The sequence below is a fragment of the Lampetra planeri genome, chromosome 15 (assembly GCF_965212315.1).
Source record: "Lampetra planeri chromosome 15, kcLamPlan1.2.h2, whole genome shotgun sequence".
Taxonomy (NCBI): domain Eukaryota; kingdom Metazoa; phylum Chordata; class Hyperoartia; order Petromyzontiformes; family Petromyzontidae; genus Lampetra; species Lampetra planeri.
The window spans coordinates 4,976,973-5,099,969 of record NC_136121.1 but is presented as its reverse complement, the minus strand read 5'-3'; the positions used below and the strand labels follow the sequence as shown (position 1 = coordinate 5,099,969).

At 45.0% G+C, this 122,997-nt stretch overlaps 2 protein-coding genes across 6 annotated transcripts; one reads left to right on the top strand and one right to left on the bottom strand.

Annotated features, from left to right (window-relative positions):
- Positions 1 to 21,418: 21,418 nt before the first annotated feature.
- DCUN1D4 (defective in cullin neddylation 1 domain containing 4) lies at positions 21,419 to 44,907 on the bottom strand. 5 transcript variants are annotated; one of them, XM_078600851.1, is made up of 12 exons: positions 44,650 to 44,861; positions 42,101 to 42,171; positions 40,973 to 41,015; positions 39,737 to 39,851; positions 38,799 to 38,916; positions 34,652 to 34,740; positions 33,506 to 33,576; positions 29,224 to 29,315; positions 25,966 to 26,074; positions 24,985 to 25,089; positions 23,929 to 24,031; positions 21,419 to 22,976 (listed from the first exon to the last, which is right to left on the bottom strand). In XM_078600851.1, exons 5-12 carry the CDS (start codon positions 38,867 to 38,869, stop codon positions 22,921 to 22,923), a joined length of 696 nt encoding a protein of 231 aa, XP_078456977.1. In that variant the 5' UTR covers positions 38,870 to 38,916; positions 39,737 to 39,851; positions 40,973 to 41,015; positions 42,101 to 42,171; positions 44,650 to 44,861; the 3' UTR covers positions 21,419 to 22,920. The 5 variants fall into 5 exon arrangements, with proteins under 5 accessions (XP_078456977.1, XP_078456979.1, XP_078456978.1 ...); XM_078600853.1 differs by lacking the exon at positions 39,737 to 39,851 and adding an exon at positions 42,879 to 42,938 and having other exon boundaries at positions 38,799 to 38,919; positions 44,650 to 44,855; XM_078600852.1 differs by lacking the exon at positions 39,737 to 39,851 and adding an exon at positions 42,879 to 42,938 and having other exon boundaries at positions 44,650 to 44,764.
- Positions 44,908 to 50,875: 5,968 nt separating this feature from the next.
- On the top strand, positions 50,876 to 111,919 carry B3GLCT (beta 3-glucosyltransferase). Its single transcript, XM_078600847.1, has 15 exons — positions 50,876 to 51,201; positions 55,830 to 55,858; positions 57,374 to 57,416; positions 60,843 to 60,952; positions 61,875 to 61,951; positions 65,214 to 65,325; positions 67,674 to 67,810; positions 68,570 to 68,633; positions 69,693 to 69,824; positions 73,283 to 73,352; positions 85,447 to 85,560; positions 88,662 to 88,764; positions 97,098 to 97,220; positions 107,861 to 108,005; positions 109,283 to 111,919. The coding sequence occupies exons 1-15, from the start codon at positions 51,147 to 51,149 to the stop codon at positions 109,442 to 109,444; spliced, it is 1,476 nt and encodes a 491-aa protein (XP_078456973.1). The 5' UTR covers positions 50,876 to 51,146; the 3' UTR covers positions 109,445 to 111,919.
- Positions 111,920 to 122,997: the final 11,078 nt, after the last annotated feature.

The following is a 122,997-nucleotide window of genomic DNA, read 5'->3' as shown; positions in this document are numbered from 1 at the left end:
TTTCTCTCTGTGTGTGTGTCTCTCTCTCTGTGTCTCTCTCTGTGTGTCTCTCTCTCTGTGTCTCTCTCTCTGTCTCTGTCTGCGAAGAGGAATTCTCCGTCCGATGCTGCGTGAGTTCCGTTTGGCTTTGGCCGACAACACGGGAAGAAGACGTTTAACATTCTATCGTTAAAGGAAACAGTAAGTAGATATCCTTTCGGAATAATTTTAGCCTTTAATATAAAATACGGTGGGGTTTTTTGTTGCTGTTGTTGTTCAAGGCTAGTTCACTCAAAAGTAAACATTGTCAGTCCAGCAAAACCAACACTCCGTGTCTGTTAGTCAAGCTAGAGACAGAAAGCCCTTTATGCGAGGCAATGTTAGGTCAGCTGCTCTGTCTATTATCAATGCCCAGAACCTCGCGGTGTTGTATAGCGAGCGCTGTGGTCGTCTGCCATTGTGTTGTGTTTGAGACCACGTTGATTGCCATCTCAAACATGAAGGCTGTCAGAATGGGGCGGCTCGCCTGCTTAATAGTCAAACCCTCACGCGACCAATCTGATCGTGTTGCCACTCGTCAAATGCACCTCTGGTGTGGGAAATGAATCAAATGAGCGCACAAAGCCGCTGCATTAACATTCGCTCGTGCGTTCTCTGCTCGTGGGATGGTTCTTGGATCAGAGTTTTCTCTTCATCGAACAAAGGCGGCGGTCGCCGCATCTCGCGGCGCTTTCAGACGCGCTCTTGTGGCCGTCTGGAACGCTCTTCTTTCCGATACCAGGAAGCCACCGGAGCGGTCCAAATCTCAACTGAAAACTCATCTCTCTATAACTTATTTTTGTGTTTAGTTTGCTGGCCTTTTCCCCGCACCACTTTTCTCCCTCTTTTGTCTTTTCCCCGACATTCTACGAGAACTACTTCCTTCAGCTCTCCTCTTCCCCTCTGACAATTACTCTCGCTCCAGATATTTCCCACCCCCCCCCCTCTCTGAATTGTTCCGATTAGACTCCTTTCCCTTAAGGATGTCAATTACTCTGTGATGTTGTGCACCGGGGGAAAGAAGGACATTGAATGCCAGTGACTCGGCCAAACGTGCCTGGAATTGTGCCTGCAGTCGTTCAATTTGTCCGGTAAATAACTTGACCTCTACGCAAGCGTGCTGTGTGATGCCGAACACGTGTGTCCTCGTGGAAGAGATGAAAGTTTTCAGCAAGTCAAACTTTTACATTTCGATTTCAAGCTTTCGTGACTGCATGGATTCATATTCTGGGTTCTTTCGGTAAAGTCACGTAGAAGGGAAATAATAAAATAATAAAAATAAAACATAGAATAAAATTCTCACGACGTTTCGGCCACAACGCAAGCAGCCGTCCTCAGGTGAAGAACAGGGCTGTCGGAAAGACAGCGTTCGAATGAACACTGCTAAGCTGGGTCGGAGGAGCTTAAAATACGATGTCAAGCTTGGTGGTGTTCATTAGGACGCTGTCTCTCCGACAGCCCTGTTCTTCACCTGAGGACGGCTGCTTGCGTTGTGGCCGAAACGTCGTGAGAATTTTATTGTATGTTTTATTTTTATTATTTTATTATTTCCCTTCTACGTGACTTTACCTAAAAAACAAGAATAAGTCAAACTTTATCATATTGCATTCATGTTTGATTGTGACCCATTGACTTTGCGGGGAAATACTGTTGTCCACGAAATCTAATAACGGTGGTGTGTAGCTTTTATCTTTTAGAATTCTCCGAGATTTTTTTGTTTAATAAAAACTTTGCTTTCGGCATCGCACGAGTGAAGCAACGACTTCAGGCCAAGAAAAAAACTCCGTCTGACAGCCACGTGTGCGGCTGTAGAATAATTCACGAGTGACTCCGCATGCCTTCATCTGTTATTCCTCAATGGCCTATCTTGCATTATCACTCGGCTACGCTCTCTTGAGCAGTACACAAGTAAAGTGATTTATCTGTGTCCAAAAAGCCCTGACATATGAATTGACCAAACTGGCTATGAAATTAAATTGTATTCAACAAGATTATGTTTTGGAGTGACTCATGAATGAATTCATGAGCTGGGTGATGCCGTGGTGCATTGCTTGAAGCACAAACCTCGTTGTGAATAAACTCGGCTGATCGTTGTTAAGCTCAATAAAAAAGACAAGGCCCACTTTGTTGCTAATCACCTGCAGTTGCAGAATTCAAAGACAAGGCCCTGTCATTGAAACGTGGATTTTGTTTTTGTTTTCACCATCTGCTCACGGCCACCCACAGAGATGGGCACTGCACCACTTCTCGTCTGAGCAAGGAAACGCTCAAGCTTGATATGATTGTGACGCACGGGATCGTGATGGAATCAAGCTCTCGGCGATGCTGCCTCAGTGTTTCAAAACTGGCAACGTTAAGTCCCTGAGCCACCCGGCAAACCCCTCCGTGAGGGCAACGATTTCAAGGGCCAATATTTGGTTTCCCTCCGGTGACCTCTGACCTGGCAAGGTGTGCGCGGGATACATCCTGGCGGAGTCCTTCCGCCGAGATGAATATGGGCCACTGTTGTTGGCGACGTCACACCTCCTCGAGCCAAAACCACCGGCATCCACCGAGGCGTGTTTGCTCTGGCTCCACTGGGAGCCTCCCTTTCATTTTTGGGGCACAACCGCGGGTCAGAGGGCATGTGCCACAATGCACCTCTGTGGCCCCCACCTGCTGTGAGCTGGGCAGGCGACTTCAAAAGAAAACGCGAGTTGCTCGATGGACTGCCCGCTGATAGCGATCGCCCCCTGTTCAAGCGGAGCAAACGTGGCTGACTCTACCGGTGTGGTGGATGGTTGGGTGGAGAATAACTATAAACTAAACTATCAAACTATTTTTTATTTTTTACAGGTAAGGTATGTATGTTGAATTTCTTTCCCACCGTACGTAGCCAACCGTGCTACGTAATTGGAGGTGCGGGGGAAGGACAACAAACTAAACACAAAAAGCAGTTCTAAAGAAATGAGTTTCAATCTAGAATTAAAAATGCATAGCCTCAGTGGCTTCCCAATATCGGAAGGAAGATCGTTCCAGACGGCCGCAGAAGCGCATCAGCAAGCACGTGATGCGGTGACCGTCTTTGTCGGTTGGTTAGCCAAGGCCGCTGCTGCGAGGATGACTGGAGTTCACTTGACGAGATCGGCAAGGTATTGTGGTTCATTTGTGGTAAATAATTTGTGTGTGTGTATACAGCTCTTTTCAGAAACGACCTGGCCACAAATGCTAGCGAAACGAAGTGGCTTATCACGTGAAAATTTATATCAACCAAATTCTCTAAACACATGTTTCTCAATGTGGAGAGAAAAACCAGAGGAGACGGAGAAAAATCCACGCGACCACAGAGAGAGAAAACACGCAAACTCCAAATATACAGCAGCAGGCGTCAGGGTCTGGATCGAACCCACGACCTACTGTATACCAGGTGAGGTAGTTAGTATCTCATAGTCACCGTGGTGATGATGGTGAGAGAGAGACGCAAACTCCAAATATACAGCAGGCATCAGAGTCAGGATCAAACCCACGAATTCCTGTATACCAGGTGAGGTAGTTAACATCTCCTAGCCACCGTAGTGATGATGAGAGAGAGACGCAAAGTCCAAATATACATTCTAGATTTGAAGCTTTCGTGACTGCAAGGAATCATATTCTTAGGTTTTTTCGGTAAAGTCACGTAGGTAAAACATCAAAATTAATGAAAATAAAATAAAACAAAAATCACGACGTTTCGGAGGCAACACAAGTCTCCGTCATCAGGTGGGACCGTACTCAACTCAACCCAATTAGTCTCTATGGTTAAGGACATGGTACTATCTCCTGATGACATCCTCGTCAGCTTTGATGTAGTATCTTTGTTTACCAAAGTCCCAGTACCGGACACCCTAACAATAATTGAGGACTTAGTCCAACATGGATTGAATTCTGATGCACCTGCGCTGGTTAGGCATTGCCTCACCAACACATATTTTACCTGGAATGGCACCTTCTACAAACAGAATGAGGGTACCCCTATGGGCTCCCCATTGTCACCAGTTATAGCCAACATGTTCATGGAAAAGTTTGAATCAGACGCCATCCAGACATCTACCCTGCGTCCTTCCCTGTGGAAGAGGTATGTGGATGACACTTTCGTCATCTGGCCACATGGCCTCCCAGCATTGAACCACTTCTTGGACCACATCAATTCTAGACACCCATCCATCAGATTCACCATGGAAGTGGAGAAAGACGGTAAACTACCATTCTTGGATATTCTGTTTGAGAGGAGGCCTGACGGATTCTTGGGACATTCTGTCTACAGGAAAGCCACCCACACAGATTCCTACTTGAAACCGGATTCCCACCACCACCCATCTCAAAAGAATTATCTCATCAAAACGCTATACCACAGAGCCCATGGCATTTCTGACAAACACCACCTGACCGGTGAATTAAGACATGTACATCGGGCCCTCAGGATGAACGGATACTCTGACCGTACTATCCGCCAAGCTGTCTCTCCCACCACACAGAAACAGCCACTTGAAACTCCGACCAAAACCATCACGTTACCATACATAGCAGGCGTGACCAAAAAGATCTCCAAAATTCTAAACAAACATAAGATCCAAGTCCGATTCAGTACAGTACATAAAATCCGTGATCTGATTCCATCTGTGAAGGATGTCGTTCCTGACTTACAGTATCCTGGAGTCTACAAATTGAGTTGCATTTGTGGTGATTGCTACATTGGAGAAACGAAACGTCATGTTTCTGATCGTGTCCGCGAGCACAAGTCAGATCTGAAACACGGCAGAACTGATTCTTCTGCCGTTGCCGATCATTGCTACAACTCGGTGGGCTCTCATGAAATTGTCTTTTCCGAGACCAAGGTTCTCTGCAAACCTCCCGGCTACCATCAAAGGTTTGTACACGAAGCCATACAAATATACAAACACAGACATAATTTCAACCGTGATGATGGGTACAAACTTAGTAATCATTGGAAAGATGTTATCAACCACGCAAAAAAGACTTAATTACACTTTTTTGGACCATCTTATCTGACAGGCACTATTTTACTTTACTTTACCGAGTGTTAACATCCCCAGTTATTTTTTGGCAGTGCTCTCTTCATTGTTCAGCCAGCATTGGTATGAACATGGGCATTTTCGTTCTTTTGTCTATCATGTGTATCAGACCTCCCCTCCCCCCTCTCTGTCCATTGTGTTGGCGTGTACAGCAGCAACCTCGTCCAAGCCGTAGTCCATTGTTTTTTCATTGGCTACCACATTCTGATGAGCTCCCCCCCCCTCTCCTCCCCCCTTCAACTTGCTTATAAGGGATTACTTCTTAAATCATTGCCTCACTTGATGCAGCTAATTCGGCTGTGACGGTCCCACCTGATGACGGAGACTTGTGTTGCCTCCGAAACGTCGTGATTTTTGTTTTATTTTATTTTCATTAATTTTGATGTTTTACCTACGTGACTTTACCGAAAAAACCTAAGAATATGATTCCAAATATACAGCAGGCGTCAGGGTCGGGATTGAACCCACAGCCTCCTGTGTACCAGGCGAGGTAGTTAACATCTCGACACCGAAATGAGGAAGTGCCCCCGCAAGTTTTATCTCTATTCAGTTTCGCGACACTCAATATAAGCTGAACCTAACGAATGCTTCTCCGTCTGGATGGCAACTGTGGTTAGAGCATTCGGCTCTCATCCGGGAGGTCTGGGAGTTCTTCATATTCCAGTCGGGGGTCAAATCAGCCCAACGTCTCAAAGCTGAGTGCCACTTTGTGGGAAGTTACCAGTGGCCACCCGATGCCGAGACTGGCTCCTGCCACTGGAGTGTGGACTTTGAATTTCGTGGCCAAAATGATTTTAATTTCGATCCAATGGTGAGAGAATGTCCACCGTGGATATTCAGCCACACGTTTCAGCTCGTGTGCGAGTGCTTTTGGGTGAATGCTTTGCATCACAGAACTGTGATGAATGGTGGCGGCGGCTTAGGGAAGCCTTCATCCAGCAGTGGATTGATCCTGGCTGATGATGATGGCTCAGTACAGCAAACAGATGCGAATGCCATTGGATGCTTGCTTGGGCAGGGAGATGCTTTGATTTTGGAACGCGACGGCGCAGAGTGCTGACATTAAAATAAAGCAAAGCTATACTCTTTGGTTCTTTCGGTAAAGTTATGTAGGTAGAAAATTAATAGATCACGACGTTTCGATCGCAACACAAGCAACCGTCATCAGGTGGGACAACCACAGCAAGAAGCAACTGCTGAAGTAGGCGGTTTTCTTGCTGTGGTTGTCCCACCTGATGACGGTTGCTTGTATTGCGATCGAAACGTCGTGATCTATTAATTTTCTACTCTACGTGACTTTACCGAAACAACCAAAAAGTATGGATTCCTGCAGTTACGAAAGCTTCAAATCAAGATTAAAGCCAATATATTCGTACAAAGGCGTACTTCCGATGAGATCCAATTTCGTGACCCATACAATGAGACATTCTCACACCCAAGAGATGGCACACACACAAGGCAATTTGAGCACAGCGCTTCCATGAGTGACCAGCCAGCCCACCGCACGCGCTGTGCAGCGTGGACATCACCTCCATGCGGTCAACCACTTCTCGACAAACCTCACCAATTGCGCTCCAAAAACAGTGCACCGTCAAAAAATGATCGCTCCAAGTGTCTCTCCGTCTCTCTGCCCCACCGAGACTCGCTCTGGCTAATGCTTTCCACATGCCGCATTCGGCACAATACTGTGGATTCAGCTCTCACTTGCACTGCTCGGCAATGTTTTCCCGGGGGGGGGCACGACTGAAATTTGAACTGTGACCCCCCCCCCCTTCTTAATGCATAAAAGTGTCACGTGTTCTTCGCACACGCAGCTCTCCTTTTCTCGCACTGAGAATCCCTCCCCAGCTCCCCCCGCCAGCCTTCATTCTGTCGACACCGCCAGTCAACTTCCCAACAGGAGGTTGCTCCTTCTCTTCTGCTGACCTCCACGGTCTGGAACTTCCTTCCCCTGGACGTCAACGCCGCTGACTCCATCCCCCCCTGTTCGGAACGGGCACGAACTCCCAACAAACACCTGATCAGCAAACCCACCACCACCACCACACTGCTCAGCTTCCGCAACACGCAGCTCATCAGCGAACCCACCATCACCACACTGCCCGGATTCCACAACACACAGCTAATCAGCAAACTCACCACCACCACACTGCCCGGATTCCACTACACACAGCCCATCAGCAAACCCACCACCACCACCACGCTGCTCAGCTTCCACACCACGTTGCTCATCAGCAAACCCACCACCACCACCACACTGCCCAGCTTCCACAACACACAGCTCATCAGCAAACCCACCACCACCACACTGCCCGGATTCCACAACACACAGCCCATCAGCGAACCCATTCACCACAACCACACTTATCAGCAGCCAAAGTAAAGTAAAGTGCACTGCGTGCTGTGTAAAGTAAAGTGCACTGCGTACTTCCCCCAATTAGAAATGTGAATGCCGGTTCGGTGTACCTGTAAATCGCCGATCTCAAATCAAGCGACTGAATGGGTGAATCACTTAGAATCACTGAGAGTTGAATATCGAAGCGTTGCTCTTCATTGGCCATGCGGAATCATCATTATCGTCACTCCATCTCCCCTGTTCAAGATCCGTGGATGGTCCCGTAAAATACGTCCCTTCGTCATTACAGACAAAATCTATTAAAGACAATAGCCATTGAATACAATTGACAATAGTTATTAAATCAAGGCCGTAGCCACGGAGTCAACATTGGGGGGGACCAAATCTTCCAGGGGGTCTGGGGGTCCCCCCCCAGAAAAATAAAATCGAAATTTGAAAACGAATTTCCTGCCATTTCCTGCCTAAAACATAAAAAAATTCACTAACACATAGTATGGACTTTTTATTTATTGTTTAACAATAATGTCTAATAGTGTATTGTATTACACTGCTCTGTTTTTGTCTTTTTTACCTTTTCTTGTTTCATTGTATGTAATGGCAGAGATTAGGGATTAATAAAGTACAACCATAGCCACAGTCATATAAACAGAAATATATTTTATAGCAATATATTGGGGGGGACATTTTGAGCATATTTGAATATCACGGCCTTGCATTAAAAATAATAGTCATTAAAGACAATAGACATAACGAAGAAAAGTTCACCCAACTTCTTAAATGATCTTTCGTCTCTCACACCGCTGACTTCCCTTCTTGTTAGAATCTCATTTCCTGGCGAACTTCGTTGTGGTGTTGTTTGAACCACCAAACGATGGGCAAATTCTCAGAAACTCACGAGTCAACCGACCTACGAAGGCTGGCAATGCTGCCCTTGTTTCTCCACCGCACCAGGTACTCATTTGCGGCTGAGCCGACCTAGAGGAGACCCAGGACCAGTTCAGATCATCGTCACCGGCGCTGGCCGTGAGCGCGAATCGAACTCGGCTCCCTAAGTGCCACTGCCGCTCGGCACAGTCTTTGATGCTAATAAGTAAAATTTAAAAATACTTTTTTTTAAAACACGCTTTAATGAAATGTACCGTACGAGTAATGGCAGAACTCCACGACTCCAGGAAGTGGCCCCGAGGCTTGCCATAACGTAAAGGGGCCTTGGTCATTTACAGCCAACGTCAGTTGAGCGTGGACATTTAGACCCAAGCCGAAACATAACAGAAAAAAAGAATGTTTGAAAAGATATATTTTATTATTTATGATAGAATATAGTATTGTCATCAGTATGACGTAAGTATATCAAGTTTGCAGTCGATACCACATTGGGAAGTGGGTAAAAATTGAGTTACAAGATTTGAGGATACGACAACAGACAGAGTGAGTTATCAAAAGCGTGTAAAAGAATGTTTTAAAATCTATGTTTGTGATTTTTTATGATAGAATATATTATTGTCATCAGTATGACATAAGTATACCAAGTTTGCAGTTGATAGCACATTGGGAAGTGGCTTAAAATTGAGTTGCAAGATTTGAAGACACTATAACAGAGTTGAGGACACGACAACAGACAGAGTGAGTTAAATCAAAGCGTGTAAATAGTAAAAATAAAATTAAATGGGAGATCTTTGCCACTCGCAGACTGTCGCCTCAACAGACTGCTGGGGAAAGTTGCTGGCCACTAACCCGCTTCGTGTGCCGTGCACGACTTCATGGGTGCTACTCGCCAACAAACATCATTCACACTCACAGACAAAGATCCCCCATGTAGCCTCAACAGACTGTTGAGGCAAGTTGCTCTTAGCGAGCATCAATGAAGGCCGGAGAGGTACACGAGGGGGTGGGTGGCCAACACCACGCCCGGCCGCCTTTGTATCCCCAGTGGCGATGTTTACACATCGCACCAGGTACTCATTTGTTAGGCTGAGTCGATCTAGGGGAGACCCAGGACCGGTTCAAATAATCGTCACCAGTGTTGGCCGTGAGCGGGAATCGAACCCCGGGTCGCCGGGTTCGTAGCGCAGCGTGGCGCTAACCACTGCACCACCGCTCCTCGCGTACACGCGCACTCACACACAAAGATAAAGATCCCCCGTATAGCCTTAACAGACTGTAGGGGCAAGTGCTGTTAGCGAGCACCTATGACCCGGTCCTTGGCCCTCGCCTAGGTCGGCTCAGCCTCAATTGAGTACCTGGTGCGGTGTCTAAAAACATCGCCACTCGGGACTCAAAGGCGGCCGGGCGTGGTGCTGACCCACCCACCCACCCACCCCCTCGTGCGCCGTGCCGCCTTCACAGCTGCTACTCGCTAGCAGCACTTGCCCCCTAAGTCTGTTAGGTCTATGCGGGGGATCTTTGCCTTTGGTGCTGTACACGCGGCAATCGCCAGTGGCTGCTTCCTCTGAGCAAAGGAGAATTCTCTCGGCAGTATTCACAGCACACGGAGAGCGGTAAGATGCTGACACATGCATATTTTTTTCTTGGACTCACAAGCAATGTTTGGGCGAGGTGTGTGTGTGAATTCACGTGCCTTCACTTCCTTAAAGTGCATTCATGCAGCATCGAACATGCTTGTCACACGTGTCAATTCTTATCGGATTATGCGCGATGAAATCAGCTCGTCTGCCGCAGCGAGATGGATTGTTGCATTGCGAGGCTGTGAGAGATGGTGACCTCTTTGAGTTCACTTCATCCAGCTGTGGCTTTCAGATGCACTTCTGCAGCCGTCTGGAACGCTCTTCCTTCCGATATGAGGAAAGCCACAGGAGCTATGATGCACTTTTAAATCGAGATTGAAAACACATTTACTAAGAACTGCGTTTCGTTTCTTGTCCTTCCACCCCACGCCCGCACCTCCGATTAGCAGGGTTGACTACGTACAACATCCATACATCACGGCTGATGACAATCGAGGTGATTAGTGGACAAGTGGCTAGAGAGCTTTGCCCGCTCAACATGCACGACGCCGACGGGGTCTGCAGAGCCAACGATTATAACGCCAAGTAGCGTCTGCCGGGAATGACCTCAGCTCTGCCGTGAGTTCACCACCGTGGGAAATCGTCGTCAGTGCAACGTCCAATTCGGGAATGAAATCGAAAACTTAACTCTAGAAAAAAAACACATTCCTGCGGAGGGAGCTGGTAGGAACGTTGGGTTGCTCGGTCAATGGCCAGGGTCAACGGCGGCGTGGTGTATTTCGCAAATATGACCGACTGTGAGGGCGGGCACAAGCCGGCGTGAGTAGGTTAAACGTTGAGTTTTATAAGGGCACCACGGGGTGACCAGCCCCTCCCCACCCTCCCCACCCAGCGCCTCCCCACCCTCCCCTCTCCACCCAGCCCCACCCCTCCCATTTTTGGATGCACGACGGACGGGCACAATAATCCCCTGTGGGCTGGTGGATCCAGGTGGTTCCTACCAGTAATAAAATGTTTTACGTTATGAAAGTCCGGCATGGTCATGAACGGTGACGGAGCGTGGTTGGTGTGGGCCCTCGTAAGCTGAATTAAATTAAATGCCCCCCACCACCCACCACCCATCCTCAGTGTCTCCCCTCTTTGTGTTGCCCAGTGAGAGGACCCCTCCAGTTGGGGAGATGTTAACTACCTCGCCTGATATACAGGAGGTCGTACGTTCGATCCCAACCCTGACGCCTGCTGTATATTTGTAGTTTTTCGTGTCTCTCTCTCCATGACCGCGTGGATTTTTTTTCTCCGGGCCCTCCGGTTTTTTTTCCTCCACATTTAGAAACGCGCGTTTAGAGTATTTGGCCGCTGAACATTTTCACACGATGAGCTGTTTCGTTGAGCCATTATTTGTGATGGGCAGGGCGCTTCTGAAAAAATAGCTATAGAGCTCAGTGGGCCTTACATGGTGGAATAATAAAAAAAAATGTTTAAATCGTTCATAGACCCTTGGGGCCCAGTGTAGTTACACTGCCTGCACACCGGATAGCCACACCACTGGTCGTTCAGGAAAGAGATCATTGATCCTCAGCGACGGGCAACATCCTGATGAAATTTCGTCGAAATGTGTCAGAGATTACACCGCACAATTTGTGTTTAATGAGCCCCAAAACGAGGAGCGAACCTCGCATGCGGTCGGCCAGCAGCGATGACTTATTTGGCCCGCGTGTGGGAGCAGTGAATTGTATCGCTTCCCAGACAAAAGACAAAGATCCCCCGTATAGCCTGTAAAAAACTGTTGGGGAAAGTTATCAGCGAGCACCTATGAATGCCGACACGGCACACGAGGAGATGGGTGGCCAGCACCACGCCCGGCCGCCTTTTTCTCCTGAGTGGCGATGTTTACACATCGCACCAAATACTCATTTGAGGCTGAGTCGGCCTAGGGGAGGCCCTAAACCGATTCCGCGCGCTAACCACTATACAACCGCTCCCCACTTCGCTTCCCAGACTCACAACTAACAAGACAAAGGTCCCCCGTGTAGCCTTAGCAGCCTGTGGTGGGCAAGTGCTGTTAGCGAGCACGTACACACACCACACCTCGTTGAACCTCATCTTCAACCAACACACAGATGCCGACCCTAACACTCCTAAGCCCTTTTTTAATATCCCCAAGCCCACATCTCAGCTTTCCAAAGAAAACCTAATTGTACTCCACCAAGTCCCCAGTTGATCGTATCTGCAAAAATTCTGCTGAGGTTTGTGGGGTGGTGGTGGTGGTGGTGGGGGCGGTGGTGCCGTACGTGCAATCTGGACACACGGGGCTGCACATGAACATTCCCAGCCCAAGGTTTATTTAAGCGGCTGGAGGAAATCGCTGATAAATACAGAAAATCCTCGCGAGCCGCCGCTGACCTGCGCCGAACGGCAATAAAACTCGCTCGTCATGTTGCGGAGACAAAGGCTCGACATAGCACCACCAGTGCATGGGTTAACACAGAATAACACGATCAGTCCATGGGTTAACACAGAAATAACACCACCAGTCCACGAATTAACACAAAAATAACACCACCAGTCCACGAATTAACACAGAAATAGCACCACCAGTGCATGGGTTAACACAGAATAACACGATCAGTCCACGAGTTAACACAGAAATAACACCACCAGTCTATGAGTTAACACAGTACAACACCACCAGTCCATTAGTTAACACAGAATAACACCACCAGTCCATTAGTTAACACATAAATAACACCACCAGTCTATGAGTTAACACAGAAATAACACAGAAATAACACCACCAGTCTATGAGTTAACACAGAAATAACACCACCAGCCCATTAGTTAACACAGTATAACACCACCAGTCCATTAGTTAACACAGAATAACACCACCAGTCCATTAGTTAACACATAAATAAGACCACCAGTCTATGAGTTAACACAGAAATAACACCACCAGTCTATGAGTTAACACAGAAATAACACTACCAGTCAATGAGTTAACACAGAATAACACCACCAGTCTATGAGTTAACACAGAAATAACACAGAAATAACACCACCAGTCTATGAGTTAACACAGAAATAACACCACCAGTCCATGAGTTAACACAGAATAACACCACCAGTCTATGAGTTAACACAGAATAACACCACCAGCCCATGAGTTAACACAGAAATAACACAGAAATAACACCACCAGTCTATGAGTTAACACAGAAATAACACCACCAGTCCATGAGTTAACACAGAATAACACCACCAGTCCATGAGTTAACACAGAAATAACACCACCAGTCCATGAGTTAACACAGAATAACACCACCAGTCCACGAGTTAACACATAAATAACACCACCAGTCTATGAGTTAACACAGAATAACACCACTAGTCTGTGAGTTAACACAGAAATAACACCACGAGTCTATGAGTTAACACAGAAATAACACCACCAGTCCACGAGTTAACACAGGAATAACACCACCAGTCCACGAGTTAACACATAAATAACAGCACCAGTCCATGAGTTAACACAGAAATAACACCACCAGTCTATGAGTTAACACAGAAATAACACGACCGGTCCATGAGTTAACACAGAAATAACACCACCAGTCTATGAGTTAACACAGAAATAACACGACCAGTCTACGAGTTAACACAGGAATAACACCACCAGTCCATGAGTTACATAGTAATGCCTCAACGAGTATCAAGGCTCATTTGCAGAATGTTTTTGTTCTGGGAAAGTACGAACCGATTTAGAGGTTTTTTTTGGTGAATGAAAACAGCGCTGCGATTTTACCCAGTTATCGGCAGCACGGTATAACGCTGGTTCACGATCATCTATGCGGTGGCTGTTGTGAAAGTGTTCCGCTTGTGATGACATGGGTGGTATCGACGCCTTCCCACACGAGCGTGCGCGGGCTGAGGATTTGGCCAAACGGAAAGCACAGGACCCTCCTGGAAGGGGGTCTTGAGTCTCGGTGAGGCTTTTTTTTGGGTGGGGGATAATACTTATTTGGGTACGTCAGTCAACAAAATAGTGTCTATTTTTGAGTTTTCCCAATTTACATTGGGCTGTTACTTCACACGCACCGCACAAGGCTTGAGAATTGCACATTCTAACAACCTATAAATATAGTACTGCATAATTGGCATGCTGCACCCATTTGTCCCCTCAAGGTCCCTAAGATCTGGGGATGCAGATCTTCTCTGCATTCCCAGGTCGATGTTTCGGTCTATGGGTGACCGAGATTTTTCCCGTGTAGCCCCCGGGCTATGGAACGCTCTTCCACGATATATAAATGATCTAATTTAAAAATGCGCCTTAAAACTTATTTATACTTTATCCGTTTACTAAACTTTTAGTTAATTTTGTAAATAATTCTTAAAATGTATTTATAATTGTATTTTTATGCTGAGTGTCTGCTGCAGCTGTGTCCTGTACAGCGCTTTGAGATCCTTGACGAAAAGCGATATCAATCTTGATTTCAGGAATCCATTCTCTTTGGTTCTTTCGGTGAAAGTCACATAGGTAGAAAAAATAATAGATCACGACGTTTCGATCGCCACACAAGCAATCGTCTCCCACCTGAAGACGATTGCGACTTTACCGAAAGAACCAAAGAGTATGTAGAAGTAAAATTGTCATGTGGAAATTAGCAATAAAGCAGTGCTCATCTCTATAGGGAAGTGCAATTCCGATAGGGAATTACACTTCTGTATTGGATGGGAGTGGAGCGGTGGCGCTGTGGACAGCGAATCGCGTGATCAACCGGACAATGAAATACGTTCAACTCTCGACCAGGGCGAGCTAAGGTCAGTGGCGAGCGACACCTGAACCGGTCCTGGGCACCGGCTTCACCAACCCATGCTGACCAGTGTGGTGAAGTATGGTGAAGCAACTCACGTGATCAACACGGCGTGGGGAGGCCCTCATGCAGCAGTGGATTGGCAAAAGACTCTTAAGTAAAAAGATCGTTCCCTGAAGGGTAATCTCAAATCATCAACTTGCCTTCATACACAAATGATAGGGCTTACACGCGCTTTGGGTGCCATCAGCTTCACACAATAAAACAAAAACCAAGATCTGCTCAAAGGTAAGAACGGGACGACGCTGCCATCACGTGGAGGAGTTGGTGAATGTCATGCGACCGCGCACAAATGTTGCAGCAAACGCAATGGAATGCACTGAGTTGACCCGTGGCCATCACCTTACACCAACAGGGGAGTTCAAGGCTCCCCAGCCCTTCCTTTTTAGGCTCCGACTCCGTTATGCCCCACCCCATGACTTAGCCCCCAGCCCTTCCGGTTTAGGCCCCACCCTTTCCGGTTTACGGCCATTATTTTCTTTTTCATGCCACGCCTCTTCGTCTTTAGGCCCCGCCCGTTTCTGTTTAGGCCCCGCCCCTCCCGATCACAGAACTGCTGGTAGGGGTGGCCAGGGAATGTAATGGTGGGACACATTCACAACCACCATAGTCGCTGTTTGAGCCATAGCATGAGAGGTATAACCCACACATTCACCGCATTGTAGATGTGTCTCAGACGCACAGCGTTCAGCCACCGGTTCCCAATTCGTGAAGTACTGCATTGAACGCCTAAATAATGGCGCTATGATTGGGAAAGTTGCAACATATGCTTTTGAGACCAGCTCCGGAACATTGTCTCAGCACGTGTTCCTTGACCTGGGTCCCGTGTAGCTCCGGTCCGGGGACTTTTAAGGATTTGGCTCGTATTCGAAATTTGGTCAAGTATAATTTCTCGTGATAATAATTTTCATAAAATGTGTAGATATTGACCGATTGCTAAGGTGAATGTTAAACGTATTTATTTTCAAGATGGTGAGGTTAATTAGAGCTCACTTCATAGTTTTGTTTAATTTTGTTTGGCAGTTTCCGTTCTGCAACGTGAACTCTGCTCGCTCGCGCTAGTCGCAGTGGTTCTTCACCTGTGTCCGGACTACTGGTGGTGCGCAAGGCTGCGGGGCGTTGTAGTACGATACAAGCGGACACTGGTGGTATGGCGCCACACGTGGTGAGATGTTAACTACCTCGTCTGGTACACAGGAGGTCGTGGGTTCGATCCCGACTCTCAACGCCTGCTGCTGTATATTTGGAGTTTGTGTGTCTCTCGCCCCGTGGTCGCGTGGATTTTTCTCCAGGTCCTCCTCTGGGTTTTCCCTCCACATTTAGAAACGTGCGTTTAAAGCATTTGGCAACTGTCAATTTCCACGTGAAAAGCCACTTTGTTCAACTATCATTTGTGGCCAGGCTGCTTCTGAAAAAATAGCTATATAGCTCAGCAGGCCTGATGTGGTAAAATAAAACATAGTTTATAGAAGTGGTCTGCAGAACTCTTGCGGGGACAACAATTTAGAATCATTTAAATTTTGAAACATATTAGTAGTGCATAGTGGTGGTGCGTGATCAATGTTGGGAAGGTTGAGTGTCACCTGGGTCCAGAAATATCGGGAACCCTTGGCCTAGAGGCCTTGCCTTGTGGCTCTGGCATCAACCTTACTCTTAGCCTTGTGGGTCCCAGCCTTGAACCCAAGAATGGAGAGTTCAGAGCTCACTTGCTTCATAAACGCACCTGGCCTTTGGACATCCGCCAGTAAAACGCTACAAAGGCGACAATGACACAACCCAAGGTTATGTCAAACATACGAATTATTCAGCTTACGATTTTCTTTGCGTGCAATTTTGTTTTGATTTCTATGCACCCTGTTGTCTCTATGGGCCCATTCCGAGTTGGACAAGTTCCAACTGAGGTCCTTCTGTCGATGCATTCATCCCCACACCGCCTTGGCAAAGCCACACGTGCACAAGCCCTGACTAAATCCCCAGCCACCTGGTATAATAACTGCACCGTGGGAACTGCTGATGGCCACAAAAACGTTTATTTTTATTTTTGCACACACGGTCTTGCCAAGCAAGGGATTCCAAGACATTATTATAACTGCACACTTTGCCAGCTGCATGGAGGTAACATTGTAAGCGACTGGAACGTCATGTATTGGTGTACAGCATTGGTAACGTCTCCCAAGCAGGACTTCAGAAAATGATGTTCGAGACCCCGTTGAGAATACTTTCTTGGGTTCTATCGGAAGTCAGAGACGTGAACCAGACTCCCCACGTCGACGAATATTCCTCATCTTTTTTTGTTAGGGCTTTAAAAATTGCCTCCTCCGTTACCAAGAATGGATCAACGTTACTGAAATTGGGGCGTCTCGGCCTTCCCATCGTGGTCTCCTCCGTGCGTCACGCCTGCGGTGTGGAATGTTTGCAACTGTTGGCAGGGGGGGGGGCAGGCTCTGAGCCGGTGGTGGCAATTCCATCGCAGAGTACTCACTCACTTCGTTAACCCTGAAGGGATGACGAGCTGAGCAAGTTTGAGCCAAGACAGGGTTTGGAAGGGTTGACCCCCCCCATACACAGGCTTGTCATAAGGCTGCGGGGTCATACCATTGGCAGCCGAGGGCAGTGCGGGCATTAGCCGTTGTTGTATTGCACTTATATGCTCTCCGCGACCAACTCGCACTGACCAGCCGGCGTGTGTTCAACTAACACCTATGGGACTCGTCATCAGTAGGTTGACCCAAGGCCGGAGCCATGGAGTCAACATTGGGGGGGGGGACCACATCTTCCAGGGTGTCTGGGGGTCCCAACCCAGAAACATATTTAAATTTAAAAACTAATTTCCTGCCTAAGATATAAAAAAAAAATCACCAACACATTGGATGGACTTTTTATTTATTTTTTACAATAATGTCTTATAGTGTATTGTATTAGATTGCTCTTTTTTTACTTTTTTACCATTTCTTGTTTCATTGTATGTAATGGCAGAGATTAGGGATTAATAAAGTACAACCATAACCACAATCATATAAACAGAAATATATGCATTGATGTATATGAAGACAAGTCCAGTACTTTGTGGCAAAGGTTTAGCAAATTGTTTTTTTTTATTTACATAGCATAGAATTTGTTTTAATATCAATATATTGGGGGGGTCATTTTGAGCATATTTGAATATTGGGGCGGGGGGATGTGTGTCCCCCCCAATATATATTATGATTACGGACTTGGGTTGACCGAAGGGCGGAACATGTACACAAGAGACGATGGGCTGAGCTGAATCACCACCGTGATTAGGACATCTTCTCGAGTCAAGGTCTGCAACCACAGCGCCACCTAGCCAGACCTGAGTTAACAAAGCACTATTATTGCTTACATTGACGCTGTAAATCTAAAACGCTTCAATATCAACTTCCCTTTCAAAAAAGGATGTAAACACATTTTATTAGCTGTGCAAAAGTACAGTGAACACAGAATGTGACAGGCTCAAGTATTTGTTGTGTATAAATCAGAGGTGTGGACTCGAGTCATGTGACTTGGACTCGAGTCAGACTCGAGTCATGAATTTGATGACTTGCGACTCGACTTGGACTTGCATAACAATGACTTTGTCCCACCTCTGGTATAAATACATCGCACACATACATCGTATTGTGTACCTAATGTGGAATATGGTGGACTATTGTGTTAAGGGGAATGCGTAATCATCAGGCACATAACTGGCTGGAAGGGTCAAGGGATTACTGAAATTGCACAGCTATCAGCAATGTACAAAACTGGACATGTGAAAATAAGCTTCATAGCTCATCGGATTCCTTAAGTCTAAATATTCTGATTCTGACAAAACCTTCAAGTACCACATATAAAGATTTGCAACAATTTAGTAGCTTACAGTAACACACTGCACTTCTTAACCCTGTCCAATTCTGACCAGACTTTGGTTAATTCGGCAATGGAGTGAGCCCTTGCTTTGTGCAAGTGTGCAGGGGAAGCTGCTCTTTGTTGCACGGCCAATTTGGCAAGCACCATCCATATGCTAACAAGTGCATACTAACGATGTCGAGACCCGTTTGGATGTTAAGTGGAGGTCTAATTTAGGAAGAATAATTTTATATCTTAAGCAATGCCGGCTTGCGCGCAGATTTCCCAAAAAATGTGTTGACATTTTAATGCTAAACAAAATGTGGAGCAGAACTGTATTCACACACACACCAGTAATTTAACATTTTACAGATCATTTGCACAAAACGTTGAATGAAAAAGAGAAAAGAAAAAAAACATGCAAACGTACAAATCACGCCCGGGCAAACGTTCGCTGAATGTTGTCCGTTTTTATTGTTAAAAAAAAAACAAAGAAAATTTTTAACAAAAATAGTAACTTTCCACAGATAAATGACAAGTGCTAAGCTTCCGAAAAACCACAACCGTCAGCATTGTATGGATGTCGACGCGAATTTTGTGTTTGTACGACCTTCATTCATAACTTCTTTCAGCTGCCATCGTTCGCTCGCGTTCGAATTGTCTCGGCGACGCCAGGCGCCTTGAACCCTTCAGCCGTTCGCCTACAAGGTCACGGCCAAACGGTGGGGGGGCCCACACACTGGGGTCGATAAAATGCATACCACTTTGTGGAAAATTAAGTGGTTGCCCGATGGAGATAGCTGCCCCCCGAACCCACCATGGGAATATGGAGTTTACACAACTGGCTCAGGGCAGCAAGCGGTAGATGCACACTGTCCCTTATTCATTTGAGCAAAGAGCCACTCGTCACAACAAGTTGGGCGAGTCAATGGGTAAATGCTGCCACTGGTGGTGCGTCGCACCAACTATAAAACCAATGCAGTAATATGGGGAAATATCGCAGCGGACAAGGGTACGGATGAAAGAAGCAATAGCTGGGAAAGCCTTCATGAATTCATGAATTGAGTCAATAAACTGAGTCAATTAATTTACTTTTTTTTTGTACATCAGAGCAGAAAATTGGATGCGATTTGACGAATCGTCACAATTCAGGATCAGATTCAGAATGTTTTTCCTTTCGGGTGCAAAGTAGCATCTGGATTGATATAGCGATCGATAAACTATGAACATACCGCATGAATAAAACTATTATTTTTACACACAATACCAGATTTGAGTACGACGTTAAATCTAGTTTTCAAAAGTGGTCACCGACACGGTCCGAACGTAGACATTAGAACACCATTCCAGTTGCCAAGGAACTCGGCTAATGCATGTTTTATGTACCTGTATTTGCATTAATTTAGAATACACATCGATGCCCCACTCGCTCTGGCAAGAGTCCACTGGACTGGGTGGTTCAGAATCAAAATCTTTAATCCTGGAGGAATCTGATGAGCTATGAAAACTTTTTTTTGCATTTACGGAGGGTTTCGAGCTCGTGTCTCTGCATGCGAGGGCTGCCCTTCTGGTCCTCCTGACCAGTCTGTCCACTGCAGACATCTCTCACCCCTCATGGGTTGTTGCCCCCCCTCCCCCCCCAGTGTGTGGGGTGTTTATCACGTGGGCACATCTCACCAGTCTCACTTGACGGCTCTGGTCCGTCTTTATCTCTCCCATGATTCAGCAGTTCAGCGTCTCGTCACCACCAGGGCCAACTGGGTCAACCCCAGGGTTTTTTGTGTAATTTACCTTTCCTATAACTTTGCACTCCTATCGTGTTTTTTGTATTTTGCTGTAACTTACTGACCCGCCCCTACTGGACATGTGAAAAAGAGCTTCATAGCTCATCGGATTCCTCCAGTCTAGATACAAGATTTAGATTTTCACCCGGAATGCAGTGCGCCGCTCGCACCGGGGTGTCCATCCAAGTACAAGGGCCAAGAGCTCATCCCGGGGACCTCCATTGGAGAGCCCCCTTTTTAGACTCGGGGGGGACTACTTGAAGTGCCATGGATCTCTTCGGAACTGTACGTCGAGCCCCCAACTGACCATCACATCCTGCAGCCTCTTTCAACCGCCATACGTCCACTCTGTGTGCTCTCTCTTCTCGGTCATCAGTGACCAAGGCGCTGCGGCTACCACACTCCCCTCCACCCTATGATAGTGGCCTAAGCAGTGGAAGCCAAAACGCCTTAAGACCACAATATGCAGCTTGCGATTCACACTTTGCGCACCTCCGCGCACTCGCCGCCATTACACCCACGTCACTGTTAGTGAAATCTTTTTCATGCCCCTCCAACTTTTACGAACAAAATGCATCCGCTGAGCACAAAAACGACATAGCTAACCTTCCCAACGTACTTTCACACCACCCGCTCGATTTGAATGTATGAACTTCTTTCGCACCGTACGTAGCCAACCGTGCTAATCGGAGGTGCAGGGGAAGGACAACAAACGAAAACACAAGCAGCCAAGAGCTGGATCGCGAAAAACTCGCGGGCTATAGCCACCAACTTCGCTGACTCGACTCAAAAAAAATTGTCACATCGAGCAGGGAACTTGAAAACACTTTGGAAATCGGCCACGTGGAGGCCATGTGGGTTGGGGGTGGAAGGGAGCCCCCCTACGCCTAAATGTACATTTTGTATTAATGCATATGCAACACAAATCATGAGCAGAGTTCCGAGTGCCGGGCACTGGAGTGGTGTTCTAACGTCCACGTTCTGAGGGTGTCGGTGACCACTGCATGAAAAATCAGTGCGTGTATTGTAAGTGTAAGAATCAAATTTTAATCAATGATTTGTTACATCCTTGGTATATACTCTGTTACACGTTGGCAATTTTTTTTAGAAAGCAGAATATGTAACGTGGAAAAAGCAACACATCGAGTCCTTGCAGGTAAAAGGGGGCTTAGAGAGAGTTAACATGCAAACACATCCTTTACAAAAACTTTCCATCAGTGTTTTCACGAAAGATTATGGTGGGGTTTTTATTTACACCACTCTTTAATAGTATTTTAAAAAAAAGTATTAACACTGTTGTTAATTTTTTGTTGCTCATGAACAAATATACAACACGACTTTAGAGAATGGCTCATATCTAGAGTTCAGTACCGGTGAACATAAACACATCCAATAACAGAGCACATTTTATACAATTTATTTATTTCTTGATGTTAGATTGCCAACATTGTGGTTTACAAAGCCTTGGCAACTTTGCCATCGAGACTATGAACACGAAACTGTCTAAAGTATTGAAGAAAAGTGTCACATTCTCCCACATTTGCACTTTTAAACATTTTTTTGGCTAAACATATATAAACAAGAGGAACACTGCAGACTTGAGGAACTTGTCAAAGAATAAAAATGTTATTTTGCGCGGCCTGTCAACAGTCGACAAACGGCCACAAGTAAATCCGTGGACATATCTGTACAAGACGTTTTAAGCATGGCTCCAAACACCAACGTAACCCACCCCCCTCCCAAAATTACTAACAAACACGAATTTCAAAAAAATGTGATGAAAAATGAAATTTTCTTGCCATGCCATTTTCTTTAATAAAAAAAAGAGGCATTTATTTTTTCTCTTCTTCAAGTTCTGATGAAGTATTTAACACGTAGCTTTAATAATAATCCACAAACCTAAAATCCTCAAGTTTTGTGTGCTCCTCTCAACAATTAGTCATTGCATTAATTCATAATTGTCCATACAGCACTAAAGTGTGTTCAATGTCAATACTGTACTGCTAAATAATGGTTCAGGATGAATGAAAAACAAATACGCTGCAAAAAGCATGTTGCCAGTCATTTAATTACTACTGTTTTATTATCATTTCAAAAATGTTTTCTTTTGTCACAGGTATACAGCCGTTTTGTGAGTTGCTTGCAAATGATAAAACATTTGCCAGACTCCAGTACAAAACAAACCGGTCATATATACAAGCAATGCTCAGGGTCTGTTGAAATGCATACAATGCTGAAATACAATACAATGTGTACTGCACAAGGCGATCACAACAGTGTGTGCGTACGCGAGTGGGCGGGTCAGCAGGAGGCGGATGTACGGACTAAATAGCGATCACTCACGTTGAATTTTCAAGTCTCTGAGCTCTGTATAACTTGTGTGTGTGCTCCGCATGCGTTAAACAAACTGCTGAGGTGTATGGCTGAAGTATTTCCATTTAAGTGACGCGTTTGGCTCCTGGAGGTGGGGGACGCAGATGTTGGGAGAAGGAGCTGGGGACGAGGCTGCGATTGGCTTCACGCTGCCTACGAAGGCTGCTTTCGCTTCTGCCAATCTACAAACTCGTCCAGGAGAACTGGCCCTGATCATCACAGCAGAGAGGCAGCGTCGTAAACGCGGTCAGGTCACAGTCCACGCGTCGCTCTCGCCGGTTCAAGCAAAGCAGAACTCATTTGAATTGGCCGTGCAGCTGAACCCTGACCCCCTAGATTTAGGTCTGCAACCTTCTGATATTTGAGACAGATGCTCTCACCTCAGTGTCAATCAATTTAAAAATAAAACAGTCAAATTCCCAATTTGATACTAGTACAAAAGTACACAGCACCATGTCTGGATGCCTTTGTATCCCTGTAGCTAATATTGACCACATCAAACAAGGTATTAATCTAGGCCGAGTGAACCTGGGGGAGACCCAGGCCAGGTCTGGGTCAGGTGAATCCTGACTAGGTATTAAGTATGAGTGGCTAGGATCAGTAATGACACACACACACATATACATTGTATCGTACTACTTATGTTGATCACAATACACAAGGCACTTTTACAATATATCTGCTAGGATCAGTGATTACATAGACATATAGTACTTAAACTGCATACATTCAATGCAATCTTTTGACACTCCCGGCTCTGAATGAGTCTGTGGCTTCAGCTCATCTCCTGTGTGGCCATCCAAATCCAAATGATGAAAATCCCATCATTCTATACTGGGGGGGGGGGGGCGCGGTTTCTACATCGTGATCAATGTTGAGTTAGAACAAAGGTGTACTAATTTAATTGTGCCCAGAGGGTTGACGGGCTGAGCCGACTACTAATAATTCTCAATTGGGCTTCACCAGTTAAATTAGAGGCCAAGTTCGTAAACTACTACCATGCATAGGAGAAAACATGGTTTAGTTCCTTTAACTCCCAATTCTTTTGACATAATCCCAAGGTAAAATAATGTCGTCTGGTTATATGCTGAATAGAACAAGACTGTGTTGGCTTTAATTTCTCTCTTGTAAGGTTTGTGTATGAATGGCAGGAACACTCACATGCGCCGTCTTCATCATAGTTTCCGAGGTCTGCATTAATAGTCCGGCTGAACTCCAGGACATTGCACCATTGATCCTTGTTGATCACTTTGTATTTGGATTGCTGGAAACAAAAACAAATTGAAACTTCATGCAACGAGGCCATGTACTGTGTAAAGAAAAAAAACGTGATTCCTTGTTTAAACGATTGTGTGGTACTGCTTGTGTGTTTACTGTTCTAACAAAGTGGTGGACATTTCCTAGGATAGAGGGCTAGTCTTTGCCCATGACGATCAAAGGATACATCCCACGGTGATACTAATTTTATTGACTCCAGAGAGATGAGGGGCAGAATCAACCTCTGACCAGGACTTAAATGACAACATTCTCTTTCGTATGTTCTAACCAGAGTTTCATTGCTAGCGATTAGCACGGCTGGCTCTGTACAGTGCGAAAGAACATGTCACGCAACATGCCATGTGTATATACCATAGGGTTGTGATGTTTAATCTGCATCGCCTGTCCCCAGTTCTCTCATTTCTGTTGTTTATCACACTTTAATCTTGCTAATCTGTATCGATGTCACAAAGAGCCCTCTCTTGGTGGGCCAAAGCTCGGCAGGCCACTCCAATACTCTTGGTAGGTCAGATGTGGCTCATGGGGCTGAAAGTTGAACAAACCTGGTAGCATATATCAAACTTCAAGTGTGCCCATGCTTCCCCAAGCTAGAGGTGAGAATTCCACATTTACATGCAAGATCCCCATTTGTCCATAACACAATTTCTGTTGCCTTCTTACCAAGTATAGCAGCCTCTCCACTTGATGGTCACGTACGGTGCGAAAGAAGTTCAACACGCATACATTTGACCAACCCCAGAGGAATTATGGCAATGGGCCGAGTTATCCCTAGCCAGAATTCAAATTACGATAGACCTTCTGCTTTACCAACCGAACTACAAATTGCAATGCCTGGTAACCAACACTTGAAGAAAAACATTCATGATGAAGCCACCAATCGTCCTTCAATCGAAGAGGACCAACTTCCCCCATGGGGTGTGCCACCAGGGAGATGATCACCTCCAGGAACTGATGGAAAGAGGAGAAGAGAGGCCAAATTCTGCCCAGCAGCAGGGCCAACATGGACTTGGCTGTGTCAATGTCCAAACTTCGCTGATCTTTGTCCTGTAGGAAACATCACAATAAATGACTTCAAGTATTATACAATCATAAGACTAATTATTTGCAAAGTTGTTGTGGGAGAAGAGGCAGAATGTACTGATGTTATATCCTTCTGGAAATCCCTACAGAAGTTATAACCTCATGTAATGTTGGGGAAAGCCCCCGGATGAGCCATCAAACTAATTCCAGTGTCAAAGACCTTCTTTCAAGCTAAGGATGGTGGCACTTTACCATGTCAGAGTGGTTTGCCACGTGCCTCGTCTTTTGATACATTTAATAAATGTATCCCTCAAAGAATGGCTGGGCCAAATCATGAAAGGACATTATTACATATTTAAAATAACTAAATATATATTGATTGGACCATAATCATCATCTCACTATTCTGGAGGATTTATTTTTATTTTGTCCAGTTCAATGGAATTTGAAACCAAGGTCTTATAAACATTAGCTCAATACTCTAACAGGAGCATAACCCAAATCAAATCCCTTGGGACGACGCAGCCAAATTTACCACTGGGAGGTACCTTCGTATGTGCCTCAGTGTAAAACCACAGGAACCTTAATTCAATATTTAATTTCCAATTGCCCTTATTTTCATAGGTCATGACTACCTTGCTCATTGATACAAGTGATAATCAACTCTCTAAATCACATAATCTCTCCTTAATATTGGTCATGCTTTCGGAAATAAAATACAGGCAACACGGAAACTTCGAAAGACTAATTATCGTTTTTCGCATGCGAAAGATTCCAATGGCTGAAATAATTCAACAACAGGGTCGTCTCCCTTTTGACAATATTCCTTTCAAAGGGGCTGCCATCATCAGTGCCTCCGCTGCACTATCACGACGAGGGAGCGTATGGGACAAGACAAACCCTAGCGAAGTCGAAGGCATATCTGTAGATCTGCTTGAAGGACACGGGATCATTGAGAAGCGAGCGCAGGTACTCAAACTTTCCCTGCAGCTTTTCCGAGCTGTCACACCTAAGGGAAGGCAAAGGCACATTGCAGCAACAACCAATGACCACCAATAACGTGAACAAACAAGTGAGTTTCACAACCAAATAATTAACTGAAATTATACGTTTTCCACAAGCGTGTGTTTCATCAGGCAAACCCAAAGCCAGTTTTTATTTTTTAGTCTCATTAGCAGGGTGTACAAAGACCAGAGATGTAATTATATATATATATTTTAACCTCGGTACCATTGTGGAATTACAATATTTGTAAATGCATGGAGTTAACCAACTTTCAGGAATATAAACAAGGCCTTTCCACCTCCGTGTCTAATTTCAGGTACAATCATCGTAACATTATACAATAAGTGTATAACGACACATAACTGGGCTCTCACTCAACACCTACTTGCCATTATCACCACGTTTTTCTCCATCAAGACTGTGTATAGTTACCAGTATATCAAGGGGTAGAGTACAAGACTTGTCAAAGTATTTTTGTTGTTCAAAACAATGAATGAATGGTCTTTCTACAATGCCGCTGTACCCAGAAGGAAACTCTTGTGTTGCCCCTACACACTGGAGCACTCAATGTCCTTCGATTTGGACACACACACGAGCCAACGCAAATGCATTAAAAGCCTCTGATAACAGAGAACAAAGCGCGATAGACCTAACGCCACACAATGAGTCTAGCGTACTGTCACTATTGAGCACAAGTCACATCTTCTCATGCATCACATGTCAACAGGGTTTCTAGCCACGATAGATTTTTTTCCTTCCCATTTGCCATCGGAACGTAAACAACTGTACGAGTTGGATGACAACAAGCAAAACACAAACCAACTGGTTGTTCTTGGAAAGCGATCGGCTTTGTCTGACTTATGACCTGCACCAAACGGAAACTAAATCCCTGCACATTTATCTACAGCAGACAGAAAGAGGGCTTTGCAGCATCAGTTTGCATTGTATCTTCCTATTATGGCTGTGGAAATGTTCTTAAGCTGGTATTGCTTATACAAAAATGGCAGCATGTGCTCCACTTAGAGCTGTGATCTTCAAATTTTCATAATTTGAATATTCTAGATGTACTTAGAAATGACTCAAACCCAATTCATGACCGTGATGTACAACACCCAACATTATTTGCACCTGACCTGGTTTCTTCGAGGTTGTCCCAAGCTCGTGATGTCACCAACATCAATGGGGATACAAAATGTGCCCAGATGTAGCAGTCCTAGCCCTACAACTTCTCTTCATTTACCATGCTGGCCCTAATAGCTGTTTGCTAAGAGCACTTGCCCGCTAGTCCATGTGTAAATGTGGGGTCGAGCGGAAGACGTGTATTGCCAGCGGTGGCCAACTGGCGTCTCCCCGAGCCGCATGCTGTTCTTTAATCCACCACATGCGGCTCTAAAGCGGCATAATGTAGAACACGCCATCACAGGAGCAAAGAAAAATGAATGTGTCCCGTGCTGCGCAGAAAACTATAAAAAAATATAAACACTTATATATACCCTTGGCTCTTTGCAAAACTCACGGGAACGTTTTGGCTGTTAGTTACACAGGTTGGCCATCCCTGATGTATGCACTCACGCGTAAATGTTCGTCTACAATTTGAACACCCTTAAAAGTGCCTCCACAGCAGTTAACTTATTTCGGTAGATGAACATAGTAGTTGGATGTGACGTAGCCAACGTGACTGTGCATCGCGACGGTGCTCATGCCACAAAAGCAGGCAGAGTTCCCGACGTGCGTGTAATACAATCCACTCACGCTGTAACATTTGTGTTCCCAGCCATGAGTAGATACCATTTATCATGTCTTGACCACTTAACATTACTCCCTTACCCACCAGGTTCAACCTCGCACTGTTGGCCATTATTACTATTAAGGAATCTTAAGCAATGCCTTATTCAGACGTATTGGTAAGAGGACTTCCATTACAAAACATCCAAGCATTTACAAAGAGGCCAAATTGTTGCAATTACTATCATTATAATATTGTCTTACAAAGATAGCTTGTTCCAGATGTTAGGCACCTACATTCAATTGTGTGTCATGTCTATACTCTACTCTTGGTAACTGTAGCCATAAAGGGGAGCCGAATACATTTTTTTCTAGTTTGGTTATGGTTAAGTTTCAAAGTCACAATTTATGCATAACTCAAAGACAACTGCCTACACTTGCACGTTTTGACACGTGGTCATTAAGGTCAACTTACAAAACGACCTTACTGGCTCACTGGTGAAACACCTTAACAGACTGTAGGGGCAAGTGCTGTTAGCGAGCCCCTATGAAGGCTGGCACGGCACACGAGGGGATGGGTGGCGAGCACCACGCCCGACCGCCTTTATCTCCTCAGTTGTGATGTTTACACGCCACACCAGGTATTCATTTGAGGCGGAGTCGACCTAGGGGAGGCCCATCACTGCTTCAGATAATCGTCACTGGTATTGGCCGTGAGCGGGATTCGAACCAGGGTCGCCAGGTTGGTAGCGCAGCGTAGCGCAGCGTAGCGCTAACCCGCTACACTACCGGGTCACCAGGTTCGTAGCGCAGTGCGCGGACCACTACACTACCGCTCCTCACACAACAGAGGTGGCCAGGCCACCTGGGCTGTATGCTACAGTGTTGGGAGAGGTATTGCTGGGGTTATTGTATTATATTACAATTTGAGCAACGTGGATTTGATTATTGCCCGTGTACACAATTGTCCGTTAGTATCTGAAGCACTAAGAATGGTGTATCAATATCAAAGTTGCAAAGGCATATGTGACAAGGTTAAACATGACGATGTCCACACAACCTCAACATCCGCCCACTAAAACCACTCATGTATGCCACCACATAGTGGGATGTTAACATTAGCGCCATTTAAGAGATTTCCCCCTGCCATGTGAATGTGGAATTTCCACCACCCGGGCTGAGTGCCGCCAAATGAGATGAGCACCACCCCAATGCTCGCTTGAGCAGGAGAGACACTCTCCCTTTTCCTAAACGGCAATTGCTCTAAAAGTTAATGAAGGATCTCTGTATGTGCGTTGAATTTCATTCGCGCCGTACGTAGCTAACCGTGCTAATCGGAGGTGCGGGGGGGGGGAAGGACAACAAATTAAACACAAAAAGCAGCTCTAAAGAAATGTGTGCGATTAGTCCATTGTGCATATAACTCACTGCAGGGCGGTCATGCCTTTCAGCCACTCCTGCCGGGTGAAGAAACCCATGTTCTGAGCCTCCAGCTTCCATGCCAACACAAGCATGATTATCTGCACGAACGGAAGTAGGAATTAGTACAGCGAAACCTTAATATTCGCGCGGGGGGTGGGGAATAGGGTCCTGGAGAGCTGCGCGAATATTAAATCCGCGAGTACTTATACTTAAATCTCATTAGGAAAATCAGGTTAGGGGGCATAACCGTATATTAAGTTTAAACATATCCTCTGCATGTACATAGTACCTTATACATATATAGTACAGTATTGTGAAATTAAACGTACCTTTAATAATGACCATAATCATATTTAGATGTGCAAATGTCAACGGATAAATAGGTGGACGTTGCATGGGGTGTAATTCCAAAAAAAAAAACAGTAAAACCTTGGATTGCGAGCATAATTCGTTTCTGAAACGTGTTTGGAATCCAAAGCACTCATAGTTGTGATCATGTGACGCTCGGCAGACAAAGCGTATACATGTACTACTCGTATTGCAAGACCTCGTTCGTTTATCAAATTAATATCTACTTAAAAATTTTGCTCGTCTTGCTAAACACTCGCAGACCAAGTTACTCGCAATCCAAGGTTTTACTGTAGTACAAGGAAAGCTCCTCGTGTATAAATGGCGTGGCGGACAGATGCGGATTGAGAGGGGGAGCGGCGTCGCGTGGGGGGCAACTCTCTCGAACCACAACGCCCCCCCCCCGGCCTCACCACCTCTTGTCGCGTAGGCAGTAGCGTGGTACGGCCACAAGTGTTTAAAATACAACCCAGCAAATTTCAAATGGGCGCGACAATAAATTCGATGTGAATACGCACAAGCGCGATGAAAAAACCCACAGATATTAAGGGTTGACTGTATATGCAATGCAAACATTGTGTATCCATCTGTGCATGAATGTATAGGTATACAGATGGCTATGAAGTATCCTCTGTAATAGAGATGTAATCTCAATTAGCTGAAAATTGTTTAATTAAGTTACAAAGCATGCATTTGAAAGCAATGGTAGAAAGCGCATAGTATTGCCCAAGGGTTACAAATGTTAGAGAGAGTTTTTGATGTCATGAACTAAGGGCTGAAGGCAATGCTGCACCACTGAATTAATATTTTCGTGTCTTAAAGTATGTGGAACGTGTACGTAGCCAACCGTGATAATCGGAGGCATATGAAGGCTACATAGTCAAGACAGTGATGAACAACATACAATCTCACGTTTTGTTATGGAAAGAGACATTTGGTCAAGTCAGCTGTCATATTGCAAAAGTATAAAACCAAGGCCCAGTATTTACAAGTTTGATATTTTGTCAATTTACTCGTGTGGTGTAGTTTAAGACAACGAGCAAATCGCACGTAATTTGGAAGTGACCGTCCATCCCAGCCAGCCAGCAAACTCTTGTCCTGTTTCTCTCCACCTTTATGTTGCCTTCTGTGTTGTATATCCATTTTTGTCGATTTCCCACTGTCTGCTTCTGTCTGTTTCTCTATTTCTCTGTCCACCCTCCTCCACCTCTCCCTCACTCTACATTACTCTTCTCCAACAGTCGCCATTTACCACTAAGTGGCAGTGACATCACGAGTGCTTGTGCCAGGCTACGTGCACTTCGAGGCCAAGTTAAATGTCAAAGGCTCGCTGACTGGAGGTCAGTTCACGGGACACACCGACAGGTCAGATGACTGACAGATGCACCACCTGTGCTCCCTACTGTGCCAACTTGCTGGATTTTATCCACCCGGTGCTCCTTTCATTGTTGTGAGCATCGCTCCTCTGCTCTTCATTGTGTGTTGTTGGAGGATGACTTCCTCCAACTTCCCAGCAGTGTCCTTCACGAGTCTCCTCCACAGAGGCCGATCTTGACACCACTGGTATCAGTCATCGCCAAGTCCACTCAGCTCCACATCCTCCTGTACCACAGCAGCCTATCTCTTCTCTATCCTGGGCTATGCCTGTTTAGTCCTCTCTATCCACTCAAACAGAGATTGCTTGGGCATGCAGGATACATAAAACAACCAACGTAGCCTCGCCTGCCAGGGACGCTCACCGATGGGACAGTGTCCAGATCTTTCAAGGATCTGCGAGTTCCTCATACAATCGAAACTGATTAAACCCAGGATCGATCGTAGGCAGGGCAGGCCGAATGTTTAAAACTAGCGCAGATGTTGACTGGCAAAACCCTCACCTCCTCGGTGGTTGCCAGTTGTTTACACTGTGTGCTGTGAGCAATGCCATTGGGGGAGAGGCTGATAGCAATCAGCTGTGCCCCTCATGCCCTGCTAGCAGCTGCCACAATGGCCAACGGGGGCTCTGGATGGGTGTAATGGGCTGATAACCCCTCCAACTTCAATAAAAAATATAAAAAGCTCTCCCTCCCTTCACTGTATCTTACCCAAACTAGATTCAAAGCTTTTGTGACTGCAGGAATTACTCTTTGGTTCTTTCGGTCAAGTCACGTAGAATAAAATAAAATAATAATAGAATACGACGTTTCGATTGCAACACAAGCAACCATCATCAGGTACAAATGAATGAGAAAACAAACATAGTAAACTTGGAAATACATTGCAATACAACACAGAGAGTCGGCCAACACAACAGTCAACACCCCCCACCTGGTTGATTACGTTCTTCCAAAGATTGCTAAATTTGAGAGACAAAACATAGACACGGAGACAGACACACAAGCAGAGACTCACACAGAGACAAACAGAGAGACACACATAGGCACACAGAAATACAACGTCTGTGTCGAGGCCTTTGTCTATCTGTGAGTCTCTCTGCTTGTGTGTCTGTCTGTGTGTCTCCGTATATACGTTTTGTCTCTCTAAAATTTAGCAATCTTTGGAAGAACGTAATCAACGAGGTGGGGTGTTGACTGTTGTGTTGGCAGACTCTGTTGTATTGCATTATATTTCCAAATTTACTGTTTGTTTTCTCATTCATTTGTACCCGATGATGGTTGCTTGTGTTGCAATCTAAACGTCGTATTCCATTATTATGTATCTTACCCACTTGTTTTTCTCACCTCTCATCCTCACTCTGCTTATTCCCACGTCTCCCTTTCCTCATCTCAATCTCTCTTGCCTCTCCCTGATCCTCCCTCTCGCTGCTCGTCACTTTCCCTTGCGCTCCCCTTTTCCATTTTGCTCTCTTCGTTTCACGCCCTTTCACTCTCTCCCCGCCCCTCCTCTTCATCTCTTCCTGCCTCTCATCCCTCCTATTGATCACATCTGGTTTCAAATTAATGACGTCCATTTCACCGATACGACCATATTAGCTGTGTTTAAGATAACACGAAAATAGCTAACAGATGGGCAGCGAGCAGGCAACGGTAAAAGATAGTGGAACAACGCGGACGTGCAGAACAAACATATCCTTTGAGACCCAAACATCGCACCTCCTTACTTTGCCATTCCTCCTTGAACGCACTGCTCATCAGTGTCAGAACATCAACAGGCCGCTGCTCACATCTACTTCATAAATGAAAAATGTAAGACGAGCCAGTGCTACTGTGGCCAAAAACCACTGTAGTCTGTGCTTGTTCAACGGTAAATGGCTAAATTTATACATACTCTCTTCTGAAGCCCTCTCGTGTTAAGCATGCCTCGACATTGGCCTTTAGCTCCTGAACATATTGCCATTGTATGCAAAAATAGAATAGAACCTCCCGCCTCTATCTCCTCTATAGTAGTTGCACGGGATACATGGCTGGGGTGGAGGGTGGGTGAAAGGGGCGGGCGTGCCATTAGTGCCGCACACGAACCCACAAACTCGGCTCAAAGCTGTGGGATGCGGGTGACGTCACCACATCGCACTTGGACATACGCCAGGCAGGCAGACATAAGTCCAATTAAGATTCCAGCCAGTAAACTTTTTTCTAAAAGTAGTACAAATGAATAGTAATAAATGTATATGTGCTGCCTACAGCAGAGTATATACATAAAGACAAACCTAAAACATTCGTGAAAATCTCATTATAAATCATTGACAGGCAGAACTGCTTATGAAATGTACTGGTCAAATTATAAACAGATTATATGTCCAAATGATGTTGGTTAAGTGCCAACCATTGAAAGACAAAATTATATGTTTTGGAAATATAGCAACGTGCCCTGAAATCGGTAGAATTATTACCAAATGTGCACTAAATCCTTCAATGAATGTGCACAGCTACGTGTAAATAAACATTCATAATGATTTATAATATATTTTGATAAATAATGAAAATTTATATGACTGGCATACATTTTCAGGTTCCACGCCAATGTCTTCACAGAACTTCTCCATTCCTTCTGGACCAATAACATCATCATTTCCTGAAAAACAGAAATCACAGCCCATCCCTTACCTCCATTCATATTCACACCCGTACAAAATGTAACACATATGGCTCTCAAAAAATATTAAACCAAAACCTACCCCCCCCCCAAAAAAAAAAAAACCTCAAGCTAGATAATCCACAGCACATGCCAATACAAAGTAAAATAAATGAAAACGTAACAATATTACGTTGACAAGAATATGGCGATGATGTCAACTATGTCATGAAGTTCTGCAGACATTTTACAGTGGGGGAAGCCAAAAGACAGCAGGGCTCATGCCTAATGAATGCCATTCACAGCCAATAGTACATTATGGATGATTGATGGTTTAAAACTAGATGAAACGCCAAAAAGTAAATGCATCATATCTTGGAGACAGATCTGGGCTGTCTACCATGTGTGTGAAAATGTACTCATGAGAAATAAAACTAAAATCATGGTCAGGGTGCATCTTTGTGGCACTATAGTAATGTTAGGATGCAGTCACTCCAGTATGTTACATGTCATTGCAGTAACGTCATTAGAGCACACTAACGCAACATGCATGACCATAATTTAAAAGTCGGTTCTCAGAAATGAGGTTTCAACCTTGTGTTGGGACCACCATAGCTAAATACCCCTGGGTACTTTATTACAAGAGTTATTTATATTTTAGAGCTCCCCTTCTTTTAAAAGACAGTGTTCGTTCTAGTGAGGCATGGCTGTCGCTGCTTGCTACAATCACTGTACACGCTCAAACCATTGATCCTAGTGATACATGGTAGGAAATTCCATCTAAGGTGCACACCATTTTATCCACAAGATGGCCACTACTGACTGTCCACAAAGCATTATTCATCGAATTGTCTTGAGAGGCAACTTGCAACTTTTCAAATCTAAGATGGGTACTGTAACCACCGCACACAACCTGGCCCTGGGTGTTAAGATAAAATTTTTTTTAAAAATAATAAATCATATCAAACCTAACACCGTTAACAATATCTGAAGGAAGTTTCCAGTGACCAGTGTTGTATATTTTCACACATTTTCCCACCATCAGTTGCTAAAATGTATTCCCATGAGCACTCACCTGTGTATTCACTAAACCAGGTTAAACACCTTTTGTTGGTGAAGGAGTCTTCGTTTTTCATAGTACTGCAAGGCTGTACCCTCACGGAGCTGGAGTGCAAACACACACAGGCACAATCGATGCTAAATGGCATGCAAATGTCACTTTTTCACAACATGGCTTGTTATCCCAACGCATGCTAGCTTTAGCCGATGATGTGCGCAATAGCTGATGTAACGAGAGACCACTGAACACCGAGCCAAAGGAACCAGCTAGCATACACTTGGATTGCCTATTCATGGGAGTACGCGAGTATATATAGCGCAGGAGAGAGAGTACTATGCTTGAACCATGTCCCTTGGATTGCACCTGGCTCCCATCCATCAGGCCATAATTTGGAACAGGCACTTGAAATTCCTGCTTCTGTGTTCTTGTCTTCATTCCTAAAAGCAAGCAGTGAGCGTCCTCTCTGTTTATAGGCCTCAAAGAAAGCACGATTGGTAACTCCATGTGCAATTCGTGTGGCGTAATAAAAATTATGTTGACAGTTGTCAAGGGTTAAATTCTTCAGTCTGAGGAATACTAAGTAAGGCTGGTGCTGTTAATATGATTGCTTTCAATAGGCAGCTTCTTATCTCATTTGGTTAAGTGCCAGGCCAAAGGACCAGAATACTTTAAAGATTGTTTTAGGCTTGGATTAAGCGCCAGATACTGTTACATTAGAGATAAATCCTTTAAGGTTTAGCATACGACTTATGACGAGGTCTCGGTTTCATTCAGGTTAAGGAAAATGTGCCAGCTATAATAATGTTAACTTCATAGTCGAGGCATTGAGGGAACACATTTGGATCATGTTTAACTTTAATGAAGGTTTACAGTTAATTTAAATTTAGTTCACAATGTTAACAGACTAATAATACACAGTATTTATGCTAAGGATAGGTTAGAGTCAATTTTACACTTCACAGTTTCAGCCTAGATGGATTGAATGATTCAGACCAGACCAAGATTTCTGACTCAATTCATGTAGTAATTTTGGATCTCATTCATCCACTTTAAGGCAGAACAATGTCTGTTTTTTTAAATGTTTCGTGCAAAACTAGGGAAAGTTGTTCAAACTTAGAACATTTTTGCAATTCAAGTGCAGCTGATTCCACGTGACGAAAAATACACCCAAACCTGTGGAATGGCCAAAAGTGGGCGCAGCCCAATGACAGCAGAAAGTTTCCACAACGATGCAAAATGAAATCGCGTTAAACACCATTTGGAGGCGTGGATTGTGTGGGAAAGTGAAGGTATGGCGCCATTCCTCAAAAATGTACGTGCCTGTTTGGTGCCTCAAGTCTACAAATCATTTGTATAGTTGTACATTTTTCCGATCGTGCGGTAAAGATAAATCTGACAGGCACGTGAAGATTAGCCGAGATAAAAATATGATTGACGATAATTAAGTCAATGACGAAAATCAATACTGACAATTTAAACTATAAAAACATATTTCTTATTTTACCAAGTAAGGCCCAATGAGCTATATAGTTATATTTCAGAAACAACCTAGTCACAAATGATAGTTAAAAAAAGTGGCTTATCACGTGGAAGTTTATCGCAGCCAAATACTCTGAACACATGATGTGGATTCCAAATCTGGAGGGTAAAACCAGAGGACCCGGACAAAAATCCACACGATCATGGGGAGATCATGCGAACTTCAAACATATGTTGAAAATTAAGGCAATGATGTTGCTTTCACCATTACAGTACTGCTGATTTTGCTTCTGCTGCCGATAACGACTATGCCCAATATGAAGAGGATGCAAAGGCAGTGTTCACGGCAAGTGACAATAACTGTGAAGACTCACTGTCAACAATAATTGTCATGTGGGAGAAAACTGGAGTGATCATCATCAAGATCCATGGGCAGAAAGCCCGTAGGTATCCACTGGATATTTCATAATTTGTTTCCGCTTTTATGTTTTGTCCCAATATGCTCAATTATTGCACGTCTTTCTGGCACCAATCACATATGTCGTCAACCCATTCTCTGTTAGGTCTTCCTTTTTTTCCAATTCTTTCCATTTTTCTGAACAACACACTTTTAATTTTCCTGTTATCCATCCCACATGTGTCCAAATAATGCCAGTTTCCTTCTCATCACTGCCTGTATCAGGTCTTATTGTGTGCAACCGTTTTCATGCTTCTACATTGGTCACTCTTTGAGTCCAGCTAAGATGCAGTATCCTTTTGTAGCAATACATTTCTAGTGCCAATGTCTTATCTCTGTCAGTCTTTTTCAATGTCCAAATCGAGAAGGCACACTGAACACGCATGTTTGGTCTTGTAGCCGATTTGCCTGCTTCTCCAGATGTAATCGAATCCTACCATTACTCACTTTGCTTTTTCGACCCTCGCTACTTATGTCTTTCGTGTAGTCGTTGTCCCATGTCAGTAGACTTCCCAAGTATACAAATTCCTTTACATTCACAATGTTGCTGCTTTCTATTATTACTTCTCTCTAAATGTCATCCCTTTCGAACACCGCCTTTGTCTTGTCCACATTCATCCTCAGTCCTGCATCCATTCCTGACTTATTCAGCGTATGAACACTTCCCTGCAGCACTACGAAACTTGCTTCCATCAGAAGCAAGTTGCGTAGTGAATCTCAGGTTGTTTATTCTTTCTCCTTGCACAGATATTCCTGTGCCGTTGTCCTGAATGGCATCCATCACTCTTTCCAAATATGTGACAAAGTTGCTTGTGATAGTGAATCTCTGGTCTCATACCGATATGTTAAAGGGAACCACTCCTCTTTCCTGTCAAAACTTTACTGCTGACTTTGACCTTTCACCTATATCCTGCAGAGTCTGTGTCAGTCTTTTCCCTACTCCATATGATCTTAAAATTGGCCACTTTATATCTTGCTTAGTCGAATCAAATGCTTTCTGGAAATCTATTAAACAATTGTAAACCAGCCAATGATTTCGCTTTGCTTTCTCTGCTATAAACCTTAAAATCAAGACATGCTGTTCTGTGTTCCTATCTTTCCTAAAGCCTACCTGTTCATGTGGCAAATACTCCTCAGTCTGTGCTTTTCATAGATTTAATAGTATTAGCATTAGTATCTTCCCCATGTGCCTCATGAGTGCGATGGTTCTGTAATGTTTACTATTGGTCAGATCTCTGCAAACTGGAGCACCCAGATTAAACAGATATTACAATGGGATACCACCCAAATGACTAAACAGGTTGATTTAAGAATCCATTTCTGTACTACATTTTCCTAGAAATAGTCAGGTTTGGTAACTTAATGAATCTCAACATAATCCACCAACCCATGCCTCCAGCGTGAAATATTGCAGGTGTCATGCGAAACTCCCATTAAGCCTAGGAGACACTCAAAACAGGTTCCAAAGCCGATCGCCACTGATGTTACGTCATGGTTGGTAATCAAACTTAAGTTTCTGGGTGGTTCGGAGCGCAGCGCATAAATGACTGTGCTCCTCTATTATCACATCAACATCGCTATCGCCTTCCACGTCATCATCATTGCTCCTTTGTAGCGATACGCTATGCCTTAAAGCTACATTCAGAGCGTTTGCGTGTATTCATGCTTGTGATAGACGGTTCCTGATTGGTCATCTTGGTCCATCAGTGGGCTAAGTGTGCTGATGTCAGCATGAAACAGAGCTGCTTCCCATTGGCACTCCCCTGGCTACTTGATCGCTATGGATTTTTTGTGGAATGGGGTTTGTATGTTAAACATCTAAACACGAAAAGCAGTTATAATGAAATTAGTTTTCAATCTAGATTTAAAAGTGCATAGCTCCAGTGGCTTCCTAATATTGGAAGGAAGAGCGTTCCAGACGGCCACAGAAGCGCATCTGAAAGCGCGCGATGCAGTGACCGTCTTTGTTCGATGGCAAGCCAAAAGCCGCTGCGAAGATGACCGGAGTTCGCATGATGGCTTATGCTCCTTGGAAAATCTAATAAAAAAACTGCATGATGAAAGAGGGAGAAATCCCTTTACTGGAACTTTCAGCTCACGGCAGAATTTTTGAAAAATGTGAAAACTCTACATGAATTGGGCTCATTAAGATATAATTGCCGGTATGCTTACGGCTAGAGTTAATAACTTCGAGGCAAGTTACATTGCTAGAAACTTTGCACGCACCCGTCTCTCTTAGAGCGCTTGATTGTGACCTCCTCAGAGCAAGGGGACCTCCTCTTCTTCTTGACGGGCATGTTGTGAGTACAGTGGAAGGACGCACAGCCGCAGGACACCTCCGCAACTGCTTTCCACACGGGTGCAAACAGAACTTCACAGGGAATTCAGACAAACCTGGAGGCATAACCCTATCATTGTTAACTAGACAGAACGTCACGGGGAATGCAGATGAAAGGGTAAAAACCGATTACTATATTTTGCTACTGGTAAAGGTCTCAGTGTAAATGTTTACCCCGAGCTCTCAATACTCTGATAGCGCGCTGTTTTTGAGTTGTACGCCTTTTGGCGTCATCTGGTCCAACACCAATGGAGACTAGGCTCTAAGAAATGCTGTCTCGGGTGTGGACCAATCAACTTCAAGGACAGTGCATATCATTATCATTATCAGAGTTGTTTCTTTTTGTTTGCATTTTGACTGCTTGTGTTGTGGTTATTGAAAACATGACCCCTTGTATAAAGGTGTCAGTTTATGTACCAGATGAAAGGGTAAAAACCTATTACTACAGAGGCCATTCTATTAACTTGCGAACCAAAATTTTATCTTGCCAAGTCAAATGCCTCCCGACTAAAATCAGAGCAATGCTCAAATCAAAGGGGTAATGTTCCTTTGATGGTTCTAAATCTGTGGTGGAGATTCCACATTCCCCATGCCAGGTGAGTTTGCATGGCTTAAGGAATGAGCTGTTGACTTCCCAAAAAGTTTATCGATAGTTATTAACCGCAGAGAGATTATGGGCTAAGTTAACCATTGCTGGGGATTTAAACTCATAACTTTACAATTGTGTTTTAAGTGCCCTAACCAGTGTCACCTTGCTAGATAGATTTTTTTAAAATACGTAATACACTTATGAAAGTACGCAGTCGTTTTAACACGAGACGCTTACCTATATTGTATTTTTTTCTCTCCAGATTTTGATAGATGAATTGTGTAAACCAAGATGGTGGTGCCCTTATACAACTGCAGATTAGAACAGCAGCATGCTGTCATTTGTATATGACCTGAAAGAATAAGCGAAATGTAGCAAAAAATAATGGCACCATTTACATATGGGTTGCGAGTGTGACTGTAGGGTGGCAGCAATGTTAAAATCATACCCATACCTGTCAACCCCTTATCAGTGCCTACCTTATTACAGACCCATTCAGACCTTATTGGTCACCTCGTGCCCTTATATATCTCAACGTTTATCCTACAAAGTCCCATCACAAGGGCGTAACACAAAACATGTTTTATCCCGTATTGAATGGCTGTATGCCGTATAGACCTGAAAACTCAATTTCCCTGTACAAAAACACGGGTAAACCGTATGGGTTGACAGGTATGCATACCATGAAATAAAGGATTCACATTTGTTGTGCTTCATTGGCCATTTTTCTAATGTAAGGCCAAACATGTCTCAATGTGCAGCCATAACACCATTTGCAAACGATGCCACGATTCGTGCAGCCGTCGCCATGTTGCAGCTTCATTCTTCAATACATTTTAAACGTCTTTACACCCTCAACAGACAAAAAAAAAAGGAAAAAAAAGATTGTCTTTCCAATGTGCAGTCGCGCAAGGGCACCGCTAGCTATCTGCCATCTAGTGGCAAAAAAACGGAGAGAAAAAAAAAGCTCTTGCATGTGATTACCATCGTCATTCTCCACTTAGTGTAATTTTTTAAAGTTATAAATGAATGTTACAGAATGCCTCGTTTTTGTCCTGTTTTTAACACTCGTAAAAAAAAAACCACATGGCTAGCAACGCAAGGCAGAAACAAGTGGCTTACAATAGGGTGTAGAGATCAAATCCTGGTCAAGGGTCAACTCAGCCCCCAATCTCTCTGGGATGGACAAAACGAGTAATACGTTGTGGGAAGTCAGTAATGGAGAGGACTTTATAGACTGCTCCCTGTCACTGTGACACTTGATTTCCACCAATGGCTGAGGAATGCCAACAGGGTCAGTGAGTAAATAACTTTTCAATTCTACAGTATTACCGAAGGATCCACGACTTTATAATTGCTTTTATAGCCGTGAAATGTTTAAGTGTGCGGACCTAATAAAGGCACGGTTTTGAAATCCCATTAATACAAATATTCATAACTATGTATTCATGATAAGAATATGGAAAAACTTACTTATGGAACTATCGCTTTGCCCATCAAGGTCTTCACGTAAATTCTGTTAAGGAATCCAAAAGGTTAATTCGTTACAAACATCCTGCAGACACATGTCATTGACATTATTCAATGTTCCTACTCATGGTTAAGGTCTGTGACACAAAACTTACTTTATTATTTGCAATGAAATACCTACTAACTCGTGCACCTGTCATTGACAACACACCAAAAGTTCAATGTTTAACATGGAAACATCGTAAACGGTGCATTTTAGATTACAGTGTTAGTTTTATTTACCCTTTGGTAAGATGCTTAAATAATGATGGTAATTCCTCTCAAGGTTCAACTGGTAAAGGTACAAATGCAACATTTTCTGTTCTAATACACTGCATCCTTCATTATTTACACATACATACATTATTGGTTAAATTATGCTATGTTGTTTGTCTTAAACATTTTAGATTTGCCTGTTTCGTGTTCCCACTGTGTGTACACCGGTTTCAGTGTCATTTATGGGGACATTTACATTCGTACAAGTTTTATGCCCTTTACTTCACCATTTCCATTTTCCAAGTTATGTTTCTTTTCCTTGCAAAAAACAATGGCTATATGATTCACATCGTGGTCAGTTAGGTTTTATGCACGACGATGTGAAATGTGCAATTTGTGCAATTATAAATGAATGTCAAAGTTTGTAATGTCCAGTTTATAGCAGACTCTTGGCTCTGTACAAGCTGACAAAGATGAACATACTGACCCGCTCTGGTATTCAAACGAACAAATACATTTATATTGTTGTGTGTTATAGTAAGAAATATACCCAGTAAACTCAAAAGCACTTTTTCTATTAGTAAAATGTGGGAGAAATAGTATCATTGCTATTATAAGAGGTCAATGATTTATCTTAATATTGATGTTTATTTTCGGGTACTGACAGCAGCTGCAGTATGCATTTTCAGTGACCTGATACACTTGTATGTTGAACTTCTGTCGCACCGCACGTAGCCAACCATGCTAATCGAATTCAAGAAACTGCTTGGTTTCGTTAAATGCTTATGGGTATAACAATGACACTGAACATGAACTGCAGTGCCAAGTTCTTCACACAACACTAAGTGAATGTGTGTGCGCGCACGGAATGGTCACCAGTCGATTGAAGGTCCTGTATATTCTATGAATATTCTCCAGAATGACCAAGGCAAGGACCCACCAGTGGCCTAGAAAAAAAAGACACACGGCATCCAAGAGATTAACCAACGGCACATTATTGTAAAAGACAGTCACGTGTATGCATTATGATTAAAGAGAAGACAAGCAAGGCTTGTGAACAATATTTACAGTGTGTTTAGGCACATTCATTCCTCACTGCTTTTAATAGCAACACAAAATGATGCAAAGGCTTTATATCAACCCAGGGCCACATTACATAATGCATAACCTCATTACAAACCGTAAAGCTCACATTTTGACTGCAATTAAATGACCACTCAAACAAACACGCGGACATTTGCACCTCAACAGAGCGTCCGTCAATAACATGCAATTGCCACACCATTAACAACCTCCATCACGATCACCACCACAATACAAAGGGTCAACAACGCTTCATGTGACGCAGGTAGATCATCTCCATCGGCAGCTGCATAACACGTCAAGTGGCACGGCTGAAAAAGTAGCCACACGTCACCCCGACCTCTTTGGCTCTTGCTCGGTCCTTTTTGGACGCTTGCCCCTTTGTTTGAGAAAACCGTGAAAAACCAAACGTCAGCACCAGTATCACCACAGATCTTATAATGCCACCCCCAACCCCTTATGTGGCAAAGTAAGAGTGACAGTGGTCGTGTTTAACTGATACGGTCTTGGGCATAGCCGTAGCATGGCAAGTACTGTGAATAAGTTAAGTGGCGCTGTGGTTAGAACTCACAATTCGGAAGGTTGTCAAGTTCAAATCCCCATCTGGGGATTGACCGAGCCCATCATCCCCCTGGTTAAAAACAAAACATGCGTAACCGCGTTGTCAGAGGGATCAATAGTGGCCTTCCAAATGACCCGCTGGCTCCCGCCATGGGAACGTGGAGCTTCCACCGATAGACGGTGGAAACGATGGACCATGGAGAAAAGCACCGTCCCAAGCTCATTTTAGCAGGAAGGCGTTTTAGCTTCCATACACACAGTACTGTAAGCATGTGCAGCAATGCTGCGTGATAAACATTCTTTTAAATGCCCTCCCCCCCTCCAGCGTCTTGTATGCCTCCAATTTTAAAACATTACCAAAATATACTATTGTTCAGTCACCTTACGTTAGGTTGGGTACTTGGCAGTACACACACACACATTTACAAACGTCAACGCAGAGGCTGTGTGCCAGGCAAGGTGCACTCTGGCGCCGCCACGCAGAGGGCCGAAGGCTCGGAGGCAAATCACAGGACAGGCCATCGGGGCTGACAGATACAGCACAAAGATCTCCCGTGTAGCCTTAACATACTGTAGGAGCAAGTGTTTGCGAATAGCACCTATGAAGGCCAGCAGGGCACACAAGGTGGGTGGGGTGGCCACGCCCGACCGCCTTTGTCTCTCCCAGTGACGATGTTTTACACACCGCACTCATTGAAGGCTAAGTCGACCTAGGGGAGGGCCCAGGACCGGTGCAGATAATCGTCACTGGGTGATGGTGGCCGTGAGCGTGAATCGAACTCGGGCCGCCGGGTTCGTAGTGCACTGACCGCTGCACCACCGCTCCTTGGCAGTATAAAGACAAAGATCCCTCGTACAGCCTAACATACTGTAGGGGCAAGTGCTGTTAGCGAGCACCTATGAAGGCCGGCACGGTACACGAGGGGGTGGGTGGCCAACACCACGCCCGACCTCCTTTGTCTCCCTAGTGGCGATGTTAACATACCTCACCAGGTACTCATCTGAGGCTGAGTCGACCTAGGGGAGGAGGCCCATAATCGTCACTGGATGTTGACCGTGAACGGGAATCGAACCAGGGTCGCTAGGTTCGTAGCGCTGACCACTACACTACCGCTGCTTGGCAGTACACACACGTGTACACAGGTGGCGGTGATGTCAACGTGGAGACTGTACCAGGCTAGGTGCACTCCGGCGCCGTCTGTAAGCCATCGGGGCTTACAGACACACGCAAGATACCAGCATACAGCAACATGCGTACAGTATAAACACATACACACCAACATACGCACGCATACCTACCTACACCCAAGCTGTAAATACGACAAAAACCACACTGTACACACGTTAAAATACACTGTTAAGAGATCTTTGTTAATTATATTGAAAGGAAGGGGGGGGGGGGTCGTTTGACCATACTTCACCACGCCGTGTCGCTCATGACGGGACACATTTCACTCGCGCGTCAACCCACATAAATCCCTACAACACACATCATTATACAACAGCTATGACACACAATGAACACATACGGTACACTGTACAAAGACACACACGTACACACGAGCGCCCTGCGAAGCTCACGCCGATTTCTAACACCACACGGGAGGGCGCGTGTTGGCAGCTCGGCTGTGGTTCTGCCTTTGCTAGTTCCGCGGGCCCTGCTCTGCTCGCGGTGGCGCCTGGGGCCTCGGGGGGGCTGCACTGCGTCACCATTTCAAAGCGGCGTTCAGTTCGGCCTCTCGAATCTCAACAGCGGCCCCGTTTTCCTCGGCGATACTCACTCAAAAAACCCCTCACTACTCGGGGAGGACGCGGGCCCTTTGCGATATAACGACGGCGACAATCGTCTCTGTTGTTGTTGCTGCTGCTGCTGCCGCGATGTTTCACAACGAAGGTGCTGGTGGTGGTGGGGGGGGAGGGAGGCCTTTTTTTCCTCTTCGGCGACGGCGGCCGCGGCTTCTTCCCCTCTCCTCCTCCTCCTGCGCCTCCTCTCACTGCTGCGACTCCCCCCAGCGACACACGAAGCCTCGTCCACCCCCTACGCCACCACCCCCCACACCGCACATTTCCCAGCTCGGATACGCAATTCCAGCCATGCGATTGGACGGTCGCGCCGCGTGCTCGGGGGGACTGGTGGGGGGGGGGCAGCGGCGGTTGCGAGGCTGTTCGCGATTGGATGGCTGAAGGGGGGGGCGGGGCTAGTCGCGATGGGCACCAATGAGCAGCGTTAGAAGCGCTGACACCACGCTCCCTCGATTGCGGCTTATCCGGTGTGGGAAATGTAAACGCCTACAAACCCCGCCCCCTAGCACGCCTATGACCCCGCCCCTCGGATAGCGGCTTATCCCATGTAGAAAATACAATCGCTTTCAAAGCCCCGCCTTCTCCGTCGCGGCTTATCCGATGTGGGAAATTCAAACGCGTATAAACCCCGTCCTCCCCCCCGCCGCCACCGTTGCGAGCTCTGCCGGCGGTGTCAGGCAGCGAGTCAGGCGCGCTCTGATTGGCTGTTTGCGACGGGACGACGGTTCCAATCGGCGCTGCGATTGTTGCCGCGCGCGCAATCGTCGCGCGCCTGGCGTGAGGTGGGACGACGGCATCACCGCGCGCCGTGGGGGGAAGCGCGCGGGGTTTAAACTCAGACCGCGGGGTCCGGACCCCCCCCTCACCGCGGGGTCAGGGCCCCCCCCCCCCTCACCGCACGTACAGGCCCCCCCCCCTCACCGCGCGGCCAGGGCCCCCCCCCCTCACCGCGTGGCCAGGCCCCCCCCCCCCTCACCGCACGTACAGGCCCCCCCCTCACCGCACGGCCAGGGCCCTCCCCCCTCACCGCGTGGCCAGGGCCCCCCCCCTCACCGCACGGCCAGGGCCCCCCCCCCTCACCGCGTGGCCAGGGCCCCCCACCTCACCGCGTGGCCAGGGCCCCCCCCCTCACCGCACGGCCAGGGCCCCCCCCCTCACCGCGTGGCCAGGGCCCCCCACCTCACCGCGTGGCCAGGGCCCCCCCCCTCACCGCACGGCCAGGGCCCCCCCCCCTCACCGCGTGGCCAGGGCCCCCCCCCCCTCACCGCACGGACAGGGCCCCCCCCCCCTCACCGCGTGATCGCCCCCCCCCCCGCACCACAATGCCAGGCTCCCCCCCGCCCCTCACCACACGGCCAGGCCCCCCCCCCTCACCGCGCGGTCGGGCCCCCCCCCCCCGCACCACACTGCCAATACACGATGGGCTCCCTCACGGTTTCGTATGGGATTCGAAACGAATGGGAATGTTTTATGACTGAAAATGTTAAATAATTGCCCCAAATCTACCTTATTGGACTAATGTTCCACAGAGACACAGGATAGATTTATTTTAAAAGGCAATTGAGATTAATAAAAATATGAATCTTGGTACATGAGCCGCATGAGCCTTCTGAATCTATGTTTTTCACGTACAATACATTGTGAGAAAAAGCAGACGGGTCCAATTGGTGATCTAAAATGGTCATTTGAGGCCCCTGAGCCAAAGTCTTCCACGTGCAATGCTAATTAAGACGCATACTTCTTGACGTAAAATAAAATATTGGTCCATCAGTCGAAAGCCATCATCTGGACCAACATTCCCAGTAGAATCCAGAAACATGCGTTTAGAGTATTTGGCTGATGTAAATATCCACACGATGAGGCTCTTCTTTGAGCTTTCATTTGTGGCCAATTCGCTTCTGAAAAAGAGCTATAAGCTCAGCGGGCTTTTACCTGGGGGCCGTCCATAAATGACGTCATGCACCTGGGGGGGTCAGACATTTGTGACGATGTGTGACGAGGGGGGGGGGGGGGTGAAAAATGTGACGTCACATCAAAATGCGCAACTTTAAATAAATATAGACACCACGTTCTACTTAATTAAATATACTTTTTAATAAATGTTTTCTCCGACAACATCAGAGTGCAGCGCCACATTAAATACGCACAACAATGACAATAGTTTAAAGCGATTTGAAGCATGTTTTATTTGGGGATGGGGGCAGAGCTTTGTGACGTCATATTTGAGGGGGGGTCTGACTTTTTGTGACGCCGTGTGACGAGGGGGGGGGGGTAAAAAATCGCGTGACGTCATTTATGGACGGCCCCCTGGTTTAAACAGTTACATTCGGGACCAGTTTCAGGTTTATGAGCCTCGTCAAGCAGGGATTGGCCTGGGCGGCAGGCCTAAGTGTAATTCCCTTTCTCTGTGTAGTTTCTTATGCATGGGTTTCCCATTAAAAAAACCCGTACAATTTAACCAATATTGGCCAAATATTCCAATGCAAATAAACCCCTGCAAATTACTCAATTGTGTTTTCACATAGCATCATCGCCTCCTACTGCATACACCTGAAAATAGTCGAGCCTCAGTGAGGGACTAGTAAAAACATCACAATGTAGAACTCTCCTGAAAAAAGAGAGTTGTGTCGTATGAAGACACTCCTGGATAAACTAAATTATTTCACTATTAAACCAGAGCTTACGAGTTGGCAGATGCCCTTCATGAGACTGGCCGGCAGGGGGCGTGAGGTTGGCCATTCTTTTCAAGAGGGATTATAATTTATTAAACGCATTCCTGCGGAGGGAGTTGATAGGAACGTTGGGTTGCTCGGTCAATGGCCAGGGTCAACGGCGGCGTGGTGTATTCCGCAAATATTCCCGACTGTGAGGGCGGGCACAAGCCGGCGTGAGTAGGTTAAACGTTGAGTTTTATAAGGGCACCACGGGGTGACCAGCCCCTCCCCACCCAGCCCCTCCCTCCCCACCCAGCCCCTCCCTGCACGATGGACGGACGGACACAATAATCCCCTGTGGGCTGGTGTAACCAGGAGGTTCCTACCAGTAACAGAAGCCAGCTGGAATGGGCCAGTGCTCCATCATTTGAGCAAACGTCAGCCAGTGTCGACTGGTGTCATCACTGAAGTTCAAAAATGCTCAAATATATGCAGTTTTATTGAATGGGTTTAATTACATATTATGTAATTTATCAGGACAAATGAAATGAAAGGTTCCTATATAGTTCTAAGCAAATACAACATTCATAAAATGAGACATTAAATTGTGTGCTCTGGTAGCCAGCAATATATGTAAGATTGGCTGGAAGGAAGTCATGTTTTATATGAGGTGGATGGGTGGTTCATATGGTTCATAATACCGCACACATTGATTTGAAGCTTTCATTACTACAGGAATCCATACTCTTTGGTTCTTTCGGTAAAGTCACGGAGGTAGAAATAAAATAAAACAAATCACGACGTTTCGAACGCAACACAAGCGTCCGTCTTCAGGTGAATATCGCGACAGCTGCGATGTCAGCAGCAGACATCAGCGATTTTCTCCTGAATTCTGGCGCTTGTGTTGCGTTCGAAACGTCGTGATTTATTTTATTTTATTTCTACCTACGTGACTTTACCGAAAGAACCAAAGAGTATACAGTACACATGTTGGGACACTGAACCAGATCCCAAACCATCCTGGGTCAGAATCCAAACATCCACATCTGATTAAACTGGGTTAGCCAGTGTAACTAATTGCTGAATTTATTAGGATTGTTTGTCAACTTACCAGTGAGCTGAAACAGTCATAATTAGCTCGTTAAACTTTGTAAACGTGACATTATTTTTGTATGGCTGTGTCGGGTGTTGGACGGTTCTGGACGAAACAGATTTAGTTAAATAATTTGAAGGCCTCACCCAAAAATATATTATTAATCCTAATATTGGCTGTGAAAAATTGCGTAATAAGTGACAATTATTATCTATAGGGCCTTAAATGGATTAATGGAATTGTTGTGTGGCGACACTTTACAGAGCATGATGGAGCCACTTAAACTGCAGAAGAGACTTGCATAATCATAACTGACACGTACTGACTGACATGCAATGATTTGTACACGTGACTTTCACACAGAGCACCAGATACAAATACATAAATATATAACCCGTATATGACAATTTAAGTGACACCATTAGAAGCAGTGCATTGGCATAATCTTCCTGGGCCATTCTTTGAGATGTCTTTACTACAATTTTGTGTTTTTGAATTTCTTTTTGTATCCAATGACAACACTCATTGTTATTGACAGTGCTTGGTACTTTTTGATTCAGGTGCTAATGCAAGTATTTCAAATGTGTTGTGCAGTAGGTAGTTGAATTCGAGGTAATAATCAACATCATCATCAGACTTTGTCAATCCACTGTTGAAGACCTCTCCAATCTGCTGCCACCTCTGATGATTCTGCTGTTTCATCACTTATATATAAACAAACATCGTTCGTTATTCTCTGGGTCTTCTGAATCAGTGTTTTTTATTTGCATTTGTCTACTGTATTAGGCACACCCTGGACTGGATAATATTGTTTTGGGTCTCATCAGCAGAGTACGGCCTGTTGAACAAATCATGGTTTTCGGAAAGAGCTCTCACTGAACACAATGGGATCCGTTCACGGCAGGACAATATTGTGCAACACTCTAAAAATGCTGTTTAAATTCCAGATATCTTTGGGACACTTTTTGGCAGTATCAAGATGATGACAAAAAGAAAAGGCTTTTCATTTTCCTGCAAGAATACAGGTGTTAAGATGACCAAACACCAAATAGACACCTATAATAAGGCATTAACCACACATGAGTGTGGCAAAACATGCAAACAGACATGCATTGGTAATGTATGCATTGTCCTTGAAAGCTATTGGCTTACACCAGAGACAGCCTCTTTCATTACCTTGTCGCAACAATTTTAGACCAAAGAATGGCACCGTTTAAGTCACCACATTAAGCTCCATTCGCTCCTCCGTCACCCTGCTGCTGGAGAGGGGGAAGGTATTGTAATTATATAATAGATTGGTAATCATTAAATTGTTATTAATTAGCATTTGTTTCCCCTATAAGGAATTGTAATTGTAATATATATTATTTAATAATACGCTTCCAGGCCGCACTAAGCATGTAGCTGTCAGAGCGATTACAGTTATTTGTATTTCTTTCAATTTCTCCCTTGTGATGAGACTTTGTAGGATGAACTTTGAGATTTACAAGGGCATGGGTGACCAGTAAGGTCTGAATTGGTCTGTAATAAGGTAGGGCACTGACAAAGGGTTGACAAGGACGTGAGTGTGTGCATCCACATATCAAGCAAGCAGCAGCATCAGCATGCAAGATCACAAGACAGCAGCATGATAAGAAGCATCATTGATTACAATGATCAAAATGAATACCTAAAACAGTTTTTGTTTAGTAACATAATTTTTGTCTATTTGTTTGTGTTTCTCCCTTGTGATGGGACTTTTTAAAGATGAACGTTGAGATGTATAAGGGGCACGGGGTGACCAATAAGGTCTGAATTGGTCTGTAATAAGGTAGGGCACTGATAAGGGGGTTGACAGGTAATCTAATATACACTACACTTTACACTACAATACACTACATTATTCACTACACTACTACATATCTGTCAACCCACACGGTTTACTCCGTATTTTTGTACAGGGAAATTGAGTCGATACGGCGTACAACCGTTTCAATACGGGCAACATTTTTTTGTCCCTTTGTGTTTTTCTCTTGTGATGGGATTGTGTAGGATGAACATTGGGATTTACAAGGGGGCACGGAGTGACCAGCAAGGTCTGAATTTCTCTGTAATAAGGCAGAGAGCACTGACACACAAGGGGTTGACAGGCTTTAGTACAGACAAAAAACTACATATGCATTACAAAAACAATTTTGTGTGTATTTGTGTTTCTCCCTTGTGATGATGTGACTTTGTATGATGAACGTTGAGATTTGCAAAGTCTGAATTGCTCTGTAATAAGGCAGAGAGCACTGACACAAGGAATTGCCAGGCTTTAGTACAGACAAAAAACTACATATGCATTACACATTTTTTTTGTGTTTCTCCCTTGTGATGATGGGACTTTAAAGGATGAACATTGGGATGTACAAGGGGCACGGGGTGACCAGCAAGGTCTGAATTGCTCTGTAACAAGGCAGAGAGCACTGCCTGACTGACACAAGGGGCTGGTGGGTTTGGGGTGGCCCATGATGGCTGTGAGCGAGCCAGGAAGGTGCCACCTCGACCCGGCCACGCCGCGGCGCAGGATTTAAGCGGGCGGCTTCCTCCGCTCTGAGCGTTCACCGTGATCCCACACACAAGGCACCGATAGGCACTATTGTTATTAATAACAACAGCTTCATTGTCATTTAAGCAGCAGCAGCAACAGCGTTCTTCTTGGTGTGGTGAGAGCGAGCGTGACGCTTGCGGCCAACACGATCCGGCGATGTCGCCTTCTGCTCGGGCCGCGCTCTGCTACGCGTTGGTGGTGATCGCTCTGGGTGAGTATCACACACACACACGTGTAGTACTACTGTATCACACACACACACGTGTAGTACTACTGTATCACACACACACACGTGTAGTACTACTGTATCACACACACACACACACGTGTAGTACTACTGTATCACACACACACACGTGTAGTACTACTGTATCACACACACACACACGTGTAGTACTACTGTATCACACACACACACACGTGTAGTACTACACGTGTGTGTGTGTGTGTGAGTATCACACACACACACACACGTGTAGTACTACTGTATCACACACACACACGTGTAGTACTACACGTGTGTGTGTGTGTGTGAGTATCACACACACGTGTAGTACTACTGTATCACACACACACACACGTGTAGTACTACACGTGTGTGTGTGTGTGTGAGTATCACACACATGTGTAGTACTACTGTATCACACACACACACGTGTAGTACTACTGTATCACACACACACACACGTGTAGTACTACTGTATCACACACACACACACGTGTAGTACTACACGTGTGTGTGTGTGTGTGAGTATCACACACACACACACACGTGTAGTACTACTGTATCACACACACACACGTGTAGTACTACACGTGTGTGTGTGTGTGTGAGTATCACACACACGTGTAGTACTACTGTATCACACACACACACACGTGTAGTACTACACGTGTGTGTGTGTGTGTGAGTATCACACACATGTGTAGTACTACTGTATCACACACATCACACACATGTGTAGTACTACTGTATCACACACACACACGTGTAGTACTACTGCGAGTACCACACACACATGTGTAGTACTACTGTATCACACACACACACGTGTAGTACTACTGCGAGTACCACACACACACACACGTGTAGTACTACACGTGTGTGTGTGTGTGTGAGTATCACACACATGTGTAGTACTACTGTATCACACACATCACACACATGTGTAGTACTACTGTATCACACACACACACGTGTAGTACTACTGCGAGTACCACACACACGTGTAGTACTACTGTATCACACACACACACGTGTAGTACTACTGCGAGTACCACACACACACACACACGTGTAGTGTGTGTAGTACTACACGTGTGTGTGTGTGTGAGTATCACACACATGTGTAGTACTACTGTATCACACACACACACACACGTGTAGTACTACTGCGAGTACTACAGTAGTAGTACTACTGCGAGTACCACACGTACTGCGAGTATCACACACACACACACGTGTAGTACTACTGTATCACACACACACGTGTAGTACTACTGCGAGTACCACACACACACGTGTAGTACTACTGTGAGTACTACACGCACTGCGAATACTATATGTGTATATTGCGAGTACCACACGTACTGCGAGTGCTACGTGTATACTGGGAGTACTACACGTACTGTGAGTACCACACGTACTGCGAGTACTACACGTACTACGAGTACTATACGTGTATACTGCGAGAGCCACACGTGTGTACTGTACGAGAGTACTGCGTGAGAATACTACACGTGCATGGTGTGTGTCGACTGTGTGAGTACACGTGTGATGCACTGAGTATACGTGTGATGCACTGAGTACACGTGTGATGAAACTGAGTACACGTGTGTGTGTGTGTACCGTGCCTGTGTGTGCTTTGTGAGAGTATGTGACTCATGCGGTGCGAGTTCCACACGCGCGCTACGTGTAGTGTGTCACCTTGTGTGAGTATAGTACATGCGAGTAATGCGAGTACATGAGTGTGTGTGTTGTGTACATCACGTGTGTACTGTGTGAGTTTCACACGTGTGTCCTGTTGGTATTATAATGTACGTGCTGTTTGATTACAACGTGTATACCATGTGAATAAGTAGAATGTGGTGATTTTGTGATTCTTTCTATTCTATGCAAGCTTGAATGTGTCTCCAATTGCTACGTGAATCGTCAAACTTAACTGCAGTAATGTAGAGGCAATAAAAACAAAAATACCAGTGGTTTTAATGATCACTATAATAACATCTGCTTATGTTAACCATAGTGAAAACAATTATGTACGTGGGCCTTTACGACCAGTAAAATTGACAATTAGTTGATTTGGGTTAGGTCATCTTTTACCTATAACCCTCCACCACCCAACAGAGCTAATCCATTCCAATCGTCACTTGATCAATATGCCAATTGACGTAGATTTTCAGTAAACCCGAATGTTGAGCGTCAATGTGAATATCTTTAATGATACCCAGTTCATTGCTGATTGATTGGTTGTGATTGGCAGATTAGAAAGGTAAAATAAGGTGAATAAAGTGGTTGGTCAAAATATACGTTCGTTATCAACAGTGAAATCAGATAAGCTTCATATCCACGTAATAACCAATTGAGTGTCTACATGAAGTGATATCTGGGATTGACTAAGTATAGCAAAACAATGCACACGTCCAATAATCGTGTGTAAATAATGCAGAATATACCATTTAAAACGGTGCAAAACGTTCTGATGGATACCCTTTAAATCAGATAAGAGTCCCTTTGAGTACAGAACGTCTCTTCAAAGGGAGACATGTCTTAACAGATCAATGCGATACAGTTTGTATTGCTTGAAGATAAAACAAAGCCTGCCTTTTCAGGGCCAGAATATTAAAAAGTATCCAGTAAAAAAAAATCGAGCAGCAGTACATGTGTAGAGTAGTGAAATACGCGGTGCGCACAGTTCACAGAAGGCAAACAGGCGCGCGTGAGGTTTGCACGGATGAAACGCAGGTTGTAAGGGGCGAAACAGGTGCAAATGGGGTTGACTGGTTGTGCACGTGCTGCTACCGGAAGTTGCTGTCAACGAGGTTTATTGATGGGCCAAAAGACACCAGCCTGGCGAGAACCTAAAGAGACACGCGAGAGGTCTCGGATAATTATCAAAGTGATATAAGCGGGAGTGTGTGTCAGCGGAGGGGAGTTGTTGCCCGGAACCAAGAGTGAAGACATCTCGCCGCTCCAGAGCAAGTGGTGGAGATGGAGAGTTGCTGTGTGCGGAGACGCTGAGGGCAGAGCTGCTGAGTGCAGGATAAGGGAGGTGAAAGATAGATAAGAGTGGGGAGAGATTAAATATAAGTGAGCGTATAGATAGTTAAAGGAGTGAATACATCTGGTGCAGGAATAGGTGAATAAAGTGTAAGGTGACTTGTTACAATGTGTCGGTATGAGTAATTTTTGAAGACACTACACAAGTAAAACATGTAACGCAAGATTTTAAGTAAGTTACATTATAGAATGCTGTATAAAGTATGACAGGATTTAATTCCACTAATAGTTTCTTTCATGAAATGTATACAATGTTATACATTAAATACAATCATGTATGTACATTTTAATAACATACTAACGTGCCTAAATTGTTTCTTATTTTACTTTTAAAAACATTCACATTTTTCATTACCAAATAGTGTAGTGGCTAACCAAATTGTAACATGCATGAAATAGAATCCCATGTAGTGGCTCTTTATTGGTCTTTTTCTGATCATCTAAGTTCACGTCCATGACCAATGTCCTCTTATTATCCTCGGCCTCTGAAATGTCATCCAAAACCTTTACCAACCAGCCAGCTCCACTCTCAACTCTTAGCAGTCTACTTCTCTGAAACAAACCCAAAACATTCAAAAAAAAATTCCTCTGTTCAGATTATCTGATGATGCATGTCCTTCTATGTACACAACATATATTGGCCACATGAGATGCTTTTTATATCTATATTCTGTCATATTGTAATTCTTGGTCAGAGATTCAGTAGTACAGGGTGGTCCAGATGTGAAAACAGATAGAAATAAGCAAAGGAAAATCATGTTAGGGGTCAATTAATTGGGGGGGGGGGGGGGGTTACAAGACATCTGGACCACTCTGTACATACTGGTGTCCATTATCTGATGTTTCATATTGTAATGTCATGCTCATAGTTAGTTTTAGTAGTACGTGCTCGTGGCCACGTTGTGCTTATGTCACAAACCTTACTCATTGGCTGTATCGGGTGGTGGCGGGTTTAACGATGCATTTATATTTACGCGATCTAACCCCGAAAAAACATATTATGGATGGTATTCGTCGCGAAAGTCTACGTGTTAAACTAGACACGAGGTGTCTGGCTTGCAGTCCTCCACCTTTACTGAGCTCGGCTTCATGCCTCAGAATTGCATCTTCAGTCCGCAACATTGCGCGCGTCATAAATTGTATTAGTATTACCATACAGAGCTGAAATTAAACATCTCGCAGTGAAGACTGGTGTTCACGTACACATGCAAATATGTTTATTCCGTCCATTTCTAAGTAATGCAGGACGTTGCAGCTGAGGAAAGCTGTGGCAGTGTGGCAAATATGAAAGCTCGTTTTGTGACCGTGCACACAGGGTGGCATTCAGCTGCTTGACATTTCGTTTTATTGGTAATGATTTAGTGATCGGTAAAATGCCAAAACTCTGTTACTATAGAACACTTTTCATGGATTAAATTCCGTAGAATATCTTCGTAATTCATTTCCTTACTGTTTACAGTTGATCTAGGTATTCTGAAAAACCCCAAAAACATTTTGAAAAAAGTATAATAATTATAATCACAAATTTAATTTCGATTTGTTTCTTCTTGTTCTTTCAGGGCTCGGGGTATGCAGTGAAGCAACTCAAGTAAGTGTATTGGCATTTTGATGAAGAGGTCATACTAATGTTTTTCTAGGTGTTGAATGCATTCCGAACGTGTCTCATGTTTTACGTGTTGAGTATTCGATAGTGCCTGCACGTGGGAGCCAACCTTGTTGCAACATGGACCACTTACATTCCCATGTTTGTAATAGTTTTGGAAAGGACCATATTGACATGCCTTGCATTTCACAGCACATCAACCACAACATCTGTATATTCAAAATCCTTCAACCAATCATATTTTCTATTTGAATCTCATCAGAGGCTGATCTAGAAACTTCCCAAGGGGGGCCTCAAAGTTTCAAGCTTTTTAAATAGGGCCCTTTAATAAACAAATGCAATATATTTTCCCTGATAAATATAAATAACATACTGATTTTCTGGGATCTCCTCCACTGAATCTCATGCCTATTCTCATCCACTCTTGCAAAAACTGCTCATAAATGTCTGCTTTCAATCTTCTAACTTATTGGTGGGTGTGGTGGTAATTTTTTTCCTTTTGTGGTGGGATGTTAACTATCTCACCTAGTATGCAGGAGGTCGTGAGTTCTATCCCGACTTTGATGCTTGTATATTTGGAGTTTGCATGTTCTTCCCGTGGTTGTGTGAATTGTTCTCCAGGTCCTCTGGTTTTTCCTTCCAATTTTAGAATCAACATGTGTTTAGAGTATTTGGCTGCTATACATTTCCACATGATAAGCCACTTTATTGAGCTATCATTTGTGGCCAGGTCGCTTCTGAAAAATGGTGATATTGCTCAGTGGGCCTTACCTAGTAAAATAAAAATATAGTAGTAGGTTTTTACCCTTTAAACTGGTCCAAAACTGACACCTTTATACAAGGCATCATGTTTGCAATAACCACAACACAAGTAGTCAAAATGCAAACAAAAAGAAACAACTCTGATGATGATAATGATATGCACTGTCCTTGAAGTTGATTGGTCCACACCCGAGACAGCTTTCTTTAGAGCCTAGTCTCTATTGGTGTTCGACCAGATGACGCCAAAAGGCGTACAACTCAAAAAGGCGTACAGTTTAAAGGGTAAAAACCTACTACTATATTTTGCCACTGGTAAAGGAGGTCTCATAGTGTAAAATAAAAATAGTTTATAGTTTAGTTTGCAGTTCATCCCAGCTGTACCTCCTGCAATGTCTCATTGATGAGAATTGCGTTAAAAGTAAAACACTTGCATTTCAGAATGAACAGCAGGGTTGGTGGACTATGTCCATAAGTGTCTTTAAATGCCAATGTGGGTTCTTTGACCATACTTCACCTTTCTGGTCAGTGGGAGTAGGTAATGGGCGTATAAAACAAAACTTTCATAGGCTGCACTGGCCTTTACTGCCCTAAAACAACCTCTTTTATGCAATGTGGTCGCCCATCACATAACCCATCCAGGCTTAAACCTGCTTAGCGTCTGAGGTCTGACATGATCAGGACTATTCTGGCGGATGTGGTCGATGGTAACTTTAATACAGATTGAATGTGTGCTTCCAGAATGATGCTTCATCAAGTAAAGTTTCCACTGGCCAAGCCACAGGTGAGAGTGTGCCACCGAAGGATCGTAACCTTATTGTGGTGGTGGGGTTTGTGTGTTCCAATGACCGTCAGAGCTACATTGCCTCGAGTCTTGTACTCTTGGTAGGGTCTCCCTTGGCGAACAGCTCTGGGGGGAGGTTCCAGACAAATAACGGTCCAAATTTTTTTCCTCATGAATGGTTAAACAATACAAAAATCAGAGAACCTCGCCCGGACAAGGGATACAGCAACACACCCCTGGAGCCAGGCCTGGGGTGGTGTTCACTGGCAAACGCCTGGTGGCCAGGTGACCCACGTAACCCGGTCGGATCCAGCCCGAAATGACTATGTGGCGCTGTCCTGTGGGCCCACCATCTGCAGGATGAAGGGTGAGGGGCGGGTGTAATGCCGGTATGGCAGGGAGAGTGATGTTCTCAGACGGACTGGACCTTGGCAATGGACACTAGCTGTTTGGACATGGAATGTCACATCACTGGGGGGGAAGGAATCAGAGCTGGTGGAGAAGGTGGAAAGGTACTGACTAGGTATGGCCGGTCTCACCACCACACACAGCATTGGCACTGCAACCAAACTTCTCAATCAGGGTAGTCTCTCTCCTATTTCGGAGTTACCCCTGGTGAGAGGCCCCGGGTGGGTGTGGGGATGCTCACAAGCCCCTGGCTGGTTACTATTCAGTTGGAGTTTGTCCGAGTGGATGAGATGGTCGCCTCAATGAGACTTCGGGTCTCAGAAAGCAATACTCTGACTGTTGTCTGTACTTATGCACAAAACAGCAGTTCAGAGTATTCGACCTTCTTGGAGACCTAGTGGACACAAGTGGTGAGGGAAGCTGTCAAGTTGAAGATGGAGGCTTTCTGAGCAATGCTCGGAAAAATGTTTCCCGACTCGATTGAGAGGTACCGGCTTGCCAAGAGGGCGGTAGCTGCAGCAGTTGCTGAAGCAAAAGGCCGGGTGTGGGAGGAGCTTGGAGAGGCCATGGAAAGGAACTACCTGGCAGCCTCAAAGATCTTCTGGAAAACCATCCGACGCCTTAGGAGGGGTTGACGGGACGTAGCTCAGGCTGTTTTCGGTAAGGGCGGCGAAACATTGACCTCAACTCGGGAGATAGTCGAGAGGTGGAAGGAACACTTTGAGGAGCTCTTCAACCTGGTGGACATGCCCTCCTCTCAGGAGGCAGCCCTGGAAACAGCTGAGGGGGAGGGTCGGATTCATCATGGCTGCTCAAGTTCCTGTGGCGGTCGAGGGCCTTCGTAGCGGCAACGCTGCTAAGATGGACGAGATTCGTTTAGAGTTGTTGAAAGCGCTGGACAGTGTAGGAGTGTCGTGGTTAACACGCCTCTTCAATGTTGCATTGAAAGCTGTTACAGTACCTCTGGATTGGCAAACTGGGGTCGTGGTTCCCAATTAAAGAAAAGGGGACCAGAGGATGTGCTCCAACTACAGAGGGGTCACACTCCTCAGCATCCCAGGTAAAGCTGATGCCAGAGTGCTGGAGAGGAGGCTCCGCCCGGTGGTTGGGCCTCAGATTCAGGAGGAACAATGTGGATTCCGTCATGGTCGTGGAACAATGGACCAGTCCTTTTCTCTCTCACAGATATTTGAGGGGTCATGGGAGTAGGCTTCTCCAGTCTAACTCTGCTTTTTAGACTTGGAGAGAGCATATGACCGTGTTCCCTGGAATGTCTTGAGGAAGGTGCTGTGGGATTATGATGTTCCGATGCCGCTTTTGTGTGCTATCCAGTCAGTCCCTCTATTCCCGGAGTTAGAGCTGTGTCCGTATTCTTGGTGTTAAATCAAATTCGTTCACTGTGGGTGTTGGAATTCGCCAAGGGTGCGTCTTGTCTCCACTCCCGTTTGTGATTTTCATGGACAGGATATCAATGCGCAGCCGAGGTATGGAGAGTATCCAGTACGGGGGCATGGAGGTGGGGTCGCTGTTTTTTGCAGACGACATTGTCCTCTTTGCCTCGTCAGTCTGTGATCTCCAGCGTGCACTTGAACGGTTTGATGCCGAGTGTGAAGCGGCTGGGATGAGGATCAACATCTCCAAATCTGAGTTCATGGTTCACTCCTGGGAGATGGTGGATTGTTCCCTCCAGGTGAGAGAGGAACAGCTGCCCTTAGTGGTGAAGTTTAAGTACGTCGGGGTCTATTTTGTGTAAGTGGGAGCGGGAGATTGGCCGGCGGATCGGTGTGTCGTCCGCAGTGTTGCAGGCACTGTACCGTTCCATGGTAGTGAAGTGGGAGCAGAGTTCTCGAACAAAGCTCTCGGTTTACAGATTTATCTACATTACCACCCTCGCATATGATCATGAGCTTTGGGTAATGACCGAAAGAACGAGATCGTGGGTACAAGTCTCCGTGATCGGTTGAGGAGCTCGGTAATCCGGGAGAGCCTCAGAGTCGAGCCGCTGCTCCTCCGGATCGAGAGGTGGTTCGGGCACCTGGTAAGGATGCCCCCCGGGAGACTCCCCCTGGAATTCTACCGGGTATGTCCCACTGGGCAAAGACCCCGGGTCCGGCCCAGGACACGCTGGCGGGACTATGTCGCTCGGCTGGCCTGGGATCGCCTGGGAATTCCCCAGGAAGAGCTCGAGGTCTGGACCACCATTCTTAACATGCTGCCGCCGCAACCCTCATCAGGACAAGCGGACTGAGAAACGAATGAATGAACGAACGAACGTGTGTTATGACACCCAGAAAAGCAAATACATTTTAATACCCATACAATTATTATTCAACTTGGAAGGTCACACTGAGTCTCTTAAAAAAATGTTTTGACTTGTTGGATTGGCTAAATTTCTTATTGGAGAGTGTTGTGGTATGAAACAGTGGTGCGAGGCAGGCTAAAGTAGAATATGCCCAAGTCCACACAGATAGGTTGACATCCTACTTGCTGTACTGCCTCCTACAGGCACTACCTCACCACTCTGCAGGTGGGTGAATTCCCTGTGTGAGCCACCAACCCCTTATCTAAGTTGCTCCATGACAGGCATGTGCCACCACGCCCAGACAATGTTATAAATCTTCCGTGTTATGCAATCTGTCAGGACCTCCGGTGTTAATTAATATGCATCTTCGGCGCTTTCATATTTGTGTACATCAATCACATTGTAGAATACTACTTGGCCTTCTCATTGCACCATTTAGCGTGAATGTAAGTTCTTGTGCTAATCGGAGGTGCGGGATTATACAAGTTTACAGCCCTTAGTCAATCCACATGCCATGCCTATAATGGGGATTGTTTAACCATACTTCACCATGCCACTGATGTTGACTGTGGCCGCGAATCAAATGCAGGTTATTAGGTTTATAGTGCAACCATTGCACCGCCACTGTATCTGCCATTTCTCAGGCAGGTCTTTAGATTCCACATTGACTGCTGAGTTTTATGTATTTTTGCGTGTGTGTGCGTGTGCGTACGCAGACTTGCGGAACATTGTGATAGTTATCCACAGTCAAAGTAGCCATTACAATGCGCTGGCCGCTGGAAGACTCAAAGAGGACTTCTTACAGCAAGCGCAAAAACTTCAACAGGTTTGAAATTCAATAGTCTCCACGTTGAGGTTAATGACGGGGCATACTTACTAGCAGTCAGTGCAGTAGGTGTAATGAAGCTACAAAGTATTCCATTCATGTCATTCACAGTTTCCACTGTGCTCAAAATACGTGTTGGGGCCATGTTTTGATAATTCAGAACCGATTTTTTTGAAATTACACTTCGCCATGTTGGGAACCTGTTTTGTCTTTCAACGACCAATGTTTATTTCTCACCAAGGGGTACAGCTTATTCAGCTGGTGGTCATTGTACTGATGATGATAATAATCGAAAGAAATACGTCAAGGGTACCCACAGACTTGCCTACATATCCCAGCCATATTGTACAATTGCGCTAATATAGATACGTCAAAATACTCTGCCTGAAATTGCTTAAATATACCTAGCAGTAGCAGCCTAAAATATCTTGAGATAAAGGAGGTTCAGTATGAACTCAGCCCACCACCTCCCATAGGCCAATTAAATGCCAATTAAACTGTCCTTCAATCAATCAAACTTTATTTCTGTCGCACTGTTTGTGCAAAAAATGCAAATAGTGCTTTACAGGCATGAACAATAAAAGTGAAATTGTAGACAAAATAAAATCACGTTGTTACAAATTTCTAGCAAAGACATAATAAAAATAACACATGAAGAAAATCCTAATTGAAAGCAAGTTTAAAAAAGTAAGTGTTTCGATTTATTTTAAAAGTTCTTCATGATTCTGAAGCCCTTGGAAGCTATAGGAATGTTGAGGTTGTTTATGGATGTCTTACAGAGAAACTGTGCCCCACCATAGAAAATTAGATTTTTTATCGCTGGTTCAGGGCTGCCATTTTCAGATACTCCAATGCATAATCGAGCAGGGAAACATTTGCTTATTTGTGTTATCTGTACTCCCAATGTGTGATGTGTTGACAGGTTCCCCCTACCATTGTTCTGCTGCACAAAGTGGATGAGGTGGCAGGAGCTTGGACCATTTTCCCAGCACTTCCCAGGTACTAAGTGACAACGTATGAGTTTCTCAACTTACGCAGCAAACTTTTTTTTGTGTGTAGCAAACCTTTTAATAGTGGACACGGAGCTATTGTATGTATGTATGTTGAACTTCTTTCGCACCATACATAGCCAACCATGCTAATCGGAGGTGCAGGGGAAGGACAAAAAAATAAACGCAAAAAGTAGTTAAGATATGAGTTTTCAATCAAGATTTCAAAGTGCATAGCTCCAGTGGTAACCTAATATCGGAAGGAAGAATGCTCAAGACGGCCGCAGAAGCGCGTCTGAAAGCGCGAGATGCACTGACCGTCTTTGTTCGATGGCCAAGCCAGCAGCCGCTGCGAGGATGACTGGAGTTCGGATGATGGTTTATGCTCCTTGCCTGAGACGACTACCTACAGCGAATCGAATGAGGTGTGTAAAGTACAGTGTGCTTTCATTGACGGCCAACTCGAGTCGACTGGAGTGCACTCGACTTGGCCTGATTTCTCCCAATACTTGAGCTGATGTGATGGTTCAAGTTGTTAAAAAAATAGATTTTCCGAGTTATCTCGTGAGTCGGACACCTTGGATGTAAAGTTAAATGTGTCCGCCACCCTGTGACATAATTGCATTTTTTTGTTATGCAATTCCGTCTCCGTCCAATCCGTGACAGAGAATTCAGCCCAGCCCGTGATGCAACAAAATGATCCGAGAGAATTCTAACAAATTGACAGGCAGCCCGCATTGTCTAAAAACATGGAAAGGCAGTGTTGGTGGCGGAGAAATTCAAGTACGTACTTGAGTTCTGTGCTTCATGGATACGGGTGCAGGAGGCAGTACAGGATGTGGTTTTCAGATCTCGCATGCAGAGTGTGGCTGCTGTCCACCCTCCCCCCCCCCCCATCTGCTTGCCCCACGTTTATGTCCAGACACGCCAGCTTTTCCCACACACGAAAAAACAAAAAAACTGGTGAAGGAATAGAGCAGCCGTTTCCTACTGTCAGGCTTTTTGGAATTAATAATGAGCCATTATATAAATATGGTAAACCAAATACCTGCTAACATTCACTTTAGAGTATATATGTATGTTGAAATTATTTCGCACGATACATAGCCAACCGTGCTAATCGGAGGTGCGGGAAAAACACATCAAACTAAACACAAAAAACAGTTCGAGTGGAGGTCCTTTTGTCAGTAGTGGCATCAAGCAATTGCAGGGCAATGCCTTTATTTACTTAATATAATGATAATTGCATAGATTAAAAATTCTCAGTAATTACTGCAGGTTCACATCTATTTATTGTGTTTTATTCTTCTGTCTCACAATATTTAATTGTTCAGTGATAACTCCTAGAACAGCGAGTACATTGCATCGTGTCAGAGAACGCCTCCCAGAAGTCAAAATCACAGAACTTTCTTTGAAGTCCATTCATAGGCCTCTTGTCCACACCAGTAGTAGGTTTTTTACAGTTCCTGCAAACATGGTTTCTTGTAGAGGCTGATCGAAATTCGGTTTCGGCGCAGAAAGTTGGCAAATGGACACTTTTGGCATACTTTCGGTTTCGGCCGAAATTCAATTTTTTACTTTCGGCCTGGTTTCGGTTTCGGCCGAATCCAGAAATTAAGTTTCGGTCGGCCTCTAGTTTCTTGTATCACAATGATCTACATTTAAAAGTACTAGAGTAAAGATGATTTTGGTGCAAAACCAAATTTACTTGGATAATTTTGTGCGGTCTTCAGTCACTGGGCTGAGACCATTACACTTGAGAAACCATTTTCTCATGGGTGACTTTCCTGGATTCATAACCAAGAAATATAAAAGTGCCAGGATAGTGTCCTGCTATGGTATTAGCCTCATGAGCCACCCAGCCACCGCAATTTATGGTATTCATTGCATATTGTGTGCATTGAATGCAATATTTCTTTCCTTCGATCTACGTTTTTGAACAGAGTGAGAGTTAAAGTACATGCAAGAGCCTAAAGTCAGGGCAATTATCTTCATAAGACTTCCACTCTTTACTTGCTAGAGTGTTACTGCACATAATTTCTCCACCCTCAATTGGGAATTGACCTTTTAACCTGTTGTGTTGGTGCACAAACCAGTGCCACTTATCTGAGTGTTATATAGGTATTGTTCTAAACAATAGTATTATATTACAGGAATAAATACTGCAGAGCGTAGTATTTGTAGTTGTATAATATCAGAATGTAGGTTTCTTTGTCGCTGTTGCATTCCATTGTATAACCAACAGAGGGCGCCTTTACGCTGCAGTAAGTCCTCGTTTCACTCGGTGGATTTATTCCTGAAAAGTGTCGCATGAAGCTGTAACAATTTCCCCCATAAATGATGTAACGATAGCATTTCGCGAGATACGATGTATGCACACGTACTAAGATGGCGGGACGAATAACTTGTGGTACGCTGCCGTCCGTGTTACCGTAGCATTCCGCGTACTGTGTCATGCCGCTAAGCCGCGCAGCTCAGGAAAGTAGTTTGTCTTTGACTGCTCAGAAACTGCGATATAACGGTGAGTCCGCGTTATAACGACACGCGCTCCGTGTTATAACGGCACGCATTCTACCTTATGTAACGGTGCGCGTTCCGTAATGTGTGTAAAGTGTTCCCTAATGGAAGAACTGCGTTATGGCGTTGTGTGAAGATCACACGTTGAGCGAGGACTTAACGTGTGCAGTGTTGTGTCTCTGGCCAGGCAACTCTGAACAGCTATAATTCACTTACAGGGGGAAGTGATTCACCTTCCAGTGATTCAACGATTTATCGAATCGTCATGAATTGGGTTTGCGATTAGTCATGAATCGGGTTTGTGATTCGATGAAAAATATCAAATGTTGTTTTTTTAAAATAACATTTCGTTGAATTTAGCGACCACTAGTGACCATATGGATGACATGAAACCATTATATACAGATAAAAACATACATTCTAACACGTGATTCATGCATCATAAATTGAAAACTAACATCTATAGAACTGCTCTTTGTGCTTAGTTCGTTGTCCTTCCCGTGCACCTCCGATTAGCGCGGTTGGCTACGTATGGTGCGAAAGAAGTTCAACATACATACGTACAGATACATTTGCAATTCGTAGTGGTAATTTTAAAGAGTGCTATTCATGATTGCCACCTGTACACAATTATGTTACCATGTTCCCATTGCTATGACTACTTGGTTAATAGCAGGAATCACAATGTCGACTCCATGTGCACAGGCTGACGTGAACCAATAGCTTCACCTAAAGCAACGAGTGTGTCTCTCCAGGCTCCTGTCCACACACGGAGGCTCAGCGACCTGGTGGTTCTTCTGCGAAGAAGAGACGAGGGTGGACTTGGAGAGGCTAAGACGGTTGCTGGGTCGCTATGACCACAGCAAGGTACAGTCTGTTCTCCTATAACGCGGTAATCGTGATATAAAATATAATATCGGGTAAAGCACAGTCCGCGATAACGTGTGAGATGCGTAACGCAGGCCGAACAAAGACTGAGGGGCGTGGGTAGCATCCAGAAACATCCAACAGCATCCCACCTTGTGTGACGCTACGCCGAGGCTGCCGTATCACCGCTCGTTCCTACTCACACGACGTAGTTCCGTTCATTCAATCACGTTACAAATCCAATTCACCATCCGCTTTATAAAAAAATGTGTTCCCTAATACATTCATTGTGTTATATCCAATTTACGTTATGAACGCAGTATGGTTTGGTTTTCAATAGGTGTCCGGACAAAGGTTTAACATGTAGGCTTTTGCGACCAATATTATCCACAATAAAGGTTTTTTGGGTTAGATGACGTAAATATGAGTATAAAATTGTCGTTAAACCCGCCACCACCCAACATAGCCAATTAGTAAGGTTTGTTGTGTCAACAAAACGTGCCCAATTAGTTACTACTTCAGCACACCGGTGTGTTGGAGAGTAAATCCACAACATTTACAATTCCAGTATGAAGTTTCTCTGGCGATTACAACCAGCTTCATCAAAAAGACAAAGGTCTTTAAGAGGGACCTGATGCCTCTTTTCCCGCTGTACAACCGAGCCATGTCAGGGCTGTGTTGAGTACCCTGAAGTGGCTCAGGATGGTCCTAGGTGTTTTTCCATTTCAAAAGCCGAGCCGTGCCACTGACGTCACACCCAGTGAACGAGCCCAGACGCTTGTAGACGACATTGTGACTCTCTGTCCTTAGCATGTCCTGATGTCTATGTGTGAATTTCTGAACCAGCACCACTGATATTCTTGGTTTAAATGCTTGGAGGTGGGGTTGGTGGATTAAGCAGAGATGGAACCATTGTGTAGATGCGACACCGACCATAAAGCAGGGAAATTCTGTCTGTGGGAGGATGTAGTGCAAGTAGGATTCTGAGCGAGCTGTATGGAGTTTACGTGCCATCTCCTTGTTACTGGTGGGTTTTCTCGAGGCACTCCAGTATCCTCCCGCATGCAATAATTACCCATGTTGAAAACACAAGCCACCCAAAGCACAGCCTTCCTGAAAACTGATATTGACAGTGAGGCTCTCTTTGGTTAATAAAATGTAAAAACTATAACGTTTCATGCAACAACACGAGGCTGAATCGGTGTACAGTGGTACCTCGGTATTCATCGTTAATTCGTTCCAGAAGGTAGGACTTATACCGAAAATGATGTATACCAAACGAATTTTTACCATAAGAAATAAAGGGAAAGGAAATAATCCGTTCTAGAGTATAAGAAATGATATTTTATATGGCATATTTTACATTAATGGGGTTGTATAAAATAATTTAGACACTACTTATTACTAAAATGCATACATAAATAAAAATAAATGCATAAATAAATTAAAATAAATTGAAATAAAAATACAATTTAACATCACTTTACCTTGCTGAGAGGAGTTAAAATGACAAAAAACACGTGAAAATTCACAGAGTTATAGCAAGGGTTGTGCACTGAACGAGATCTACAGGCAGATTGAGGAGTGGCACTTTGTCTCAGTCGTGAACGGGGTATACGCGACTCATCCCGACCCATACAAGTTCTAGCAAGCGCATCGTATCCCAAGCAAGACGTCGTATCAGAAATTTATTTTGTCCATACTCGGCTCCTATTCACGACGACAAGTCGAGTGGTTTGCTAGAATGGACCCTTAAAGGGTGTACAACCCTTTGGCTTCACCTTATCATGACTCCTCAGTTGAATGTTTTTAGTTTGGCATTGCACATAGCAACATTGCCCCCTGCTCTGACAATATGGCAGGGTCCTCCTGAAAAAGAGCCCTTGAGACTCAGCGAGACTTTTCTGGGTAAACAGGCGTAATAAGGTGTAGCTCTTCATAGTAAAAGTTATTTTGGGTTAGATCCCTTAAGTATACATTTGTTTTTAACCCACCACTCATTACAGCCAATCAGTAAAGTTTGTCGCGTAAACAAAACGTGCCAATTAGTGACTGCTTCAGCACACCGGTGTATTGGAGAGTAAACTCACAACATTTACAATTTGAGTACGACGTATCACTGGTAATTACAACTAGCATCATCAGGGGAATTGTGCCGCAATTATGTTACGTTAAAGGTGTAGCTCTGACACGTGTACGGTGAATGTATTGCCACGTGAATCTCATAGGCAATCATAGGACACGTGACTGGTATAAAACTCTCAAGGCTGACAATTCAAATAGGCTGCAGGGAGAGATGCACGCGGTGTTGTTTGTAGTGGTGCTTTGTGTTTCGTTTGCTTTCCCAGCCGTGGTTCCTGGGCCGTGCCTTGCATGACGAGAGCGCCACCATAATTCACAATTTCGCGTTTCACGAGGACCCCACGTCGTTCCACTACCCACTCTTCTCGTCCGGATGGGCTCTCAGCCAGCCTCTCCTCGCAAGGTGGTATACCCTTGGCCGTGGCATCTTGCGCGCAAGCAGGGCAGGTCCAGTGTAGATGAGAGCACGTGACCTGACCTGAATCCAGATGCAGCACGTGAGGGTTAAAGAGGAGTCTTTGGAGCCTGTTTCGGTGCATTCCAGAGTTTAATAACTATGGTTGCGAAGATCTTTTTTTGTTTATGACCAGTAACTGGAAGAGAATAATTGGTAAGAAAAAATGTTTACCGGTTTGCCGCACATTTATAAATGTCCGTACATTTTTTCATGCTCATAATGATTGGGAATGCACCGTTGCACCTCTACAGGGGGGGTAATGGTTATTTAGGCTTTTATATCGTTTTATTATTATTAGTATTATTTAAAATTTAGTATTTAGGCTACGACAGTGGCAGACTAACATTTTTTTCTGAATGATGTAACAATGTCTTTGATTTTTATTTAAAGCTTGTCTTTGATGTCCACTTTGTGGCAAATGCTATGGTAATGGCCTGCAAAGCTACCATTTGGTTACCCATGGGAATCCAACCAAGGGCCTAGTGGAGACCATGCCGCCCTCTGGGCTGTTCATGATCATTATTCCTTGAAACCACCCTCCCTGAAAGATTACCCCACCGCCTTCACAAATAGATGAAGGTCAATCCGCCCTCTTCCTTTGGGCAGAATCGCATTGTTTGGTTCAGCTATTGTAGTTTATTGAAGAACATTGCTTGATGGTTTCATTGAATCCAGCCGCTCCCCTCCCTCCTGTTGTGCGTGTAGCATCGTGCAGAGGTGGACGCGGGAGTCACGCAGAGCGGATTTCACCATTGACCTCAAACATGAAGCAAGTTACATCACCCACCGGGTTTCCAATTGTTGTTTTTCGCTCGCCGTTTATTCCATTTTAAAATATTTGGCAAATCAAGAGGAGAAATAAACATGCAAATGTTACCCATCAGCCAAACGTGTTCTACACACAACCACGATAGAGATGAGGAAATTGTATTTGTATTTTAGTTAAATAAATACATATATATGGTGCAAAGAAAGAGATGGAGAAATAATGTACATTCAACACGTAGGCTTTCGCGACCAATATTATTCATAATAAAGTTTTTTTGGGTTAGATCGCGTAAGTTTAAATTGCCCAGATGCTGGATGCAATGACCAGCGAAACGTCGTATTCAAATTGTAAATGTTGTGGATTTACTCTCCAACACACCGGTGGGCACGTTGTTTACGTGACAAACCTTGCTGGCTGTCGGGTAGTGGATGGGTACGACACATTAATAACTACGCGATCTAACCCAAAAACCTTTATTATTAATCTACATGTGACTAATTCCATCTGTCGCACAGCTCTCATCAGGACGGTACTGTGAAATTAATAATATATTCGGCACAAGACAACAACGCAAATGGCCTCTTATTGAGCAAACATTGTCTTTTGGAACAGGGGGAAATTACTCGGTATGTATGAACACGATTGGGGCAGATTTGATTTGGAGTGTTATGTCTCCGACTGCATAAGTGGTTATTTCAAAACCTCATGCAGCATATAGTCAGAATTAAATGAATTCAATTACAATTACAAAGCTACAATTTATTAGTTTCCCTTGATAGACATGGACATTTATTTGAATTTAGATTCAGCTTTAAAGTTCCATTTGTGGCCAGCTAATTTAATTCTTTTAGAAATCAAGGGAATATTTCATTTCAATTTTGACATGCATCTAATCTATGAGTTTGACACAGACACTTGAATAGGCAGGATATATTTTTTAAGCTCCTGGTAAAATTATCGCATAGTGGTGTCAGAATAACGTCATCCTGGAAGCTCACAATGCTGTTTATCTTTTTTTGATCGTGGAAAACTACCCTGCACGATTTAAACTGTATCCAGATTGCCTTGTACATCTGGAATAAAGGACAAGGGACCAAGCTGACCCCCACCCCAGAATTTTGCATCCGTGACGCTGAGGCCCAGTCAGGAGGCACGTGTGCCACCACTGTCTACACGGACCCTCCGCAATGCGTGAGTGTTGTTTAAAGTTAACATTGGAGCCGAAGTGAGTATGAATGTGTGTATGCGTGCTGAACTTTATTGCGCACGGTACGTAGCCAACCGTCCCGATCGGACGTGCGAGGGAAGGAGTACAAACTATACACATAAAGCAGTTTTAAAGAAATTCGTTTTCAATCTAGTTTTTAAAGTGCATAGCTCCAGTGGCTTCTCAATAAGAGTACAGTAAAACCTCGTTCTTTCAGTATTTGCTAATTCTAATTTGGGGATAATTTGGCATGGCTGCGCTTTCGGCATATATTCAGTATTAGCAATTTGCCATGAGCCGAATTGCCGTACCGAATGGTCCAATTTCGGCATGCACGTGGAGCGACGCTGCGCGCCACGAACAAAACAATGACTCAGTCCGGTGGCAGCGTGCGTGGTGAGCGTTAGTGCAGACCTGTTGCTTTGGGCCTTACCTTGCTTATGCACTCTGTGCAAGCCAACCCTCTCAGGAATGTCGTCTCCGCCTACATAAAGAAGTAATGGAAAGCGACAGAAGTATAAATCCGTTAGTCTGCGAGACAAATCCAATTTTTTTGCCTGCAGTGCTGGTTACTGATGGTAAGTGTTACTTTTTTTGGAAAAAACTTTTTGGAAATGTTACTTCATTGGGGCAGGAGCCACTGGGGAGTACCATTGTACATAATTCTGAATAATGGATAATTCGGCAAGGCCAGAGCCCCATATGTGTCCAATTAACAAGAGTTTACTGTAACTGGCATTCTGAGCATCAGTGATGGGAATGAAAGAGCACCCGTAGTCGCAGCTGTCCCTGTGGGCACAAGGTGACTCAGCAACTGGCCTACACACAATAACGCCGGCGCACAATTGCCTAGTCATTTAAAACGATGTCGGGGGATCCCGAGCATCCACTGTAAAACAGACGGCGTGCATTTTTTTTACGGTTAATTCACCCGCAGCATTAACCAGGGCGGCCGCCGGGTTCGAACCGCGAACCTCTGCAATGGGCAGCGAATGCTCTACTGTTGAGCCATTTCACCGCCGGTGATAGATGCTTAGTTGCATGATATTTAGATGACATTCCATGAAGGCAAAACTCGCGACATCTTTCAAACTGTAGTTCGGTGCATATAGAGTTATTTTACCTTAAAAGCTAAACGTTGACGAATATTTAGTTACAGTAAAATGGATTTGAAGCTTTCGTGACTGCAGGAATCCATACTCATTGGTTCTTTCGGTAAAGTCACGTAAGTAGAAATTAAATAGAAATAAAATAAATCCCGACGTTTTCTTGCTGTGGTTGTTCCACCTGATGAAGATAGCTTGTGTTGCGATCAAAACGTCATGATTTATTTTATTTTATTTCTACATACGTGGCTTTACCGAAAGAACCAAAGAGTTAAGTAAAATTGTTGACAATAGTTGCGTTACTTTATTTCTGTGGACAAAAGAGACTTTATTTTAATCTGGTGGCTGGATTAAGCTGTTGTGTACAATATGTGTCCCAGTATTGTTGCTATTTCTCACGATTGTATTCCACCTGAAAACAATTACGCCTTAGTATGCCAGTTGGATTAGTATCAAACGCTGACTGGGCAAAAGTGCCGTCCATTTTTATTTACTGTGCATAAAAAACATTTAATTACTGATACTGAACTAAATTGCGCATTCGAAACAATGCTACTTGCGTGGCGGCAACACATTGTGAACTGTTTTCTTTATTTCCAAAAGCAAAATTTACCTGCTCTATGTCACGATACCGTGTATACCTTTGTGTAACATGCCGTGCTCAGAATGACCACGAGAGGGCGATAGAGGACTTGTTTTCACTCACTCAATTCTGTCCAAAAAGAGATCAGTAAATTGATCCTGTTTTCATGGCCTTTAATAAGCGTCTATCATATTCTTTGGGTCTTTCGGTAAAGTCACGTAGATAGGTTAAAATAAAATAACAAAAATATCAAAACTACGACGTTTCGATCATAACACAAGCGATCGTCATCAGGAGGAAAAAGAGAGGGAGAACGCTGCTGGGGCAGACTGTTTTAAAGGATTAAAATGGGTGTAGCCCAAGGGTCATAAACAAAGTGGGCGGGGCTAGTTATGTTAATGTGAGAGATTAGCATGTTAATGGCGGATCGCAGAGCAGCAACGTCGAGCTCGGCGAGCGAGGTGGCTGTGTTTGTGTGGGAAGTTTAACCTGTTCATGTAAAATCAGAGAGCCGAAAAGAACAGCTAAGATCGGAAGGTGGTAGTTATGACTTAAACTGGTTGATAACGTCCTTCCAATGATTGCTCAGTTTGTACCCATCTTCTCGATTGAAGTTGTGTCTGTCTCTGTATATGTGGATGGCTTCATGAACGAATCTTGGTTGATAGCCAGTGGGTTTGCAAAGTACATTCGTCTTAGAGAAATCAATTTTGTGTGAGCCCACCGCATTAAAACAATGATCACCCACGGCCGAGGTATTGGCCCTACCATGTTTCAGATCTGCCTTGTGTTCACGAACACGGTCCGAGACATGTCGCTTAGTTTCCCCAATGTAACTACTGCCGCAGACACAGCTTAGTTTGTAGACGCCGGGATATTGCATGTCAGGGATTACATCCTTCACAGATGGGATCAGATCACGAATTTTACGTACTGTGTTAAATCGAACCTGAATCTTGCGTTTGCTCATGATTTTGGAGATATTTTTGGTGACCCCTGCTATGTATGGCAAGGTGATGGTTTTGATTGGGTCCTCAGATGGTTCTTTCCCAACGGTTGGGGTGATAGCTTTACAGATTGTATAGTCTGAATATCCATTCATCTTGAGAGCTTGGTCTACATGTTTCAGTTCACTCGTTGGGGGATGATGGTCGGAAATAAATTGAGCTTTATGGTGTAGAGTTTTGATGAGGGAATTCTTCTGGGAAGGGTGGTGGTGGGAGTCAGGTTTTAGATATGCATCTGTATGGGTGGCTTTCCTGTAGACAGTGTCCCATTGAGCCATCTGGTCTCCTTTCGATTAAAACATCCAAGAATGGTAGCTTGCCATCCTTTTCCACCTCCATGGTGAATTTGATGGTTGGGTGTATGGAATTCATGTGGTTGAGGCGTTGACCCTGAGTGTACGGTTGCTGAGCATCGCGTCAATTATGTGTACGGTAGAATGGCAATCTGATAATTTTGGCCAACTTCAGCAGCAGGCCATGACACCAAACTGTGTCACAGGCAGCAGCAGGGAGGTCATTCATTGCTGTGCCACTTTGCTGTTGACGATGGAAATCGGCTTTAATGAGGGTGGTGAAGGCAAAGATCTGTCCACAGCAGCTACGGCCCATTCGAAATCTGTTTATGATGCCGTTGAAATGTCCTTGCAGCTATCTTTTACTATTTCATCAATGCTTCTTTCCAACTGAATGTTTGGTATCAATGTACGACACGAAGCACACATATATCACGTTGTTTTCTTCTGTAGGGGGAGCCAGTGGAAGACAACAAGATTTTCTTTGCTATCAAGACTTGTCACAAATTTTACATTGACAGAGGTAAGCTGTGCACAACTGTGTTGTTAGCATAACCATGGCACGTATATATATTTTTTCTCTCATGATAGTCTTCTTCTTTGTTTTTCCAAGGGTCAAAATTAATTTAAGTTTAATTTATTTTTGTTAATTACTAAAATATGTATTAACATCCAGTGGTGTAAAATATTGTTCATCGTTCGTGAGTAACTGAAGATGCCGCAGTGGCGAGATGTTAATTGCCTCACCTGGTATGAAGGAGGTTGTGGGTTCGACCTCGACCCTGATATCTGTTGTATATTTGGAGTTTGCATGTTTTGCCATCAATTACGACCTGTCCCCGTTTATGTGCACAACGCAGAGGAGCTGGACATTGGTTTTTTTCTTGAATTTTTCTGACCACTCTTTCTCATATGATGTTGCATGTGGACATTATAATGCCAGCGGTTAGTGACATTTCTCCAATTTGTAATCAGCTCACTTTCACCACCTATTTCAACGCCGCTTGACGGTACGTATAATGTCCTCGGCTCAGCGATGTACGTCATGAATACCGGGGGATTCGGAGTTGGCGAGATGTTAACTTCTCTCGCTGGTATGCAGGATGGTCGTGGGTTCGACCCCGACCCTGATATCTGTTGTATATTTGGAGTTTGCATGTGCTCTCTTTCTCTCCTTGTGGTCGCATGTATTTATTCTGGGTCCTCTGGGTTTTCCCTCCACATTTTGAAACATATGTTTCGAGTTTTTTCCTCTAGTAACATTTCCATATGATAAGCCACTTTGTTGAGCCATCATTTATTTCCAGGTCGTTTCTTAAAAAGAGTCCTATGCCTCAGTGGGTCTTACCTGGTAAAAAAAACATAGTTTATAGTTTAGTTTAACTTCAATAAACACTAACAACCTGCCTATGCCTATCCCAGTCAGAATGATTGTGTCCCAGTTGTGAACGGCTGTGGGGCAGCAGTCCCTTCCATTGGCAGCCCTGAGCGTGTGGAGGAAATTTCTTATTCATGTGGTGAGTGCCAGTCTCTCCATGGGATTACTATTATACTGGTAGGAACCTCCTGGTTACACCAGCCCACAGGGGATTATTGTGTCCGTCCGTCGTGCATCCAAAAATGGGAGGGGTGGGGCTGGGTGGGGAGGGGAGGGTGGGGAGGGGCTGGGTGGGGAGGAGAAGGTGGGGAGGGGCTGGGTGGGGAAGGTGGGGCTGGGTGTGGGGTGGGGCTGGGTGGGGAGGGGCTGGTCACTCCGTGGTGCCCTTATAAAACTCAACGTTTAACCTACTCACGCCGGCTTGTGCCCGCCCTCACAGTCGGCCATATTTGCGGAATACACCACGCCGCAGTTGACCCTGGCCATTGACCTAGCAACCCAACGTTCCAAACAGCTCCCTCCGCAGGAATGTGTTTGATTTCCCACAAAAGTGTTGGTAATGGTGTCAAGATGTCCCCATTTTGTCACAGACTCGATGGTTTTGGGCGAGCGGTCACATGCACGTGCCCTTGTACAACACTTACCCAGATGCCAACATGTACAATATGCTTATTATATCACTGCAGCGCTGGGTAACGAGAGGTATTTTTGGTATTTTACTTTTTAAAATATCTGTATGTGATCGAGAAAATAAATCTGCGGAAGTGGGCAGCGGGCTGGGACGCCCATCTTTAGCAGCAGGGCAGTCAACGAGTGATCCTGGCGTACGACCGTAGATTTTGAAATGCAAACTCAAAACGGCTAACCAACCCACGGGCGTAGAGCGGCCGTGCTGTCGCCTTGCTTTTGCAGCGTCGTTTGCTCCCCGGATCTGCACCAAGTTTTTGGCCAACTCCCGTCGCCTCGCTGCGCCAAAGAGGGGTAGGATTGATGGCTTTCTTGAAACGAGCTCATTGTTGCTGCACGGTCAAAGGCACCTCCGATTATCACAGTTGGCTACGTACGTTGCAAAAGAAGTTCTATATACATACAAGGCACCGTCATTGTGTTGTGGGGTTTCCCGCTCTGGACCCAGTCATGGACCGGGTTTAGCGGACACTGCTATTTTGAGTGTGGAAATCTGCGGGAGCGCACCTGGGGACACTCATTGACGACTCTGCTGGTATGGGCATGTGCCCTGGCCTGCTCTAGCTTCCGTGGATGTTTTATCTCTGAAATAAATAAATATTTTTTATTTGTCTCATTATCCATCACTCCCACTATATAATAAGCATATTCTACTTAATTTGGTGTGTATATTAGTATAATACACTCTCCAAATAATTCTGATATACAGCATGGTCGTTTACAAAGAACAATGTTACACAATTAATAGATTTGCAGAGAATACATTTGGATTAGCATGGTTGGCTACGTATGGTGCGAAAGAAATGCAACATACATACCGATCATGTACAAAGCTTCCTGTGTAGAAATGTTGTAAAATGTGCTTGTTCCATAAACTTGGAAACTGAATGCACTATTTGTCACTGAAAAATAAAATGGGTTCTTCATGTAATTTCATGAACTGCATTCAGCCATTGAAAATATAATATGTAATCTAACACATTACTCAGAGACCTGATTGTGAAATTATCTTTTCACCTTGTGTCGTACAGTGTCATTATCAAGAGTAAAACATTGTGCGGTCAAGCTTAAACATAATCTGTTGGTTGATGTAATTTGGATGTTTAATCCTAGATACGTTCTTCATTTTGAACCACAAGTATTCAGTGTTGCTGGGTTATTTTTCCCTTATGTAACACCAAATCAATCTGGCCATGCTCGATTTTCGGGGGCCTTTGTAAACTCCCATTTCTTGGTGGTTGTTGGCTGAAAATTGAACATTGCTCCCTAAGGGGGCAAGCTTAAGAGATGGAGCCTCTGGCTTCAGTACCCAGCAATATTGCTCTCCGTTTTTTTCCCCCCACCCTTGGATGCCTTTTTAATACTGTGGTAACTGTTCAAGGCTGTATACACATATATTTAAAGCTTATTGGCTGAAAATGTACTTGTACTTTCCAGCAATGACAGGATACTTTTGTCTTTGCCGTTCATTCAATGTGTTGAGACAGCAATCCATGTGATTTGTTTTCAGAATAAAACTGCAACGTGTGCATTTTAGTTCGTCTTGCAGGGGAGGTATTAATACTGTAGTGGTGTTTGTGGGTCTACGGTGTATATGGTATTTGTATTTTCAAAAGCTTCCGTGGTTGGAGTGCTTGACTGTCAATCGGAATGTTGCGAGTTCAAACCTTGGTCACGGTTTTATTTAGCCTGTTATCAACAACATAAGCACCACTTTGTGACATTTCAATGGTGGTCAGCGAAAAACATGGCATTGGAGGACGATCCGCGATCGGTTCCTGAATTGGGCTACCATGGGCCTCGTCCCCAAGCATTCTGCACCGCATCCATGCGAGGTGACCCTGACCGCTGAAACCATGCTTGACACAATGTCACTTGACTCGCTGAGCCACCAGCTGCATTTAATTGCAAACTACGCCGTATTAATTTATGTAAAAATGAGACTGATTTTAAATTTAGGCTAGCCTAACCCACGGCTACATTTAAAACGACTTAAAAAACAACATTTGATTTACATTTCCCCCACAATAATATTCCAGTATTTATATCATTGGCATGATACAGGAGTTAATTCGATTTACGTTTGGAGCAATTGTTCTTGATTGGCTGGCCGGATTTGACCCATGATCCTCAGCGTTGCGAGCTCGGTGTTCTGAACATGGTTTGAGTAACTCTCCAAGCCACATGGGCCACCTGCTAAAACTATTGTTTTTAACGTTGCATCTTACCTGCCACTACTTGGCTGCAGAGTGGAAAAAAACGATTGGCGAGCTGGCCAGAGAGGAGCTTGAGAGACCACATCTTAATATTGTATCCAGCTTGGGAGCTGAGGGCTGTGTACGGGGAGGGCAATTCTGGACTGCTTCTGGGCTGGCCCTAGGCCGGGTCTCTTTCCAAGTACTCATCGAATCGAGGAATTAGACTGCGTTTGTGGTTCACTGTATCAGCCATCGCATCGTTAAAAAAATGTGTGCTGTGCTGATCCGCTGCTGTCGCTGGTGGATTGAGTGGTAAATGTAGTGTGCAGAATTGCGACCTTTTCCATTAATGCAGTTTTTTTCTTTATTTAGCCGGCGCTAATTGAACGTGTACATTTTTTTTTACTGGATGTGTGACATCTGTAACCCTATGAATGAAAATGTTCTCTCTCCCCATTGTGAATACACCTAATAATTAAATACTATGGTAATAGTAAAGAACCAATTATCATATTTTTACTGGCAAATGAGGTTCCCATAGTGACTATGGTAATAGTTTTTCCCCATTTTTTTGGCAACAAAACAGGTGTTAAGATTTGTATTTAAAGCTTTCGTGACTGCAGGGATTCATATTCTTGGTTATTTCGGTAAAGTCACGTAAAAGGGAAATAATAAAATAATATTAATATTAAACAATAAAAATTCTCACGACGTTTCGACTGCAACACAAGCAATCATCACGTTAAGAAAAAAACGCCACTTTTTTCAAATTTTCTTGCTGTGGATTTCACACCTGATGATGATTGCTTGTGTTGCAGTCGAAACGTCGTGAGAATTTTTATTGTTTAAAATTTGTATTATTTTATTATTTCCCTTCTACGTGACATTACCGAAAGAGCCAAGAATATAGGTGTTAAGATGTTAAAACACCAAACTGAAACCTTTTACAAGGAATCATGTCTGCATTTACCACAATACTTATGGTCAGAATGCAAACAAAAAACACACTTTGATAATATATGCATTGTCCTTGAAACTGATTGGTCCACACCAGAGACAGCTTTCTTTTGAGCCTCGTCTCAAACGGTGTTAGACCAGAGGACGCCAAAAGGCAATGCATATATTTATCAGAGTATGTTTTTTGTTTGCATTCTAACCACAAACATTGTGGTTAATGCAGACATGATTCCTTGTAAAAGGTTTCAGTTTGGTGTTTTAACATCTTAACACCTGTTTTGTTGCCAGAAAAAAGGGGAAACACCTATTATCATATTTTGTTACTGGCAAAGGAGGTCCCATGAATTAAATACTAATCTCTATTCTTTCACCAGTTACTAAAATATTCGATAAAAAAATACTTCAATCACAAATAAACTGCTACATAAAGTGTCACATTCTCCTGCACAGTAAACACCTTTCTGCGGAGGGAGCTGATAGGAACGTTGGGTTGCTCGGTCAATGGCCAGGGTCAACGGTGGCGTGGTGTATTCCACAAATATGGCCGACTGTGAGGGCGGGCACAAGCCGGCGTGAGTAGGTTCAACGTTGGGTTTTATAAGGGCACCACGGGGTGACCAGCCCCTCCCCACCCAGCCCCTCCCCACCCAGCCCCTCCCCACCCAGCCCCACCCCTCCCACCCCCCACCCAGCCCCACCCCTCCCACCCAGCCTCTTCCCACCCAGCCCCACCCCTCCTAACCCCCCACCCAGCCCCACCCTTCCCACCCAGCCCCACCCCTCCCACCCAGCCCATCCCCACCCAGCCCCACCCTCCCACCCCCACCCAGCTCCACCCTGCCCACCCAGCCCCTCCCCACCCTCCCCTTTCCACCCAGCCCCACCCCTCCCATTTTTGGATGCACGACGGACGGACAGAATAATCCCCTAGATTTGAAGCTTTCGTGACTGCAAGGAATCATATTCTTAGGTTTTTTCGGTAAAGTCACGTAGGTAAAACATCAAAATTAATGAAAATAAAATAAAATAAAACAAAAAATCACGACGTTTCGGAGGCAACACAAGTCTCCGTCATCAGGTGGGACCGTCACAGCCGAATTAGCTGCATCAAGTGAGGCAATGATTCAAGATGTAATCCCTTATAAGCAAGTTGAAGGGGGGAGGAGAGGGGGGGGGCTCATCAGAATGTTAGTACAACGCATCGGGAGGGGGAGGGGCCAAAAAAATTGAACGACGGCTTGGACGCGGTTGCTGCTGCACACGCCAACACAATGGACAGAGAGGGGGAGGGGAGGTCTGATACACATGATAGACAAAAGAACGAAAATGCCCATGTTTATACCAATGCTGGCTGAACAATGAAGAGGGTACTGTTAAAAAACAACTGGGGATGTTAACACTCGGTAAAGTAAAGTAAAATAGTGCCTGTCAGATAAGATGGTCCAAAAAAGTGTAATTAAGTCTTTTTTGCGTGGTTGATAACATCTTTCCAATGATTACTAAGTTTGTACCCATCATCACGGTTGAAATTATGTCTGTGTTTGTATATTTGTATGGCTTCGTGTACAAACCTTTGATGGTAGCCGGGAGGTTTGCAGAGAACCTTGGTCTCGGAAAAGACAATTTCATGAGAGCCCACCGAGTTGTAGCAATGATAGGCAACGGCAGAAGAATCAGTTCTGCCGTGTTTCAGATCTGACTTGTGCTCGCGGACACGATCAGAAACATGACGTTTCGTTTCTCCAATGTAGCAATCACCACAAATGCAACTCAATTTGTAGACTCCAGGATACTGTAAGTCAGGAACGACATCCTTCACAGATGGAATCAGATCACGGATTTTATGCACTGTACTGAATCGGACTTGGATCTTATGTTTGTTTAGAATTTTGGAGATCTTTTTGGTCACGCCTGCTATGTATGGTAACGTGATGGTTTTGGTCGGAGTTTCATGTGGCTGTTTCTGTGTGGTGGGAGAGACAGCTTGGCGGATAGTACGGTCAGAGTATCCGTTCATCCTGAGGGCCCGATGTACATGTCTTAATTCACCGGTCAGGTAGTGTTTGTCAGACATGCCATGGGCTCTGTGGTATAGCGTTTTGATGAGAGAATTCTTTTGAGATGGATGGTGGTGGGAATCCGGTTTCAAGTAGGAATCTGTGTGAGTGGCTTTCCTGTAGACAGAATGTCCCAAGGATCTGTCAGGCCTCCTCTCAAACAGAATATCCAAGAATGGTAGTTTACCGTCTTTCTCCACTTCCATGGTGAATCTGATGGATGGGTGTCAAGAATTGATGTGGTCCAAGAAGTGGTTCAATGCTGGGAGGCCATGTGGCCAGATGACGAAAGTGTCATCCACATACCTCTTCCACAGGGAAGGACGCAGGGTGGATGTCTGGATGGCGTCTGATTCAAACTTTTCCATGAACATGTTGGCTATAACTGGTGACAAAGGGGAGCCCATAGGGGTACCCTCATTCTGTTTGTAGAAGGTGCCATTCCAGGTAAAATAGGTGTTGGTGAGGCAATGCCTAACCAGCGCAGGTGCATCAGAATTCAATCCATGTTGGACTAAGTCCTCAATTATTGTTAGGGTGTCCGGTACTGGGACTTTGGTAAACAAAGATACTATATCAAAGCTGACGAGGATGTCATCAGGAGATAGTACCATGTCCTTAACCATAGAGACTAATTGGGTTGAGTTGAGTACTGCCGAAGAGGTCTTGCCTGTGAAAGGGAGCAGAGTATCTGATAGAAAACGGGCTAGTTTGTACGTAGGAGAGTTTATCGTCGACACAATGGGTCGTAGCGGGGTGCCTTCCTTATGGATTTTGGGAAGACCATAGAGTCTGGGAGGTCTTGCCGCCGATGGTTTTAGAGAGGGACGTTTGCTTGGTTCGATTAGGGAAGTCGAACTCGTGATGATACTGTTGGTTTTCGTCGTTAGGCTTTTAGTGGGATCGTTTTTAATTTTGGAGTAACTCCCATCATTAAGAAGGTCCAGGATTTTGTTGTTGTATGAATCTTTATCCATGATGACCGTGGCATTGCCCTTGTCTGCCGAGAGGATGACTATCATCTCTCTTTTTTAGGTCCGCGAGTTCAGAGCGTTCGTTTTTGCTGATGTTACTAGTGGGTTTCTTAGCATTCTTAAGAATAGTAGCTATTTCAGCTCTTGCTACATCCGCATGGATGTGTCCTATGCCTCTGAGGGCTACATCAATCTGAGAAATCATATCCTCTACTGGTATATATTTAGGGGTGACGGCGAAATTTAGTCCTTTGGCCAGTACCGTTTTTAGAGTGTCAGAAATCGGGATGTTACTCTGATTAATCACGGTCTTGTTAACATCCAGCTTTGCGATGTGTGGCTCTGGTTTCTTCTTAGATAGGAGGTTGAATTTAGAAATCAGGTTAGCTTTGCATTTGGCTGACATTTTTGAGTCAGCAGAAGCAGAAGTCATGTTATCAACGTGGTTCCAATCAGAAGGTGACATTTTTTGTGTTAACATTAAATGTGTTTGTAAGAGAGTCTTGTCTAAATTATCGAGTTCAGATCGGAGTAACCTTATTCTCTCCGAGATTAGTGATAGGCTAGCTTTAAATAAGATCTGTTTGGAGTTCGGTGAGGACACAGCAGCGGATGTGAGTGTGAAAGCGATGGGTATTACCTTGTTATCTCGGCATCTCTTGAGGAAGGCCAGCGTCTCGAGAGGCCAGTGTCTCATTGCTACAACTCGGTGGGCTCTCATGAAATTGTCTTTTCCGAGACCAAGGTTCTCTGCAAACCTCCCGGCTACCATCAAAGGTTTGTACACGAAGCCATACAAATATACAAACACAGACATAATTTCAACCGTGATGATGGGTACAAACTTAGTAATCATTGGAAAGATGTTATCAACCACGCAAAAAATACTTAATTACACTTTTTTGGACCATCTTATCTGACAGGCACTATTTTACTTTACTTTACCGAGTGTTAACATCCCCAGTTGTTTTTTAACAGTACCCTCTTCATTGTTCAGCCAGCATTGGTATAAACATGGGCATTTTCGTTCTTTTGTCTATCATGTGTATCAGACCTCCCCTCCCCCTCTCTGTCCATTGTGTTGGCGTGTGCAGCAGCAACCGCGTCCAAGCCGTCGTTCAATTTTTTTGGCCCCTCCCCCTCCCGATGCGTTGTACTAACATTCTGATGAGCCCCCCCCCTCTCCTCCCCCCTTCAACTTGCTTATAAGGGATTACATCTTGAATCATTGCCTCACTTGATGCAGCTAATTCGGCTGTGACGGTCCCACCTGATGACGGAGACTTGTGTTGCCTCCGAAACGTCGTGATTTTTTGTTTTATTTTATTTTATTTTCATTAATTTTGATGTTTTACCTACGTGACTTTACCGAAAAAACCTAAGAATAGAATAATCCCCTGTGGGCTGGTGGAACCAGGAGGTTCCTACCAGTAAATACTCTGTTTGTGAGAGGATTACTGCACCACCACAGCAACGATGGATGTATTAACATTTTTCTTCATTAACCTGGATAAAGGCCACTACTGATGAGCAATAGTCCTCAGGTGAAGAACAGGTCAGACCTGTTCTTCACCTGAGGACGGCCAGACCTGTTCTTCACCTGAGGACGGCTGCTTGCGTTGTGGCCGAAACGTCGTGAGAATTGTAATTTATTATGTTAAATTTTTTATTATTTTATTATTTCCCTTCTACGTGATTTTACCGAAAGAACCAAGAAGAAGTTAAAGTTCATTCAATTTTCATTTATTAGGTATAGCCTTGTGAGCCATTCGGCTCTTGAGTCGGGTGCAACCGCAACTAACAAAAAGCAAAAACATGAACACAAGGTTCCATGCTGGGTTCAATTCTGTTCTTATATTTAAACAATCTTGGACTAAACTTAAATCACTCGAAATTAAATATCTTTGCTGATGACACTGTCATGCTCGTATAGGGTAAATCTCCAAATGAAGTGAAACGTAGTCTCCAACACGATTTCTACTTTAAAACAAAAATCCAGTTTCATTCTTTTCACCTATTATGGATATTTGAAACAAAATCATTAAACAAACGGAGTGCTTCAAATACTTTGGTTTACTGATTGATTCAAAACTTACATTCCAAGCCCATATTGATCACATCTCAAAGAAAATCGAATACAAATATGGTATTTATACAGAAACAAACTTTGTTTCCCTATTTGATTGCGCCTGCAAATTATTGAAGCTATTATTGTATCACTTTTTGACTACTGTGACGCTGCTTAGAGATCAGCTACTAATGAATCACGAAACAGACTAAACCTTTTCATCCATAAAATTCTAATTAGCTAATGTGCACTATGATTAGCTAATTCACGAATCCTATTGTCAAAACCAAGACGTCTATTTAATTACTCTTTGCTGCTTTTAACTATCCCAAGAACAAGAATTGGAATAGGTGACAGAGCCTTTGCCGTTGCAGCACCAACGTTTTGGAACAACAACAACAACAACAACCTTGTTTCCTCCCTTAACATTGTAAATCTTCTTTCAAAAAATATTTGGAAAAGCAGAAGGTTAGTGCTGGATCCAACCAAATTTGCAAATGTGATTTGTAACTGTGATCCCCTTAGCCATGTGTAGTGACTGACTCAGAGACGCAGAGTAACGACAGCTCCCAGTCAGGACAGCTGGCAGACTGCCTGACTGACGACGCCGTGCAGATGAAGACGTAGATGGTGGCGAAGACTCCAGCAGCACGACGGCATCCCACTCCAACGACAGCCCCGAGCTCTTGCTCGGGGTCCCCTTTTATCCTCCCAGCGTGGCCTCGCTCCGCCCCAGAATCTACTAGCGGGGTTCCCGGGCTTCCCTCACTTGCCCCCTCTGTAACCTTTCCCCTACATCCCTCTCTCTGACTTATCACGTGACATGCTGTCAGTCAGGGCTGCTGGAACTGCAGATCCCCTTCTCTACCAGCAACCAGCGCTATGCTACGTAGTGACCCATTCTATGTCACTACACATGTATCGATAGTTTAATTTTAATGTGTACTTTTATTGAGGGACTGTGTGTTGTCTTGGTGTGGTATGGGACTGTTTTTGTTTTGCTGTTGTTGCCCAAGATTTCATTTGGTGTTGAAACATCGGCAGGAATTTATTTATACTTTCTAGTTTATTTATGTGTAATTATATTTTGTGACTTGCTTTGCTTTCTTATACTTTGAACTCCTGTTTTTTTATTGTTTGTTGTAACTTTCTGACCTGCCCTTACTGGACATCTGTGAAAGAGCTTTATAGTTTTTCGAATTCCTCCAGTAGAATACATATTCTGATTTTGATACATGTATTGTTATTGTAAGTAATCCATGCACAAGTTGTTTCTTATGTCATAAGAACTAAAAATAAATTATATTTAAAAATTACTTATAAGAAACAATGTATTTAAAATATCTATTTTATTTAACAATACTATCAAAGCTTTACATTATTAAACTGTCTCTAAATCCTCCATTTTAAACGTAAAAATGCACTTAAAAACAGTGCAGAATAACTGCGCCATGTATCAAGTAGGGCAGGAATTAAGACAATTATGAATATCAACATCAAGCAATGGATATCTAAACTAGTATTAGTTACAGCCCAGAGGCCATTCCGGAGAACGACTGCTGTTGGAAGTTCTCCCACAGACTCATTCTCATTGTATGTCACGTGAGGAAGGAACAGAGGATATGTCAACTTTAAACTAAGATTTGAAATCGCAACCTTCCAAATGTAAGTTGAGCAGTCTAATCACTCTGCACCGTCCAACTGTCAGCAGAGATCAGTGTCGCGCCCCTATGCTGGTTTAAACTTTTAGACACTTTGGCGTTGACTTGACTGCGCCCTGCAACGAGGGATACCCTGCTTCTCGTCAAGCACAGGTGTTCCATCGCAGGATAGGGTAAGCCACTTGGAATGTGGCAAGAAAGCATTGTAGATTTTGTGGAACATACAAGGCGTTATGGGGTCTTGCATGCAACTGAGGTCCCTTATGCGCACAGGCATCAAATACAAGAGTATTGATTTGTTTGCACGGCAATTCGCGTGCCTGCCGTTTCGTCCCAGGAATATAATGTGGCAAGAAGGATGTTAGATGTCACCAGGAAGAAGGGGTTGTGATGGGTGGGCAGGGGGGGGTTGTGATGGGTGGGTGGGGGGTGAGGGTGTGGGGGGGCATGTGTGCGAGTGTGCGAGAGATGGAGGGAGGGAGGCTAAAGAAACGGACATCGGAGTGGCACCCAGAGGTCGGCAATGGAGGGTGAAACTTTTCATGCCACATGGCGGGGATGCTTCTAGGAACAGCCCCCCCTGAGCGGATCGACGCGTCGCGTGCGGTCAGTTGCGTTGCGTGTCCGTGTGTTGCAGTGCCAGTGTTGAAGAGGACCTGGGGGACTCGGGCATCTCGTCTCACGTTTTACAGCGACACGCTCGACGCAGACATCCCGACCGTCGACTTAGGGGTGCCCAACACGGAGAGGGGTGAGCCTGTGCACACAAACAACGCTTATTGTTAAAAGACTCGCTGCAATGCCTGGGTGGCTCCATTAAGATAATGCTCGGCCAGTTCGAGCCCCCTGAGCCAGCATCATCGAGTATCCTGGGATCCCAACCACAGTTTAAACATTTCCTCATGTGCGCGCATTTGAGAGCCTACAGCCCAGCCACTAAAGACTGTCTGAAATGCAAGTATGGTTTTTGGATATGTTTCGGAGGCGTGCATTGATTCACTGTCGAAGTTTTTGGATGAACTGTAAGGATTTTGGGGTCAGAATTCGATTCTAGGATCAATTCTTCGTCTCATTGGTCATGTCAGCCTCAACTGTATTATCGGTCTTGTATGTTTTTTTCTTGTATTTCTTTTTGCCACATTTGTACTGTCTATCTCATTGGTTCCATCATATTAATGCACTTATCCTACAGGTGACACCATGTCATTTTCATGAATTATAAATAAGTGATTCTTAAACTGAAGTTCGCGTTACTCGCAACAATGTCATCTGTCTTGCCCCATCTAACGCATTCCTGCGGAGGGAGCTGGTAGGAACGTTGGGTTGCTCGGTCAATGGCCAGGGTCAACGGCGACGTGGTGTATTCCGCAAATATGGCCGACTGTGAGGGCGGGCACAAGCCGGCGTGAGTAGGTTAAACGTTGAGTTTTATAAGGGCACCACGGGGTGACCAGCCCCTCCCCACCCAGCCCCACCCCTCCCTCCCACCCAGCCCCACCCCTCCCACCCTCCCCACCCAGCCCCTCCCCAGCCTCCCCTCCCCTCCCCTCCCCACCCTCCCCACCCAGCCCCTCCCCACCCAGCCCCACCCTCCCCACCCAGCCCCACCCTCCCCACCCAGCCCCACCCTCCCCACCCTCCCCTCCCCACCCAGCCCCACCCTCCCCACCCAGCCCCTCCCTGCACGACGGACACAATAATCCCCTGTGGGCTGGTGTAACCAGGAGGATCCTACCAGTAAATCAGTGGGAGAAATCCTGGGAGAACAAGTTGCATTTGTGTCGGCAACACCGAGTGACATTGTTCTTACGGCCAATGCAATGTTTTCTTGTTGCAGAGTAACATGTGCTTTGATTGTCTGGATGGCGGAATGAGGTCCTCATGATGAATCTGATTCAAAATGGCAGAATAATGTCATGCTTAGGAGACTGCTTAGGAGGTGTTTTGATCATTAAAGTGGACTAAGCTCAGTGTCTTTACCAAGGGCAAATAATATATAAACGTTTGTCACATTCTTATATTTTCCTCATGTTACTTTTCTAAAAAGCCTGAATATTTCGTTAAATTCTTTGGCCAAGCAGAAACGCATATTTTCCTAGATCCTCTGCTGGGATGTAGCCAACTGAAACTTAGAAAAAAACATTTCACGTGATGGATGAGATCAGCTCACGTGCAGGGGCGAGTTGGATTTTTACATCACGAGGTCATGAAGGATGGCCACGACTTTGAAAGGCCTTCACCCAGCAGCAGATGCAGCATGGATGATAATGTTTAAAATTTGTATGCAGCCATTGGTGACACATCTTTCATTGCAAGGCAGTGTGGCGTTAATGACCATGGTGGTAAAATACATGCAGCTTGTGAACAGGCTGGTAGATGTGTGTGATAGATCCATGAATGTTACCTTTAGAAGAATCATATTCTTGGTTCTTTCGGTAAAGTCACGTAAAAGGGAAACAATAAAATAATAAAAATATGAAACCTGATGATGATTGCTTGTGTTGCAGTCGAAACGTCGTGATAATTTTATTGTTTTATATTTTTATTATTTTATTGTTTCCCTTCTACGTGACTTTACCGAAAGAACCAATAATATGAATCCCTGCAGTCACGAAAGCTTTAAGTCAATATTTAGAAGAATCGTCATGCTATTTTGTTTCAAAACCTTGTTTGTTGTTTCGCTGTTTGTGTAGAAAGCTTCAGATAAGAAGAATGCTTCAGTTTAACAAGTAGGCTTTCGCGAACAATAATATCCATAATCGGTTTTTTTGGGTTATATCATGTAAATATAAATGTGTCGTTAAACCCACCACCAGCCAACACGGCTAATTAGTAAGGTTTGTCACGTAAACAAAATATGCCAATTCGTTTACAATTGTAGATGTAGGTTTACTCTCCAACACACTGGTGTGCTAAACTAGTGTAGTGCCGTAGATGGGCCACGCTTACCGGCAGTGGTAGACGAGGTCCATCTGCAAAGGTACCCCGTACTGCCGTGCCAGCCCAAGAGGGGAGGGGCTGCTGGGGGCTCAGGACCCCAGACAGCTAATCCCCTCGGCGCCACCAACGGGGGGCTGCGGGGGATCTAGGATCCCACGCAACCCCACCCCTCAATGGGCAAGGGGGATAAAAGGGCACCTCCCCAGCCGATCGGGGCCAGTTGCAACTCAAGACCCAAGACCAGCCAGCTTAGGACCCTGGATCCCCTCGCCCCGCTTGTCCTTGTAAGGGCCGGGGCGCTGTGCGGGCCAGTGGTGGGACTCTGGGACTCCCGGCTCGGCGCCCTTGTAAGGGCGAGTTCCGAGGAAGCCAGAGTCTAGACCCACACCTTGGCTAGGTCGGGTCAGGTAGCCTCCCCTAGGGTAACCGTAGCCGGAGGACCCGAGAGCGTAGCCAGTGTCAGGCACGCTAGGAGTAGGCTGTGTCCCTAGGCTGTAACAGTGTATCAGGACTGTTGGAGTGTTGTATTGTAATAAAGAAGTTACCTCTACAAGTGTCTTCGGAACCCATTACACTAGTAACGAATTGGAATGTTTCGTTGAAGTGACCAACCTTACTGATTAGCTGTGTCGGGTAGTGGTGGATTTAACGACACATTTATACTTACACGATCGAACCCAAAAAAACAACCTCTATTAAGAATGCTTCACCTTTTCCATGAATCTGAATAGTACGGTTAGGATAATCATTGTTCAATTAAATGGCAAAAAAAACAAGGGGGCAATGACTTAAGAGGACTCACAGAGTGGAATATTTTCACACTGCCCCAGCCAATGTACCTGACCCTGGTCGCCAAACTCCATCTCACCTGCTTGCCTGGGTGGTGGTGGTGGTGGTGTTGATGAGACGCAGGTCATTGCGCCAAGACGTTTGCGATTTTGGAGAGATTCAACTCCGATTCGACGTTTGAGCGCACGCCATGGCTTGTGATTGCCGATGACGACAGTCTCCTCAGGTAAGCTCGGCGCGTGTTGCAGCAACGCGACATTGAAATAAATTTAACAGTTCCCCACAATTTTAAAAATCTGTGCTAGCCCATTATGCCACAGTGTCCCTTGCAAGGGAGGTCTGGGTTACTGTCAAGAAAAGACCGTGCTTTTTAAGAACTCGGTTTGTAAGAATCTGGGCCAGTATTGAAAACAGCCTGAATCAAACCCCGACCACGGTTTGATCTCACAACCTTCTGGTTGACAGCAACCACCCATTAAAATGGAGATATTTGAATAATAACAAAACACGGCCAGCATTAAAGCAACACATGATATTCACGTGAAAAAAAAACTGCTCCAAAAAGCACGTGATGGTCTGCATGGTGTACGAATACCAGCCGTTTGCGATATACGACTTAAAAAACCCCCGTCATTCAACTGCATGTGTGCTCCTAACGTCATTATCATGCACCCAGTGTTTTCTCGTCTTAAGAACTCCGAAAGCCACCTGGAGCCTTGGCTGTTTTTTTTCAGTTGGACATCATGGCTATGAGAGGGAAACCGGTCAATGGGAGCCAGGGTGTGACTTCAAAGGAAATTGACTTTGGTTAGCAGTTGAAAGATCACATTCTGCTGGCGTAGTTGCATTAGCTTGTGTGCACTTAGCAAGATAGGGGGGGGGGGGGGTCGGATAAGCATCGCACTTTGATTCTCAGGGCATTTGGCTAGAATGTCTGCACATGTTTGTGTGTGTGTATATATAATCAGTGCGACTGGTAAACCCTCCACCTGGCACTTTCTCTACAAAGCACCACGGTGGAAACACCGAAATAGGCTCGAGCTAGAGACCAGGTTGCATCTGCCATGGCACGTGCGCCACGGTGACATCACCGTCACTTATTGGCGAATGGCAGGTATTGATATATGTATGTGTGTGTGTGTTGTGGCGCTGTGGTTAAGTGCCCACGGAAATTGTAAGATTGATATTTCGAATCGCAGTCGGAGGGGTTAACTTGGCATTTGATCAATAAAATGAAAGTCATCTTGTGAGAAGTCAACAGTGGTTGTCCTACGCAGAGACTGGTGAATTAATCATTAAACACCTGCTTGATCTAAAGGAAAGTAAGGTGCCGTGCTAGGTATAGTATTGTATGAAAGAGTGTGCAGTGTGGAGTAATGTTTAAAGTGGAAGCTTTATAGACTAAAGCACATGTCCCTTCATGACCCTGATTGGTCACAAACCATGCATCTGCCACTTGTCACACTGTGCACTCAATAGATCCACAGTATTCATTTGGGAATGCAGACTTTTTCACAATTGCCACGTAATTGCTAAAGTGCATATCTCTGGTGCAAATAACTGCACATTTTGTATATTTATAAATAGGATAATGTACAGGCTTTATATGGCTCGATATAGCTTGTCATTATCATCATCATCATCATCATCACCGCATAGTAAGGTTGTCTCGCATCTGTGGGAAGTCACCTGAGGTTGTGGGATGGAGAGAGCGGTCCCTAACAAAACCGTAGAATTTCTGCTCATAACTCCGTACCAGGTTCCATAAAACATCTCAACCATTTTCTGCAATCATAGCACTTTAAATAAAACGTTTGCTTACCTCGCGGCGTTTGTTGTTTTTGTGGAAAAGAAAGCTGTTAACACGTCAGCAGCCTTAACTCTGTTGTGCCTCGTGAGCAGAGCCGTACGATGCGTTATGCGGGTCAGCTACACAGAAGAATCCGATGCGCTCCGAAGCTCTTTTTCACAGATGTCCAGGAGTTTCACAGATGTCCAGTGGATGATCCAGTACCCAGTTGTTTCCTAAGCAGCTACGCCTGAGCAATAATGCCGCGGCTAGGACCTGGCAGGCATTTGAGCACGTCGATGTGGTGGCATGGCAACAGCGTTGGTGATGGATGCAGGTCTGGATATTGGGGCAGACCCAGCGGCTGTTGTTTTGCAGGTCCCTATGGCAGATAAAGTTCAAGCTATAGGGAGCCATGGTGAGGACTGCCTTCTGCCAGAATTCACTGGGGTTTTTTTGGGGGGGGGGGGGGCTGAGGGGAAGGGGGGGGGGGTGGCTCAATAGGAGAATTTGGAAAAGCAGAATAGGGTCCAAGACTTCTTAGAGGGATAGTGGCAGACACATTCTGCCATTTTTTTTTTAATGCTCCTTGAGGAGCCATTATCTGAGAATGAATCCACAGCGATGATCTCCTGGCAATGTTTCCCAATCGCACCTTTTAACTAAAACTCTTTAAACTATTGTTATTTTACCAGGTAAGGCCCGCTGAGCTATATAGCTCTTTTTCAGAAGCGACCTGGCCACAAATGCGAGCTTAACGAAGTGGCTTATCATGTGGAAATGTACAGCAGCCAAATACTCTAAATGCATGTTAATTCTAAATGTGGAGGGCAAAACTAGAGGACCTGGAGAAAAATCCACACGACCACGGGGAGAGAGACGTGCAAACTCCAAATATATAGGAGTCGTGGTCGGGATCGAACCCACGACCTCCTGTATACCAAGCAGTCATTTGGCACTGTGTCAACAGTGAAGAAGCTGAATAACCTGGATGTGATTTGGACACTGCTCTTTTATTTACAGCCCATAAAACACGTATTTGTGCTGGACTAGACCGTAAGGAACACGCTGACGGCTGCCTACAGAAACCAGGTTTAAGGAATGAACGTACTTTTCCTGGCTACTTTTTGTCATATCCTTTTCACGAGACTACATTTGGGGGCTGCTTCATGAAAGTGATTTACAGTATAATCGTAAATCTCGAAAAACTACTCGCTTCTAAATCTTTTGTAATCATTTTTGTATTACTTTAGTATAAATAAATGTTAATTTAGATTAATGGGTTTTTTTCTGACTTTATGTGAACGAAAAGACACAAATTCGCCCGTTTTCTTATTGAAAATAGGTAAATTTCAAAGTATCACGTTCCTGGTCACAAAAGCTGGGGAATAAATCCATTTTCTATACTTTTTAGGCATAAGCAATTCCGAAATAACACTTATTACCCAGGAAAAAAAATTGTGTTACATAGTATTATAGTAGGTATGAGTCATAGCATTGCAAAAAGGCAGGCAAATAAGGTGTGTTAATTTGAGTTATTAATACATCAAAGCAGAGGGTTGTTCTTATATTCAAACAAAAATATATTTAAAAAACCTTTACGATGAAGGCTTTGGCGTCGAAGGCACCATGTCTGTACGCGCAAGAGGGTGAGCGAGTGCATCTTGTGCATTCAAAATCTTGGCATTTTGCACAAAAGGCGAATCTATTGCTATTTGCGGCGTGCTTTAAGGAGAGAAATCCTTCGTCCTCTTTTGAGTAATGGAATGTCATTTTGACGAATGGAATTTAGTAATAACACGTGCATGCATACACACATGTACGCATTGTGTGGTGTTTGTGCTATAAAAACAGACACATACAGTATCAGCGGCACCCAGAATGTTCAAAGGCTTTTGTATATATCCGTGAGTGACTGATCTAATATTAGGCTTTTTCTGAAGCCCTGCTGTTATCCCTATCTTCATCTGACACGGGGGGGGGAGCTCTTTCAATCGCAATTGAAAGGATTTGAGTTCAAATCTCAATGCAAGGTCGACACATCCCATCATCCCTCGACGGCGGATAAGATGAGCACCACTATAGTGGGAAGTGAACAATGGTTATCCCCATCAACAGAGATGAGAGCCAGCTCCTTGCTCATTTAAGCTGTGAGATGTGTTGATTTTCTTTGTTATCTTTGTGAACTCGTACAAAAAATATTGTTATATGAGGGGTTGGATTGAGCGCATTAAGAACCCCGTGGCAAGTGATATCTGATGTTGGTCACGGTTAACATCTGTGGCAAGTAATATCTGAACTAACCCTGGGCTCCCCTCTCCCCCCTTGACCAACCAACACTCACCAGCATGGTTGGGTAAGATCACGTGAACCACTATGACATACAGGGCATTGGGAGGTCTTCATCCAGCCGTGAATTATTATTCTTCAGGAAGCCAAAGTAGGTGATTGTTTCCGAGGTATTTGGAGCAAGTGGAGGGGTGTCGCTGCTATTTGCTCCGTAGGGAATGAACCAAACCCATGTCTCCATCCCCACAGCTCGGATTTATGTCGTCTAGCAGAAGTACATTTATTTTTTGCATACGTCTGGAATGTAATCCGAGCCACGTTTGTGCGTAAAACAAAATACTCCAGTCGATGTCAACGAGTAATTAACAGGTCCCTCCATTTATCCAGAATGTTGTCATTGATTGTCAAGTCTTTTGGCAAGACATTGGGATGTTTGGCCAGTAATTTTCTAACGAGTGTTTTGCATATTGTGAGAGTAATCCGGAATTGTATCTGCAAGAAACTACACCAAATAAGAGAGTTGGATAATTTTTCAAAGGCCATGCGGATCTTGAACTCACTTGCTGTGCTGCCATCTTTTGGCCGCCTTGAAGCATAGGCGGTTGTGTGCATCACAGGTACGTGCATATGTACGTAGCCAGCCGTGTCATACTCTTTGGTTCTTTCGGTAAAGTCACGTATGTATAAAAAGTAAAATAAATGTAATCACGACGTTTCGGGCACAACACAAGCGTCCGTCATCAGGTGGGACAACCACAGCAAGAAACAATTGCTGAAGTGGGCAAAAGGGCTGCTGTAACAAGAGGCTATATAGGCAAGAGAGGGGGGAGGAGCCAAGGAGGAGAGATAGAGCGGGGGGGGGGGATTAGGAAACGCGCAAGGGAATGCTGGGGGGGGGGGATGAAGAAACTGGAGATGCAGTTATTAGCAGCCGTGCTAATTGAAGGTGCGGGGAAATGCGGAAGTTATGATTCGGCCACCCTTCCTGTAACCCTTATCACTGGATCACAAGCACGCGGCCCCCACGCTCAGCAAGCCGCATCGTGACGTAGCATCGACACCGCGTCGTACCGTGGGTGATGCTTGCCAAGCTGCCTGTGTTTTTTCTTCGTAGTTATTAATCACTTGGTTCCCATTTTGTTGACTCCAATAGTTCAAGTTCATTTATTAGGTATAGCCCTGTGAGCCATTCGGCTCTTGAATCGGGTGCAACCACAACAAACAAAAAACAAAAACATGAAAAAAAAACATCTTAAAGTGAATATGTGACTAAGTGCAAGCAGAAAATCCAAGAAAAGGCAGTAAAATATTGCAGAAAAAACACCGTACACCAACGCTGTGTGCAAAAATCCCAGTGGGATGCAAGTCAAACAACAACAACCACAAGCCAACTTAGATTAAGGCCATTAGTCTTACTCCGTATTACAACAAACAAACATGGCTAAACGAATAAACTTTTCGAAATCACCAAAAATAAAGCCATGAAATAACACCGGGGTCAAAATGTTCACTGCGGTGGAACATGAAGATGGATCACGAGCTGGAGAGTCCATTCACTTTTCTCTTCATCTTGCCTACTGATGGCCAGTGTCTTGTGCATCTTGATTGTACGATGATGCGTTCTCGAATAATGACCGTCAAGCTGGTCAAAACCAGCACATTCGGTGAGCTTTATGAAGAAAACAAATCAATACTTAATTTTACAAACCCAACTTCAATTTGAACACTGTGTTTCTTGTAAGTAATCACTGCAAGCAGGTGTATTGTATTATACATTATTTATGGATCATTGCTGGGAATATGATACTTCTGACAACAAGTTGGAGCACCACAAGATTTTATTTTACGGTTCAGATGTTTTTGACCATAGTAAGGCTATCGGTCATCTTCAGCCTGAAATTCCTCACCAACCAGAATCAATAATAATCATTGTAAATAAGTAATCGGCAGCCATTTGTCAATGAACTGCAGAACGAAGGCCACAGCTTGCCCTGTTGGTCTTGGGGGATGTTTGACCATACTTCACCATGATGGTCAGTGCAAGTTGGTGAACGGAAGGGGACCAGGAATGGTTCATACGTTACTCGCCACTGCTGTTAGTCTTGAGCAGAGAATCTATTTCTGGCGTCTGGGTTTGCAGCAGAGTGCGCGTACTGCAGCACCACCTTCACAGGCTTAGGCGAGCCGATATTCCTCTGTGGGTAGCTGGTTGTGCGAGCAGGTGATTGGAAAAGACAGCATTGAATCATCTGCAGATAGGAATCTGTATAAGGTTGGATTGGATTGTATATTGAGCTGTAACTAGCTGTAGCTTCTCCACCCTGTTTGCCCCCCCCCCCCCCACTGTTAAATTTCCACAGATTTTTGTAATCCACCAGCCTCTCACTTTCTGGATTATAGGTGTGCACTGTCCCACACACAGATACATAATCCTTTGCAATGGATAAACATCAAACTGAGCCCGAAGCCACATTCACGCCGTGGCTTTTCTCAACGCGTAATCTTTCGCAGCTGAGATTAATCAAAATCGACGTTTGACCTAACTCAAAAAATCAATTAGGAATCATGAATGGCTCTTGCTATGAAGTCGAAGTAACCGGCCCGAGTGCTTTAACTCGCTACAATGGGGAGCCAGGTGCAAGCGCCAGGAGGTGAAACTCACCATGACGTGGGTCATAATGAGGCCACTTTGCTGCGACTTTCTGTTCGGCTGTTGATTAAAACTGTTTTGAAGGCTAAGCATAGCTGGTGAAAAAGCAGACCGTATTGAGCATGTATGTGCATATGTTGAACTTCTGTCACACCGTACGTCGCCAACAATGCAAATCGGAGGTACGGGGGAAAGACAACAAGCTAAACACAAAAGGCAGTTCTCTGGAGATTAGTTTTCAATCCAGATGATTTAAAAGTGCATAGCTCCAGTGGCTTCCTAATATCGGAAGGAAGAGCATTCCAGATGGCCGTGGAAGTGCATCTGAAAGTGCGCGATGCGGTAACCATTTTTGTTCGATGGTGCGCAAAAGCCTCTGCGAGCATGACCAGAGTTTGCGTGATGGTTTATCCTCCTTGACGAGATCATCAAAAATGTGTGATCTCCCCCCAACCTTATCTCGATTGCTACGTCGCCGTCACGAGACAAAGTGTCCTTTCAGAATCCTCGCAGGCGTGTGCGACCCTGTGCGTAGGGAGATTGGCTCTCGGAAGTCGATGTCACCAGAGCTTCCTTTTGAGATACCTTCAAGTTACCTCTCCGATCCACACACGGTGGAGGGCAGGACCCCGAGTCCACCCGGCCACCACCTCCATCCTTGAACATGATCCCTTGCATCATTACGATTCATTACCGGTGGTGACACGCGGCCCGCTCGATTGTCACCTCACTGAAATGGCGGTCGAGACTGCTCATCGTGAGTCACAGCTGGTTTAAATATAAGCAAGGCATCTTTTGAGCACAAAACCCAAAGGGAGGTCAGTGTTTTTTTTAAGCAAAAGGCACCACTTGCGTCGGCTGCCTATCCAGAGTCATGGTTTTGTTTAACAAAGTGTTCCCGGATTATTCAACACGATGAAGCCATGCAAGGAAACATGAGTGTGTTGATTTAAGCAATGGAATTATATTAGTGACCATAATAAAAGCAATTTACAGCCCATTATCAATCCACTTCTGGACGAAGACCTTCCCTTATGTTTGTACCAGATTATCAGTATTTCACTCATTGTAAGACAAATACTCATCCTATATTACACCTGCATACCAATGACATACTTTCTTTGACATTTTGCAATGTGTGTACATCTCTGTTATGTCATTTGTTGGAATTGCACGTATGTGTGAAGTGGTGTTGGAGAGACTAGGCATGAGCGGTGGTGCTACGGTTAGCACGCTGCGCTACAAATCTGGCGACCCGAGTTAGATTCCCGCTCATGGCCAACACCAGTTACGATTTATTTGAATCGGTCCTGGGCCTCCCCTAGGTCGACTCGGCTTTGATTAGCACAGTTGGCTACGTATGGTGCGAAATAATTTTAGCAATTATACATGGTGTGGAGTGTAAGCATTGCCACTGGGGAGACAAAGACGACCGAGTGTGGTGTTGGCCACCCACCCCCTCGTGTGCCATATCGGCCCTTAATAGGTGCTGCTCTCTAACAGCACTTGCCCCAACAGTCTGTTAAGGCTATACGATGATCTTTATCTCTCTTTTTGTAGAGACTAGAACTGCAGCATAAGGCTAGCAACCAGGGTTTGAATCCTGGACCATTCAAACAATAAGCAGCAGTTTGTAGCCGAATCTGGCTTGAGTCTCCCCGAGATGAATTCAGCTTAAATTCTGTTTTTGACGGCTCTGTGCCAACAGTTTCATTTAATTGCCTGCACAACTTCAAGACCTAAATATTCTTTGATGGCCTCTAGTCGGAGGTGGATATTTTACATTTACTCTGTGATGCTAAATGTGTGTCGCTGTCGGTTTCCCTGCCAGTGTGCCCAGATTGCAGAAGCTGCTCAGCTGCTATGATCCAACTGAGCCCGTGTACCTGGGGGAGCGCTACGGCTATGGGCTACTGACTGGTGGTGGCTACAGCTACATAACTGGCGGTGGCGGGTCAGTATTTGTCTTTCACATTTGCGTGTGCGTGTGTCTTTGCCTTTGTTATGTGTGTGTGTATAGGGAGCGGTGGTGCAGCAGTTAATGCGCCCCGCTATGAACCCGCTGAACCCGCTGAACCCTGTTCGATTTCCGCTCGCGTCCAACACCAGTGACGATTATCTGAGCTCGTCCTGGGCCTACCCTAAGTCGACTCAGCCTCAAATGAGTACCTAGTCCGATGTGTAAATATCGCCCCTCGGGAGACAAAGGTGGCCGGGCATGGTGTTGACAACCCCCTCGTGTGACGATTATAATTATCTGAGGTCGTCCCTGGGACTCCCCTAATTCGATTCAGCCTCAAATGAGTACCTAGTCCGATGTGTAAATATCGCCACTAGGGAGACGAAGGTGGCCGGGCGTGGTGTTGGCGACCCCCTCATGTGCTGTACTGGCTAACAGGACTTGCCCCAACAGTTTGTTAAGGCTATACGGGGGGGGATTTTTGCATGGGGAGCAGTAGCGTGGTTATTAGCACACGGTGCTACAAACCTGGCAACCAGAATTTGATGCCAGGCCACGGTTAACAGCAGTGGTGATTATGTTACCTGGTGCAGTGTTTAAACATTACCACTGAGGAGACAAACGCACCGGACGTGTTGTATGCATGTTTGAACATCAATCTAGGTTTAAAAGTGCATCGCCAAGCCTGGCCCTGTTAATAGATACTCGCAAACAGTACTTGCAGGCAACAGCCCATTTTGGGCTAAACTTTACAAATGGGGCTATGGGGAATGGTGGTTTAGACAGCACACTGTGCTACAATCTTAATGACCTGAGTTCCATTCCAGGTCATGGTAGACATCAGTAGCAAGTGATACTAGAACTTGTTCAGGGCCTCCCCTAGGTCAACCAATGGCCTACTCTTGCGAATGACATCACACGGTCTTTAAAGTCCACTGTGAAGCCAAACGGAGTGTGTTATAATAGTTAGTGCTCACCGCAGTAATTACCGGGGCGGCCGCTGTATTCTAACTGTGAACCTTTGCAGCAAGTGGTACCACTAGGCCATGTCACCCACCGGGTTCTGGCAACCGAACGGTTTAACGACACATTCATATTTACGCAATCTAATCCCAAAAAACCCCTTTACTACGTATACAATTTTGTGCATATTTGATCATCTTTAAAAGCGTTAAAATTATAAAAATAAAACATAATAAGATAAAATTCTCACGACGTTTTCGGCCACAGCGCACGAACAGGGCTGTCGGAAAGACAGGGTCCTAATGGGGACGCTGTCTTTCCGACAGCCCTGTTCTTCACCTGAGGGACGGCTGCTTGCGTTGTGGCCGAAACGTCGTGATAATTTTATCTTATTATGTTTTATTTTTATTATTTCCCTTCTACTTGACTTTACCAAAAGAACCAAGAATATGAATCCCTGCAGTCACGAAAGCTTTAAATCGCAATTTAAAAGCGTTGTTCTGTGATAGAGACAGGCAGATGGAAAGAGTGAATACATAAAACGTTTGCATCCCAAGGAAAGGTATTACAAAAGGGTAAAGCTCCTGGACCATATGCAATAGCCGTGGATATCACCAAAGAAGTTGAGAATAGCTGTTGGACTAAAATAATCTCACCTATTTACTAATTAGCGCATTGAGATGAAATGTCTAAATTTTGGAATGTCTCAGTCATTATTCTGTTCAAAAATTGAGACAAAACTCACTTGCAAATTAACTGAGGCATTGACAGCATGTCAAATGTATGTGAATCGTGCGTGCATATAATTGGGAAGAGAATTGGCAACTGAAGAGGCCAGGCAGTCACGCGAGCGAGCAAGATATTGGAAGGTATTTTGTCATCATCGACCACGTACAATCAAGACGATACTGAAAGAAGACAATTGAATATCAGAGATCATTATTACGAGCCTTTGTAGACCATGGCAAGGAATAGAATTCAATGGAAATTGATGCAGTCATCCAAAGCTCTCAAAAGCAAGGGCTGTATTTTATTAACACAAATATTTGCAAGGATAGTAACAAAATGTTCACGATGTTTTATGAAAATGTGGTTATTACAGAGTGGGATCATTCCAGATTATGTTGGCTTTGGAGAGGCTTTCAACCAGCAGTGAGTTGATTATAGCTAATACTATAGTGATGAGTTGTTATGTACTGTATTGTCTTTAGTATTGCATCACGGATTATAGTTATAGGCACGATATGTTCTTTACTCTTTGGTTCTTTCGGTAAAGTCACGTAGGTATAAAATAAAATAAATCACGACAATTTGGGCGCAGCACAAGCGTCCGTCGTCACATTAACATCATGCTAATCTCTCACATTAACATAGCCACCCTCGTGCCTTCTAATTTCTCACATTAACATCATGCTAATCCCTCACATTAACATAGCCACTTCCGTCCCTTCTAATTTCCCACATTAACATCATGCTAATCCCTCACATTAACATAGCCACTTCCGTCCCTTCTAATTTTTCACATTAACATCATGCTAATCCCTCACATTAACATAGCCACTTCCGTGCCTTCTAATTTCTCACATTAACATCATGCTAATCCCTCACATTAACATAGCCACTTCCTTGCCTTCTAATTTCTCACATTAACATCATGCTAATCCCTCACATTAACATAGCCACTTCCGTCCCTTCTAATTTCTCACATTAACATCATGCTAATCCCTCACATTAACATAGCCACTTCCGTCCCTTCTAATTTCCCACATTAACATCATGCTAATCCCTCACATTAACATAGCCACTTCCGTGCCTTCTAATTTCTCACATTAACATCATGCTAATCCCTCACATTAACATAGCCACTTCCGTCCCTTCTAATTTCTCACATTAACATCATGCTAATCCCTCACATTAACATAGCCACTTCCTTGCCTTCTAATTTCTCACATTAACATCATGCTAATCCCTCACATTAACATAGCCACTTCCGTTCCTTCTAATTTCTCACATTAACACCATGCTAATCCCTCACATTAACATAGCCACCTCCGTGCCCTCATATTTCTCACATTAACATCATGCTAATCTCTCACATTAACATAGCCACTTCCGTGCTCTCTAATTTCTCACATTAACATCATGCTAATCCCTCACATTAACATAGCCACCTCCGTGCCCTCTAATTTCTCACATTAACATCATGCTAATCCCTCACATTAACATAGCCACCTCCGTGCCCTCTAATTTCTCACATTAACATCATGCTAATCCCTCACATTAACATAGCCACTTCCGTCCCTTCTAATTTCCCACATTAACATCATGCTAATCCCTCACATTAACATAGCCACTTCCGTCCCTTCTAATTTTTCACATTAACATCATGCTAATCCCTCACATTAACATAGCCACTTCCGTGCCTTCTAATTTCTCACATTAACAGCATGCTAATCCCTCACATTAACATAGCCACTTCCTTGCCTTCTAATTTCTCACATTAACATCATGCTAATCCCTCACATTAACATAGCCACTTCCGTCCCTTCTAATTTCTCACATTAACATCATGCTAATCCCTCACATTAACATAGCCACTTCCGTCCCTTCTAATTTCCCACATTAACATCATGCTAATCCCTCACATTAACATAGCCACTTCCGTGCCTTCTAATTTCTCACATTAACATCATGCTAATCCCTCACATTAACATAGCCACTTCCGTCCCTTCTAATTTCTCACATTAACATCATGCTAATCCCTCACATTAACATAGCCACTTCCGTCCCTTCTAATTTCCCACATTAACATCATGCTAATCCCTCACATTAACATAGCCACTTCCGTGCCTTCTAATTTCTCACATTAACATCATGCTAATCCCTCACATTAACATAGCCACTTCCGTCCCTTCTAATTTCTCACATTAACATCATGCTAATCCCTCACATTAACATAGCCACTTCCTTGCCTTCTAATTTCTCACATTAACATCATGCTAATCCCTCACATTAACATAGCCACTTCCGTTCCTTCTAATTTCTCACATTAACACCATGCTAATCCCTCACATTAACATAGCCACCTCCGTGCCCTCATATTTCTCACATTAACATCATGCTAATCTCTCACATTAACATAGCCACTTCCGTGCTCTCTAATTTCTCACATTAACATCATGCTAATCCCTCACATTAACATAGCCACCTCCGTGCCCTCTAATTTCTCACATTAACATCATGCTAATCCCTCACATTAACATAGCCACCTCCGTGCCCTCTAATTTCTCACATTAACATCATGCTAATCCCTCACATTAACATAGCCACTTCCGTGCCTTCTAATTTCTCACATTAACATCATGCTAATCCCTCACATTAACATAGTCACTTCCATGCCCTTGTCGAGGAGGCTGCTCTCCTCCTATCTTACAGTTTCATGCTAATTTCTCACATTAACATCACTAGCCCCAGCCACTTCTTTATGACCCTTGGGCTACACCCTTTTCAAACCTTTTAAAACAGTCTTCCTCAGCAGCAGACCATGCTTTCCCACCTGATGACGGATGCTCGTGTTGCGCCCGAAACGTCGTGATTTATTTTATTTTGACTTTACCGAAAGAACCAAAGAGTATGGATTCCTGCAGTCACGAAAGCTTCAAATCAAGATTACGACATATTCCTGTTTATCTCCTCATCCAAAATTATTGGCCACAGACCACTAACAGTGCTCCTGAAAATGTGTCAGGATTTAGTGGAGCTTTCCGGCTGAATAAGAGACAATTATTGTGATGGATTATTCGCATTATTCATGTTATTTTATAGCATTTCAAAATATGGCAAAACATTAAAAGATTCAGAGCCACATAAGATCTTGAGGAAGCAGCTTAAACCCATTCACTTGGACAATTTGCCCTGTTGTTGGTAATGGGAACACGAGTGCTTTTCCTCCAAATAGCCCACAGATACAAACATTTTACACAACACAATGAGGCCCTGTGTGACTTTCTGTGGCTGTGCGCATTCTGCAGGGAGGCGCATCAACTTGTGAGCACGTTCGTAGACCCGCGTTGACATTTCGGCACAAGAGGACGTGTTTATCTGCACACTAACCAATGCCACACCTGCATAATGATCTGGCAGCTGACATCTGCCCTTCCTGTGAGAGAATCACTCGGGGGGGCTGCGGCTTCCAGTTGCTTATCGATTTCCATCTGTGCTGTGCGAGGGAGTGTCTCGGAGTCGCGCATCACGGACAGTCTTTTCGCCGCTTGCGTTAGCTTACGGTGCAGCAGGTTGCACAAGTTACAAACCTCCCCCCTTCGCGCAAAGCCCGTGAGCTTGCTTGGGAATTGTAGGTCAGGATTGTGTGGCATTCATGATGCGCAAGTGGGCATTGTGACCAAGGAGTTGAAAAGCCGTCGTACGGAAGGGAACGGCAGAAACTTCAGTAGATGTTCGAGAATGAGCGTTTGATTGGTTAAGATGTGACACATTTTATGAGATGTACTATGAACATATGAATACAAAACACGCTTTGTCCAGGAAAACTGCACGTAGCCTAAGCTATTTAAACTATTCAACTAAACTTTTTTTATTTTACCAGGTAAGACCCACTGAGCTATATAGCTATTTTTTCAGAAGCGACATGGCCACAAATGATAGCTCAACGAAGTGGCTTATCACGTGGACATTTGTAGTGACATAGAACGGTCACTACTGTGTCGGCCCGTACGAGGGATGGGGGCCCCAAGGGGGTGCCTGGGGGGTCACGTGGTGGAGGGATCCGGACCTTCCCAGAGGTGGGGGAAGGGAGGCGTGGCCTGGGAAGGGAGGCGTGGCCTGGACAGAGCCAGCCACGCCTGGGCGGAGCCGGCCACGCCAAAGCAGATATAAGCGTGGTGTGAACGCGGAGCGAGGTTGTTGTACTGTACTCCAAAGTGAAGACCTCATCGGTCGTCAAGTCCCGGGTCGTCGTCCTGGGCCAGGCAGGCCGTTGCCTGCCTGGTCCAGTCTGTGTCGTGTTCCAGAGTGTTAGTGAGTTGAGGAAGGTGGTCACCACCTCATGTACAGTGTTATATTACTTACCGTTTAATAAATAGTGTTGCCTCCAAGCTGCGTGTGTGTGCACCTAATTCGAACCCACTACATTTGGTGTCAGAAGTTGTGGAAATATAAATATTGCTAGGTGTTATCCTAGGGAAGTAAAATGAGCACACGAAAAACAAATACAAAACTCACCTGAACGCCTTCGTACGACGGGGACGGTGTGACGACCATCCTTCGGACAGCCCCGGGGATGGCAGCCCCGGTGACAGAGAAAGAGAGATGGCGCTGCACGCGGAGTGGCGGGACTGGCATCGCACCGCTGCTTCGCCGCCATCGGGAACGGAGCGATGGAGCCACGGGGAGAGGACACCGTCGTCTCTGCGGGGGCTGGCGGGGGAGGCCCGGGCATGCGGGCCACGCGGTGGGGCCGCCAACTCGGCGGCTGATCGTGGCGCTGTTCCCGCCAACTCGGCGGCTGGTCGGGGCGCGGTTCCCGCCAAAACGCCGCTCCCGCCAACTCGGCGGCTGGTCGGGGCGTGGTTCCCGCCAAAACTCCGTTCCCGCCAACTCGGCGGCTGGTCAGGGCGCGGTTCCCGCCAAAACGCCGCTCCCGCCAACTCGGCGGCTGGTCGGGGCGCGGTTCCCGCCAAAACGCCGCTCCCACCAACTCGGCGGCTGGTCTGGGCGCGGTTCCCGCCAAAACGCCGCTCCCGCCAACTCTGCGGCTGGTCGGGGTGCGGTTCCCGCCAAAACGCCGCTCCTGCTGCCGAAATGCCACTCCCGCCGACATCAACGCCTGCGGAGGGGGAGTTCCAGTCTTCTGCTCGAGCGCGAGAGGTGGATGGGTTCGCAAGAGCAGGCCGTGTTCACCATGAAAGATTCTTCGGGCCGTCCCAGTGCTCTCCACCTTACCGCCCTCCGTTATTCACAGTCGCCAGGCGAGTCGTGACATGACAAGCACCCGGCCCCAAGAAAAATAATAATAACTTCACCCATCTTGCGTGTGCCGGGTTGCGATTGCGGGTGTTTTTTTTAACTCGCTGGTTTGCGGAGCGTGTTCATCCGGTTGTGTGCGTGATAAATTGACGTGGCTTCCATGCGGGTATCTGCTTGTAACAGTGTTGTTAATTACGGCGTCGAGATCGGTATCTTCTGGGTGTAGTTAATGATTAATTCGTTGTTTGGTGTCCCGAGCTCCGTTGATATCCTGTAGGTTGCCGTGTTAATGACTCGTGTTGTTACGTCGTTTTGTTCCGAAATCGCCATTGTTATTGTGTATACTGTATGGAGTTTCGCTCGTGATTGTCACGTGTAACTGTCAGAAACTTTGATCGTCATTGTTGCCAATGTACAGACCGTATGGAGCTTTGCTTTAAATTGTTAACAGTGTATGGACTGTTGGGTACTTGCTTGTGATTATTTACTATGTACGGATTGTCTGGAGTATTGATTGTGTGTGTTGCCATGTGGGGACTGGATGGAGCATTGCGCCAAATGATTGACTGTACGAACTTCGTATACTGCATATACTGTATTAATCAATTCGGCGATTCTTGGGGTTTGTGTCTAGTTTTTTTGCTCTCAAAATTCTAATGCCCTGAGTCCCATGGTTAATGTTGAAGGGGATTTTGAAATGACAGGTTCGGTTTGTTTCAAACTCACTGGTTGGTTCCTGTCCGTTGTTGCACAGATGATGTCTTTTGTGCAGGAATGCCCCTTGTGTTCTACATGGATCGGGGGTGCGTTTCCGTTAATTGCCGTCAAATTGCGTTGCTCTCTCCACTCGGTTGGTACAGCTGCATGCTGCAATGCGAGTCTCGGAGATGATGTGTACGGATACGGGATGTGAGGTGTATTGTTGTGACCATTGAATATTCGGGATCGTCACAAATTGTGCGTACCTGTTCGGCATTGGATCAGTTCTGTGGGGGATCATAATTCAAATTGTATGTGTTGTGATGGTGTTAAATTGCGATGGTGACATGCTGCCAGGGATTTGGAATTGTGGTGCTGGCTGTCACTTATCTTGGGGTGCAGATCCTGACCAGGATGGCCCAGTAAGAATTGCGTGTCTAACATGAACATTGTGGTCCCGTCATGCTGTGTCTGACGGCTTGACCTGACAGCCCGGAGATCGAGACACTCCGTGGTTTGTCTAGCCTAGTGGGCTGTGCGCTCACATGGCTCAGAGAGTGTGGTCCCGTCATGCTGTGTCTGACAGCTTGACCTGACAGCCCGGAGATCGAGACACTCCGTGGCTTGTCTAGCCTAGTGGGCTGTGCGCTCACATGGCTCAGAGAGTGTGGTCCAATCATGCTGTGTCTGATGGCTTGACCTGATGGCCCGGAGAGTGAGACACTCCGAGGCGCGTTGAAAAAGTGGGCTGGAGGTTCGTAGTGTTCAGGTGGAGTTGTCCCGTTACGTTGGGACTGTATCCCTCAGTTGTTAGGGTGCATGTTGTGCAGTAAGTGAACGATGGGTCGTCTCAGCTCGGTCGGTACAGCTATATGCTGCGATGCGAGTCTTGGAGAGAGACTGGGTGGAAATTCCCCCCCGATATGGCCGACGCGTGCTACTGGGTGTGATGCCGCATCGGAAAGGCGGTGGGGTGGTAACATGGAAATTCCCCCCCCCGATATGGCCGACGCGTGCTACTGGTTGTGATGCCGCGTCGGAAAGGCGGTGGGGTGCTAACATGGAAATTCCCCCCTGATATGGCCGACGCGTGCCACTGGTTGTGACGCCGCGTCGGAAAGGCGGTGGGGTTGTAACATGGAAATTCCCCCCCGATATGGCCGACGCGTGCTACTGGTTGTGATGCCGCGTCGGAAAGGCGGTGGGGTGGTAACATGGAAATCCCCCCCCCGATATGGCCGACGTGCGCGGGTTTTAGGATGGAGACGCCATGTCGGAAAGGCGGGGGGGGTGCTATTGGGTGACTGTTATGTCCGAAGAGCGGAGGCGAGTGTTCGTTGAGTGATGCCTCAGGAGGGTTTGTTTCTCGTCACAGGAGGCAGTATCTACCTGGCACCTTGGAGTCGCCAGTTATGCCGACCGGCTACGGACTGGGGGGGGGGGAGGGAGTGGAGCATGCGTCAGCTACTCCTGCTCCTCCTGTTCTTGACTCCTGGGGGGAGGGGCCGTGCCCTTTGGGCCGCTTCTGGTTCCCCAGGCCCGGCCACATGGACTCGTTGAAGACTGGCTGCTCTACATGCCGCTCAGACTCCTTGCTCATTGCCTACGCCGTCGTTCCAATGGCCACACTCACATGTCGGTGCATGAGTGATTCTCACGGGGAGGCTGTGCTGGAGCGTAAGTGGGTTAGCCAGTTTTCATGTATATTTGTTGTTAATTCCCCATTTTCTATGCGGTTTCCTTCTTTTCACCCTCGTCGATTCTGTGTATATTACGTGATTGTATTTCTTATCGGTCGCCGGTTATTTATTGATGTTGCTGGTTCGGAGGCACACCTTTTCGATGTTTCACAGTTGTGTTACAGCCGGGGACGGCTGTGTGTTTATACAGGGGGGGTGATGTAGTGACATAGAACGGTCACTACTCTGTCGGCCCGTACGAGGGCTGGGGGCCCCAAGGGGGTGCCTGGGGGGTCACGTGGTGGAGGGATCCGGACCTTCCCAGAGGTGGGGGAAGGGAGGCGTGGCCTGGGAAGGGAGGCGTGGCCTGGACAGAGCCAGCCACGCCTGGGCGGAGCCGGCCACACCAAAGCAGATATAAGCGTGGTGTGAACGCGGAGCGAGGTTGTTGTACTGTACTCCAAAGTGAAGACATCGGTCGTCAAGTCCCGGGTCGTCGTCCTGGGCCAGGCAGGTCGTTGCCTGCCTGGTCCAGTCTGTGTCGTGTTCCAGAGTGTTCGTGAGTTGAGGAAGGTGGTCACCACCTCATGTACAGTGTTATATTACTTACCGTTTAATAAATAGTGTTGCCTCCAAGCTGCGTGTGTGTGCACCTAATTCGAACCCACTACACATTTATAGCAGCAGCCAAATACTCCATGAACGCTTGAAGTTGATTCTAAATGTGGAGAGGAAAAACCGAAGCACCCGGAGAAAAATACACGCGACCACGGGGAGACATCCTGCATACCAGGCGATGTAGTCAACATCTCGCCACCGTGGTGCCCCCAAGCACATTTTCAGGAGTGTCCTGCATTGGCATGTTTGTCCAATTCCATTAATGAGTACTCGGCATGCAAAAGGAAACTGCAGTACCCAGATAGGACCGACACATAAGGGGGCACCACACATACAGGGAGGTAACATGCGCAGGTATATTCAATAACCCTTTGCTGTACTTATATCTCTTGGCCTCTTAACATACCAATCCTGGTTACCGCCTGCAGCCTCCCTTCCCAAAGGATTTTAAAACAAACAAATCTGTCAGCGTTTCTGAACAAATCCCCAATTCCATGAAGAAAAAGGGAACTATTTGGATTTTTGTGTTTAGTTTTTTGTCCTTCCCTCGCACCTCCAATTAGCACGGTTGGACTACGTACGGTGCGAAAGAAGTTCAACATACATGCATTCGGGCTCAACTCTACTTCCAACAAGAACGGGTGCATTGAGGGTGAATTGATGGTGCAGTCGCGTCTCTCTCTGTTGCAGAATGGTGTTCAGCCGCGAAGCAGTGAAAAAGCTGATGGGCGGTGGCTGCAAGTGCTACAGCGATGATGCTCCGGATGACATGGTGCTGGGCATGTGCTTCAAGAGCCTGGAAATTCCTGCCACTCACAGCCCACAGTTCCACCAGGTGCGCTCCCTGCACTGTCACGAAACCACAAATGTTTTTACACGCTTTTATTTAACTCACTCCGTCTGTTGTATCCTCCCAAAAAAAATCTTCTAACTCAAAATTTACCCACTTCCCAATGTGCTATCGACTGTAAACTTGGTATACGTATGTCATACTGATGACAAGACTATATTCTATCATAAAAAAAAATCCAAAACATTTATTTTTAAACATTTTTCACGGTTTTACTTAACTTACTCTGTGTGCTGTCGTATCCTTAAATCTTGTAACTCAATTTCAACCGTATTCCCAATGTCGTATCGACTGCAAACTTGGTGTAGGTATGTCATACTGATGACAATACTATATTCTATCATAAAAAAATGTAAAATATATATTTTAAAACAATCTTTTTTACGGCTCTAATTGTCCACGTTTACGGCTCTAATTGTCCACGCTCAACTCACGTTGCCTGTAAATCACCCCGGTCCCTTACGTCACGGCAAGCCTCGGGGAGCCACGCCGAGGGGCGGGGGAAGTGGAAGGAGGGGAGGGGCGATGGGGGAAGGGGGCAGGGGGAGGGGCAGCTCAGACAGTACATTTCATTAAAGCGTGTTTTTATTTTATTTTGATAACTGCGCAGTTCTTGAGTAACCATGTTTTATCGACGTGTTGGTTTATATTGCTAACGGTGGCTGAGCGCTAAACTCGAACAATTGGAAAGTTGAAAACAAACATTATGGTCGAGGAAACGAGTACCGCTTTGCGCTGCATCAACACACATTGACAGAAAACTATGGCACTTTGTGTCTCCCTGCTCAGACAACTTGCGGTGGCAAGGCACCCATCACCCATCAGGAAGCGGCTAGAGCTATGCACTTTTAAATCTAGATTGAAAACTAATTTTATAAGAACTGCTTTATGCATTTAGTTTGTTGTCCTTCCCTCGCACCTCCGATTGCCACGGTTGGCTATGTACGGTGCGAAAGAAGTTCAACATACAGACATTGGCGAACCTGAGCTAGTGATGGAACTTTCACATTTCCATCGACAACCGTTGCCGACGACTTCCCACAAAGCAGTTCTAATTTTACCAGCCGCAGAGGAATGCTCGGCTAATTCAAGACCCAAACATGAGTTTAACTTGTCACACGCACCACTCACATGGAAAAACCAAAGCACGTTGGGTAGTGAAATAAAGGCACAGCGCATTTCCTTCGTGAGCTGATGCACGCTATTCGAGTTTCTTCCGCTCATTGTCCCGGACATTAACGAAGCGTGCGTTGTGTTTGCAGGCACGGCCGGAGGACTATCCGCTCGACTATCTCACAAGCCATTCTCCAGTCTCCTTCCACAAGCATTGGAATACGGATCCCTACCACATTTACGAGCGCTGGCTGGCCGGGGATGATCGCACAAGCAGCGAAGGCCGCGTCATCGGGCACAGAGAACTGTAGTGGCCGGTCACAGCCTACACTGAGAAGGCAACAGGGCTCAATCTCGCCCATTCACCAGAATTCGTGGAAAAAAGTCCGAGAGTCTTTCGCACCTCCGATGAGCACGGTTGGCTACGTACGGAAGAAGCTCAACGTACGTACTTGCAAGAGAGAAGGTGTCTTGATGTTAAAATCTTTGTTGGTGGCCTTCAGCTATTTGTGGCAATTCCACATTCTTACGTTGGTGGCCAGTAGATGCATAAGAGGTGAAATAGGATCTGTGTCGACTGCCTACAACGTGGTGCATAATTTATTGACCTCGAAGGCATGGTGTTAGTGACTAGTGTACTTGTTATAAATGTGTTATTAATCATTGTTTCGTACGTAGTTAACTGACATCAAGTGAGTGCTGAATCTATGGTAATTTATGAAACAATTTGAATGGACTAGTGGGCAAGCCTGTTCCATGGACAACTCCCCTCCCCAGTGGCTTGTATGATTTTCATGGGTTCGAGTCACATCCTGGGCTATTATCAAAAATGGAAAAGTAGATGAGCAGCACCGGCGACTTACAAGCTTAGTTATCGAGTCGTGGGTTAATATTGCTTGAGATTGTGTGCTTGTTCACATAAACCGCTTAACATTAGGATGCAGCTGAAACTTGCTGAAGCAGTCTCGGAAGACTTATCTGGATATTGGTACACAAACAAAGATAAATAACATCAAAAACGTAAATACTATGGATAGATTAGCCTCATATATATATGTAATCTATGTAGGTGTGTTATCGCAGTTGATTGCTTGTTTTTTTAAAGTTATATTATTCAGTTTTTCCTGGATTCGTGTACGATAACCTACACATTGAAACAATGCACACAGCAGACCTGGAGTCAATTGCAAATACAATTGCATCAGCAGAGCTAATACTCGATTTGAAGCTTTCGTGACTGCAGGAATCCATACTCTTTGGTTCTTTCGGTAAAGTCAGTGCTGGCTGGCCATGTGGCCAGAAGCAGTACTTAACTCAGCTCACTTGGTTTCTCTAATCGAAGACATTTCACTGTCTCCAGATGATTTGCTTGTCAGCTTCGATGTAGTCTCTCTGTTCACCAAGGTACCTGTACCTGACACCATAGCAATCATTGAAAACTTGGTCCAATAGGGACTGAATCTTGATGTACCAACTTTGGTGAGGCACTGCCTTACCAACACTTCATCTGGAATGGTACATTCTACAAACAAAATGAAGTTACCCCGATGGGTTCTCCCTTATCACCAGTGGTAGCAAATGTGTTCATCGAGAAATTTGAAACAGATGCCATCCAGACATCCACCCTACGTCCTTCCCTGTGGAAGAGGTACGGAGATGATACTTTCGTCATTTGGCCACATGGCCAGCCAGCACTGAATCAATTTTTTCAACCACATCAATTCCATACACCCATCTATCAAATTCACCATGGAAGTGGAAAATGATGGTAAGCTACCATTCCTGGATGCTTTGATCGAGAAGAGGCCTCAAGGCTCGTTGGGACATTCTTCCTGATTCAGCAGTTCCACTGCTGGATTATTTTTTCTGCCCGAGGACGACCGCTTGTGTTGCGATCGAAACGGAGTGATGTATTATTTTTTATTTTGTTTAATTTTTCTACCTACGTGACTTTACCGAAATAACCAAAGAATAGAGATAATACTATTCACCTTGGCGGTTTGGATTTAGACTTAAAATCTAAACAATTGCAACGGATTACAATTGACCCCAGGTCTGCCAGAGAAAACAAATGATGGTCAATACACGTTTTGTGATGTTAACGAAAATGAAAAGAAAGGTTACATCCTGGTGAGATGAATAAATATCTCACCAGGATGATATCAGGAGAACGGAACAAATTAACGGTATCCATGATTTGTGCAAAACGAGCCGTGGCAGTTAGAGATCCACTGAAGGCACTGAGGACCATTCCTGGCGTCTTTTTTTCTAGAATTTATGTTGGAGCATGACCGTAGTTAATGGTGTAAAAACCTTTACAAACACCGTCTTGCTGTTGGTGGGCCGCCAAATGACCCATTATTCGTTGTCTGTGATCTTCGTGAGCAGTTTATGTGCGTGTGACAAAATGGATAACCGGTCCGTGATTTTTCAAATAAATGTTTCGTCTCTTTCGTTCAAAAGATTGAGACGTCATTGGACGATTGAGTTTTTTTTGTGTAGACATTAAACTGACGCTTTTTTTCTTATTTTATGAAGTTTGTTATTCCATTTGCACCAGGAGCTCTGCTTCTTTGCCCACTGCAGATGGCAGTGGTCACCTCCCAAAGGGCCACATCTGGAACATCGTTCTCATGTAAATGCTAAATCATGTTAACTTTCCATATTCACATTGACACCAGGATATACTTTTTTGATACCTTGTTTCATGTATGTATATCTCTTACCTTTGTTTTTTTCCACTGTTTTCTTATTTTGGGGGTTTAAAAATAAAATCGTCAATTACATCTCTTTTTCTATGCACGTATGTTCAACTTTTACGCGCTATCATGACCGTGACTGGATCCCGTAGTGGGCAAAGGATCGCGTCACTGTTCGAGGGAAAACTGAGCGTGGCTTACTGATGCAACTCTCGTCGCAAGCGCTCCAGAAAGACGTCACCTCACCCTCCAGCGTTACTTCTGCGAGCGCACGTGGCATCCGAGATCTTATGCAGTAAAATCTGTTTCAAAATCTAACTTTTATGAAAATGTGACTTAAACCTCGAGGCTCCGGACTTGAAGATATGAGTTTTGTCTCAATATTAAGTTATTAATATAGTGATTTTTGTAGTCTCTCATTGGTCAATGAAAAAAAACAATGCACATGTTTAATCTAGCCCTGTAGACGAGGGATAGATGAGGTATCAGCTCATTGGGACGGCGTTGCGAGGGCAGTTTACATGCCGCTTGTTGATTTTACTCAACCAAAGACATCTCTTGGCAGGCGCTGTGACACATTCTCTCAGGTCATCATTGGACATTACGTGCAAAATGTAATTGCCTGCTGTAGCGCGGCACTCAGCCAATCAACGTCCAGCCCCTTTGCCGCCAGTGTGGTCCCTTCCCTGACGTACGGCAGACGAACTGGTGCAGGTTTGACAGCAGCCGCCTCCGAAGCCACGCAATTTTGTTTTGACAGCCATCGAGACGGGAATCCGTTTTGTGGCGGTGCTTGGAAAGTGCAACGGCGTGGGTCCACAGCCTCGTCCTTTCCCCGCACCTCCCGATTAGCATGGTTGGCTACGTACTATGTAAAAGAAGTTCAACATATATGCATACAAAGGCGGCCAGGTGTGATGCTGGGAACACCAGCCCCTCAAATGCCGTGATGGTCTTATTATCTGCTCAATGCCAGTCTGTAAAAGGTTATCCAGTTGTCGTGGATTCAACTGAGTCGCAGACGTACTCGTTGGAGGCAACACATTTATTGATGCCAACACAAAGGGGTAACTGCCCCTTTACCAGATCACAACCTGTGGTGGTGGACCACAAGGCTAACTACACTAATCACACTGGGAGTAGCTACAACGAACAGGACTCCGGCTTGGGTCCAGGTCCACGAGTTGGTGACTCTTCTCGGACGTAGAACGTAGAACTTCAGGATAACAACAACACTGAACCCCGGACCCAGCTTACATCCTCACTGGTCGTGTCTGGCCCCGCCCTTGGCCACGACCACCTCGAATCCTCTAGCAGGATCTCGCCCCGACACGTGACCACCCCTAGCCCCCACTTGGGGCACCTCTGTAGACTTACCCGTCACGTGCCTTCCAGGGTAAACCAGAGTGCCATGGCCTACATTCACCCCATTCATGGCCGGCACTCTCACACCTCCTCCTATAGGGGACAGCACTGCATGCCGAGCGTGGTGCCACTCAGCGCTCTCTATCAGCGCTCACCGAGCCCCTCTCGGGCTGGTACTACACCCACGTGTATGGGGTGTCCGCGATGTCAATACTTCGCACGCCGTGCCTCTCTGGGGCGGGCACCACACAGCAGAGGTAGCAACCGGGTACCCGATACCCGTACCCTACCCGTATCCGGTCGGGAACGGGTACCCATTTGCGATCCTGGTGCGGCCGGGTACGGGTACGGGTAGGCCGTGAGTCACTGGTGAGTAACCGTTTGTCACTCATTTCGGATAGGGTACGGGTACGGGTAGGGAACGGTACCCATTTGCGACCCTGGTGCGGCCGGGTACGGGTAAGGAATCAAAACTCGTTTGCGACCTCTGCCATACAGTGACGTCCGCGATGTCACTGCACAGGTCATATGTCTCTGTAAATGTGTATGCGCGTGTGTATGTGTTGTGGGGAGCAGTGGTATAGCGGTTAGTGCGCTGCACTACGAACCTGGCGTACCTGAGTTCGATTCCTGCTCATGGCGAATATCAGTGACGATTATCTGATCCGGTCCTGGGTATCGCCTAGGTCTACTCAGCCTCAAATGAGTAGCTGGTGTGGTGCATAAAAACTGCCCCCTCGTGTGCCGTTCTGGTCTTCATAGGTGCTCGCTAACAGCACTTGTCCCAATAGTCTGTTCAGGCTATACAGGGGATCTTTTTTTTGTATGTATCGTACTGGTTTGGGGAACGGTAGTATAGCGATGAGCGCACTGCCCTATGATCCTGGCAACCCGGGTTCGATTCCTGCGTGTGGTCAACACCGGTTCAACGGACATACACACAGCCCCACGTGTTCCCTGGTGGAGTGTTACAGCATCCGCAAAAGCTCCAATGTTCCTGCTGAAGGAACTTTACGAACGACCATGTTCTGCTGCCAGAGTGCATGCCGGCCACATATAGAAACAGCAAAAGTTGCAGCTCTGCCTCTCCCAATTATAGTTGTCAAAAAAGTTTTATAACTCCTGGCTAGTTTAAAAATAATAATTTCGGATTTGGCATTGAGCGCACACCGTGAACGAGTATAGAGCGACTTTCTGCTTGTCTATAATGCATTCTGATATCATCTCCCATGCCCTGTGAGTCGGCTCAGTGATTATGTGTGTGTCCACCGGTGCCTGCACACGTGTTCGTTACAGCACTGTAGTGTTCGTCTCACGTCAATCAAATTAAATGTTGGGTAGAATAAAAACAAAGTAATTGAAACAGCCTCGTTTGATATTATTCTTTTGTTGTGGTCGTTGGTGACTGAACTGATGACACCAATTATGTTCACTTTGGGAATCCACATATATCTCGATTGGTTTCCTGCATTTAGTGATGCGTCATGGCATCGTCGTGATGCCACATCACATTGGTCCGAGTCAGCTGGGTCGCTGCCACTGATAGGGGGAGGCAATCTGTTACAGGTAAACTGTGTTATTACTGGTAGGAACCGCCAGGTCATACCAGCCCACAGGGGATTCTTGTGTCCGTCCGTCGTGCATCCAAAAATGGGAGGGGTGGGGCTGGGTGGAGAGGGGAGGGTGGGAAGGGGCTGGGTGGGGAGGGTGGGGAGGGGCTGGTCACCCCGTGGTGCCCTTATAAAACTCAACGTTTAACCTACTCACGCCGGCTTGTGCCCGCCCTCACAGTCGGCCGTATTTGCGGAATACACCATGCCGCCGTTGACCCTGGCCATTGACCGAGCAACCCAACGTTCCTACCAGCTCCCTCCGCAGGAATGTGTTTATTGTGCGAATGCCCATGCTCGCCTAAGGTCGAATAATTATCAGGTATCAGTTGGTGCAGTTAGCGAATACAAAATGATTAGTAAGTAACGAATCCATGCTGATAACCCAGAGGTTATTGAATGGCTCAAGTCAATTTGTCTTTCAGTTGTTTGCAGCTTATTTTGTTCGCCGTGCGCAAATGCAATCATGTACACGATGTGCAAGCAACATAGCCAATTACTTGGATTATATATGCATTACATTTCGATTTAAAGCTTTCGTGACTGCAGGGATTCATCTTCTTGGTTCTTTCGGTAAAGTCACGTAGAAGGGAAGTAATAAAATAATAAAAATAAAACATAATATTATTATTTTTATTATTTTATTACTTCCCTTCTACGTGACTTTACCGAAAGAACCAATAATATGCATTACATTCCTTTTTGTTATATATTTCCATCATATATTTGTTGTGACAACTTTTTTGTTCATGATTTTAGTTTGTTTTGGGGCAATTTATTAATTTGTTTATTCTTACTTTTTATTATTATTTTGCTTGGTAGTAGTAGGGTTTTCACTTGCTTGGTAGTGGCCGTATATGGGATTTAGTCCTTATACAGTATATAATTAGCCTTTTGCCCGTCCAAGGACGGGTGTATTGCAGTAAATATGAAACCTGCAAGCTCAAAGCAGACTGCGACGTGATATTCATTGCATCCATTCGTGTGCAATTTGTAAGGGAGCGGTGACACAGACTCATTTCATTTAAAGGTTATAATCCCTTGTTCATCACGACGTCCTTTTTACTTGTATGTCTCAACAGCGTGACGGAGATCACGTGACGTGAGGGTTCTGCCTTTGTAGTGAGGGTTGTAAGTTGACGCCGAGGAGGGGGGAGGAGGCGCCTCGCCCCCCCCATGTAGAGTGACGTCACCCGCTAATTATTATTAATGGAGGGGTGTCCATTTGGAGGACGTCACCTGTTTATTATTATAATTAATGAGGGGGGCTATTCGATGTGGAGTAACGTCACCTGCTCATGATTGTTAATGAGGGGGGGGGGTCTCCATGCGGAGTGATGTCACCCGCTCATGATTATTAATGAAGGGGGGGGGTCCATGCGGAGGACATAATCTGTTCATGATTATTAATGAGGGGGGGGGGGGGTCCATGTGAAGGACGTAATCTGTTCATGATTATTAATGAGGGGGGCTGGTCGACGTGGAGTGACGTTACGCGCGGGACACACAGACATTCTTGGCTCATGATGGTAGTAAATTAATGTACAGCGTTCTGGGATGCTATTAGCTTAAATGACGCGACATAAAATGAAAGTACGATTATTTGTATTATTGTTCAGTCATCGGATCACTTTAGCGGCACGGCTAACTTGACCGAGTGACGGCGTTTGGCTGCGAAGTGGCCTGGAGATGGCGGTGTTGAGTGACATCCACTGTCCACCTGGGTTTTCAAAAATATTGGAAAATTCGAACAATGACCCCGGCACACAATATATTACGAATTACATCACAAGATCTTGATCATCCACCTTTGAAGCAGACGGCACGTACATGCATAGTTATGGTCGGCCGCAGGAATGAACAGGGAGGCCGTCGGGGTTGAACCGTGAACCGAGTGGCAAACGGCGCTGCTACCGGCCCACAGTCACTGCCCAATTGCTGCTGCTTGCAATCCGATGCCGCTTCCGCAACCGTCAATGCTGCTTCGGTTACTGTTGCTGGCGATTGTGACGCTTCTGAAATCGCTGCTATTGCGGTCGACAATCGTGATGCTGCTGGTGGCGCCGTGGTGGCTAGGAGATATTAACTACCTCGTCTAGTATACAGGAGCTCGTGGGTTCGATCCCGACCCCGACGCCTGCTGTATATTTTAGGGTTTGCGGTGTCTCTCTCCCCGTGGCCGTGTGGATTTTTCTCCGGGTCCTCGGGTTTTCCCCCACATTTTGAATCAACATCACGCGTTTAGAGTGTTTGGCTGCTGTATATTTTCACGTGATAAGTTACTTCGTTGAACTATCATTTGTAGACACGTCGCTGCTGAAAAAGAGCGATATAGCTCAGTGGGCCTTACCTGGTTAAATAAAATAAATGGTGTACTTTAATGCACTTCCTGAGTTAGCATCTCTGTTTCAGTTATTCGTTTCGTTCAAAAGTTTGTTTACTATGTTTTTGCAATGTCCTTACAGTAAAAAGTGAATGTGAGGTTTTTTTTTTATACAAGCAGATATAAAGCTTAAACTAAACTAAAAATGTTTAACCAGCTAAGACCCATTGAGCTATCAGTTCTTTCTCAGAAGCCACCTGGCTATCACAAATGATAGCTCAACGAAGTGGCTGATCACGTGGAAATGTACAGCAGCCAAATAGTACTCTAAACGCACGTTTCTAAATGTGGAGGAAAAAACCGGAGGACCCGGACTAAAATCAACGCGATCACAAGGAGAAAGGGAGAACACGCAAACTCGGGATCGAATCCACGCCCTCCTGCATACCAGGCGAGGTAGGTAACATATCGCCAACTCTGAATGCCCCAGCATCCATGGCGTACGTCAATGAGCCGAGGAAATTGTCCGTACCGTCAAGCGGCGTTGAAGTCGGTGGTGCGAGTCAGTTGAACACAAATCGGAGAAATGTCACTAACCGCTGGCAGAATAATGTCCACATGCAACATCGTGTGAGAAAGAGTCGTCGGAACATTTTAAGAAGAAAACAACGTCCAGATCCGCTGCGTTGTGCGCATTAAATGGGGACGGGTCGTAATTGATGGCAATTTTTCCAGCCGTGTCGGAGAACAATTCGAAACTTCTGTGCACAGTGAGACGGCTCGCATTTTTCATTTTAACGATCAAATAAAATATACATTAGCAATCCTTAATGCGCCGTGCACACTGCTACTTATTGTATATTTAAATATCGCTTTATCAAGTAATGGCTTGCGTTTTTATCTGTTTTTTTTTATTACCCATCCTTGACATAAAATCGTAATCTTTTTTTGTAAAGGTTGTTAAAATACTGCTGAGACCTTAAGCCTTTAAGCCAAATTTGTAGCTTGACACAACTGCCCGTCTCTGTACGCATTGCCGTTGTGCAGCAGTTTTGCCTCGTGGGTAATCTTAATCAGCTTTAGGTAATATTTTAGCCATCTCCTCCACGTCCCGATGTATTGGAAGACGCAGGGAGTAACCGAACTTCACCTCACCGCACGCAACCTGCTGATCGTCTTAACTGTGGCGTGTGCCCATCTATTTATACTGCTGGATGGACAGAGATGGTGGGATCCATTAAACCTGTCCATTACTTCAACCGCCACACCGGGAGATTGAACTGGCGAACTCTGTGTGCTCATCCGTACACCGCAGCAGCGTCCCACCACCGTGGAAACTTCCAGAATAACACTCAAGGAAGATCAACACGAGCATTTCCGGTGCAATAGATTGGGTTCTGATTGCTGCATCCTCTAGCTGTGGTGCCGTTATGACAGGTGGACCGTAGGATTGTTTTTCTTGAAAACCATTAGTGCTGGACTTTGGACAAGAGAAATAAATGGAGAAGGCCTTTTTAAGCGATTCAGTGTGTGGGGGGGGGGGGAACAAAAAAAACGATGAAAATTCCTCATCTGATTCATATTTAATGTTAAAAAAGCAATATTTATTACTAACAACCAGTCCCCACTAAGCCGATTGTTTTGCTCATACTGCATATACACATTTATATGCACCGTGTTACAAACAGTGTCCTATAATGTTGTCACTATTCTTAATATTTTTTAAAAGGGCAGCGTTTTTCTGTTCACACAGGCGTTGGAGCAGCCCTCCCATCTTTGCAACCGTTGGTCTCTGGTGGAAATTCCACATTCCCATGGCGAGGTCTGTAGAATGCCAAGCAAAATGTATAATTGACAAGAGAATGATGTTAATGTAATTCTTTTTTAATGTAGAATATAAGATAAGTATGTCTAAAAAAGGTAGCATACCTAAACTCAACGCATAGATCCTATTCCTTATACATAAAGTGTGAGTATTATTGCACGGAAGTTCTGAACTCTAGATTCTGAAGGCTGGGGTGCTGAACCATGTCAGTGCGAATTACCAAATTGCCCCACCAGCTACAGGGAAACATTTAAAGTGAAAGCCTCTGACATTGTGTCTGCCGGTAATGGTGGCTCACACCTATGGTGGTGTTGACTTCAAATTTTAGGTTGGTAGATTGTAAAAAAAAAAATGTGGACATTGTATATCGAAAACTCCGAGTAGAGCTTTAATGTGCCCATGTGGGACAGCAGAGAAAATAGGTTTCTGACTGGTTTACATTTAGTGTTTTTTTTTTACTGTGGGGTTTCTTTCGGCACTCCGTTTTTACTCCCACATGAAACAAAACTGCTGCAAGAAGGAACAGGCCAATGTCCTTGGTGGGAGTTTGGCGCAGGTTGTTAACACTCGTGCCACACAGTAAGAAAGTCCAGGGTTCGATTCCCGACCCGGGTGCCTTTCTGTGTGGAGTCTTTCTGGGCTCTCCCCCCTGTCCGACACGAGGTTCCAGTTTCCTCCGGTAAGTATTTTCTTTTAATGTAACTGGCTTTGTCAAAACATCCCAAATGCTTACTAATTACTCAATTGAGATCACACTCCTTTAAAACATTTTTATGAGGCTTTCCTGGGTAAACAACAATACATATAGTATTTTTCGATTTAAAGCTTTCGTGACTACAGGGATTCATCTTCTTGGTTCTTTCGGTAAAGTCACGTAGAAGGGAAGTAATAAAATAATAAAAATAAACCATAATAAAATAATTCTCACGACGTTTCGGCCACAAGGCAAGCAGCCGTCCTCAGGTGAAGAACATGTCTGTCGACAAGACAGAGTCTGAATGACACGTCCTAGGCTTGGAGCGTCTATTTAAGCTGGGAGGGAGGAGGAAGAGCGCCTTAACATATGCAAATTCTTTTGTCAAGGCGCTCTTCCTCCTCCCTCCCAGCTTAAATAGACGCTCCAAGCCTAGGACGTGTCATTCAGACTCTGTCTTGTCGACAGACATGTTCTTCACCTGAGGACGGCTGCTTGCGTTGTGGCCGAAACGTCGTGAGAATTATTTTATTATGTTTTATTTTTATTATTGTATTACTTCCCTTCTATGTGACTTTACCGAAAGAACCAAGAAGATGATACATATAGTAATCAAAATCCCAAAGCAAGATTCTTGAGACTCAGACTTGCGGAGTTCCTGCATAAAGAATTAACAGATGAAAGATTTGCAAAAATAAAAACAGGCATTTGGGTGCCTATGCTATAGCCTCAACTCAATATTTGAAATGTTTCTGCCAGGAATACAATTACAGTATTTTATATAATCAGGCAAACCTGCTTTTAAAAAACGTATTGGCTTGTTTAATAAGCCCTTATCTTGACTGATTATTGAAATTGTAACCGATTGAAGAAGAGAAAAAAAACATTTCCCCCACAATAGCCACGCCCAGTGGGATACGTTGGAGTTGAATCCTCTGGTGTGAAAACAAAAGAACGATGTACACTGATTATTACCGCCAAAATGAAGCCATGCGTGTCCTTGGGAAGTTGACTTGTTTTCCCTGAACCAGATTGGGATATTATTATGGCCTTGACCCGAGCAGCAAGTGCCCCCATAATGTTTGGGATGATAAATTGCTATGACCTAAATTATACCAAAAAATGGGGTCCGCGTTGTCTGAAAACCATTTTTGTCACCAACATAAGTCTAGGGTTAAACTTTTGGATCCGGTTATTAATCGTGGCACATAATGGCCAGGCTTTGTGAATGACTTCGTCAATGATATCACAGTGACATTAACATCTTCCTCAGAGCAGACTGCGCTTTTGTCAATCATCGCGGATATTGAGGGGGTTTGAACTCTGTCGAGTGACTGGAGACTTGACTGGGGGTGAGTATTCTCACAATTCAATTCAACAGTGAAAAAGCCCCCCCGCCCCTGTTCAAATGAGCAATGGAGCATTGCACATCTCCCTAGGTGGCAATTCCACAATCCCATGGTGGTGGCCAGTTTTTTCGATAGGATGGCTTCTGCTGTCTTCCCACAGACTAGTAATGATTTTATCAACCCAGGGTGGATTCTGAATCCACCACTGACTAAGATTTGAACTCACATTCTAGCAACTATGAGATGAGCACGATACCATATTTACACCCAATTGAACATTGTAGATTTATAACAATACTCAGACCAATAAGGGACAGTTTAACACGTAGGTTTTCGCGACCAATATCATCCATAATAGAGTTTTTTTGGGTTAGATCGCATAAATATATATAAATCTGGCTGTCACCTGATGAAGCTAGTTGTAATTACTGGCGAAACGTCGTACTCAGATTGTGAATGTTGTGGCTTGGCTCTCCAACACACCGGTGTGCTGTACTGGTGACGAATTGGCCACGTTCTGTTTACGTGACAACCCTTTTTAGTTGGCTGTGTCGGGTGGTGACGGGTTTTAACGACACATTTATATATTTACGCGATCTAACTCAAAAAACCTCTCGTAAGGGACAGCTTGTTCGGGTCAATCAAAGAAAAATCTGTGCCCATGTTACACAACATTGCTAATGGCATTCTCATGATTACAGTTACGCCATTGTAACATAACCCACATAGAGAAAATGGTAATTATAGGTTCATAATCGTTTCCCTGATTTAATGTTTTAATTTTCAGTTCGAACATTAGCTTAAGTCGAAACATGATGCAGTATGGTGACCCATTTTAGATGGGCATTTTGGAAAGTTAGAACAAAATATAATTACATTTAACCTATTCCTTTCGAACTAATCAGAAACAATAATTACATATACAAAACCCAGGAACATACTCCGTAATTAGTAAGGCTTAATTATTATTAAGTTTTAAAATCTTGATTCGAAGCTTTCGTGACTGCAGGAATCCATACTCTTTGGTTCTTTCGGTAAAGTCACGTAGGTAGAAAATAAAATAAATCACGACGTTTCGGGCGCAACACAAGCGTCTGTCATCCCACCTGATGATGGACACCTGATGATGGACGCTTGTGTTGCGCCCGAAACGTCGTGATTTATTTTATTTTATACCTACGTGACTTTACCGAAAGAACCAAAGAGTAAGTTTACAAATGTTTCAGCAATTCATGCAATATAATGGACAACCTTGTTCCTAATCGCGAGCAATGTTTTTATTGTGTATATTAGGACACTCACAGACATGTGCTTGTGTGTGTGTGTGAGAGAGATAGTTACTGCAATAGGGCTAAACGCAATTAACCAAAGTTTGATCCCTGGCTATGCACAACAGCTGTGGCAATTGCCATCTGAACCTGTCCTGGGCCCTCCATGAGTTGACTCATCCTTACATGAGTACATGGACTCCTCTATTTATGAACGAGTTAGGTTCCAGAGGTCTGTTCGTAAGTCGATTTGTTCATAACTTTACTCCTGTCGATTCCAAGCATGTTGCACGGCATGTACACTAAACACGGGGAATGGCTTTAAAAGTTGTATAATCTCACGTAAATGTAGATGCCACCGGTTCTTCTTACTACCACCCTCAACACTTTCACCACTCTTATCTTTGTCATGAACGTGTGTGCACGTACAATGCACCTCCATGGATTTCCTTGTTAGGACTACACTTATGAGTTGGCGATCTGCCGTTGCACATTTCCAAAGCTGTTTTCTAGTCGATTAGCCACTGTGGAGTGGGTGAGCTCCGTGCCAAGGTTAAAGCGGTCAATAATTTGGAATCAACGTCACACGTTTAGAGTCTTCGGCTGCTGCTATAAATTTCCACCTGATAAGCCACTTAGTTGAGCGATCATTTGTGGCCAGGTCGCTTCTGAGAAAGAGCGGTATAGCTCAGTGAGGTCTTACCTTTTGAAATGAAACAAACTAGTTGAAT

Bases quoted from the DNA above. Each gene is read 5' to 3' on its own strand.
- B3GLCT (XM_078600847.1), top strand. From the start codon at position 51,147: ATGTCGCCTTCTGCTCGGGCCGCGCTCTGCTACGCGTTGGTGGTGATC. The intron at 61,952-65,213 runs GTACTAAGTGAC...GTGTCTCTCCAG, and splicing joins ATTTTCCCAGCACTTCCCAG to GCTCCTGTCCACACACGGAG. The intron at 68,634-69,692 runs GCAAGTTACATC...AACTGTATCCAG, and splicing joins CCATTGACCTCAAACATGAA to ATTGCCTTGTACATCTGGAA.
- DCUN1D4 (XM_078600848.1), bottom strand. From the start codon at position 38,869: ATGCCCGTCAAGAAGAAGAGGAGGTCCCCTTGCTCTGAGGAGGTCACA. The intron at 34,741-38,798 runs GTGCGTGCAAAG...TTTGCACTCCAG, and splicing joins AAGCGCTCTAAGAGAGACGG to CTCCGTGAGGGTACAGCCTT. The intron at 24,032-24,984 runs GTGATCATCTCC...TTTTGTTTCCAG, and splicing joins CTTTCCATCAGTTCCTGGAG to CAATCCAAATACAAAGTGAT.